Consider the following 142,903-nt stretch of genomic DNA (forward strand, 5'->3'; position numbering starts at 1 on the left):
TTGTCATACCTACAGGCTGCTTTCAGCTTTTCCTGACATGAATGAAGCAATAGCACACCTCCCAGATAAACCATTCTGTGCATATCTTTCTCCTTCGTGTCCATTTCTGTGGGCAAGCTCAAGGCTATGGCCACTTGAAAGAGCTTGATCTATCCTTCTGGGCTATCTTCCCGAAATCAGCCTCAGTTTACACTCAACACCTGGCCCTTCCTCTATGCCTTTAGTGACAAACTAGAGACTTTTCGTCTTTTAGAAACTCACAGACCTCCCCTACCTGTCTTTGCTGGGCTGCCCTCTCTCACTGTGGCCCATTTGCTTTCTCTTAAAGCTTAAGCTAAGAAAGCAGTCCCCATCCCTCTCCCCTCACCCTTGTCCCTATCCACCCCTTGGGGCATCACAGAAGCCTCTGACCACCCCCCCACTCCACCACCACTGTCCTCAGAGTACCACAGGCCCCCCTTGAGCCAAATGTCAAGGTGGATTTTCCACGCTCAGTGCACCCAATTGTCAGCCCATCAGCCATCGGCGAGCTCCCCACTCCCCAACTCTCTGAGAAGATTGCCAGAAATTCCCAAGCCCGCCACCTCTCAGGGTCCATCATCCCAGGGCTCAGACATCACCCTTTCTCACCCAGGGGCAGAGGGAATTCCAGCCCAGCCTGCTCTCCTGAACTCCAGACCCCTGTTTCCAGTGGAAACAATGTAACTTGGCCTCATTCTGGAGCTAGAAGACTTGAGCCTTCCAAATCGCACCTTCTCTGGGTGAGCTTTCTAAAATAAAAATCATAACTGTAATATGCAGATTGGCTTTGAATCCTGATTCATACAAATCAACCTGGAAACAAACACATTTTGCAGAGACTGGGTCATTTGGCTATGAACCTTGTTTCAGATTTTAAGAAATTTCTGTTAATTATGTGAGGGGGATAACAATGGTAGTGTAGTTCTATAAAACAAAACAAAACAAAACGAAACGAAAACCAATCAAACAAAACTAATTTATAAAAGATGTTCCCTCTAAAGAGTGTGACTTGGTTTGCCTTAAAATATTTTAGCAAAGAAGAAATGCATTAAGAAAATTTGGAAAAACATTAATAATTGCTCACTTTAAGTATGGGCTCATGGAGGTTCACTATACTCTGCTCTCCACTTTTTACGGAACTTGTCATACATTCAAAAACCCCCACAAACCTGATCACAGCACTCTCCTGCTCAGAATATTCCAGGAATCTCTAGAGTAGATCCTAGAAGATCCAGTCCAGACTTTTAAATGTGTCACGCCAGCCTGAGGGGTCAGGCCACTTTCCATTCTCCAGCTCCCTGTCGCCTCTTCTGTCCCCACATTGACAGATGCTCCCTTTCACTGCGTGGAGAACACGGGAACTAACCCCATCTGCTCTGCCTACAAAACTACTCATTTCCAAGCACCTCTTCAAAACATCCTGTCATTTCCGATCTTCCCGGTGTCCTCCAGTCTCTGACCCTTCAGGCCAAGTCTCAAGACCTTGCCCTGTCCGCTGATCAACTATTTCATAGCGGCTTCTTGTCCTATGTTCCCCATCCCACCCTCACCCTTCTGGGGACTGAGCTCCCTGTGGGGGAGAGCTGTGTCTTGCTCACTCCCACTTTCCGAGACTGGTGCGTTCCCAGAACTTGGTTGGGATTCAGTGGAAGTCAGAGGAGTGAATGAGTGAGCCCCTTTCCTTCTTCCTAGTTCCCTCCCGGAGATGAACAAAAATTACATTTGAGTTTTTTAGGCTAGGTTTTTTCTGTGCTGTTCTCTGCTTGGGACATGACTAGAATCGTTTCTGAAAATGAGTTTCAGGAACTCAGAGTAGAAGTGCAAACCAATCTCAAAGAATACTTGAGTTGCCAGGCAACATAAGGACACAAGCACAAACTCTCAAATATCAGCCCAGAGATGTTTTGTAATTGCTCAGGGTGGTTCTCTTGGCTAGTAATCTGATTACTTACATGCATGGAAAGGCGGAGTCAATAAATAAGAGTAAATCGCATCGGCCACTGGGAGAAGATGCCATAACCAAGATCATGTCCCTCTGATGAAAAGAGAGCAATCCTGACCCTGGTCCTGGGAGAATCAGAGACAAAGACAAAGAAGACAGAAGGACCAACTCCAGAAGGGGCCAGAACCCCAAGTCACTTCCTGCCTCTGGCCTTTGCTGTAGCCAACAGACAAGCTTGGCTGGGAAGGGGCAGGCTGGAGAAGGGTGTGGGCCAGGGCTCTGAGGGCTGGCACGGAGGTGGGCAGATTCCCACCACAAGCCACAGGCTTACTTGCGGGGGTCCCTGTCAGTCTTCTGCTCCCAAGACTGCCACCTTCATGTACAGCCTGGGGAGACCTGTGTGCCCGTCCTCACTCAGCTGGTGCTACCTTCCTTCCGCCCAAAGTGTAAGGTTTGAGTGTCCTGCCTCAGGAAAGTGCAGCAGGCCCTTCTCTTTTGCTTCCTTGAGTTTCCCAAGCAAGGCAGGTGGCAGGACCGGCTGCACAGCTGCATGCTAAAGGAGGCCCTTGGATCACCCACATCGGAGACCCTTGGCAAGCCTGCTAGAAAGGCACATTGCAGAGCCCCACCCCAGTCTTACTGATTCAACAAGTCAAGGAGTGGGTCCTTGGAGCTCGCACTGTGGCAAGCTCTTCCGGTAATTCTTTTTAATTCTGGTAAAATATATACAACACAAGATGTGCCATTTTAACAGTTCTCCAATGCTCAATTCAGTGGCAGGCATTAAATACCTGCACACTATTGTATAATCCTCTCCACTGCTCCCCAGACTTTTCCATCACCCCAAACAGAAGCTTTGTCCCCAGGAACCAGTAACTCCTCCAAGCCTCTGGAAACCCCTAATCCACTTTCTATGACTTTGCCTATTCTAGATGGTATGCGTAAGTGGAATTGTACTTTTGTGTCTGACTTATTTCACTTGGCATAAATATTGTAGCATGTATCAGAATTCCATTCCTTCTTACGGCAGAAGACCATCCCATTGTATGGATGTACCACATTCTGTGTACCCGTTCTTTTGTTGGTAGACACTTGAGATTCTTCCACCTTTTGGCTATTGTGAATAATGCTGCTGTGACTATTGGTGTGCTGGTATCAGCTCAAGCCCCTGGTTTCCTTTTTTTTTTTTTTTTTTTTGGTGGATGTACCCAGGAATGGAAATGCTGGGTCACATGATTCTATATTTAACTTTTCAAGGGATGTCAAGCTATCTTCCCCAGAAGCTGCAGCATCTTATATCTCACCAATAATGTGTGCGTGAGGATTCCATGCCCGTCCTCATTAAAGCTTGTTATTTTCTTCTTTTCTTAAGGTTTACTTACTTATTTTAGCAAAAGAGAGAGCAGACACAAGCAGGGGGAGGAGCAGATGAAGAAGGAGAGAAATCTGCAAGCAGATTCCTTGCTGAGCACAGAGCCTGATGCAGGGCTCGATCCCAGAAGCCTGGGATCACGACCTGAGTGGAAGGCAGAGGCTTTAACCCACTGAGCCACCCAGGTGCCTCCCCCTCCGTGTTTTTTATTATAACCATCCTCGTAGGTGTGACACGGTTTCCCTTCAGGTAATTCTGCTCAACATTCAATAGAGAGAGACAGGGACTCACAATAAAGGGAAGGGGAATCTGGGTCACCTTTCAAAGAATGAGTCTTCATTTTCTTTTGCAAATGAACACTGTCTCCTCAGGCTGAGCTCAGCTCCGTGACCCATCAAGGGCACCTCAGAGTCCTGAAGAGAATTTGAAGGGTTTGGGGGTTGCCAGGGTGGGGGTAACCCTGGGAAGACTGGACAGATGAGAATGACCCAGCTGGGGGCGGAGCCATGGGCTTTGTGACCAGGGAGCTGTGGAAGCTCACCGCCGGGGATCCACTTTTAATAAGCTTTTGCCAGGGGAAGGGATTGAGTCCAAGCCTCTCCCTCCAGGGTCTGATGATTTTTTGTTGGCTCTGTAGGATCACTCTGCCTTTTAGGAAGAGCTGCCATGAGAAGGCACAGCGGGAAAAGCGCCACGCAGCTTTTAATAAAAAGCCACGTGAGTCAGGGGTGGGGTGACAAACTTCTCCACCTTCTCCCTGAGACATCTGTGGAATAGAACTTGGTGGGCAAGGAACCAGGCTTTGGGGCTGACAATCAGAGGGGTTTTCTTGCATTCCAGGATTTAAGTCCAGGCTGAGTGAAAATCTCTCCGGAGGCTGGGGATGACCCTGATGGCCCTCCATCATCCTGATCAAGAGACAGCTGCCCATTAGCTGAGTATCTGGCAAGGGTGGGGTGGGACCCAGGGCTGACCCCCGAGCCCCTGCAGAGGCTGCCTTCTCCCAAATATCAAGTCCTGCCAGAAGAAACACTCGCTGCTTTAGGTAGAATTTTGCTTCTTCGGCAACCCCGGCCCAATTAGCATAGCAGAGCTCTGTGGGTAAGCTTGCTCTCAATGGGACTTGTAAGAGCCACAGTCAAGAGATCAAATAACCCCCTTGCTCTCCGTGCAACAGGCCTGGACTCCATCAGAAGGACACGCCCAGCCAGCCAAGACATAACTCCGGTGCAGACAGCAGGGCAATGAGGCAAGCAATAAAAAGGCCTAATCTCTTAAGGCAACATGAATTGTTGGCGAGAACATAAGGGGAAAGCAACATTAGCCAAGGATCATTTTCCTCTTGTTATAGATGCCTGCTGACTGCTTGGAAAAACCAAAGTGGGAAAAAAATCCTGCTAGCAACAGTGGGCGGCAAGATGCAATTTACAGAACTGGTTTGCCCGAGTTTCCAACAGCTATGTAGTTACCCTTCTTGCAATCATTAGTGACTGCTATGGGCTGAGGGCTTCTTCCGTGACAGGCATTTTATACTTAATAGCTTGCCTAATCCCATGATTCTAAAAAATTAGCAGTACCCATCATCCTCTGTAAATTTGGTTCAGTGTGAGGAACAGAAGTCATACTAGATATTTCCAGCAAAAGGGGGTTTTTGTACCGGGAATCAAATGCTTCCAAGACTCTGGTAAGGGCTGGAGGAGCACATGCAAGGAAGCGACAGCCAGCTGTCCGCTAGAAGGACCCATCACCTAGCTGAGACTTCTGGAGGCTCTTAGAGCTGCCACCATAGCCACCGTCACAACTGCCTCTCCCAGCCTAAGGCTGGTGACCTCATCCTTGTCCGCTCCTCAACTCACCAAGGCCAAGCTTGCCAGCAGCCTCAGCAGAAGGAGGAATGCTTTCCCCAGCTTCACCTTCCAGACCTCCCATGAGCACCATCAACTGGTAGAACTTAGTTGTCATCCAGAACTCCAGGTACGAGTGAGTCTGGGGGTTTTCCGGGCTCCCTGAAGGAGGTGCGTGGGATGAAGAATGAAAGCACCTCCTGTTCCCATCACTCAGTTGCATCCCGACAGGTTAAATCCCTCATATGGGGTTACGCAGCTAGTGGGTAGTTGAACCATGACCGGAGCTCAAGTTCGCGGGACGGTGAAGTCCATCCTTACCCAAAGATTTCTGAGCAATTAGGGGGAAAAGCACTCTACATATTCTAAGCATTTTTATTAATTATAATTACACTGGGAGCTAATATTAGGTTTCAGATTAGATTGCCAGGAGGTTACGCTGAACTGTACAAAGGTAATGATCCTGGCAATTGTGAGAAATGAAGCATTTCAGTTTCAGAGGAGAGAGGATAAAGAAAGTGTGTGTGGTTGGGGCGCCTGGGTGGCTCAGTGGGTTAAGCCGCTGCCTTCGGCTCAGGTCATGATCTCAGAGTCCTGGGATCGAGTCCCGCATCGGGCTCTCTGCTCAGCGGAGAGCCTGCTTCCCTCTCTCTCTCTCTGCCTGCCTCTCCATCTACTTGTGATTTCTCTCTGTCAAATAAATAAAATCTTTAAAAAAAAAAAAAAAAGAAAGAAAGTGTGTGTGTGTGGAAGAAAAAGTCGGGACTTAGTCGGGACTTATTTGCAGAGTAAACCTGTTTCCCCCCGAGATTCCCATTCCAAGCTACAGGTCCTTGTCCCCTGCCATGGGCCGCCTGGAAGAGCCCTGTGGCACTGTTGTTGAAGGATTAGCACAGAAAGGCAATACTCACAACTGCTTACTCACAATTAGATGCCAGGCACCGAGGATTAGCTCACTGCCTCCACATGAAAAGTTGTAATGTAGGTAGGTGACTGCCTCCTTTGGATTTCATAGGCACGGAGGCTGAGTCTCAGAGAGGTTAAATGGCCAACTCAAGGTCATACAGCCAGTTTGTGACTAAGTCAGAATTGGCATTCAAGTCTGCCCAAGTCCATATGTTACGTCCTTCGCCCCTGGCTATGCATATACCCTATTGAGTCTACAAGTTCTAGCAGCCCTTCACAGCATGCACAGAGCTGGATTAAGCCAAAACAACGGAACATCAGTTAGGTGAATGCTATCTGTGACACAGTACTGGGGAATGACGCCTGGTACCCCAATCTGGAGAACTCTTTGAAGACAGACCTAGGCCTGGGCACAAGCTGGGGCTAGGGCAACTCTCTACACAAGGGATTCTTTCCAAGCCCATTAAGCATTATCCCCACTGCACCCCATCCTGTAGGATTGGGGGCAATTCCTAAAACCAAGTTGTTCCAAGTTGACAAACGCTGGTGGCTTGCTGTTCCAAACCTCCCATTGTATGCACGGAGAAACAGAGATTCTAAAAGAGGAAGCAACTTGCCAGGGCTAATTCAGATGCTGGAATCAAGGGGAGGGCGAATCCCAGATCGCTTTGGTGTTTCCTCACCTTTGGAGCTAACGCTTAAAGGAGAACCCAAGTGATATACTAGCAACTCAGTACCCTCAGAATATCCTCCCTCAGCACCAAGAACTCCCCTGCCCCACCCTTACTTGTTGGTTTCTAAGATAGTGATAATGCGTTATTTCTTGATGTGGGTTGTAGTCATATGACTACACCGACCTTGTGAAAGTCCATTGAGCAGTTTACTTAGGGGGGTTTTTTGTTTGTTTTTCGTTTTTACTTTTCTAGATTATGTCCAACTTCAATAAAAAGCTCACTTAAAAATAATATTGGCCAATTAGATCTCCCCCAGGACCAAGAAAATATTCCACATTTTAGTTGAAAAGCAAGTTTCCTTTCATCCTAAGAGGCTGAAAAAATCATATGCAGTGTGGCTGTCAACTCAGGATTTGAATAACCTGAAGAGGTGAATGATCCAAGGAAGTTTGGGGGGCTCTTTGCAAAAGCAGAGACATTCTTTTTATTTTCCTTTGGAAGGCAGAAACGGATGAGACCTGTGGCAGAGACTTGAGAGCTGTTCACAACCATTTACCTATTCTTCCTGGGAAACCCCCAGGCTATACTTCCCAGCCTCCTTTGCAAGCAGGTGCAGCCATTTGACTGGATGCTGGCCAATGAAATACCCGAAATTGGTATAAGTGATAGATATAAATTCCAAGTCGGGTCCATAAACTTTCTTATGTGTAACCATTGACTACGTTTTCCCAGCTACTGGCTAATTCGAGAGTTCTCTGAGGCCCTAGAAGAGGGTGGAGTCATGACAAAAGGAACCTGAGTTCCTGTGACATCAGGAGGAGGCGAGTCATGTAGGAGAGTCCCCTGACCAGAAAAACCTTTGCTAGGACACTGCACAAGCAACAGATACACTTTATTGTATAGTGAAACGTGCTGCTTATTTGTTTCCCCAGTTAACTTACCCTGAAAAATACACGCGTCATTTTGAAATTCAGCAAATCCAATTTTCCAAATCACCCCTACCTTCGCAACCTTGAGCCAGCTCCAGAGTATTTTTTAAAATCCGAGAAGCCAAAGTGGAGTCTTGCTTGTTACCTATGGATTCTTAGTGCAGAAACAGTTTTCACAGGTACAATTCACCAGTTCCGGGTGAGTTTAGGGCGTGAGACCAGAGGAAAAGACTCATTGTAGCAAGATGGGAGAGGTGGCAGTCTTGTTTTTCTTCTAATCGTTTTGTCTCCTCCTTCGCTCACAGAGTTCAAAATGGCAGCGTTCTCCAGGCCGTTCAACTCAGGGGCTAACGGCTCCATACCACCAGGGGGCAATGCTAGAACAGCTGGTGCACACCATGATAACTGAACCATCGTGAAAGGGAGACTAAGAGTCAGACTTTTTTTTTTTTTTAAGATTTATTTACTTATTTGAGAGAGCTAGAGGGCGCCTGTTAGTGAGGAAGGGGGAGGGGCAAAAGGAAAGGGAGAGGGAGAGAGAATCCGAAGCAACCCCCACTGCTGACCTTGGAGTTCCTTTCAGGGCTCGATCCCAGGAGCCCGAGATCATGAGTGGACCGCCCAGCCACTGAGCCACTCAGGCATCTCTGAGCTTTTTTTTTTTTTTTTTTTTTTGAGTCTACATCTATGGAAAGGGCAAGACGCAGATACCACAATCATGGAAAGGTCCCTGGTTGATGGAATGCGGCACAGTGAGGAAAACATTTTTGAGATACACCCCCCACACTTCTATCTCCCTTGCAACTGTTCCAAGGACTAGCTCTCTGTATTTTTCCCACATGTATTAAAGTTTTCCAGACTACCAAATGACTTCACTTATATACAGAACTTAAGAAAAAAAAAAAAAGAAAGAAAAAAAAAGAGAGAGAGAGAGAGAGATAATACAAGAAACAGACTTTTAACTATAGAGAACAAACAGATGGGCCCCAGAGGAGAGGTGGGTGGATGGGTAGGGGGACAGGTGACATAGGTGATGGGGTTAAGGAGGACACTTGTGAAGAGCCCCGGGTCATGCATGGAAGTGTCAAATCAGTACATTGTACATCTGAAACTAATATAACACTGTATGTTAACTATACTGGAATTAAAATTATAAACTTAATAAAAAATAAAATTATAAGTGAATATTATGTCTGATCCTCCATCAAGATTTTTCAAAACCTTGACAATTTTCTAGGAAAACATATATTAGCAAAAAATAAAATAAAATAAGATTCTCCAGCTGAAAGATAAACTGCAGGTAACAAGGAAAATTGTACTAAAGGTAACTTCCAACAGCACACTCAATTGTGGAAAGCAGTTAGAAAACAAAGACACTGAATAAAAATAGAAATCAAACAAGAGGCATGTGAGGGGCAAGCCCACTCTGGTCTCTGCTGGGCTGGGGGCCCACCAGACTCTGTAAGGAAACACCAGTTTCTCTAGCAGGAGCCTGTGGTTTCCTATGAAAACCCAGGCTTGAGTTCTGCTTCTTGGAATGGAGAACTAGCTTTTGCCCAGACCAAGCTTCTAGCTGAAAATAGCTAGGGGGAAAAAAAAAAGACAAAAATATATATCTTTTAAACGGTTTAATGGCAGTAAAGAGCAAAACAGGATTTCTAGAAGCAAGATCTCAGAGAGAAGGGGAGCCCAGGAATCTGAACCGGATATATGGTGTGCTTTTTTTTTTTTTTTTTCCTCTTGAGATATTAGCTAACTCAGGTTTTCAGGTTGAAACGCTATCAAAAAGTGGCAGCTGAGAAGCTGAGTAGAACTTACGACAGCCTCTCATCATTCTGCAGGAGCGAGGGCTGAAGTTGGAGACTTCAATCAGGAGAGGATGTGATGAGCCATCAGGTCTTCCGTCGGGGTCCCAAAGATTGATACCCTGGAATAAAAGAGTCTTACTGCAGATTTCCTAGAATAGAGAGCCAGAAGCAAAAGCTTGCGTGTGGACACTTTACTAAGAAAGGCACTTGCAGGGAGTCTGGAGTGAGGGAAAAAGGGAAGTGAGGCCGAGCAGAAGGGAACACATGCACATGTGCAGGGGAGGGCACTCTGAGCCCCGAAGAACACCAGTGCTCCTCAGCACTCGCCTCAAAGTCAGGGAAAATCGGAGCCCGTAACAGACCAGAGCAGGAGGAGACAAAATGACTGAACACGAAGTGGTTTCCTGGAACAGAAAACGTATGTTAGGGTAAAACTAATGAAATCCAAACTAAGTACAGAGTTTAGGGAAGAGTCACGTACCCATGTGGGCTCTTTGGTCGTAAATGCCGCACGGTCATGTAAACCCTTAATAATAGGGGAAATGGGTGCAAAGTATGTGGAACTTTTTTCACTATCTTTGCAACTTTTCTGTCACCCTAAAACTAACACAAAATTGTATTTTAAAAAAAGAGTAAACAATAGTTTCTTTTTTCTTTTTTTTTTTTAAACAAGTAGTTTAAACCAAATGAATTTTCACTTTGAAAACACCCATAATAATGTCTTTTGGGATTGTAAATATGTATTTAACATTGCTTGTAATTAAATCATACACATATTAAACATTAATAAATATAAACACACATAATTATATTTTATTAGGTACAGACAGCGATAGCAGAAAAAGCAGGAGGAAGGAGATAAGTGAAGTTAAAAAGTTCTAAAATCCTAGTATTGTCCAGGAAATTGTAAAAATATTCGTTTATACTGGATTTTAATAAATAGGAAATGCGTATTATAATCTCTAGGTTCATCACTAACAGAATAGCTGTTGAATATGGAACTCAAAACTAACAGAGAAAAAATAGAATAATAAAAGTATATGATACAAAAGAGAGTAAGAAAGGAAGTGGAACTTAAAGAGGTGGGACAAATAGAAAATAAATGGTAAATTGCAATGCTTAGCCCCAAATATCAGTTGTAACATTAAGTATAAATGATGAAAAATCAGATGTCTAAGAGCATACTTAGAAACAGCATTAACCAAGTGCTACTTTAAATATACACTTTTACTAGAAGGATACAGCATTATTAAAAATTAATGGGATGGGGGGTCCCGCCTGGCTCTGTCAGTAGAATGTGTGACTCTCGGTCTAAGGTCATAAGTTCAAGCCCCATGTTGGGTGTGGATCCTACAAAAATTTAAATTAAATGATAATAAAATGACATAAAATAAAAATCTGAAAATAAAAGTAATGGGATGGAAGAGACATTCAATTCAAACAGTAATCAAAAGGATGCTGGTGTAGCTCAGTGGACTTTAAAACAGAGCATTACTAGAGATAAAGAAGGATCGTGTATATTAAAAGGGTCAATCAGCTGGAAATATGTAACAATTCCAAATCTGTAGACACTTCACAAAAGAGGCTCAAAATATAAAAAGCAAAACTTGAAAAAACTAAAAGGGAAAGAGATAAACGTACAACTATAGTGGGAGGCACCAATACACTTCTCTTGGTAACAGAACGAGCAGAATAAAATAAGTAAGGACTGAACAGAATTAAACTATACAATAAAAAATGTTGATCTAACTAACATACATAGACTACTACCTCCCAACATGAGAGAATGAATATATGTTCTTTTCAAGGGCACTTGACCATTGGCCCAAATTGAACACACATGGAGTCATAGGCAAATCTCAAGAAATGTCACAGAACCGAAATCCTACAGAAGGTAGTCTCCAACCACAGTGGAGTTAAGTTAGAAATCAGGAACAGTAAATTTAACTAGAAGAACAGTTGACTATTCCGAGAGTAAGTGATGTACTTGTAAATAAGTCACAGATCAAAGAAGAAATCTCAATAGAGAGGAGAAACCTACTCAATAGCATTGAAGACACAACCCGCTAAAACTTGTGTGCAATGGAATGGAGGACTTGATCCTCCCCCCAAATTCCTATGTTGGAATACTAATCTCCAATGGGACAGCATTCGGAAGAGGGACCCTTCGGAAGTCATTAGATTTAGTTGAGGTGACTCTGGTGGGATTCCCATGATGAGAATAATGTCCTTCTGAGAAGAGGAAGGGACCAGACTCCTCTCTCTCTCTCTCTCTCTACCATGTGAAGCTAGAGCAAGAAGGTGGCTATGCGCAGACCAGGAAACAAGTCCTTACCTAGCACCTTGATCTTGGAATTCCCAGCTTCCAGAACTATAAACAGTAAATGTTTGTTGTCTAAACCACCCACATTTATGGAATTTTCTTATAGCCACCCGAGCTGGCTGAGACACTGTGGAATATGGTCAGTCTGGGCTTAGACGAAAATCTGTACCCTGAAATTCACGTAAGTGATGAAAGGAAAGAGCATCCGTGCGCAGGAAGTTAGAATAATGACAGCAAATTCAGCTCAAAGAGTTCCCCCTCCAGGTAAATGAGGTAGTTTGTGGCAAGGCAATGCCCCCACTGAGAAAACCTAGAAAATTCAGAGAACTTATAAAAATCATATATTCAAAAGTATCAGAGAACTACAGAGGCAATTACAGGAAGTAAGATTTCACTGAGGAGCGATCTTTCCACAAATGACTGCAGGATATACATTCCTTTTGAAAGATGTATATATGGTCAATTCATTTTCAGTAAAGATGCCAAAACAAACCAAACACATTTTCTCATCAACTGGCAATGGAACTACTGAAGGTCCAGATGAGGGAAAGCAAAGCTTTACTTCCCCACCTTACACTAGACATCGATTTAATTTGCCACAGATAGTAGACCTAAACATAAAAGCTAAAACCATAAAGATATTCAGGAAAATATCCTCATACTCTGGGGCCAAAGATTTCTTAGATAAAACTGGAAAGACAAACCTATAAAAGAAATCATTGATAAAATGGAATTTATTGAAAGTAAAAACATCTGTTCATCAAAAGACTATAAATAAAATAAGCAGGCAAGCCACAGACTGGAAGAAAATATTTGCAAGATATATAAGAAATAGTGTCCAGAATATATACACAAATATATATACAACTTAACAGTTAAAAAGAACGAACAGTCCCACAAAAACAAGCAAAAGACTTGACAGACATTTCACAAAAGAAATATTTGAATGGAAAGTAGCAAGGGTGGGGAGCAATGAAAATTCTTCTGTTGCTGGCAGGCACAAAAAAAGGGTGCAACTGTTTTGGAAAAACTCCACCAATTTTTTTGCATGTTAAATGTACACTTACATTTGAACCCAACAATTCCAATCTGAGGGGTTTACTCAAGAGATATAAAACATGTTTGTGACCCAGCTTATTAAAAAATGCTCATCATACCTTTACTCACAAAAAACCTGCCAAACCAAACATCCATTCATAGGAGAATGAATAAACAAGTCGTGATACATTTATACAATGTACTGATTGCTATTCAACAATAAAAATTCATGAAGTATTAGCCCACACAGTAAAATGTATTGATCCAGGAACAAAAACAATGGAGCATGAAAGTGGTATACTGACTAATTCCTTTGTATGAAGTTCTAAGACAGGCAAAACCAATGTGAGGTGAAAAAACATTGAAACGTTAGTTGTCTCTGGGGGTAGAGATTCACTGGGAAGGAACTCAAGGGTGATAAAACTGTTGTGATTGTGATAAAGGAGATAATCGGTGAGATATCCATTCATCACAATGACACAGGTAAAATGTGTGTACCTTCATATACATACATCTTACCTACCTTAAAATAAAAGAACTATTAAAAATTATTATCCTCATCAATTTGTTGGGTCAGGCAACACCCCACTTCCCATCTTTTAAAAATTGGTGTAAACTGGGCATCTACACCAACCAAAACTTCAGGTCAAGAGCTCTGAGTTCCCAGATTACATCTGATCGGAGTGGAGTATTCTACACAGCCGTTGAAATTGTACCTCCTAACTTCCTTCCTTAGAAAACAGTCAGATTCGTCTACACCAGAAAGAAGCAGCTGAGGAAAAACAACTAATTTCACCAACAGAAAACACATTTTGCTTGTCGAAACACTTGTCTGTCTACATATCCTGATACTTACTTTTAGAGGTTTGGATTCTTCCATGTTAGATTTTGTACGAGAGATTCTGAAGCATCAGGTGGTCTTTGCCCCCTTTTCCAACCAATCTAGACAAAACAGTCATTCTGGTTTGCACGTTCCATCTTCTGAGAAGCACTGACAAGTCAAGCTGTCAGGCTCGTGCTTTCCATGATTAATGAAAGTTTTCCTTCCTGTGCATTTCCTTTAATACCGTTTTCTCTGTAGCCACGCCGTCTTTATTTATATCTATATCTATCTCTATACATCTGGTGTGGGAGGGCAGAGGGCAAGGGACAAGCAGACTCTGTGCTGAGTATAGAGCTCCATACGGGTTCAATCTCACAACCCTGAGATCATGACCTGAGCCGAAATCAAGAGTCAGATGCTTAACCGACTGTGCTACCCATGGGTCTCTCTTTTCTTATTTTTAAAGAAAAAACATTGAAGACCGTTGTGCAAAATTCCTCATTAAAAAAAAAAAAATCATCATCATCATCATGACCATCAAGGTGAAGTGTGGTTGGGAGAAGATGCAAGAATGGCCAAATTTGATAATTGTCCGCGGGACTTCGTTACACTCTCCTTACTTGGTAAATGTTTGAATTTTCCCAAAGCAGAATTTCTTGTTAATGAAGCTGCAATAAGGTTTTGAGACTTCTTTCAAGTAGAAAAAGCAGAGAAGTGGTTGCCAGCATGAATGGCAGACTTTTCGGGAAAAATAAAAACGACCCATGTGGTAACACAAATAGGCAGGGGAGAATGAAGAGCATCACAAAGGATAAATATGTGGGTAAACATCAATGCATAAAACCGTACAAAGTAATCCTAGAAATGGAGTGGAGTTTAAAATATATGTAGGAGATTTATGAGAATAATGAGAAGTTGAGAGCTAAAGTATTCTAGGTGAAAATAGTCTAGGATCGTGTTATTATTGGGAAGATAGAAAAAAACAAATTGTTGGTAAAATGTCAAGGACACATCTTGTAATATGTGGCAATTTGTTGTAACAGTAATCAGAAACTAATATAGTATCCACTGAGAGTGTTTGCCAAAACCAATCTTTATAATCACGGTTGTGAAATGCTGATTTTCCAACTCCAACCTTCTCTCAACGTTTGCTTGTTATTTCAGTATTCTACTAAAGCCGGAGAACTTCTTCCCCTCATCTTTGTAAGTATGTATTTTTAAACATACATGTTATATATAAGTATATATGCATAGGTGTGCATATGTGTATTATGAGATCTTTTTATTTTCAGTATGAACTCAAGAATCGCTCACATTGTCCCAGATTTGGCTCATGGGTGCTTTTCTAACTGGCTGTTTTGCTTTTATGACTTGACCCCTTCGTGTGTGTGTGTGTGTGTGTGTGTGTGTGTGTGTGTGTGTGTGTATTTTTCTTACTTTCCGGCTTAATAAGATATCTCAGCCTCATCTTGTATACTTTCTGTTCCAGCCTTAGGCTCAGGCATTTCTACAAGAAGCTCTGCCTTCTTTTAGTAGGAAGTAGGGTCCTAGATGTGCTTATTGCTGCAAGGGAGGTCTTTGCTTCTTGGCCCTTTCAGCAGTCAGAGCTAGGAAATATATGAATGTATGTACACATACACACACACACACACACATATATATATATATATATACATGTATGCACACACAGATACATACACATTTATGTGTATTTTATTTTTTAATTTTTTAAAATAAGATTTTATTTATTTATTCCAGAGAGAGAGAGAGAGAGGGAGAGAGAGGAGGGGGAGGTGCAGAGGAAGAGAAACAAGGAGACTCTGCCCTGAGCGAGGAGTCTGAGAAGGGGCTCGATCTTGGAACCCTGAAATCATGACCCACGCTGAAACCAAGAGTCAGATGCTTAATGGACCAAGTTTCATATTTTGGAATTTTTAGAAGTGAGTTCACACCTCCAACCCCAGTTCACTCTCACACAGCTCCATCTTACCTTCCTCCATTCCATATTTTCTAAAGATTTATTTATTTTAGAGGCAAAGGGAGAGAATCCCAAGCGGACCCCCAGCTGAAGCCAGAGCTGTTGAAGCCTGGAGCCCGACACAGAGCTCCATCCCCTAAGACCATGAGCCAAGCTGAAAGCAAGAGTTGGTCACTCAAAGTCCTGAGCCATGCAGACACCCCTCCTCCATTCCATATATATATATATGTCCCTTCTTCCCTACTGATAATCGGACTCCTAATAATAATATTTACTCATTTGCTAAAGCCATAATAGACCTAGAGATGTCTTAGAATTGATTTTCCCATGCCACTACGAAAAACAAAATCAGTAAAAGTGGTTCAGGATTTGTTTGTAATTGTTCCCTGATGCCCTTTCTCATCACCAACTGAAAGTAGCAAATACTGTATTAAAAAATAAAGCAGATTACTTCTTTATCCTTGCCCTCCGGAGGGTTATGACATTCACCAGAGATGTGCTTGGGTTCATTGGTTTTAGTCTTGACTTCAGTTCTAAAAATTTTCTCCCTGTCTGTTAGTACAGATGAAAGGCTAGTTTTTGAATGTGTAGAGCACTAACCTGCTTCCGAAAACCAGAGGTATGCAAAACAATATACTCAGAGAAATAGTTCTGTATCTCTTTCTTTCTGTCCCTCACCCTTTATAGGTCACTGTCCTCAGTGTTTTCTGGTTTACCCTACCCCAACCCCCCGCATTGTCCTCTGTAGAGAGAATATGTATGTGTTCTTCTTTTCCTTATATTCCTACATAAAACACAGCATCCCATATATGTTCATCCTCCGCATTTTTCACTTAATGTTATCTCCTGGAAATCACTCCATAATCAGTTCATAAAGATCTTCATCACTCATTTTTACCGTGTGTAGTCCTTACTGTGTATACACGTTGTATCACACATATGTGTGTAAACACATCCTATCTCCTACGCTTGGATATGTAAGTGTTTGCAATATTTTGCAATTACAAATAATGGAGCAATGAATAATCCTGTGGGTTTGTATTTTCCTGTCACTGGGGTGTATTTTCAGAGTAAAATCTACAAGCAGTATTGCTTGGTTAGGGGTAAACTCAGAGATAGCTTATCAAATAACGTGGAAGTCCCCTCCGTAGAGCTGTGGCACTTTGTATCCCTACCAGGAATATATGAGAGCCTGTTTCCTACAGCTCTGCTGACAGAGCACCGTTTCCAGCTTTTGAACTTTTGCGATACCTTGATATAGTTTTATAAGCACTTCCTTATGAGTGAAGTTGAACATCTTTTCATATTGTAAGCACCATTTTTATTAATTATTCCCAACTTCTGAGCACTTTTTCAATAGTTTTAATTTCCCCCACAATTTTCTTTTTCTTTTAATATTTTTATCTATTTATATGACAGATAGATCACAAGTAGGCAAAGAGGCCCGCAGAGAAAGAGGGGGAAGCAGACTCCCCGCCCAGCAGAGAGCCCGATGTGGGGCTCGATCCCAGGACCCCGGGATCATAACCTGAGCCAAAGGCAGAGGCTTAACCCACTGAGCCACCCAGGTGCCCCTCCCCCACAATTTTCACAAGAGATATATATACACATATATATGGGTCATATATATCTGATATATATGACCTCTAGGGACTGAATTATGTTCACTCACAGTTCATATCAAAGCCCTAATCCTCATTGTGAATATATTTGGGAATAGGGCCTTTAGGAGGTAATGGACATTGAATGAGATCAGAAGGATGGGGCCCTAATCCAATAGGAGACACCAGAGAGAACCCCTAACCCCCATCTGCACCCTTGCCCTCACCCTCACCCCCAGCACAGGCACACAGAGGAAAGGTCATGTGAGGACAAGTCACTTTGCTTCGGAAGAGAAACTGAACTGAACCAGAGCCTTGACCTTGGATTTAACAGGCTCTAGAGCTCGGAGAAAATTCTATTTTTTAAGCCCCCAAGTCGATGGCATTTTCTTATGGCAGCCCAGACAGATTAAGGCAGGAACAATACTTTTAAACCTGTGTTAAATTTTCCCAATATTTTCTTTCAGTGTGTCATTTATCTTTTGATTTTATGTTGGATTTTTTCCATGTGGAAGTTTTATTTTATTTTTTATGTAGTCAAAGGAGGAGTATTATAATAACCTTTCCAATAATTGTGCAGTCATTCTCTAAATTCTGTACCCACACTTTACAAGTGGTAGTTTCTTACAGTTGCATAGATTATTAAAACATCAGTGAGCTGTTCATACTCTGTGACATTGTGCTTTGAGTGGATTTTCTTTTTAACCTACTCATGATGCTGTAGTATCATACATTAGTCATTTGGAAAATGCTAATTCACTAAGTTGTACTCTCATATATCAGATATATAAGACCTTTCCAAATGTGTGCAGATTTTACTATACAATATCAGAAAATCATACTTGTCAATACCATCACCAATCTCATCAGAAAGTTTTTAAGTATTGGGAAGCTGTCAAATCATGGTGGCAGTTACAAAAATGTTTAAATCTGCTTCTTTTGGGAGATTTTTAAATAAGTGAAATGAGCTCACTGCATGCATGTGTGTGTGTGTGTGTGTGTTGAAGACTCCCATGACTGCTAGCAATTTGGGGCCACTGCCTGGATGCAACCGAGGTGCCAATAGTTGACCCACAAATTTTTTTTTTTTAATCATCAGTGCAAAGACAGCATGGTGGAAAAGGCAAGTAAAGCCTTAGCATTAATTTTTGTTTGAAGTTTTATTTATTTATGTGTGAGAGAGAGAGAATGTGAATGTGAACGGGGGAGAAGGCTAGAGGGCCAGAGGGAGAGGGAGAAGTGGGCAGGGAGCCCAATATGGGGCTCGATCCCAGGATTCTGGGATCACTACCTGAGCCAAAAGCAGAAGCTTAACCGACTGAGCCACCAAGGCGCCCCAGGGTCTTAGTGCTATTATGGAAGTGCTTGTGATGTGCAGATGCTGTTAAAATGTCTCACATACTCCTCGGGGGTCCATAGGCTGCACTTGGAAGACCACCGCTCTTACAGGTTGCCTAAATTTTTCACATTGCATTTTCAATTCAGCACTAACTTCAAGGAAACTATATTAAATCTAGAGATGCCCAGAAAGAGGGAATATAGCCCTTCTTCCTTCTGATGTACACCCTACAATGGTTTTCCTCAGCCCCTTTGCAATAACATCACCGAGGGTAAACGTTCACCTATACCCCTCTTGGAGAAGGGCATTAAATGCTTAACAAAGATGAGATGGGGTGTGGGTTGCTGCAAACAAGGGAAAGTGTCAGATGTTGCCGCCGACAGCAGATCAAAGAGAGGACTTATCTCAGAAGTAATCGAGCAAAGAAGAAAGGCTCCAGCCAGCAGAGATGACAAATACACCTGTTCAATGGAAAAGAGCCCATCTGTCCGTTTGCGGGGCAGGCGACGGTGGGGGAGGGGTTTGCCAGAGGTTTTCTTTCCGGGGATGCCGCCCCACCCAACTCCCTAGAGCGCACACACACACTGTCCTTAGTGTGATATGTGTTGAACAAAACCTTAGGAATGGGGGCGCCTGGGTGGCTCAGTGGGTTAAAGCCTCTGCCTAGGGCTCAGGTCATGATCCTGGGATGGAGCCCTGAATCCGGCTCTCTGCTCAGCGGGGAGCCTGCTTCCTCCTCTCTCTCTGCCTGCCTCTCTGCCTACTTGTGATCTCTGTCTGTCAAATAAATAAATAAATAATCTTAAACAAACAAACAACAACAACAACAAAACAAAAAACAACAACCAAAAAAAAAAAAAAAAAAAAAAAACCCTTAGGAATGAACTGGAGACTCCCTGGCTGGCCTTCCACAAACAAGATCAAGGGGAAACCAAGGGAAAGAGTGACCCCCACTGTTTGACCCTCAGATCATCAGAGGTCTTGGAGAACATTCAGGGTGGGGCAAAGAGGCCCTGGGCAATGCAAGAATGTTCAGGCCTGCGCACTAGGACATCCTATCCCACCTTCCCTAGAGGGCCATTCGGCTCCCTGTGTTAAAGCTCCAAGCTATGGTTTCCTTGATGCAGCAGTGGGCTTGTGAGAACTTATCCTCAGCCGTCAGATGTGCACGACAGGTGTATCTCTAAGGGGATTCATTGTGTCTTTGTAATAGAGTTAGAAACACCCTGGCGGGGGTGGGGGGGACAGTAAGGAAAGGGGTTAAACGGTTGATGGAACAGCCCCAGGATGTTTGGAACAGTGGTTCAGAAAATGGGGTCCGCAGGGCCCTGAGGGTCGCTGACACCCTTCCTAGGGGGTCCGCAAAGTCAAAGTTTCTCATGATAATACTAAGACGTTATTTAGACATTTCACAGCCTTGATCTTTGCACCAATAATGCAAACACGGTGGAGGGTAGAACTGTTGGTGACTTAGTAGAAATCGGCAAGGGCGCTGAACTGCACTGATAATCGTTTCGTTCTTTATTGCCAAGCACTTGCAGGAAAAGAAAAAAAAAAAGTTTCACTTAAGAACGTCCTTGATGAGGCAATAAAAAGTATTAGTTGAATCTTGATCCTTTCGAATACATTTCTAAACATTCTAGGTGACCAAGTGAGAAGTGTGGATAAAACACTTCTACTATATTACAAACCAAGACGGTTGCCTTGAGAAAGAGTCTTTGTGTGATAGAGTTGTGAGCTAACCTAGCTGTTTTTAACATGAAACATTTTTTTAAAAAGATTTTATTCATTTATTTGACAGAGAGAACGAGAGAGGGAACACAAACAGGGGAAGTGGGAGAGGAGAAGCAGGCTTCCCGCTGGGCAGGGAGCCCAATGCGGGGCTTGATCTCGAGACCCTTGGATTATGATCTGAGCTGAAGGCAGATGCTTAACGACTGAGCCACCCAAGCGCCCCACCAAACATCATTTGTACTTGAAACAATGACTGACCAACCACAGGGTTCTGTTTATATTTTCATGGGCCTGGAACACTTTTGCCTTTGTGAATCCTTTTCTCTGTATAGAAGACATAAAAATTACATTTTATGACCACACTGCTATAAGAGAGATAAATTAATATTATTAATCAAAATATTTTTTCTTCTATCTAAAAGAATTAACTTGATTTTTCTTTTTTCTGATTTTAAAAGAAAATTTTTCTGTGGACCCATAAAGTCCTGTGAGCCTTAGCAATGTTCCTGTTGGAGAAGTTGGGCCTGGCTGGCAAACTATGTTTGTTCAGACCTGGTTATGTGCAGGGCCAAATTCTCCATAAGGCACAATTTAAATATCTAGCGTTAATATATTTGTTTTTATATCAATGGAGGGTTTTTTTTTTAAGTTTTTGGTTTATGTTTTGTTTTAACAGAGGAAGGGCCCAATGAATGCAAAATGCCCAACACCCACAGAGGTCATAATATAGTCTTGGGTATACGGTAGGCATTTTCTTGAAAATGCATGAAATGAACCTGTCACTTCAAGGAAAGTAACTAACATTATGTTGCCAATGATAAATTTGAACTTTCAAGCAAAAATTACAGTTTTGGGATACTTGTACTTTGCTGCTATAAGCTTTACAACTTAACAATACTTTAGAGTCTTTTGATGGTATCAGAAAACTGTTGCTATTAAGGAATGTAATTTTCTGGGGTGCCTGGGTTGCTCAGTGGATTAAGCCTCTGCCTTCGGCTCAGGTCATGATCTCAGGGTCCTGGGATCGAGCCCCGCATCAGGCTCTCTGCTCAGAAGGGATACTGCTTGCCCCTCTCTCTCTGCCTGCATGTGATCTCTCATGTGTCAAATAAATAAATAAAACCTTTTTTTTTTTAAAAAAAGGAATGTGATTTTCTGATATTGTACAATGAAAGGTGCTCATATTTGGAAGATAAGAAGAGCTATATAAGCCCGTTGAAACAACTATTTTCTAAATGACCAAGGTATGACTTTACTAAATCATGCATGGCTAAAACATCCATTCAAGGTATAAGACAGATTAATGGACTTTTATGTTACCGAGTTTATTGTTCAGTTTTAGATTCTGCATTGCAATTAACCTTTAAGAAACTACTGCTTCTTGATTTTGGTGTAATATCAAAGAAGAACATGCAAAAGAATCTTAGGAGGCTATTAAAATCCTCTGCTTTTCTTTTTCTTTTTTTTTTTTAAAGATTTATTTATTTATTTGACAGACAGATCACAAGTAGGCAGAGCGCCAGGCAGAGAGAGAGGGAAGCTGGCTCCCTGCTGAGCAGAGAGTCTGATGCAGGACTCGATCCCAAGACCCTGGGATCATGACCTGAGCTGAAGGCAGACACCTAACGACTAAGCCACCCAGGTGCTCCTAAAATCCTCTGCTTTTCCCCCCAAATACGTATCTGTCTATGGCTGGATTTTTTTTTCTTTTTTTAGAATACTTCAATACATGTGGTAGCTGATTAAATACAGGGACTATCAGAATCTAGTTATTGTCTATTAAATCAGACAGTAAAGAAATGTGCAAAATTGCAAAACAATGCTACTCATTCCTTTTTTTGTTTAGGGCATATAATAGTTTTTCATACAAATAATCATATATTTTTGTATATTTAAAAATGAATAAATTAATAAATATTAAAAATTGTCCTGTTTTGATTTCTAATACAGCAAATTTTGATAGATACAACCTACATAAACAAAATCTCTTTAAAGTCCTCACTATGTTTTAAGAGGATAAAAGGGTTTTAAATCCAAATAGTTTGAGAGCTGCTATTGTAGAATAACTACCTGGTAAAATGATCAAAAAAGACCATTAAGCTTGAAAAGCTGGTGACAAGGAGTAAATGCAGTGGAAATCCAAATATATTTACTATCAAGTGGATACGGATACAAGAGCTGGAAGAAGAGTGGTGGTTCTCTGCCAGTGGGATACTAAGGAGATTTTCATATTTTGTGCATTTTGATTTTCCAAGTTCCACATTGCAGACATGCATTTCTTTTGCAATTGGAGGGAAAAAAAGCTGGTGAAACCCCCGAGCCAGATTAGGTGAGGGGACAGGTCACCGAGGAGGTGAAAGAACAAGGCATACGAAATAAGGAGGAGAGAAGAGAAAGAGAGAGAAGGTGGAGCTTTCTGGAGAGAGAAAGAGAGAGGGCCTCTGCCTGAACAGCTGTGGGGAACAATATTGCTGGTGAGTTCTACGAGAACAGTGCACTGTAGAGAAGTATTGGGGATGAGATGGCTGAGATTACCTCTTGGGGGTGGGGTATAGACTCTAACTCATGGATGGTGGTGTGGGACTGAGTAGAGACAAAAAGACCCACTCTGCCCTGGGAGGGGGCATGGAAGCCTGGATGAGCACCGAGAGGAAACCAACCCCTAAGAAGTATGCTTCAGGTGCAAGTTACAAAACCTCAGGTTCTGGATGAATCTGGATTTGAACCTCACTGCCTGTTCTCTCTGTGATCTTAGGCAGATTTCTTGACCCCCCTCCAAATGTATATTGTCCTTATCTGTAAAATGGGAACAGAAATGTATGAGAAAGAGCCTGCCTATGGTGAGGGTCAAATTATGGGATATACATGCTCTTCACTAAGACAGAGCCGATGCTGGGGTGGACGGTTCTTGGCCACCTAGGGTTGCAGAATTACTTCTGAATTACTTCTTGGCCTCCTAGGGTTGCAGACTGGCATCTGTTAGACAGTCATCTTCTGTGTCTGACCTTGGCCATAGCTGTGGACCCGGGGAAGAAAAACCCCCAAGTCTGTCTGCTGCCAGGACACCAGCAGGCTATAGGAGCCTCCCCCTCTTCACACAGGCCTGGCCTTCCCTTCAGCTGCAGTGTTGCCTCTTGTTAAGGTTTCCAGGAGTACCTCCTACATTTTGGACCAGGGTCTGGATAGCGTGGCAACACACCGGCATGGGCCTGGCACAAAGTAGTTGCTCAGCAAGTGTTTGTTGATTGAATAAACAAAGTCTGGTATCCTTCTGACTTGTTGCAGCCCACAGAAACCTCACCTGTTGCCTGACCTCTGCAAAACCGAGGGGCCTGCCCAAGGAACCGGGGAAGGACAAAAGGACAAGGGAGGCAGTCTCTGCACCTTCCCTGACACCCATCTGTAGCTTCCCTGAGGGAGACTCACACATCCTTAATGCTTTTATGGGGAGCCCAAAGAATCATCATTTCTCCAGTTTCATCTGTTGTTACTCGCCCCTTCACTCATTTCACTCCAACTCTGCACTCATTATTCCCTTTTTTAAAAAATTGAGATATGGGGCACCTAAGTGGCTCAGTCGACTGTCTGACTCTTGATTTCAGCTCAGGTCATGATTTCAGGGTTGAAAAATTTTTTAAATGAAAAAAAGTTGCAAAACAGTATTCACTACAAGCCATTTATGTATTCAGTAATCCAATTAAGTACTGAGGCCATACTTTGTGCCACACACCAATGTGGGTGATGAAGATTAAGCAGTTAAAAAAACAGGCAAAAATCCTTGACCTCTGGGAGTTTGAAATCTAGTAGGGAAATAAAGACAAGAGGCTAAAGAGTTGACCTGTCAGATAGTGTAACTGCCATGAAGAAAAATAAGGCAGGCAAGGGGGAGAGTGTAAGATGCGGTGGCATTTCAAATTTTAGAGAAGACCTCCCTGAGCGGGTGACATTTAAGCAAAGCCCTGAGGGAGTAAGCCATGCAGATGGGGAAAGGAGGAAGTGTTCCAAGATGAAGAAGAGGAAGTGCAAAGGCCCTGAGGCAGAAGTGTCTGTGAGGTGGTCAAGGACTAGTATGTTTTGACTACAGAAAGAAGTAATTAGGTGATGTAATAGAAGTGGTAACCATATTGCAACATATAAATGTATCTAGTTAATCCATTCCTTAAATTTACACATTGTTATATGTCAGTTTTATATCTCAATTTTTATTTTATTTATTTATTTATTTATTTATTTATTTATTTATTTATTTATTTATTTTAGGAGAGAGCGAGCAAACTCCGGGGTGGGGAACAGACTTAGAGGGAAAGACTCTTAAGCAGGCTCCATACCCAATCCAGAGCCCACAAAGCAGGGTTCCATCTCAGGACCCTGACATCATGACCTGAGCCCAAATCAAGAGTTGGATGTTTAATCTACTGAGCCACCCAGGAGCGCCCGCTTTGCAAATTTTTAAGATGTGATGTGAAAGCAGCACATCGAGGGGAGGAGGTTACCACTGCTGCTACCGCTACAGCCTGAAATCCGGGAGTGGTTTTGAATTAATTCTCTAATCTCTTCCCATCACCGTCAGCAAGATACTCTAAACTTCACATTCTTCCTGGCGGGTGTGTATTATTATTTAAATTCGGTCCACAGCTGGGTGCCGAGGTGGCTTCCACCATCGCGATTTGGCCAAGAAAGGGAAGGAAGCAGAGAAAAGGCCCTATTTAGGTACCCTGGATGGGGCACTAACGCCTTCGGGCAAGAAACCAATTTAGGACTATATAGATGGGCTTTGTAGTGGTTCCTTCTCTTTCTGCTTGTCTGCGGTTTAAAAAAAAATGTGTGTGTGTGTGATAATCACTTTTGAAGGCAGTAGATCCATTTGGGTCCAATAGTGAAGGTTGGATGACTCAAAGTAGTTAACCGCTTCCATGGACAAAGCAGGTCCAACTTCCGGGGGTCACTGTAAAGAAGCCCAAGGGAGCCAAAGAGGGCTCGGCGGGGCCTAGCACCAAAAGACAGCTGCAAGTTCTGAGGTGTGCGGGCGGTGTGCACTGCTGGCTGGTAACAGCAGTTATGCCTCCCCTTCCCCGGGCTAACGGGAAAGCATCTAGGGTTGAGTCTGCTACAGTGTCGTGCTCAGGCACACAGTAGGTGCTAAGGAAGTGTCGCTGGAGACACAGAGGCTGGGAGGCGCGCGGGAGAAACTTCTCTGCTGGGGACCGGAGCCTTTCCCAGCACTGTGCTCAGGACACGCCCGGGGCTCGGCCCTGCGTCCAGCGTCCAGTCTCCAGCCGGGTTGTCGGCGGGGCCTCGGGGCGGCCGGCGGACAGACCCGCCGACGTGCCGGCGACAGAGCGCGGAGGCCGCGGCGCGCGCAGCCGCGGGACCGGGGTCAAGGCCGGGGCGCCCGGGTGGCGCGGGAGGGGTGGCCGGACGCGCGGGGCGGCATGGGATGTGACGAGCGGCGCGCTGTGCATTGTGGGAACCCCGGGCCGCGGCGACTGGTTCCAGTTCACTCGGCAGCGGAGCCGGGCGGAGGGGGCGAGCGCGCGGCGCGCGGGCGGGAAGCGAGGAGGCGGGCGGGCGGGCCAGCGAGGAAGCGCGGAAAGAAAAGGCGCGAGCGGCCGAGAGGGCACGGGCCGGACACCTAGCTGCTGCCGCCGCCGCCGCCGAGCCGCCCCGTAAGTGCCGCGCGGGCCCCCTCGCCGCGCGCCTGGTCCCCGCCGCCCGGTCCGGTCGCCGCTCTTCCGGCCGCGGGGACCCGGGAGCGGCCGAGCCTGGCGCGCACGGGCGGCGCTCCGCCGGGCTCGGGTCGCCACGCTCCGCGTCGTGGCCCATGCGGGGCCTCGCGCGCGCTCGGCGCCCTCCCAGGCCCTGCCGGGCCGCGCGGGATTCTCTCTGGTTTTGTTCAAACAGCAAACCCGGAAGCCAACTTCTCTCCAAACCGCGTCCTCCTGCCCGCGCCTGGGCGCTTTTGTGGGAAGGCAACAGTGCTGGCCCCTCTCCCGGCGACTCTTCCCGGGGCGCGCGAGCGGGCTGAGCCCGAGGCCCGCGGAGGCCCCGCGGCGCTGGCCGGCCAGCCTGGGCCTGGGCGGCCGGGAGCTGCGGTGCGCGGAGTTGTACTTGGTGAGGCCCCCGCCGGCCCGCGAGTTGCCGGCCCCCTGCACAATAAGTCAGGCCCGAGAGCCAGGTGGCGGCGGTGTAGGCGTCTGGCTCGGTCTCTGCGCAGAGGGGAGGGTTGGCGGCTGGGGGGATACACTCGTGGGATCAGAGCCAGGCAGGGCCCGGGAGGGGGTTGTCCAGGGAGTGGCTGGAGAGGGAACGCGGGAACACTCCTTCCCCCCACCCCACCCCCCACCCCAGTTGCCCTCGTTCATCTTCTGATCGGCCTTTTGTTTGCTTCGTGGCTGGGAGTTTTTTTAAAAGGTAACTCCAGAAGGCTGTAGGCTCCCAGGGTGGAGAAGGCCGGGAGGGTAGGGACTCGCTGGGGGTGGGGAGGGGTGGGGAGGTGAGAGCACTGGATGCTGCGGACGGTGTCACCTGACGACAGGTGTGCGGAGTGGCGCGCCCCGCCTCCACTCCTGGGACCACGGATCGCTCAGGGATCTGGTCAGTAGATTGAAAGATTCTTTCAGACAAGATGTTAGGGAAAATACTGCACAGTTTGAAAGCGAGAAACATCTGTACAAACAGCTAAGGCAAACTTTGAATTCAGCAATTAAAATTACCATGAAATCCTTGTAAGATTTTAATGATCCAATAAACAGCATATAAAAATAGACAATTAGAGGGGCCTTCCTGCTGGCTTCTCTTTCTTCCACCTTTGTGGTTTGAGGTTTTACCGTTAAAGAGGGGGCAAAGTACCTTGTCCCAGGCTTCCTGCTCAGCAGACTAGGGGAGTTTCAAAGAGCTTTAAGTTTGAATGGGAGACTCTAGGTGTAAGTTAGGTGGAATCCACCTGCTACAGGTGCCCTCAGAGCACTTATTGACTCCGAAATGTCCACCTTATACCTGCAACTGGAAATTAGACCCCTTGTACAAATGGACTAGAGTCGGACAGTGTCATCCCAGTCTTGCACAAAAGCCTCTCCGGTGGGGATAGATTTGCTTTAAAAATTTAAATTTTTTTCTTAAAAGAAACAAACAAACAAAAAGCCAACCCAAACCAGAAGACCCTTGAGTCTTTAAATTCTTCCCCCCTCTAGTTTTAGGAGGAGAGCAGAAAATCTCTTCATTCTGTTACTTTGTTTTAGCCTACCAATGCTGATAGCTAGATGAAGGTATTAAGAAGGAGGGAAGAGTTTAAGCGAAAATTACATGAGGTAGGGTCTTTAGAATGAGGAGTGGTCTGGACTACCACTTGTAACACTCTAACACACAGCCCCAAGTCACTGGCGTGGCCCGTACCCAAGGGACCAGGGGCAGGGAGTGGGACATCTTTGTCTGCCATTTCTTCTGGTCCTGGTGACAGTAGAACTCCGAGACCCCTTATCCTTTTCCCATAGAGAGGCTTGGAGTACATGTATTCTGCACTCTGGGACCTGCCTCTAATATGTTCAGAGCTAGTCCCTGGTCATTTCAAGGTGATTTATTAAAATAAAGCAAAGTGCAAACCCCAAGCTGTCAAAACACAGTAAGAACCTATATATGCTATTGATCAGAATTACAGCAGCTTCTGCTTTTTGTTGGATTGTGTCTTTGGGTTCATGTTAGGTTTTTCAGAGCTCTGTTCTTGGCACATATGCTGGGAAGCAGCAGGGTTTGGGAGGCCCATGCCAATCCTGTGGGTCCTCCCCCACATTCTATAGTTCTAGAAGCACCTTGGAGGCCATCCCAGCTCTTACAAGAGAGCCTAAGTGGGTTCTGAAGAGTTGTATAGTTTGTTTGCTTGGATCAAGCCTGCCAGATTCATATCTAACTGTCTTTCAATAAATAATTCCTGAGAATCACCTCTGAGTCAGGCGCTGGGGTCAGGAGAATGATCAAGAGATGCCCAGTCCTCATCATTGGGAAGGTAATGCAAAGAGAAGATAGGCAAGTGGCTGTTGTAAGGTTGGTGCAGAAGGCCACAGTAACTCTCATGGTAGTCCCCAGAACAGTGACATAAGCAGGAGCAAGCCCTTCCTGGGTATAGAAAAGCCAAGTAGGAATTGACTGGGCAGAGGAAGGCAGATGTGGATAAGTGTTTGAGGCCTGGGGAGCCCCATGTGTTGAGTCTTAGAACAGTGAGAATAGAGGTCATATGGGGGAACTGCCAGGGGCTCAGAATGGCTGAATCCTAGAGGGAGTCAGGTAAAGCTAGAAGAAACCATCAAAGGTCTGAGCAGGAGAGAGACGTGGCTAGATGTTCTTTATTCTTACTGGGAATACATCAACCATTCAGCAAATACTGAATGGCTTCTAGATGCCAACCACATCCAACCAGGGTCCTTCTCTATTGAAGCTCACTTTAAACTTTTCCTTTGATAGTCTTCCATTGAAATGGCTATCTTAAATATGGCACAAACCTTTAAAAGGGAGAGGAGGTGGGAAGGAAAGTTTCCTCTTGAAGCAGGGAGACAGTGCCTTGCTATTGAAAGTTAGTGCAATTCCTTTAGCGCAGATCACGAGCTTGGGGGCTTAGGTGAAGTTTTAATTCCAGACTAGCCTTCTGGAAACTCTTTCCTAAATAATACTTGTGTTTGGCTTCTGTTTTTAACCCCACTACAAAAACCTGACACACAAGAAAGATACATGTGCTGGAACAAAATTTGCAGTTTAGGATTTATTTATTATCCCAGTTTGTCCTTCTCTCCTTGTTTGTAATCCCTTGGCTCACTGAAGGTGGACCGTAAGCCCTTTAATCATCCAGCTCACTTGATGATGTAGTGTTTTATGAATGGAGAGAGATGTTTCTTCTGATTGGCTAGTGTACCAGAGCAAGTCTCTCTTCTCGGCCAATCAGAGGGCTGTTTCTGAAGCCCAGCTCTGTGAGTGATAGTTATGGAGTAGATCCTTGTGCCTCTGGGGACATGACAGCAGTGACACTGTTAATCATCTGGTATGATGGGAGTAAATGGAAGAGAATGCCGTCAGCAGGATTAGTGTCCCACACTTCACAATTAAGGGCCTCAGGTTGGCTGTCACGATTGGAGTTGATGGGAAGTGACAAATGCATGCGGACTCGTGGGCATTTATCCAGCTGCAGGGAGTGGATGGTGCGGTCCTCTCAGCAGCAGTGACTTGAACCACTGATTGCTCAGATTCCTCCATCCTCGGGTGCTGGAAGTAGGGCCGTTTGACTAGCAGCTCCCCAGCAGTTCTGGTCAATATTTCATTCGGGATCAATATGCACGAATTTCATTGCTTGGATAATAAAAGACTTCACAACTGCTGGTTACAGTGGTTTTGTAAGTGCCCTGATAAAGAGTTGTCTATGCTGTAGCCTTAGCGGAGGTCAGTCATTTACAGATGCGCGGAAGCTAAGTATTTCCCTCTGGTCTCTTTCATCTTTTACCGAGCTAGTCTCATGGCAAGAGAGGAGGCAGGAGCCATAGAATTATCAGGGAGTGGGAAGGCCCCTTCGTGGCTCCCACTTTAGCTGTTGGTGCAGTTGTGGTATTCCCTTCCTGGGAATCCCTAAGGTGATTCCACGAGCTCCCAGAATTTTGAGGATATGAGTTCCCACAGGGACTGGCCAGGTATGTGTCCATGAATGGCCTGACTGAAGGTGCCTGACTGATGTCCCGCTTGCCATATCTCTGAGTCCTGTGGCCTATGACCTTTGGAAATGCTGTCTTCATCTTTGTCAAGAGCACCCCATCTACTGTAAATGCCAACTGATCAGTCACCATCCAGCCAGTATTTTAGAACCTACCAGATCACAGATTGTTGGGGGCCTGGTAAGCAGAGCCCACTGGTGTATCCCTTCACAACGGACAAGGGAACTGGCGTTGATGATACAGTGTAGCAACTGCTAAGGTCGAGGAGGTTGGTTTCACAGCCAGCCTTCTTCCTAGTCCTGTGCCATGAGGACAGATCACATGCCCTGTCCCATCTCAGTTTGTGGGAGGCCTGTGGTCAGAGACTTGCCGCTCACTCAAGCCTGGCTAACTTTTCCATACAGCCGTTCTCTACCACTATGTGACTCTGGGTAAGCTTTGGGCTTCTGCAAGCAAGGTTTGCGTCTATTGTGATTGACTTGTAGTCAGAGGGGTTGCAGAGGTAAAGACCACAGAGATCCCTTCAGGATCAACCACAGAACCTTCATTTCCAGTCAAAAAAGACCCAGCTAAGATAATGTGCCATGATGAATGAATGCCAAGGTTGCCTAAAGCCATGTAACCATCGTCAAAGCACATGGGGGCCCTCTCTAGGGGTGAGACTTCCAGTTTCTTGAATGGGGTGCCCTCCTGGATGATTAGTCCAGGAAGGAAGCACACAGTTTTGTTGGTTTGACAAGATAGTAGAGCTGTTTCTCTTTTGAGCAACATCAGTGCCTTGAGAAGCCAAGTGTGTTAGAAGCCACTTTTTCTGTCACAGGGGACCATCCAACTCTCAGATGAGGCTGGATGCAGGACATGGGTCACATAGGACCCAACGGGCTTTGGCTGGCTGCTCACACCCTGGTTTCATGGTCAATTTTTACCTTGGTTTGTTGTGTGATGGAGCTGGCTGTTTTCTCTGCTCACCAGATAGCTAAAGGACATTTCTCAGCTGCTCTTGGGGTTAGGTGAGACTGTATGACCAAGTTCCAGTCAGTGAATCATGGTTAGTAGTGGTATAACCCCTTCCCCCTCAGGCGTGGCCCTTGAGGGCCTCCATGCATTATCCTCCATGCCCTTTCCCCTTCTGTGGTAACCCTGAGAATTGCGCTGTGAGGGATGGGAGGGGTCTGGGCCTATGACTCATGTGCAGTAGCACCAGCCAATCATGGAAACCCACTTTGGACTTTCACGAGGGAGAAACAAGCTGTAGGGGCTTGTTTGTTAGAGCAGCTGGTGCCATCCTTGCCAGTATGAATAGCCCACATCATCTTTCCAGGAGGCGGCCTCTTTTCAAATTATACACGTTGTTGTTATTTTTATTGACTGTCCTGAGCACTCACTCCATCAGTGCTTGTCAGGCCCTGTATATGCATGTTTTTGTTCTGTTCTCCCACCAACTGCTCGGCGTCCATTCTGTCTTCATCCCCTCTTGATGGTAAGATAAGCTCTGAGGGTGACATTATGTCACATGCCCAAGGACACATAGGCAGGAAGGAGCAGAGCCACAACCCGAATGAAGCCAGTCTGACTTTGGAATTTGTCATTAACCCTAGTGCTCAATGTCCACGTCCATCACAGCCACTCTCTCCCCATGGGGGTGCCTGGCCATGGCCGCCCATGTCTCCACAGACCTCTGAAGAGTGGAATGGACTGGGCAGACTTGCGGGTTTATCTGGAGACTGCCCAGCTACAAGGCGATTTTCTGAAAGATATTTTTAAAGTTAGCACGTATCACTGGATGTCAGAGGCTGCATGGCTTCGCCAGAATTCTCTCCGAGCTGTGGCTGCAGCTTGGGGACCTACAGTTAGAAATGCGGGAAGAACATGGGGAGGGGTGAGGAGCAGGAGCTGCAAGGTCAGCCCTGGGGGATGAAGACATGGGGCTGTGTTATCAGGAACCTGACCAAAAGTTAGGTGTGAAGATGTTCTCCTCTCAGCAGAGTGACACTTGGGGATCCATGATGTTGAAGGTCCTGCCTGGGACCCAGGGACTTAGGGACGAGCTAACCACCTGGCACCAAGTCGCTTGCAGTGCAGTCCGGCAGGGGGAGGCAGGTGCACCGACACATTCCAGAAGGTGAGCTTCGGAAACAGGGAGCCGCAAGTGACGCCAGTCAGCGGTCGGGTCTGAGGACAGGGATGGCATGAGCGCCAGCGCAGTGGGTCGGAAAGAGCACAAAAGGCGTCAGAGGCGGGGGAGTTATTCTGGACCCTGCATCGCAGGGCAGGAAGTGAGGGCGGCAGGAAGCAGTGCCTCAGAAACAGGCGAAGGATGCTGTTTGTGGCCGGCTCAGGGCGACGGGGAACGTGCAGGGGGGACACACATCCTCTGGCCTCCATGGAGAGAGCCTGGAGCTGAGGATGATAGGTGAGGAGAGAGAACTGAATCAAGGCAGGGAGGCCGAAGAGAAGAGAAGAGAAGAGGCCCGAGAAGTTACGAGGTGGGTTCAACAGAGCTTGGCTCATGGCTGGGCACTGTGAAGATGGGCAGAGAAGTAGGGCCCAGGTTGACTGCTGCTTGGTGACTTGGGACATGAGGTTGTCACTGCTGGGGCTGAGAAACCCAGAGGAGGGAGTTCCAGGTGCCCATGGGACTTTCAAGTGGGTCCTTGCCTCAGGCAGTCAGAACAGAGCCCTGGGGCCACAGCTAGGTATGTACTTGGGAGGCTCCAGCATGTCCATGTAAAGGCTGGAGTGGAAGGGAAACACCAGGAGCATTTCGAGGGCCCATCAGGCTCGTGAATGCTAATGGCTCCTCTCTGGGACAGGACATTGACTATTTACCACAGTGGCAGCCCCAAACATACCCAGACAGCTCTGCCTGGGCATGGGAGCTGATACCAGGGCTCTGGGAAGAACAGGGCTGAGCTGCATTAATCATCACTGACTGTAGGCCTCTCCTGCTAAAGGAAGGGAAATGTTCAGATCTGAAAACTCCTAGTCCAGAGGTGTGGGGTTGGTCCGTGAAACACATTTGTACTATAGGAAAAGACTGCTGGGAAGCCCCATGACAGTTTTCCCTGCAGACACACATGTGCACATGTGTGTATGTATACTACTTCCTGCTCAGAGTCCGCATGGACACCTGTTTGCAGGGACTCTTTCAAAATGGAGCCCATTGCAAGAAGAAATGGGGCCATTTAAATTTTTCAGAGAAACTCAGGCCCTTCTGGGGTTCTCTTTAGCTCGCAGTGATCAGTTAAGACTCGGTGCCCCTTGATGAGAAATGTAAGGTTCTCATCAGAATTGTCCAGCCACCACCTCCACTGCCCCGTTAGAGTGCCCAAGAATCTGCTGTCTGCTGTTTTGACTATCTGTGTCAGGCAGAAGTCTTGAGATGACCTTATTCGTCACCCTGATGTTATATGGACCACAGTGTGTTCCGAATATAGGGTTGGGCATCAGTAACAAGGACTCCTAACTCTGTGGCCTCTGCTGGTGTTGTGGCATGGCCTGTTGGACCTGGAGTGACCTACATAGCCCACAGCCTGACCTCAGTTTACCAGTAGAGAGTCCTGCCCATTTGTGAACAAATTCAGTGAACAAATGTTCAGTTGAACATAGATGTCCTCTGGGAAATGCTTGCCTGGTACCTAAGGATAGGCTGAGGCCTCTTCACAACCCCTCTCCCAGCACCCTCGCTGCCTTTCATGGTTATCACTTAAATAACTGTAGGGTTATTGCATCTCTCTCTGCCCCATGAGCTCCAGGAGAGCAGAGAAGATCCCACCTGCCTTGTGCCTTGCTGTCTCCTTTCCCCAGCACAGTTCTTGAAGCGAGTGCATGAATGACTTGAATGCTGTCATTGAACATTTGAGACCTTGAATCCTCTTAGCACACGGGTAGACCTTACTGATGCTCTGCTAGGAGTGCAGCCAGGGGCTGCCCTCTGAGAGCCTACCTTCTGATGGGAGAGATGGGGGCATAGCCACATCATTGTGTTGTCGTGTGCAAGGCAGCCCAGGGATGGAGCGGCTGGATCTGAGCACTTGGGGAAGGGTTGGCAGAACTCAAGTGAGAGGGATAGTGGAAGTCCTGGCCAAAGGGCAGGGCCCCTGCAGGAGAGGGCATTTGTGGGGAGCTGTGTGTGACTCCCCCTGTGCCCAAGTTTGGAGCACCAGAGGTATAGGGTGAAGCCGATGGATGTGCCAGGCCTTGATTTCTAGGACATTTCCATGACGGGCCAAGGGTGTTGATTCTTCCTCAGGAATGTGACAGCCAAAGAAGGCTTTCAGATCAGAGCCCTTAACCATTCAGGTGTTTCTGTACCAGCCTGGAGGGCAGGGCAATTGGAGAGTATGGCCCGCTATGGAGAGACCTCTTCAGGAGATGTTCGTGATGGCCTGGATTCAGTCACAGTCGGGTGGACAGGAGAGGCCTTCTGAGAGTTGATGGAGACAGAGTATCCTCTGGACTCAAGTGGCATTTTGGATGGAGATGGGGAGGAGGAGCAAGGAAAGACAAGCACTTCTCCATCTTCTCTAAGGACAGGCCCAGCTAGCAGACTGGAAGTGTTCTGAGGGCCTGTGATTACAGCCCAGCATCCTGCTGAACTCTGGTGAGCTGTTCTTGGCCCCATGGAGAAAGGATCATGAGGTAGAGATGCTGCTTTCATCAGACGACCTAGGTAGCAGGCTTTCCATCATTGCTGGGGGCAGGTGTCATAGTTTTCCTTCACGAAGGCTTCCGCGTGTGTCCATCTTGGTCTCAAGGATATGAAAATGCAATTATTGAACAAGTGTGTAGGACATCGCCAAGAAATCCCATTGCCTTTTACATCATGGGGCATAAAGGCAAGGTACTTAAGAGCACTCATTGTCAGAGTAGTGTTGGAGCGGAAATGGCCACTGAAATGGATGTTACGGTATCAAAGGTGAAAAGCATTGCTGTTCTCTTTTCAGGGGCGAGGTGCTCCAGCAGAGGGCCCCAGTTGGGCTCGGTGGGGGCTCGGTGGCTGCAGGCAGTAGCCCTTCCCCTAGGGGCCGGGGAGCATGGGCCGGGGGGCAGACACAGTTCTCATGGTCCTGACGTCTGTGCCTCTTGCCTCCACAGTGTGCTTTACTGATCCACCTCCAGGGCTGCCACCATGTCGAGCCGGGGTGGGAAGAAGAAGTCTACCAAAACCTCCAGGTCCGCCAAGGCAGGAGTCATCTTCCCGGTGGGGCGGATGCTGAGGTACATCAAGAAAGGCCACCCCAAGTACCGGATCGGAGTGGGGGCGCCCGTGTACATGGCCGCTGTCCTGGAGTACCTGACGGGTGAGTACACCTGAGTCCCCCTAGGGGCACCCCTGGATTTGCGTCGTGGCGGTCCGGACACCCTGTAGGGATTGAGCCGACCATGGGGCTCCTTTTTTCTTGAGACTTTTCAAACCTGCAAAGAAGCTATAGGAGTAGTACAATGGACCTTTCCACCTAGATGCCCCAGTTGTTTACATTCTGCCGTTAGCCGTCCATTTGGAAATTTCTTTAATCTCCCAACATTGGTCTTTGTAGTTTTTTGTGTGTGTGGTTTTTTTGTTGCTGTTGTTTTCTTTCCCTATCCAAGATCCATTTCAGGATCCTACATTTCTTTTAGTTGTCAGGTTTCTTTAGTCTTATTTAAGTTGAAACAATTCCTTACTTTTTTTTTTCCTTTAAATCTTCCATGATATGGATGTTTTTTGAAGAGTACAGCCAGTTGTGTTGCAGAATGTCCATCAGTCTGGGTTGGTTTCATGCTTGCATTTGGGTTGAGCACTTTTGACGGGGGGATGGCCTAAGAGCTCTTGTGTCCATGTCTAGTATTGTGTCAGGAGGCACCTGAGTTTGTCCTGCTGTTGGTGATTCACTGGGGTTCTATGGTTAAGGATTTCTGCACAGCCTGAATCACGGTCTTCCCCCGATGGCTTTGGCATTCCTGGATGTTCTTACCTGAATCGGTTTTTGCTGTAGTGGTTATGAAATAATGCTGTTTCTGTTTCTGTTTCTGTCATTTCTTCTGCTTGTATTAGTTGGCATTCTTCTGTAAAGAACTTATTTTCCTTCTGCCTTTCCCTCTTTCTTTTCTTTGGACTCACAGCGTTGCTTCATGGACATCTTTATTGGGTTATACACTACACATTATCACCCAGGATGAGTGTTTTGTCTCTTGTCTCATTGTCTCACATTTGACATTCAGGCCATTTCTGCTGTCCTTTGTGGTGGCCTCTTCCATTCTTACACATTTTCTTGCTTTCCCCCACAACGAGATGTTCTAGTCTCACCCTGAATTTCCCCAGCCCCAGTCTCAAAATCAGCTATCTCTATCAGGGGTCAGGGGTGGTCCTTTTACCAAAAATAACTTTATTGGTCTCACTGGTGGCTCCATGGCCACTGCGGGAAATCAGCTGAGGAGGGATATCACCCCCATCTGTAGTGACTCGAAAACCAGCCTCAGAGCGTAAGAGAGCTTGCCTGGGGCCTCATAGAGCAAGTAAGGAGCTGAGAAGGGACCCAGATCCTGCTGGGTCATTGTAACGCTTTTACTGCTTAGTGCTCCATGCTCCTCGGGGTGTATGGCAGGAAGGGCACCCGAGATCTTGCAGCCATCTCTCCCACAGCCAGACAAGGGGACTTAGCAAGACAAGGTTCCCCTTTCCAAAGTTATAACACGCAGCAGGAACGCTGGATCACTTCTTGATTCTCCCATCTCTCAGTGAGGCGACACCAAGGGTTCCTCCCTAAAAACATGGTCATGAAGTTGTTGTGTTCTTCTCAAAGTACCAAGGCATGAGAAATCACTGGTGGGTTATAGTTGGGAGGCGTCCGCACTTCTGGGACATTTAACCCTCTGCTTCTCAGATTCTCAGAGGCAGCATGCTTGGTCGCATGAGCTAGGTGTGGTTCTTCGCATTCTAGACATGAGGAACCAGAGGCCCAGAGCTTGCGACATGCCCAGAAAAGCCATGTGGAATGTTGGCAGTCAGAGGAGAAGTTACTAGATAGGAGGCAGAGGACATTGTTTCGTTCTGGCTTGTCAGTTTACATGCTGTGTGATCGAGAGTGATTCACTTAACCTCTCTGGACCCCGGTTTCCTTACAACTCAGGTGTTGACAACAGCCCGTGCTCCACCAACTCCAGACTGCTATGACAGCCAGAGGGCTTTGTTTGAGTATGATGGGAAAGCTGACGTGCTTGGCATACCCAGTCAGGCGGTGGTTCCTGGGTCCCGAAGGCCATGATGTCCCTGTCACTGGGATGTCCACAGATGCTGTCATTAAGTCAAGTATCAGATCAGTTTCATTTCTTCCTTCAAGCTTCTGTTTTTTAGTTGGCAGGGTGTGGGGCAGGGGTGAGGGGTTACCATTGCTCCAGCATATCCGAGGCAGTACTGTTTGTGCTGCACAGAAAGTCTGGATGTCTTTCTCATCTGTGGCTGGCCGGCTCTGGAGCCGAGCACAGTGCTCCTGACTTTGAGGTCAGTGGGCCCTTTGCTTCTGTTTGCACCCACACCCCCTGTGCCTCTCCCCAGCTCTCGTGGGTATGTGGCAGTGGTCACAGAGGGGTGTGGGAATGGCCAGGGATGCCCATCACTAGCACTGGACAGTAACTCAAGGCAAGTTTTACTCAGGTGTCAGCCACGTTAACCCCTGTATATTAAGAATAATATATATTTTTACATTTTACCAAGTCCTTCTGGCTAGTTCACTGAATCTGAGCCATTTTTTTTTTCTGGCTATATACAGTGCTGAGTCACTGGCTTGACCATTGCCCTATGCCTGTCCCACCGTGGTGCCTGGCCCACATGACAAACACTTCGGGAGACCTCCTGAGATATTAGTGCTGTGCTTAGTCTTGTAGTGGTCACTTGTGCCCTGTTGCCAGATGGGGTAGTAGCTGAGCTCTGGGGCCACATCCAGTGAAAACACTGTTCCAGGCCTCGGGAAAAGCACTGCATGCCTGCACTGACAGACTGGTGCTGAGCACCTTGGCCTGCGATGTGACAGCATGTGCATATTGGAAGTCCTGATTGTTTGCCCCCTCAGAACTTTGGTTTTGTTCCATGAGTGGGATGGGAAAGCAGATGCTCTGCTTTTTGATTTTGCTTCCCTCCAGACACTTTCTCATTCATTCTACAACCTGTTGAGCACCTGCCGTGTATCAGGCCCCATGCTAGGCTCTGTGCGAGAACACAGGAGTGACTGCGGCAGAAATGGTCTCTGTTCTGTGCCGCTCATGGTCAAAGCTGAAGAAAGAACCAAGCAGCCCAGATGGTTATCACCTGGGATAGACGCCATGGAGAGCATGAGCCAGCCAAAGCAGGGCTCAGGCACCTGGGCACCTGGAGAGGAACTGGCTCAGGAAGGCTTCTGGGACGAGGAGCTCTCAGCAGACACCTGGAGAAGGAGGTGGGGCCCATCAGCCCCATGAGAGCTGGCAGTGGGGCTGTGCCACCCACTCACCTGTGCTCCAGGTGCCTACTGGGTGCCAGCCTCAACCCAGAGCTCAGGGAAGATCGAGGATGAGGGAGGAGCCCATGTGCCAGCCCTCGAGCAGCTCAGGGCCTTGACCAGGGTGTGGCCCAGACGTGGTGCTCCAGCATGAGGCGTGTGAGCTAAGTCCCAGCCAATCAGCAGGAACTTGCTGAACGTGTCTCTGGCCCTAGTTTTGAAGCTGGAGCTTCCTCCCTCGACAGAGCTTTTTGTCCATAAACAGGTACAGGCAAGAAGAAGACAGTGCTGTGGGTTTGTGTTAGATGGAGGAGGCTTATTAACCAAAGCCCCTCTGCTGGTCTAGCTGTCACCCAAAGGGCCCTGTAGAGGGACTGTGTTCTCTGTGTGGCCCAGACTCGTCTAGGTGGTGCACAGAGCTGCAGGCCTAGCAAGGGAAGTGCATGGCTGATGCCCTTCGGCATGGCTGGGCCAGGCCTCCAGCATTCAGCAGGCCCCAGTGGAGAGATGAGGGGCCTGGATGAGGTTGCTAATAGGACAGCTGACCTACCAGGGTCCTGCTGGGACTAGGTGGTTGCAGAGCAGGGAGCTGATGTCTCCCTGGTATCCAGCCCTGGGGACCAGATGGGACACCACAATGTTCAGTGGATGTCACATAGAAGCAGTAGAGCTGGATGGCTAAGATGAGGACCTAGGTGTCCACAATTTCAGGCCGGTTGCTCACATTTCTGGGCTGTGGTTTGATTATCTGTACCCTGGGGCTAGCGGGGACTGTCCTAGATGCTGCAGTGAGGGGATGCAGGGGAAGGGCTCATCCCCCCCACACACAGTGTAAGGGCCCACATCTGACCCTTAGCATTGGGGTTAAGGCAGAGAGAGGAGGAAGTCCCTAATACCCCAACTCTGGCAGTTGACGTACCTTCCTTTATGATGGTGATGGGGCTGTCACTGCCCACTCATGCGTGTGGTCCTTCAGCTGCTGAGAGCCCACTGAACCTCACCGGCACCTGCAGAGGATGCCTTGGTGGCCTCAGTCCTGCTCTCTCTCATTTGTTTCAAGCAGCACTTAAGTCCTCCCCCTAAAGCCTGTGCCAGCCTCAACACCAAGATGTCCTGTTAGCAAACTCATCTGTCTGATGTTGGAGGCCCCTTCCATCCTGGGCACCTGGCACATGCATGGACATCTACCTGAAGGATTTTTTAGTTAGCCAGGAGCTGGGCATGCCAGAGCAGAGGCCCACTGGCATTCAGAATGTCTGAGCCAAGAGTGGACCTTCAGCCTGGGAGCCATCAGAGCCCAGTGACACCCCCCAACCATGCAGAGCATGTTTTCATGGGTAAGGGACCCAATTTTCCTCCTTATGGCCTGCTCCAGGCTGGAGTGGGTGTGGGAGGAGGTTGTAGCCTTGCATCTTGCTCTGAAATGTGAAGCTGGCCTCTGTTTCTCCTCTTGAGTCCAGAGCCCAATCATCTGTCGTACTTAAAAGGCAAAGGCAACCTGTAGAACAGCCACCAGACAGCTCCTTCCCCAGATCCGTGGGTGCCTGGCTCTACTTCCCTGCTGGGCTCTCCAGAGTTCTTCCCAAGAAATGTGACACTGTCCATTGGGGCAGCCGCTGTCCAACCATCACTTCTACCCCATAGTACTGTGGTGCTTGTCCCTTCCATGACATTTAAATGGTAACATTTAAGGGAATAGGGAAATTGACTTGGATCAGTTCTGAAAGCCTCTGGAATCTCTCCCCTGTGCCCAGCATAGCACTGCTGGAAGGTATAGATGTGAGATGTGAAATGAGCAACTTGTGGCATGGCTTTTGCCCCAGTGAGATATCCAGTGATTTTGGGACACATCATCCCAGAGACCAATAAAGGAACAGGGCAGAAAAAGGGAGAAGTGTAAAAGGTGCTTGAGTCCTACTGTTGGGGGTAGGGGAAGGTGTGGTAACTGAAAAGTGCATGGAAGAGCAGAGAGCAAGCACCCTTGTGATTTGTTGCTCTTTTATTCCCCCTCAGATTTCATTTATTTATTTATTTTAGAGAGAGAGCACAAGGAGGGGCTGAGGAGCAGATAGGGAGGGAGAGGGAGGAAGAAAGAATCACAAGGGGACTCCACCCTCGGCATGGAGCCTGACATGGGGCTCAATATCCCGACCCTGAGATCATGACCTGAGCCGAAACCAAGAATCGGATGCCTAACCAACTGAGCCACCAAAGCATCCCTGATTTGTTTGTCTTAAATCATGGGTCAAGGCGCTGTGGGTCAGCATTGCTCCAGCTGTGTGTAGCAGAACCTAAGTGATGACATTTAAGAGGTATTCTACCAAAAAACACAGCTCCATGGCCGAGATAGGAAGACGGCTTGATTCACATCTCCTCCTCTGAGATGGCGATATGAATAACCTCAGAGGAGTTTCTCAGTGAAGGAATTTGTTTTAGTTTGGAAACCACCAAGAAGCAGCTGTGTTTACTGCAGGACTCTTCAGAGCCTTTACCATGTGGGTGTCCCTGTGAATCTCCATGGGAAAGAACTGTCATCCACATTCGTTCCCAAACTTTTGTCACAGAAGTATCTCAAGGGATACCTTACAACACCCTGCATGGTGCAGCGTGGGGGACCCTGGTATGGCTTACCCCCATGACAGCAGCACCGTGTGGCAGGCTAAGTGAAGAAACAAAACCGAAAGCCTCCCCAAGAGCAGGCTTTGGTTTGTTCCGTTGGGGTGCAATGCTTGGCTCAGAGGGGCCCGATGCACCAGCAGCAGTGCATCAGCGTTCACTAGGTAAGGTGGTGTCTTGGGAAGCCCGTAGCATATATTTCACTAAGCTGAATTGCTCAGATATTAACTTGGTGACAGTTTGCTAGACCCCAGGCCCTGTGCCAGACAGTGATGTACCCCCAAAAGTCTGGCCCAAGGAACTGACTCCCTAGAAGGGAAGCACCTTTGGAGCCATTTACCCAACCAACCCCTGAGAGAACAGGCCTGGCTCCTGTTTATCAGATCCAAAAAGATAGGCAGTGACATCTTTTTATTTTTATTCTTCCTTCTTTCTTCTTTTTTTCCCTTTCCTTTCCCTTTATCTTTCTTTCTTTGGTGCAGGAACCCTATCCCATAGCCTGATTACAAACCTTGTGCTTTAGCTTCCCTCCTAGTACTCAGGCTTGTTGCAAAAATCCAGTCCACTCTGAAAGGGTTTCTCAATATTAAGGAGGATGGAAAGCTCTCGAGACTGAATGTGGATACCTTGTGATAAGTATGGACCTTCCCAAGATAGCCACTGATGTGGGTTCCTAAATTGTGTTCCGTTTAAAAACCCAGTTTAAATCCAGTTTAAAAACCCATGGGGAGCATGAACCAGCCAAAGCAGGGCTTTGGATTGCATTTCTACATAAGGATCCTGCTACGAAATCCTGCTACAAAGCAGGATTGCATTTCTATATAAGGCTGTGGCTAGAATTTTTTTTTTTTTTCTGTCTTCTTTGGATCTAATCTACAAAATGATGAAGACCTCTGGATTTCTATATTCTTTTCTTCTCTTTCTCTCTCTTTAAAGATCTATTTTTTTGAGAGAGAGAGAGAGAAAGGGAGACAGAGTCGGGGGTCCGTGGGGAGGGGCAGAGGGAGAAAGAGTCCCAAGCAGACTGTGCCCTAAGCACAGAACCTGATGCAGGACTCAATCTCATGACCCTGAGATCTTGACCTGAGCTGAAACCAAAAGTCAGTCCCTTAACAAAGTGAGCCACCCAGGCACCCCAGATTTTTGTATTCTTAATCCCTCACTCCTTTCATTTTCCCAAGCCCTGTCCCCCCAGAGTCCATGTTTTAGACCTGGTCATCCCTCTCCTGTCTTGTCAGGGACCAGAGCCTCCCCCTTGTCCAGTCAGCCCCTGGCACCTTCTTCTGGCAGATGCTGTCATGGGAAGTTGCTGTGGTGATATTCACAGGGCCAGCCCCTGACCTGGGGAATAAGCAGGGTCCCCTGGGTGACCTTACAGCCACTTTGCAGACTAAATGGGGTCCTGCCCTTGTACCTGACTGCGTCCTACGGCAAAAACCCAAGGAAGAGGGATGGCTCTTAAAAATATACCTTGCTGTCTGACTTGGCTGATGAAATGATTATCTTCTGCCCAGGTTTCAGCTTGCTTGATTTCTGATCCGTAAGTGGGTCAGGTGTTGCATATCCCTTTGGTATTAGGGGTTGGGCTGCATTCCGGCCCCACCTTGTGTCCTCCAAGTGCAGGAGGGGGAGCCCTCCCTGTCCACAGCATGCCCTGATACACATACTCGTTTCAGCAAACATCCATCACATTCAGTGTTTCTGGCCTGGGAAAGGACCTGACAGGCTTGGCACATTGAGGTAGGCAGAACCTGCACTTGGCTCTGTCACTTACCTGGACTGCCTAGCACTTTCCTATCCAGGACACCCAAGTGTGTCCTGTACTCATGCAGCTAAAAATAGGGCAGGAAGAGGAGGACAGCCAGACTGACTCCTGATGCCTCGATGCCCCCTGAGTTCCTCATGAGTCTCTGGTGTGTTAGCTGGACCACCTCTACCTTAGACTCACTTCAGGCCAGGGCCTAGCTAGCTCTCATGAGCACCTTCTTGGGCGTTCCTGCTGCTCTGGGGCTCTCAGCCCCCCACAGTGCTCCCTGTTCTGCAAAGCGCTTTACTAGCTTCATAGCCCTGAACAAACCACACACACACACACACACACCCGTGCACATGTGTGCACACACGCAAGGGAGGACTGGGGATTTTAATGAGCCAGAGGGCTGCAGCTAGAAAAAGTGGGAAACACCGAAGTTGAAACTAATGTGCTACGTACCCAGTGCATGCAGACAGTGCTTAAATGCCTATTCCCATTACGGGTTATAGGAGCAACTTGTGTTTAAAAATGTAAGAAGTTGAAACTCATTCATAATTCCACTGCCCAGAGGTAGCTGCGGTACTGGATGCCTTTCGTGCATACATGCAGGAAAGGGAGTTAGATTTTAGCCCAATTATTTGTTTTTATTAATATCCGCTACTGATGAGCTTCACTGATAGCCAGTCACAGAAAATCATCACCATCGATCTCACAAAGCAAATTGCGAGGTAATTCAGGAGATGCTGCATGGGCAGTCCTCCCTCTGCCTCCCAGGGGAGGAGATGTTTCCATGGTGGGAGACATAGGAGGAGTGCTCGGAGAAGCGGTTTATCACAACGCACCTTTGATACTTCCTTCATCACGTGGTGTCCGATGGCTAGGTGGGACAGGTCTCAGGCTGGAGGAGAGAGCTCAGAAACCTCCGAGGGGAGGGGTAGCATTCCCAGAGTTTTGCTACCCCTGCCGCAGATGTGGAGGGCGGCAGGACAGCACAGGGATCCCAGAAGCTTGTGCACCTGCCACAGAGCACAAACATGGAGTTCTTATCTGTCCACCACCCAGTCCTTCTGAGGAGTCCCTGAGGGGGTCCACGACAGTGTCAGCGTGACCTGTTCGTGGAACAGCGGCCCTGCTTCCCCTGCTTTCTCAGCGCCGGGGCATGGACTCTGGCACTGGGCTCAGAGAAAGGAAAGGCCTCATTGCTTTCTTTTGCAATCATTTTCTCCCAGTATGTGACTGGTCTTATTTTTTTTAAAAGATAGATTTATTTATTTATTTATCAGAGAGAGATCACAAGTAGACAGAGAGGCAGGCAGAGAGAGAGAGGAAGGGAAGCAGGCTCCCCGCCGAGCAGAGAGCCCAATGTGGGACTCGATCCCAGGACCCTGAGATCATGACCTGAGCCAAAGGCAGCGGCTTAATCCACTGAGCCACCCAGGCGCCCCGGTCTTCTTATTTTTTTAACAGCGTCTTTCACGGAGCTGAAGTCTGTGATTGTAATGAAGGCTAGCGTATCATTTCTTTTTTTGTGTTTTGCTCCCTTGGCGTTGTATCCAAAACCTCGTCGCCAAACCCGAGGTCATGCAGATTTTCCCCTATGTTATCTTCTAGGAGTTTTATAGTTTAGTGTTTTACATTCAGGTCTGTGATCCATTTTGAGTTAATTTTTGCTAAGGATGTGAGGTCTGTGTCTAGACTTTGCATGTGGGTGTGCAGCTGTTCCTCTCTGTTTCCTTGAAGATGCGCTGCATTGCCTGGAAATGCCCAGTGGTCAGGGAGGCTCCTTCTTGCTTCACTATTTCCCCATGAAGGGTCACATATTACTTTCATTTTTGCCACTGGGTCTATAGATGCAGAGACAAGTTCCCTAGCAAGGGTTCTGTTTTCGCTGGGGCCAGTGGAAAAGCCCACAGGAAAACCAAACTTGTTTCTGGATTCAGGCAGGGAAAAGGTATGCCCCAAACTGAGTGTGCCTCTTTCTTCTCAGGTCTTCCGTCTGGGATCACTTTATTTGTGATTGAAGTACATCGTTCAGAATTTCATTTTGTGAGTCCTTTTGTGATAATTTTTCTCAGGCTGTGGTTTTGAACATGCTTATTTTATTTTATTTTATTTTATTTTTAAGATTTCTTGTATTTATTTGAGAGAGAGGGTAGAAGCAGGGGACAGGCAGAAGGAGGGGGAGAAGCAGACTCCCTGCTGAGCAGGGAAGGCAATGCTGGCCTCGAGATCAAAGGCAGATGCTGAACCGAAGGCAGATGCTCAGAAGACTGAGCCACCCAGGCGTCCGTGAACATGCTTCTACCACATCCATGAAGTTTTTAGCTGCTATTTCTTCAATATCTCTATTCTAGGCTCTTTCTACTTATAAAACACAAGCCAAACACATTAGTGTCTCATTCTTTTTTCCATATCTGTTCATCTCAGTAATAATTTTCATTTCTGTCTTGCAGAACTTATCTGTAGATAATTATTTCTGCTCTGTCTTCTAGGACTATCTCCCCATTTACTAATTCTCTCTTCAGCTATATCTTATATACTATTTAATTCAGTCACTGATGATGATGATGATGATTATTTTGAGAGAGAATGCTGTGCAGGCTCCTGAGTTGTAGCAGGGAGGGGCAGAAAGAGAGGGAGAGAAAATATTAATCAGGCTCTACACCCAGCACGGAGCCCAACTTGGTGCTCAATCTCCCGACCCTGGGATCATGACCTGAGCCAAAATCAAGAATCAGACACTTAACCAACTGAGCCACTTGGGTTCCCCAATGAATTTTTAATTTCAGCTTTGAAACTTTTATTTCTAGAAGTCCTGTAGGGATTATTTTTTTAATCTGCTTGGTTGTTCTTGATAATTTGTTTTCTCTTCATTTTCAAACTTTTCTTTATTATACGTAATAACATCTACTTGAATAATTTGGGTTTTTTCAGTTTTATTAAGGAATAAATGACACCTGTAACTGTATATATTTAAGGTGTACACCCTGATGATTTTATACCCCTATACATTGTGGAATTACCAGGTTTATCTGAATAATCCTAATAGTGGCAGTCTCTTATCATCTATTTCTGCCAGATTTTGAATCATTGTTCAGAAAGTCTACTTCTCTCCAGGGTTACAAAGGAACTTCTTCATGCTCTTCCTTAGTCTTTTTATGGTTTAAATTTTTTACATTTTTACTTTGATCCATTTGAAATTAATCCTGATACATTGTGTGAGTTAGGGATTGACTTCCTTTTGTTCCAGATGGTTACCCGGTTATCTCAACACAATCAATTCAATATCCCATCTTTTCCCTGGTGATCTGAGATGCTACCTTCACCACACATGAAATTTCTAGATATATTTAGGGCTATTTCTGGGCTTTATTTTCTGTTTGATTGGTCTGTCTAGTTACATACTTTGTTTCTCATATTTGGTGGGTCTTTCATTGTCTTTATTTTCTTTAGTAAGTGATGTATACCAACGGTAAAACCTCCCCACAGGACACACAGTAAGATCTGCATTTCCCTTTCTGCTCTTTTTCCTTACCTAATTCTCCTCCCAGGAGACAGCATTAATTTCTTATGTGTGTTCTGTATCTTTCTGAAGATACTTTTCTTCTCCCTTTTCATTTCAAAATAAATCTTAAAAATGAAATGCCAAGGATGAATGAATCAGGTTAATGGGTACATGTGATCTCAGTGACTGACATTTATATTTGAGCCCGAATCTTGGTTGGGAGGATCTGGGGATTGCTGCTCTGCCCCGAACATCTCCCCAGAACCCCCAGGCCTCTCTGCCAACCCTGAGACCTGACTTGAGACGGTGAGCGGAGGCTTGCCTGGACCCTGGGCCCTCTTGGGGCTGCCCTCCCCTAGGATGACTGCTTTATAGTTCACACTGCCTGCCATGGAGCCTGAGCGTCGGCTCTAATACATGAAACCAGGCCAGTGCCTTGGAGAGCGTGCCCACACTTCCACCCAGAATCATGATCTGAATGCTGCAGGGCCTAGTATACTCCTTTAGCGATCCATTTGCAATGACCTATTTGTGAAAGAGGTACCAGGCTCTGGCCAGGTGCAAGGTGCCATGCGGGCTGCTGAGGGTCGAAGGGATCAGTGTTCATTTCAACAGATCTGTAGTGAGGGTCTGTGGTGGGTCAGACCTATCGGAGGCCATACTCCCGACCCCAGGGCTGGGAACGTGCCTTCCCCTCTTCTCCCTCAGCACCATGAGCTCAGCTACTAGCACAAAGGCTCACGTTGTGCAGCTGCTTCGTAAGTAGTTTTTCGCTGAAGGATCAGAAGCTCAGTTAGAGGATGATGAATTTCAGGAGGACAGAATGTTGGTAATGGCAGATGCTGCCAGACGTTGATGAGATGGGAGCCAAACCTGCCCCCTGGATTTGTAAATGAAGCCGGATTCGGGTTGTGCTAATGACACCAGGGCACAGCCGGACCAGGTGGAGAAGAGGGAAGTGGCAGGGCACGTGTGGGCAGGCCACGTATGTGGCAAATGGGAAGGCATGGGAACTTTATCAAGGACTGATCTGTCACCTCTGATGCGAAAGCCACTGAGGATGTTTCAGCTGTACCTTGAAAAGGAGAGGAAGCCAGGAGCCAGCCACCTGATTTAAATAGCAACATCCCAGGAGGGGTGCTAGGCGCACCCCAGGGTCTCTCTGTGGATGACTTGCAAGAATGGTTTTAAAGCACCTCTCACCTACTGAGAGGAGAAGGAAGTGATAAGAATTCTACAGGCGTCTTCTCTCTTGCTGATATTTGAACAGAAAGATACCAACTAATAGAACATATTTATAGTTCTCTTGCTTTCTTTGCTTGCCTGAAGGCTTCTCTAGGTCTAGTCAACCCAGAATAAAACATGGTGAAAGCACAAAGTCACTCCTCAGAGCTATAAATACACTGTAGCAAGAAGACAGACCCAAAGGGTAGTAACCACAGTCAGCCTCCCCACCCCCAGTCTCCCTGTATGCCTCTCCCCACCGCCCCCTCCCATGCTGGTTGCCAAGAAGATAACTGGGCCTGGGATTTGCCATTTGCTGGGCTGCTCGTCCCGCCTGCCTACAGCTCTGACCCTGCCTCCCATCCCCCCTTCCTCAATGTCTTTCCTCCTTCATTTCACATCCCACCTTCCTTTTGAGGCATGTGCCTTCCAACTGATGGCCTGGAAGCATGTCTCCCTGGTACCTCAGAGGCCTGTGGTGGCTCCTGATGCCCAGGGGTCCTGTTGTGGGACTGCTGTCATCCCCGTGTACGCTGTGTAGAGTGGCCTTTATAGAAGACGTTTAGAGAGGTCGCCCGCATTAGGAGGCTCTTGTTTTGCCAGAGCTCACATTTCTTGTCTGTAGGACAGTGGGAACCGTGTGGGAACGCAGGGCCTCTGGGAAAGACTAATCATAGGCCTCCCTTGCCATGGCTCTCCTGAGAGATGTCCTTCATGGTAACTGGTGACTGAGGTAGTCTGTGGTCCACATTTGTGCGCAGCTTCTGTAAATCTGGGGGTTGACTGCTGGAAGTCAGCATCAGAAAATGAGGACACTTACCTTGAGCAGGGTCGGTTTCCTTGCCCTCCCACCTCCCCGCCAGGCCCTGGTGGTCCCTATTCCAGATGGAGAATGTGGCTTGTGGTTATGTTCATTTGAGGGGCATGGGGGCCAGTGCTTTGAGTACTAGGCAGAGGCCGGCCAGTATAAGTAATGAAACGTCTTCCTTATTAGTGAGCACTTACCATGTGTCAGGCACTGGCTCACTGCTTTACATGTGGTAACACATGGAATCCTCAAACTGCCTGTCTGGCCTAGAAGGAGACTGGGGTTTAGGGCCTAAGAAACCTCTCTCTGCAAGGCCATTTTGTGTAATAACCCATCTTGAGAAGACCACCTCCTGCAGGCTCGCCTCAGGAGTGGAGGCCTTAGCCATTACCAGGAGAGCTGGCGGGCCAGGTGCGGGGGGGTGGTTTGCAGGTGCTCAGGCTCCCTAGGTCCACTTTGCATCTCCTGTGTCTCCTGTGGACATTGCGGGAGGATGCTAGGTGCCCAGTCCTGGAGGGCTGGCTCGGGTCCTCAGTGGAGTCACAGCCTGGCTGAGGCGACAAAGCCTCCTGAGAGGGGCAAACCCCGAGCAGTTGCAGGTGATGTGCGAGGGCTGGAGACAGTCTTGGGGTCTGGCCTGGGTAGAGGGGACAGGGGTCCTGCAGGGATGGGCCTGGAGGGACAAGGGGTCACTGACAGGAAGGAGATGGGTTTGAGCACATGAGGGCTGGTGGCTGTTGGCATGACATGTGCTGGGCCATAGAGAAGGGGCAGTCTGGTCAGTGCTGCGAGCGCTGGCTGTATCAGCAGCAGGACAAGTGAGGTTGTGGGGGAAAGGGGAGCCACAGGGTCCTCGGAGAGGGGAGGGTAGCGCCTATCCGCCATGAGGAGATTATATGGCTCAGCGGCATGGAGGAGAGACTGGAGGGTTGATAGCTTTTTGCCCGATGTCCCTTCATCTTCCATTTAGGAAAGAGGGGGACAAAGCTTACAGTGGACTCGTGGCCCTCAGCTTTGGGAATCCACCTGGGCAGACAGGGCCAGCGCCTCCTCTGCTGTTACACACTCGTAATGCTCTTAAAGCAGTCATGAAAAGAACCTGAAAACTCCACATGCTCAGAACCCTTGTGAGAAGCAGGAGTAAGCAGGCAGGGACAGATATCCGGGTAGGAGGGTGACATAGTGTCTCAAAGGTGAGGGGGTGCACACACCGTAGTTGCCTCTTCTCATTCACACCGCGTTTTCATTTCTTACATTTTGAAAAGACAGTTGTGCACAAAGGAAACAGCACCAAAGAGGGTCAAGTGTCTCCCTCTGATGGAGTCCCCGATTCCACCCAGAGGAGGCACCAGGGCGCCCCATCTTGGGGAACATGGTCGTGAGTGCAGGGATAGGTGTCGCCTCCACCCCCCATACCAGGGCTGTCCACCATACACGCCTTCCTCATTTCCCTCTGTAAAAGTCTGTCTGGGAAATGGCACTGTCAGGGCTCTCTAAATGAGTTTCCTCTTTACATGACACTTTTCAAATCATTTCATTTCATCAGAGCTCTCTGAATGTCCATCTCTTCCTGAGAGGAGTTAAGAGCAAATGGCTGTGATTTTCCGTATCCAAACAAACACACATACTAACCATTTCTTTGTAAATTAACAGTCTTTGAGAAGGAGTGAGTGGCGGGGCAGAGGGTCCTGCCCAGCTGTCAACCAGGGCCTGGGGGAGAGCAGGTTTCTCTTGGGCCACCCCAGCGTGGCGTCCTTCCACCTTCTGTCCTGGGCCTTGGCTCGTGCTGTCTGGGCACCTGGCTTTGGTTTTGCCTCTGCCCTGACACACGCGCCATGGGGGTCAGACGAAAGCCCCCGGCCCCATCCCGAGGCAAAGACTGCCTGTGGGGCCGCTCCGGGTGCTGCATTCTATCAAGGTAAGTCTGGCAGTCCCAAGGTTAATCGGGTTCAAGTGCATTTTTCAAACATATGTAAACTGTTAAGTGTAACAGCACAGAGTAGACTGTCGATGAGGAAACACCAGGTTTTCTGTGTTGCTTTCCTTCTCCTGGCTCTTACACACGTGAGAGCATCTATGCACTTAGCCAGCCCATTATTTTGATGGAGGAACCCAAGGAAAAGAAAGGATAGTTTTCTTCCCCTAGATATCAAGCCTGGTGTGCTTTGCAAACGACGAAGTGTGTGATCGTAGTCCCTGAAACAGCAGCTGACACCTAACCACCGTGGTAACCACGCCGCAGCTTGTCAAGTCAGGAATCCTCACCTCCCGGAAAGTGACCTCGCAATCATCCCCCTTCCATAGAAAGGGCATGCACACCTGCGGTGTGTACCGGCATGTCTTCAGCCAAGTGCGTGGGCTGGGATTCACACTGGCCTGTCTGACCGCAGACCCCAGCTCTGCCATGGCACCCCAGGGGACTGCCACCCTCCTCCCCCCGCCCCCACCCCCCGCCCCCGAAGACATACCAAGAAGGTGAGCTGAAGTGCAGAAGACTCATGGGAAGACACGGGAAGGCTTTGCAGAAAGGGAAGGGACTCGAGTGCGGGCCTGGGGTGCTGGGTAAGAGGAAGGTAGTATTGGTCTCAAGAATCCTCCCTCTTTTTTGTTAATGTGTAGAATGTAGATTTACTTATTTTCTACTTTGAAATCAGAAAAACAGCTTACTTTAGAAACTCCCAAATTACATTGCGTTTCTATCTTACTTCGAGACGTGGGGAAGGTGGGAGACTGGAGCAGATGCTCCTGGATTCTTATGAGGGTCTGCAATGTGGGCTTAACAGCAAGGGACAAGTGTTTGTCAGACTCAGAACATCTGCAGAAAAGCAACAGAATGGCTTATTGTTAGCAAATACCTTGTATCCTGCACACATACACACAATTGCTACTTTCTGTTATTGCTGTTTTTTTTTTTTTCTCTTTGGAATCCCTGGCTCTTTTGAGGCCCAGGATGAGCAGACTGGAGAGCTTTGCTGTGGCCCATGAGTGAGGCCCTGAAGCCTTGGGTTGACAGGTCGGCGGGTTTCAGACTCTGCCGCTCATCTGAAAAGGTGAGATGTGGGGGCCGGTGGATTCTAGGTCCCCGGAGGAAATAGAGGAAAGTGCGGTGCAGTCAGGATGCAGGAAACTCTGAGCAATCACTCCCCAATTGGGGTTGATTGGGTTAAGGCTTTCCAGAATGGTGTAAAACAGTTCTGAACTCCGTGAACTGCTGATGGAAGCCCGAGGAACTGAAAGAAATACAATAAACAGATTGCCTGTCATGTTGTTGGCTTTGTAGCAAATAGCTGTTTTCTCCTTGGGATTATGTGAACATTTGCTTTCCTTTGATTTTTGGTTGTTCTTTTCAATCTCTTTTGTTAGGGGAGATGCTTCAAACAGCTCCGGGGAAGCCCCCGCCTTTTGCCTTTGCAAGGTTTGTGTTTAGAGTTTGGCGCAGCCTGCACACGTCACCTGTTAGCTGTTAGGACTCTAATTCTGTAAGCCATGACTTCATCTCCCTCAAGGAAGATAGACGGAATGCTTCCCTCCAACAGATATGGTTCAGTTCAAGATGTTTGGGGTTGTGGGGGAGGGGAGGGAAGGAAGACTAAGCCTTTGGTCTCTGGGTGAACTTGGAAAGGAGACCTGTCAAAGGTATTCACGTTCAGACAGCTGGTCTGTAGCTGAAAGGCTGCCAAATAATGCCATTATTCACAGCTGTGGGAATTTTGTCAAACGGCCTTAAAGCAGTCATGCTCCGTGAGCCTGGGGAATGGTGGGCCCAGGGCTGTCTGTGCAGTGCTCGGATTAGAGAATAAGGTCTCCTTGCTGGGCCCGGCCACTAGAGATGATGTATCTGGGGGCTCACTACTTGCCTGATGTGGGAAGTAGTCAAGAGTGGGAACAGGAGATATTGGGGTGTCTTGCAAGTTAGGAGTGGGAACTAGCCAGGAGTGGGAACAGGAGATATTGGGGTGTCTTGCAAGTTAGATCTTAAAAGAGATCTTTAAAATGAAAACATAGCTCATAAGCTGGCCAGTGTTGCTCACCATTTAACTTGGCCCCATGCAATGCTTATCATGGGGAACCTTAGCGCACCTGCAGTCCTTTCAAGAGCTGAGCCCACGTGTTTGGGGTCCCACACCTGTCCATTTTTGGTCATTGGTAACAAAGCTGTTCCTTTTGCTGGCCAGGAAGTCCTGCCTTGAGCTGGTGGAGAACCTGGTGAGGGGTCTGTTTCTTCTCTTTGTAACTGCTCTTGCCCAATCTCCTCCTGTGGTTTCTTGCAGATTCCATTTGTTTTGGTTATAGCCCCCAGGGCCATGGCTCCTGAAAACTGCCTCCAAGGGAGGGTCCAAGCAGTGAGCTCTGGAAATCGTGAAAAGGACTTGCATCTGTAGGTGTGGTGCTTTCCCGATTCTTCTCTTTCCCAGAATCCTTTTCCCTTTAACCCAGGTGGTGAGGGGGGTAACAAAAAAAACATATATATATATATATATTTTTTTTTAATTTTTTTTTTTTAAGAGATGCATAAGTCCTTCCAAAATTCAAGATGAATCAGGTGCAGGAAACCTTCCCTTGTGGGAAGGCATGGGTTCCATGTAAGCTGAGGCACAGCTGAAGCCGGCTCTGGTTCCCCAGGGCCATGGCCGGAACGGTGTACAGCCCTGAGCCTGGTCTTCCATGATCCTGCTGTTGCTGTCACTCGCAAGGGTGAGGATCAGTTACAAGGAAGGGAAGTGAATGAGGAAGTTCCTTGGGGGGCCTGTGCCCTACTCCTGTTCCTCACCCTCTGCCCCTACAGAGTCGAGGGGATCTGTTCCAACCTGACGAGCAGCTGGCGTTGCCTGCCTCCCCTCTCCCCCAGCAGCAGGCAGCCCTCTCCTGGCCAGGAAAGCCCCTTGTGATGGCTGATGCCGAAATGGGCCCGAGGACGATAGGGTGGGCACTCATGAAGACTTGGCCAGCGCTCAGTTAGTGTTCTGGCTTCCTGCCTTTGTTCGCTGTCAGATGAGGCCTACATCTTTCAAGGCTGCTTAAACTGCCCCAGCTTTCTGCCGGCTGCCATGTTCCCGGGGGACGGATGGGAGTGGAACATGCTTCTCATCTCACCTCTGAGGTGCTTCGTCTCCACCTGTCCCTTGACAAATGAGTTGCTATGGTAACTACCCTCTGGAAAACATGCAGGAGTAAACAAGATCAAGCTCTTGTTCAACTAGCTGCAGCGTGAATCTGTGCCCTACTTAGTTGTCCCCACCTGACAACCCCTCCCCACAGGTGGAACTGAGGGCCCACCCTTGGGCAGTAGAGGGTGGGAGGGCCAGTTCTCTGGGCATGCGCAGATGGAAGGCACGCTGGGATTTGTGGGGAGAGAAGAGCCGTGAATTTTCTTGCTCCTTGGTGAGACAGAGGAATGAGACACCCGCCCCCCCAATACACATGCCAGCTCTTTAGCAAGGAGCTGCAGTGCTCTTCATCCCACTGGACGCACCTGCCCCTCAGGGTTACTCCCACATGGATCCAGGCTGAATGAACAGTAGGTGAGCGCACCCCTTGATATTTCCAAGTGGAGTCACTCTGCCCATGGAGGTTTCAGCCACAGAGTATGAGCCCTGGGGCTGGGTCAGTTCTGGGGGAAGAAAAGCTCTTGGAAGCGAGGGGGAGCTGCTGGAGAATTGATCTCCAGATCTCTGAGCTGTGGGAGCTACTTACAGGCCACTGCTGTGCTTTATATCCTTGTGTCACAGGCTGCCTGTGTCTCACCCAAAGGAGTGGCCCAAGGCGACTAAGAGTTATGGTGACCCCTCCCGACCTCCCCGGTCTCCGTGTCCATCATCACATCCTCACTTGCACACCCAGAAGTTAAAGGAGCAGTCCCTAAAATAAGTCCACAGGTCTCCCCATGGTGGCCACCGCCCCTTCTCTTGAGAAGAGCCTCTCAGTACCACTCCTGGCAGGAGGAAGAAATAAGCCATGTCCTCTTGCCTGAGAAGCCATAATTTCACAGGGGTGGGCTTAGGGCACCATGGTGGGTCTCTGCAGCGTAAAGCGTTCTTAGCACCTTCTGGGGGAAAGGTTGTAATCCACCAGACTCCTTCTGTACATTCTGGCCCTGCAGGTACTGTTTGCCCCATGTTTCCCTTTGGCCCCAGAAAGCAGGGCACGGTGAGGCGGTGCGGGGATAGTGGGGACCAGGAGGAGTGCCGGCTAAGGACTGCTCTGGTACCAGCTGTTCCTCTTTGAGCTTCTCGCTGCTTGGGCTCCCCCCAGAGACAGCTCTGGCTAGCTCTCCTTTCTTTATCCTAGAGTCTGTGCTCGCATCAGCTGAGGCTCCTACGGGAGCTTCCTCCCCAGCCACGGGCAGGACCAGAGTGTTGCAGGTGTGGTGCCGCCTCCAGGAGTGGAGGAGGAAGAAGCTCAAGCTTGGGCCCATTTCTGTATCATTGCACGTGGGGCTTAGGGTCCCTTGGGCCTCCCGGGCCCCCTTTCCTGCTTGGCTGAGATAGGTCCATTTCTGCTGGGCATTGGAGCCCACTGCCACCATCATGTACAGGGAAGCCTCAGCTAAATTTGAAGGTGGGCTCTCTCCCCTACCATCCGCCCTCAGGCTGTGGGGGGAACAGCCCCGTTGAGATTAATGCTTAAGGGTGGGAAATGTGCTGGTTCTCATCAGGTCCTCATGGGGCCTCATTGTAGTGATTCTCAAATGGGAAATTCAAGGTGAGATGCCTGGGAGCATCAAGTAGGTAGGGGTCTCATGGTGTCTCTGGGTGTGGGAGGACGTATCTTCAGTGACGCGATTACCGAGTTTCTGAGTTCATGCCTTGGGTTCCAGGTGGAAACTTGTTCAGGCTGTGGCTAGTTCTCCACCACTCCCAGGAGGAGAGTTTGTGTGAGGAGCCAGGCCTTTTTTCAGCATTTTATGCCCTAGTTACCGCCCTGGGTCCAGCAGCTAGCTCTCCTTCATGTGGACCATGGAATATCATAAAGTTTAAGCACAGGACCTGTTCTCCTCTTATTTTACAATGACTCTGAGTTCTGACTTTGCTGGAGATCTCTAGTATTGATAACATAACCCAGAATACTAGAAAATCTTCAGTACCCAGAGGGGGTCCGGCCTGAGCCAGGGTCATAGGCAGGGCTGTGGCCTGGGCAGAATTGCAGACATGGGGGAGGGGAGTGTAAGATACGTTCCAGGACAGTCTGGGTTTAGAAAATGAGGAAGGGATGATGTTGACATTGTCCAAGAGAACTGTGCTGTGGAGGAGAAAAAACTCTTTCCAAGGGCACTAGCGATTTTGGCCCATGTTAGGTGCAATGGAAGCACCATCATCCTGTCCGGCAAGGGTCTGTCCTGAAAGACAGGCACATGAACCCGAGCACCAACGAGGGTCCGGGCTTCTAGCTGTCTAGTATGTAAAATGTTTTACAGTGCTGGGGCGCCTGGGTGGCTCAGTCGGTTAAGCCTCTTCCTTTGGCTCAAGTCATGATCCCAGGGTCCTGGGATTGAGTTGGCTCCCTGCTCAGTAGGGAGTTTGCTTCTCCCTCTGCCCCACCCCTGCTTGTGTGTGTGCTCTCTCTCTCTCTCTCTTTTTCTCTCTCAAAAAAGTAAAATCTTAAAGTTCACAGTGTCAAGCATACACGATGCTGAAAGAGGAACACTCTGATTGCACACCTAGATTTAATAGCATTTAGTGCATCACCACATTTTCTCCATGGAGTTGGTTGTGATTATTTGAGAGTAAATTGCAGTTCTCTTCAGAGTGGTGACATTACAGTCACTCCCAATAAGATCAATAATCCTTTAGTATCTAATACCAGTCTGTGTTCAGATCTCAGTTTTGTCCAGAATGACTTGTATAGCTCTCTCTCATTCTGTCTCTCTCTCTCCTTTTTTTTTTTTTTTTTTTGGTAATCAGCATCCCATCAAGCACTGATAGGTTTGACACACTGCATTTGGTTGTGAGGCCTCTTTTGCTTCTTCTGCTGCATCCTACCTCTTTTGGTTTCTGTTCTTGGGATGTTGACTTCGTGGAGTCCCGTCCTACCCTTTTAGTTCTGAGTCTGAATGTGTAGGTGGTCAGTGTTGAACCCCGACAGGACCCAGTACTCAGAAAGCAGAGCTCCCTCTAGGGCCGCACTGCAGGGTGCCCGTTCTGGGGAACAGGGTCTCCTGTCCACTCCCCCACTTCTTACTGGGGTACCTTCAGCGGGTCCCTTCTCTCTCCACCCCCATGTTTTCATATCCTAAACAAAGGGGACGGAGTGGAGAGGTCTCCTGGTTCCACTGAGTACATCTGCAATTAGCCAACTCAGCTCTCGGTGTGGCAGGGCAGAGCGCCTGCAGCTTCATGCCTTGGGGTAGCTGTTTCCTGAGGCCGCTGGCCATGCCCAGGGCCATGAACATGGGGCCTGGGAGGATGCCTGAGGTCCCCTGACATTCTAATATGACCAGTGCCATCCCCCTCTACTCCCCACAGCTGAGATTCTGGAACTGGCGGGCAATGCTGCAAGAGACAACAAGAAGGGACGGGTCACACCCCGGCACATCCTGCTGGCTGTGGCCAACGACGAGGAGCTGAATCAGGTATGGGTGCTTCTCTCCCTCTCCTGCCAGACGCTTGGGCAGGCAGTCCCTCTGCCCGAGAAACACAGGTTGGTGTTTGGCGGGCTGCCAGAGGTGTGCTCTGCATTTTGGACTACTAGTAGCTTCTCTAAATTCTCCCCTCCCCCATGTGCCCCGTGCCAGTTTTTCCTTGAGGCTTTATTTGGGGACAGGAGGGAATGGATCAAGGTATTTGGCTCTCCCTGGAAGAAAGGTAGTGAAGTTCCACCGGAGTGAGGTTACTCTGAGGTTTCTCCCTTGTATAGTGAGCCTGGGTCCCATCAGCATCCTTGGAGATGCCCTGGAGGAAAGACCTTGACGGAGCAAAGCAAGAATGTGAATGGGGAGGGCAGACTTCTTGAAGGCCAGGGGCCTGGTGGACGGGCTAACCATCTGCTACTTTGATTTTCCTGCAAGCTGCTAAAAGGAGTCACCATAGCCAGCGGGGGAGTGTTACCAAACATCCACCCAGAGTTGCTAGCAAAGAAACGAGGATCCAAAGGGAAGTTGGAAGCCATCATCACACCACCCCCAGCCAAAAAGGCCAAGTCTCCATCCCAGAAGAAGCCCGTGTCTAAGAAAGCAGGAGGCAAGAAAGGGGCCCGGAAATCCAAGGTACACAATGGGGTGGGGCTGTGTGCTTTGGGTCAGGACAAGTGCATGCAGGTGAGGTCCAGAGTAGCTCCCTCCTGCTGAGGGCTTATCGGGGACAAAGGGAACCTGCATGGGACCTCTCGCAGAGAGGCTAGCCCAGCTCCAGCAGCCAGAATCAGAGCAAAACCCCACATTCCTATAGGCAAGGGGGATGTGGGGAAGAGGCGGGGGCAGATAGCCCCAGGCTGCAAGGACCCCATTCCTGGCCTGCAAGGGAGAGGCTCACACCTCTGCAGAAGGAACTGGATATGTGAGAGCTTTCCTGTGCTGAGGCAGCTGCCATTGAGTCCTACCTTAAGGCACTGGCTGCCTCCTTGCCCCCGATGCTCTCAGAACTCTCACTGTGTTGCCATGGCTGCATGTCCTCCTCTGAACATCTTTGAGGGAGGATGGTTCAGACAGTTCGCTCTTCAGAATGGTTGCCTTGTTAAGGAAGAAAACAGATGCGTTATTCAGATGCTCCTGCCAGACCCAGCTTGGCCCGAGATGAGGTCCCAGGTGCTGATGTTTTTGTGGCAAGTGAAGCGTTCTTAGGGTGGGACCTAACATCTTCATGGGGGTCGGGGGACAGACCAGCTAATCCCCAGCCCCAATCCTCACAGTGGAGGAGCCACCGCCCACCCTCAGGAGGTCTGGGCCTGTGGGATTTTGCACTTTCCTTGTCTCAGCATCAGCAGGAGGCCCCAAAGCACCTGAAACACATGTTCTGTGTTTCTTCCTCCCTGGTCCCGGCCTCTGGGCTTCTTGTCACAGCTTCCGGGGCCAACCAGCTAGTGACTGGGCAGTCAGAGCGCCTCTTTAACAAAATGGAATCTTAAGCTGTCCTGCTCTGCCCTGGGGCACCCCCTCAGGTGTGAGCCTTCTGGTCTCCAGCCAGAGTAGGAGGAAATTTCCTCTGGCAGAAGGTGACCTGCCTGTTTTGTGAAACCCTCAGTAGTAGTTCCTTGGAGAAGCCTTGTGGGTCAGATGCCATGTTGGCACATTCTTCCCACCAGAACCCAAAGCCTTTGGCCTGATGAGATGGGGAGGACACCCACCAGGCCAGGCTGCAGGAGCACTGCCCCTGCACCCCTCTCCTGTCCACCCTCCCAGCACGTACCCTGCTTCGAGTGGGTCCACAGAGCAGGCCTCTGGCCCCCAACTTCTGTCTACATTGTTGCCCATCCTTTGGTAGTTGAGGTGGACGTGGCTGTACTTTTTGTCCATGCTGGTGGGTATGAACAAATGCTTCCCCCAAAACAAAAAAATCTGAATTCGTCTTGTCCGCAGGCCACTGCCCTGACCCATCCCACATAGCTGAGAATCAGGGCCAGCTCTCTGAGAGGGAAACCCGTCAGTGAAGAGCGTCCTGGAAGCTTTTCCAGGCACTTATGCTCCACTCAGCTCCCAAGTCCTAGGGGAGGCTCCTGGCCAGGCGGGGATGTCGCAGAATGTTCCATTACTTGTTCTTGCTGAGTATAGAATTAGCAGTTCGAACTGTTTCTGTCTCCCGTTTGAACATTCACATTTGCGGGGAGGAACAGGAGGACAGGGAAGGCAGGGGCAAAGCGCCTGTGCACGCCTTTCTAAATGTTAAAATAGATGATGAAGATGCCAAGACAATCATCTCTGGATCACGGGCCCCGGGGAGCTGGTGGTTGGCTTAGCATTCCTCCAGCTGTGACCCATGTGTGGCCCTCGTTTGTGTGGACGCACTGCTCGTTGACTTCAGAGCAGCCCCTCTAACTGTGTGCCCTGGGCAAACCTGGGCATCCCTAGGCTGAACCCTGCTCCTGTCACCCCAGTCTTCCCCTAGTAGTTACTGCCTGACGGCTTTCTGGCCTTCCCACTTTACCAAACACTAGGAAGGCTGTTTCTTTCTTTTTGGACTGGAAATGAAGGGGGTGTGTGTGTGTGTGTGTGTGTGCGTGCGCGCGCGTGTGTCTTTAGCTCTAGTAGCTATATTTGGAACTCACTGTTTCTAATAACCATATGCCAATAATCACTCAAACACTCAGCTTTCCCCTTGATTACAAAAGCAGGAAGTCTGTTATGGTGGTCTGTTTTTCTTCCACACAATAAAACACATTGTCTGCTTACTGTACCAGTATTTGGCTAACATTAAACCCTGGGGGAAGCCGAAATTGGAACCGTGAACAGCTAATTTTCAAAACATTTGTTTAATGTAAATTGTGGTGTCAGCTCCCAGAAACAGCAGAAAACCTGCATCCCTAGGTTTAAGTGGAATGTTCTGAAAATAACCTTTCCAGAGGCATGCAGAGAAAGCCTTAGTAACATGCTAAAGCACTTGGAGGAAAAGGGAGTTGGTATTTTTCAAGTGTCAACACTTGAATTCCAAATCATAATTTTCCCCCCAATTCGATGTAATTGGGAGGTTTTGAAAGTCTCCAGTTGTGACAGCTGAGTCAGCTATCATGGATCCAGTGAGAGGAGGCCACGAAACCCACTGGGACTGGGAGTCCGGGGCCCTGATGGTGCCATGGGGCTCTTCCTGCCTGCCTGGGTGGCCTCAGGCAAGTCTGTGCCTCAGTTTACCCCCTCCCATAAGATGATGTCATCCATTCCAACCTCATTTCCATGCCTGAATATGTTCACCGTGTTTCTGACTAGGTAGCATGAGTAAGGGTGGGGATGGTTCAAAGGAGGATGCTGTAAGAGCTCTCACCATAGGCCCCCGCCACGTTGCCTCCCCAGAGCAGTCTCTGTAATGTTGATGTTCCTTTCAGAAAGTCTGTGCATGGAAAAACGTAGAGATCTGTAAAGTTCTCCTCATAGTCCCTGCCTTTAAATATAAATACACATAAAATATGTTACCCCCCATTTTGGCAGGGTGGCACAGTGGTGAGGGGTGCCGGCTTGCTGGGCTTTGTGTTCTAATTCAGCCATTTTCTGGCCGCATGACCTTAGGAAGTGACTGAGTTTCTCTGGTGTCACAGTCTCCTCATCAGTGGAATGGAGCTCGAACATGGGGCTTGGGAGCCTGAGGAGAGAACACCGTGGTGTCCTTACAGTGGTGCCTGGCGCACAGCTTTGCCACTGCTCTTACTCCCTTGCTCTTCCGCGGCATTCGGTAGAGAGCTGGCTCTGGAATATTCCATGGTGTGTTTCTAGTGCCCTAGACAGGATGCACCACCATCCTCACAGGTCTCTGTGAATGGACTTGCCGTTGTTCTGAGCATTCCAACCGGATCGTATGTAGGTGTCTGTGCTCACAGGTCTGCAGGACAAAGTCCCCAACGGGAACATGCTGAGGCAGACAGATTTCTGGTGACTGTTGCTCACCTAGAGAGCATCTGAGCCCATTCAGAAATTTCAGATTCTGCCGCCTCCTCTTAATAGCAAACACCAAAGTTGTTGAAAGAAGATGCCTCCGTTCGATCGACAGTTATTGCCCCTGCACATGCTCCTCGTTCCTCTTACTCCTGAGGGTACGGCAGTGAACACAGGCCCTTGCTGAGCTTTGGTCTAGTGAGGGGGTCAGAGTTCCTTACAGAGGTGTGGAGAGGAGAGTGCTGTGACAGAAACACTGCAGGGACGCCAGAGGTGGCGTTACCCTCAGAGGCCGTCGGGTGAGGCTTCTCTGGTCAGGTGGCACTGGAAGAGAGGCCTGTGAGAGGAGGGTATTGGAGGTTCAAGTGACTGACGGGAGACTGCTTGTGGCAGAGGACCAGCCAGCCTGCCTGCCTCCTCCCAGACAGTACCCGACAGGATTTGGATATGAGGTTCCTGACGTTTCCATAACACGCACACCTCTGGCAGCTGGAGGGTCTAGGAACCCTTCTTAAGATTAGGTTTTCCAATGCATAAAATCCTGAAGATTCGAAGGAAGCCATTTAGGCTTCAGTCTTCCAGGTTAAGACCCCTTGTCAGAAAGATCACTGAGAGCCATAGGATAATCTCCAAGAAGACTGTTTTTGCCAAAAATCTGGATTAAAAAATTCTCTCACCCGATTTCTTTGTTTCCTTTTTTTTTTTTTTTAAGTTTTTATTTTAATCCCAGTTGGTTAACATATGGCATTGTCGCAGTCTCAGGTGTACAATATAGTGATTCAGTCTCACCTAGGACTTTTCAAACAAACTCGCAAAACCCCCCAACTGAACTCCACCCCCATGTGGAAATCACCCCCTGAATTGTGAAGATAGGCTTGCTCCTCACTGCCTGGCAAGAAACCCATGATGAGTTTAGTAGGACACCCGTTTCTTTTTTGAGAAATGAATATTTAAACTGAAAATTGAATGATGAATGTTTGGGAAGGGGATGCCAAAGAAAGACATTGGTTCTTGTGAGAAGCTGCCATCCTTGCAAAATCTTACTGGCCTTTTAATGAGATTCCTAGCAGGTCAGACATCCGGGTACAAGAGCTTGGGCAGAGGTCATCTCAGGTTGATGATTTCAGATAAGGCTCTTTGCACACTCAGCCCTGCGTGTTCTTAAATAGGTCTCCCCCTGACTCTGATTGAATAGGTGTGTGCTGATCAGAATGAAGCTAGGTGCAGGGATGATATATGGGAGCTTGTGGATTTGTTCAACAGTATGAAATTCCCCAAAGTCAATCCTTTTGGAGACTGACAAAGAGTATTGCTTGTTAGCTTTTCCCCCTCCTACCAGGATCTGAAAAAAAAACTACCACCTGCTGTCACCATTTCATAAAATGGTATTTGAATCTGAAAGGCTGGGCAGGGAAGTAATCCCTGACTACAGGCTTTATGTAAAGCTTAGGGGAACAGTTACTGTGATTTGAATGTAGTGACTTCTCAGGAGGCATCTGAGTACACCTCAGCTACCCTGTCCTGGGCTGGGATCCTTGCATGCAAGAGACTCAGCTTGTGTGCCAAGTAGTCAGACTGGAGAGAACTGGGAAGGAATGGCTTGTCTTATACAGACAGGTTTTGGCACCTTTCTCTCAAGGCCACTGGTTTATCAGATCTCCCAGCTTAGACTCCGTTTTCCCACAAGGAATCGAAGGGAGAGGAAGTTAAGCAGCATGCTCTAGTAGTCAGTAGTAGAACCAAAAATCACATGCAGAATTTCAGAGCCCAGACTTCAGGCCCCTCATGTGTCCTGTGACCACAGACCCTTTACTTACCTTGGCAGAGCCCCCCTGTTCTGTAGGTGGAGGGCCGACAGCTCTCTGCTGGAGGCAAGTGGGGCCAACAGCTTACAAACATTTTTGTTATAAATAACACATCCTGGACTCTCACTGAATAGATTTGTGCATTCCTGATACATACTCTGCTTAAAATTTCCACCTCCTCTCCTCTCTAGCACTGTTTCCCAGTTTTATCCAGATATCTTTGACATACAGCACTACATATATTTAAGGTGTACGGCACAAGGACTTAGATCAGTTGTGAAGTGGTTACCACAGTAAATTCAGATCATTCATTATCTCATGTGACTAGGAAAAAAAAGTTCATTTCTCTTCATGATGAGAACTCTTAGGATTTACTCTTAATAACTTTCAAATATACCATGCAGCATCATTAACTGTAGCTGGGAGCTGTGAATTACATCCCCTCTACTTCCTTATCTCATAACTGGAAGCTTGTATCTATTTTCGTAGTATTTTTTAAAAGTATAGTTGACCTACAATGTTAGTTTCAGGGCATACAACATAGCAGTTTGTTTTTTCTGTATATTTCACGGCACTCAGTGCCAATGTAGCTACCATCTGTCACCCTGCAACCTTACTATAATATCGTGGATTTTATTCCCTGTGCTAAACCTTTATCCTTGTGCCTCACTCTATAACTAGAAGCCTAAACCTTCTACACCTCTTCACCCATTTTGCCCACCATGCTGCCCACCTCTCCTCTGGCAGCCTGATGTTCTCTGTATTTATGATTCAGTTTCTGCTTTTTGTTTTCTTCATCTCTTCTGAGTTTTAGATTGCACGTGTAAGTGAAATCATACGGTATTTATCTTCTCTGACTTATTGCACTTAGCGTAATATCCTCTAAGTCCATCCATGTTGCATATGATAAGATCTCATCCTTCTTTATGACTGAGTAATATTCCATCATGTGTGCATGTGTATAATATATGCATATGCCACTTCTGTGTGTGTTCATCTCTTGATGGACACTTGGGTTGCTTCTCTGTCTTGGGTATTATAAATAATACTGAAATAAACATAGAGGTGCATACATCTTTCCAAATTAGCGGTTTCCTTTTCTTTGGGTACATAACGAGTGGTGGAATTACTGGATCATATGGTAACTGTATTTTTTATTAGCATATATGTATTATTTGCTTCAGGGGCACAGGTATCTGAATCATCAGTCTTACACAGTTCCCAGTACTCACCAAGCACATACCCTCCCCAGTGTCCCATCACCCAACCACTCTATCCCTCCCACCCACCCTGCCCTCCAGCAACTCTATTTGTTTCCTGAGATTAAGAGTCTCTTATGATTTGTCTCCCTCCCCGGTCCCATCTTGTTTCATTATTTTCCCTCCCTACCCCGCCATGACCCCCTGCCCTGCCTCTCAAATTCCTCATATCAGAGAGATCATATGATAATTGGCTTTCTCTGATTGATTTATTTCGCTTGGCATACCTTCTAGTTCCATCCATGTTGTTGCAAATGGCAAGCTTTCTTTTTTGATAGCTGCATAGTATTCCATGTGTGTGTGTGTGTGTGTGTGTGTGTGTGTGTGTGTGTGTGTGTGTATCACATCTTCTTTATCCATTCATCTGTTGATGGACATGGAGTTTCTTTCCATAGTTTGGCTGTTGTGGACATTGCTGTTATAAGTATTCGGGTGCATGTGTCCCTTCGGATCACTACATTTTTTTTTTTTTAAAGATTTTATGACAGAGTGGCAGGCAGAGGTGGAGAGAGAAGCTCGCTCCCTGCCGAGCAAGGAGCCTGACACAGGACTCAATCCCAGGACCCTGGGATCATGACCCAAGCTGAAGGCAGGGTCTTAACTGACTGAGCCACCCAGGTGTCCCACTACATTTGTATCTTTAGGGTAAATACCCAGTAGTGCAATTGCTGGGTTGTAGGGTAGCTCTGTTTTCAACTTTTTGAGGAACCTCCATACTGTTTTCCAGAGTGTATGCATCAGCTTGCATTCCCACCAACAGTGAAGGAGGGTTCCCCTTTCTCCACATCCTTGCCAACATCTGCCATTTCCTGATTTACTTTAACCATTCTGATTGGTGTGAGGTGGTATCTCACTGTGATTTTGATTTGTATTTCCATGATGCCGAGTGATGTTGAGCACTTTTTCTTGTGTGTGTTTGCCATGTCTTCTTTGCAGAAATGTCTCTTCATGTCTTCTGCCCATTTCTTGATTGGATTATTTTTTGGGTATTGAGCTTGATAAGTTCTTAATAGATTTTGGATACTAGCCCTTTATCTGATATGTCGTTTGTGAATATCTTCGCCCATTCTGTCAGTTGTCTTTTGGTTTTGTTGACTGTTTCCTTTGCTGTGCAAAAGCTTTTGATCTTGATGAAGTCTCAATAGTTCATTTTTGCCCTTGCATCCCTTTGGTGATGTTTCTGGGAAGAAGTTACTGCAGCTGAGGTTGAAGAGGTTGCTGTTCTTCTCAAGGATTTTGATGGATTCCTGTCTCACATTGAGGTCTTTCATCCATTTTGAGTCTATTTTTGTGTGTGATGTAAGGAAGTGGTTCAGTTTCATTCTTCTGCATGTGGCTGTCCAACTTTCTCAGTGTCAGTTGTTGAAGAGACTGTCTTTTTTTCCATTGGACATTCTTTCCTGCTTTGTCAAAGATCGGTTGACCATAGAGTTGAGAGTCTATTTCTGGGCTCTCTATTCTGTTCCATTGATCTATGTGTGAGTTTTTGATTACAGCTTTGCAATAGAGGTTGAAGTCTGGAATTGTGATGCCACCAACTGTAGCTTTCTTTTTCAACATTCCTCTGGCTATTCGGGTTCTTCTCTGGTTCCATATAAATTTTAGGATTATTTGTTATATTGCTCTGAAAAAAATTGATGGTATTTTGATAGGGATTGCATTAAATGTGTAGATTGCTTTGGGTAGCATAGACATTTTCACAATATTTGTTCTTCCAATCCTTGAGCATGGAACATTTTTCCATTTCTTTGTGTCTTCCTCAATTTCTTTTGTGAGTATTTTATAGTTTCTGAGTACAGATTTTTTTGCCTCTTTGGTTAGGTTTATTTCTAGGTACCTTATGGTTTTGGGTGCAATTGTAAATGGGATCAGCTCCTTAATTTCTCTTTCTTCTGTCTTCGTGTTGGTGTTTGGAAATGCAACTGATTTCTGAGCATTGATTTTATATCCTGACACTTAACTGAATTCTTGTGTGAGTTCTAGCATTTTTGGAATGGAGTCTTTTGGGTTTTCCACATAAACTATCATATCATCTGCAGAGAGGGAGGGTTTGACTTCTTCTTTGCCTATTCGGATGCCTTTTATTTCTTTTTGTTGTCTGATTGCTGAGGCTAGAACTTCTAGTACTACGTTGAATAGCAGTGGTGTTAGTGGATAGCCCTAACTGTGTTCCTGACCTTAGGGGAAAAGCTCTCAGTTTTTCCCCGTTGAGACTGATCTTTGCTGTGGGTTTTTCATAGAGGTTTGTACCCTCTATCCCTGCACTTTGAAGAGTTTTGATCAAGAAAGGATGCTTACTTTGTCAAATTCTTTTTCATCACTCTTTGAGAGTATTGTATGGTTCTTGTTCTTTCTTTTATTAATGTATTGCATCACATTGATTGATTTGTGGATGTTGAAACATCCTTGTAGCCCAGGAATAAATCCCATTTGATTGTGGTGAATAATCCTTTTAATGTACCGTTGGATCCTATTGGCTAGTTTTTTGGTGAGAATCCTTGCATCCATGTTCATCAAGGATATTGGTCTGTACTTCTCCTTTTTGAGGGGTCTTTGTCTGGTTTTGGGATCAAGGTAATGCTGGCCTCCTAAAGTGAGTTTGGAAGTTTTCCTCCCATTTCTATTTTTTGGAACAGTTTTAGAAGAATAGGTATTAATTCTTCTTTAAATGTTTGGTAGAATTCCCCTGGGAAGCCGTCTGGCCCTGGGTTCTTGTTGGGAGATTTTTGATGACTGCTTCAATCTCCTTACTGGTTATGGGTCTGTTCAGGTTTTCTGTTTCTTCCTGGTTCAGTTTTGGTCGTTTTTATGTCTCTAGGAATGCATCCATTTCTTCCAGATTGTCAAATTTGCTGATATGTTGTTGCTCATAATATGTTCTAATAATTGTATTTATTTGGTGTTGGTTGTGATTTCTCCTCTTTCATTCATGATTTTAATAATTTGGGTCCTTTCTCTTTTCTTTTTGGTAAGTCTGGCCAGGGGTTTATCCAGCTTATTAATTCTTTCCAAGAACCAGCTCATAGTTTCATTGATCTGTTCTACTGTTCTTTTGGTTTCTATTTCATTGATTTCTGCTCTGATGTTTATGATTTCTCTTCTCCTGCTGGGTTTAGGCTTTGTTTGCTGTTCTTCCTCTAACCCCTTTAGGTATAGGGTTAGGTTGTGTACTTGAGACCTTTCTTGTTTCTTGAGAAAGTCTTGTGTAGCTATATACTTTTCTTTCAGGGCCGCCTTTGCTGTGTCCTAAAGATTTGAACAATTGTGTTTTCATTTTCATTTGTTTCTATGAATTTTTTTCAATTCTTCTTTAATTTCCTGGTAGGCCCATTCTTTCTTGAGTAGGATGCTCTTTAGCCTCCATGTATTTTTCTTTCCATCTTTCCTTTTGTGGTTGAGTTCTAGTTTCAAAGCATTGTAATCTGAAAATATGCAGGGAATGATCCCACTCTTTGGGTACTGGTTGAGACCTGATTTGTGACCCAGGATGTGATCTCTTTTGGAGAATGTTGAATGTGCACTGGAGAAGAATGTGTATTCTATTGCTTTGGGATGGAATGTTCTGAATATATCTGTGATGTCCTTCTTTTCCAGTGTGTCATTTAAAGCCTTTATTTCCTTGTTGATCTTTTGCTTAGCTGATCTGTCCATTTCAGTGAGGGTGTGTTAAAGTTTTAAGTTTTATTGTCGATGTGTTTCTTTGATTTTGTTTATTTATATAATTGACTGCTCCCATGCTAGGGGCATAGATATTTATAATTGTTATATCTTCTTGTTGGACAGATCCTTTAAGTATGATATAGTGGCCTTCCTCATCTCTTATTATAGTCTTTAGCTTAAAATCTAATGTAACTGATATAAGGATTGCCACCCCAGCTTTCTTTTGATGTCCATTAGCATGGTAAATTTTTTTCTACTCCCTCACTTTAAATCTGGAGATGTCTTTGGGTCTAAAATGAGTTTCTTATAGACAGCATATTGTTGGGTCTTGTGTTTTTAATCCATTCTGATACGCTGTGTCTTTTGATTGGGGCATTTAGCCCACTTACATTCAGGGTAACTATTGAAAGGTATGAATTTAGTGCCATTGTATTGCCTATAAAGTGACTGTTACTGTATATTGTCTCTGTTCCTTTCTGACCTGTTACTTTTAGGCTTTCTCTTTGCTTAGATGACCCCCTTTCAATATTTCCTGTAGGGATGGTTTGGTGTTTGCAAATTCTTTTAATTTTTGTTTGTTCTGGAAGCTTTTTATCTCTCCTTCCATTTTCAATGAAAGCCTAGCTGGGTGTAGTATTCTTGACTGCATATTTTTCTTGTTTAGTGCTCTGAATATATCATGCCAGTCCTTTCTGGCCTGCCAGGTCTCTGTGGATAAGTCTGCTGCCAATCTAGTATTTCTACCATTGTATGTTATAGACCTCTTGTCCCAAGCAGCTTTCAGAATTTTCTCTTTTTCCCTAAGATTGTAAGTGTTATTATTAGATGATGAAGTGTGGACCTATTTTTATTGATTTTGAGGGGGAGTTCTCTCTGCCTACTGGATTTTGATGCTTGTTTGCCATATTAGGGAAATTCTCTGTTATAATTTGCTGCAATATACCTTCTGTCCTTCTCTCTTCTGACCATTTTTTAATCAAGAAATTTTTCCTTTTGCTATTGAGTTGTATGAGTTCTTTATATATTTTAGATATTAACCCCTTATCAGATATAGGTCATCTTTGCCTTATGATCGGATTGTGTCCTGGTAAACCCACTGTAAGTTGAAAATATTATTAAGTTGAAAACAACATTTAATACACCTAACCTACCAAACATCATAGCTTAGCCTACTGTAAATGTGCTGAGAACACTAATTTGCTTACTGTTGGACAAAATCATCACACACAAAGCCATTTCACCTATTTTGTAAGAAAGTTTGGAATATTTCAAGTAATTTATTGAATACTTTACTGAAAGTGAAAAACAGAATGATTCTGAGGGTACAGAATGGTTTTATAAGTATATTAATCATTCATCCTCATGGTTGTGTGGCTGATTGGGTGCTGTGACTAGCTCTTGCTGCCTAGCATCACTAGAGAGTATAGTACCACACTTTGCTATCCTAGGGGAAAAAGTCAAAATTTAAACTCAAAGTATGGATTCTGCTGACGTGTGTATAGCTTTTGCACCATTGGAAAGCTGAAAAATTCAAAGTCAAATCATTGGATGTCAGGGACTGTCTGTATATGATTTGCAAGTTTCTCTAAAGGTTGACTTTTCATTTTGTTGATGGTTCCTTTGCTCTGCAGAATTTTTTTCAGTTTGGTGTAGTCCCACTGTTTATTTTGCTTTTGTTGCCTTTTTGTGATACCATATCCAAAAAATCATTACCGAGACCAATAACAAGGTCCATCTGTTTCCTAGGAGTTTCTGGGTTCAGGACTTACATTCATATGTGTAATCCATTTTAAGTTAATTTTTGTATAAGATGTAAAATGTTGGTACAGCTTTATTCATTTGCATATGGCTGTCCCATTTTCCCATTTAATTGAAGAGACTGTTCTTTCCCCATTGTATATTCTTAGCTCTTTTGTCAGGAATTGATAATATATATATGGGTTCATTTCTGGGCTCTCTGTTCTGTTCCATTGGTCTATGTGTCTGTTTTCGTGTTGATACCATACTGTTTGGATTATTATATCTTTGTAATATAATTTGAAATCAGGGAGCATGATGCTTTCTCCTTCATTTTTTGCCAGGATTGCTTTGGCTTTCAGAGTCTCTTGTGATGTCATATAAATCTTAGGAGTGTTCTATTTCCTTGAGAAATGCCATTGGAATTTTAATAGAGATTATATTGAATCTTTAGAGTGCTTTGGTTGGTCTGGACATTTTTACAATTTTAATCTTTCCAATCCATGAGCAAAGGAGCTCTCTCCATTTATTTGTGTCTTCTTAAGTTTCTTTCATTAATGTATTATAGTTTTCAGTGTACAATATATAGTTTTCAATGTGTGGTTTTTTGCCTTTTTGGTTAAATTCCTAAGCATTTTATTTCTTTGATGCCATTGTAGATGGGATTTTCTTAATTTCTCCCTTACAACTTGTTATTAGCATATACAAAGGCAACAGATTTCTATATACTAATCTGATATCCAGCAACTTTATTGAATTCAGTTATTCTAACAGGTTTTTGGAGGAGTCTAGGGTTTTGTTTATATAATATCATGCTGTTTGCAAATAGTGACAGCTTTACTTCCCTTCTGATTTTGATGCCTTTTATTTCTTTTTGTTACCTAATTGCTCTGGCTAGGACTTCTAATACTATTGAATAAAAGTGTCAAGAATGGGTATTGTTGTGTTGTTCATGATCTTAGAGGAAACACTTTGAACTTTTTACTAATGAGTATAATGTTAGCTTTTGGGTTGACATTTATGGCCTTTATTATGTTTAGTTATGTGCCTTCTATACCCAGTTTTTGAGAGCTTTTTATCATAAATGGATGTTGAATTTTGTCATATGCTTTTTCTGCATTTGTTGGAGTGATCATATGCTTTTTATCTTTCATCTGTTGATATAGTATATCACTCTGATGGTTATTAAACTACCCTTACATCCCCAGAATAAATCCCACCTGATCATGGTATATGATCCTTTTAATGTATTGTTGAATTCAGTTTGTGAGGTTGATTTATAACAACCTATTCAGTTTGTTTCAAGTTGATAGTGCAAGTTTGAACACATTCTAAAACTCTGCATTTTTACCCTCCCCTCATGTTATTGGTGTCGCACTTTGTCTTTTAATCTCATGTGTCCATTAATTAATTATTTACTAATTTTTATTCCACCTTTGTCTTTTAACCGTCATATTAGCTTTATAAGGGATTAAGTCACTACCTTTAGTATACACTTACCTTTACTAGTGAGAATTATACTTTCATATGTTTTCCTATTACTAAATAGCACTCCTTTTTAGCATAAACAAGTCCCTTTAACATTTCTGGTATGGCCAGTTTAGAAGCCTTTGGCTTTTTGTGTGTCTGGAAAAATGTTTCTCTCTCAATTTCAAAGAACACTGTTGCCAAGTAGAATATTCTTGGTTGGACGTTTTTTTACTTTCAGTACTTCGAATATATTGTGCCACTCTCTTATGGCCTGCAAATTTCTGCTGAAAAATCTGCTGATAGTCTAATGGGAGTTCCCTTGTACTTAACAAGTTGTTTTTCTCTTGCTGCTTTTAAGATTCTCTCCTTTTCTTTAATTTTTGACATTTTAATTATAATGTGTCTTGCCATGGCTTTCTTTAGGTTCATCTTTTTTGGATCTCTGTGGGTTTCCTGTCAGGATTTACTGATTTTTTTATGGCTGAATGTTTCCACAGTTCTTTATCCATTCATCTGACTGTGGAAACATAGATTGTTTGTGTTGGCTGTCATAAATAAGGCTGCTGGGATTCTGAGGTGCAGTTACCTCTTTGACATAGTGCTTTTTGTTTCCTTTGATTATATTCCTAGAAGTGGAACTGCTGGATCATTTGGATTCTATTTTTTTTAAATGTTTGAGGAAGCTTCATACTGTTTTTCATAGTGGTTGTACCAGTTTACGGTGTGGGCATCAGCTTTAATGGAGGAGGCCATGAGCAAATGAGCCATTGCTGAAAATCTCCAGTATTAAACAACACAGGCTAAGCCTTATAGCTTGGATTCATAGGCAGCTGCTGACTTGTACCAGGGGCACAGGGAAGCTGTCACAGCCCCCTCCTCCCAATACAACCAGCTCCATTTGTTGAATCCTTGAAATTCTGTTAGTTAAGGCTATTCTACCTTTAAAAAAAAGTCAAAGTGTTTTTGGCATAAGCACTAAATCCTTATCTACTTAAAAACTGCATCCCATTCCCAAGCATTTATTGAGCACCTCCTGTATGCATGGTATTCACTGGGTAGAGTAGTGATTCTCAAACTTTTTTGCTTGTCTACCTCTTATAAGAATTTTGAAAATCTTTGTATCTCACACATTTAGAATTTGTATAAAAATTGTTTCATCACTCATTTAAATGTATCCAAGGAAATCAAAACCCTGCATTGATTTGGAATACTGTCATCATTATTTTAAAAATGTAGATAAGCTCTTTTTTAACAAGTAGAAAATTTACATCATTTTTCTCCCTGACCCTGTATGTCCCTTTCACTTGTCCCACAAAATTTTATCCTAATGCCACACATTTAATGCTGGTGTTGATATTATAATGATCTTCCCAACAAAAATAATGTATATAAATTTAAATGTTCTTGGAAAAAATTTCTTGTGATCTTTATAAAGGGACTAAATGTTATGGATTTTACATGATTGGACAGTTATCACACTTATTAATATATAGTTGATCAAACCAATAAATATTTTACAAATTTAATAACTATTAAGGAGAAAGTGTTCTTGGAACTGTATCTATGGATACTGTATTTTGGGAACTGTATCCCATCTATGGGATAGATGGAGATCGAGATAGCATTTTTACAATTAACTCAAGTTTTTAAGATAGTGACTTACTGTTAAAATGAGGCAGTGTTTAGCATCCCATATTTGTAAATTTATAGGCATAAGTACTGGGAACATCTTGTTCACCAAAAGTAAGTGGAAATGGAAAGGATTCTGTTAAAGCAACATCACTCAGTCCTCTGAGCTCTTAAGTGCCAACAGTCACCTAGTAATCTGTCACCAATTCATTTTAATGCATGTTTTATTTTACAGTTGTTTTAGATTGACAGAAAAGTTACAGAGACAGTACAGACAGTACAGAGAGTTCCTCAATACCCCTTACCACGTTCCCCATCATAACATCTTCCATCGCCCCGGTACACTGGTCACAACTAAGAAATTGGCCGTGGTCCATTACTGTGAGGTCCATCGGCCTTTTCTTTAATGGTCTCTCAGCTGTTCAGTTTGGTATTTCTCCCATTTTGGTGAAAGTACAGAATTAGAAACATCTGAGTAGCGAAAGCATTTGTCATCCAGCCTTTCCCTTTCTTGTTTCCTGGAAAGTGTATCAACAAAGGCTTACTAAGACTTACAACGTCCCTGTAGGTTATACCTTGCACTCTTGGGTTCCCTTTTACTGGTCAGATCTGGTATGCTGAAAGAATTAGGACAACCAGAATGCTATCATTTTAACCTAGCTTTGTTAATGCCCTGTTTCTTGATAAGATGTCTTTTGTCTCAGCATTTATATCCAAACCTTGGAGCTTTAGATTTAGCTCACTGAATTCACAGAACACGTTCCAGCTTGGCTGTAGACCTTAAATGTTAAAGCAGCCCTTCTTGTTAAAGCAGACCATAAAACTAGACTATTTTTTCAGTGTAAGCAAAAATGTTAATGTGTGAATGAATGTGAATTCCTAAACAGGCACAGACTTTGCCCCTGAGTTTGTGGGTCCAGAGCCTTCCTTTAGGAAGGCTCTGGAATACCTCTCAGCCTCTGCCTTCTTGGTGTGCTCGCACAGGAGCATCCCCTCAAGAGTGATGTACTTGTTTTTGTTTGTTTGTTTGTTTGTTTTTTTGTAAGATTTTATTTATTTATTTGACAGACGGAGATCACAGAGAAGCAGGCAGAGAGGAGGAAGCAGGCTCCTCCCTGCTGAGCAGAGAGCCCCATGTGGGGCTTGATCCCAGGACCCTGGGATCATGACCTGAGCTGAAGGCACAGGCTTTAACCCACTGAGTCACACAGGTGCCCCTGATGTACTTTTTTTAAAAAGATTTTATTTATTTATTTGACACAGAGAGATCACAATTAGGCAGAGAGGCAGGCAGAGAGAGAGGGGGAAGCAGGCTCCCTGCTGAGCAGAGAGCCTGATGTGGGGCTCAATCCCAGGACCCTGAGATCATGACCTGAGCTGAAAGCAGAGGCTTTAACCCACTGAGCCACCCAGGCGCCCCAAATGATGTACTTTTTCATAGCAACTGGGGGGAAGGGAAAAGGTGGAGTGCCTAAACACAAACTACTATGGTTCCCACCATCCTCAGTCCATGATATATCTGAAGGCGGACATCCTCCAGTGAGACAAAATACCCATTTCTGATACTGTTTTCCTACTTAACAGAAATGCATGAAAGACTCTGTAAAGCCCTGTATCCCTACTTCTGGGGGTGGGGGCTGCCAGGCCAGTAATGGGAAGTGGGACCAGGGTGGTGGTACAAGGAGATGGGGCATGAGACTTCTGTCATAAGTGCATATCACTCAGGGCCTATGAGTTTCAGGAAAAGTCCATTAGAAAGTTGAGGGTCTTGAAATTAAACCTCTAGGGCGCCTGGGTGGCTCAGTGGGTTAAGCCACTGCCTTTGGCTCAGGTCATGATCTCAGGGTCCTGGGATCGAGTCCCGCATCGGGCTCTCTGCTCAGCAGGGAGCCTGCTTCCTCCTCTCTCTCTCTGCCTGCCTCTCTGCCTACTTGTGATCTCTGTCTGTCAAATAAATAAATAAAATCTTTAAAAAAAAAAAAAAGAAATTAAACCTCTGGGTACAACATAGCTTACAGGGCTCTTGGGAACCCCAGGGTATACATACTTAAGTCTAGTTGGGATGGGGACTAGCGTCACCCCCCATGAGCGTGCTGATAGCTGTGCCTACCAGGAGGGCAGGGAATCCCTGGGGATAGCAGGGCTCACCAACACCCCACCTCAGGGATCCTTCTCCACAGCTGGTTTCTCAAAGGACAGTCAGGGAGTGTCTTACCTCCTGGGCTGGGAAAGGGTGGAGAGTTATGGTCCTCGGTCTGACATTTGGCTCTTTGAGAACTCATGATCAGAAACAATTCGCTTTCCCCTCTCAAACTTGCACAGTGTGTCCACATCTAGAAAATGAAGACCCTTACTTAAGAGACTTTTAATTGGTCTGAGTTAATGAAAGTAATTGTTGTAGGTTATCACTCTGCAATACAGTTGTGCCTTTAAGTAGCAGTATTTTGAGATTACACAGTGATGAAACTACTCTTGGTAGAACTACTGGACTTCACAGAGCCTGTGGCTCCTACTTTGAGAAAGGCCAGAAACGTGGTGCTGTAGTTGCCTGTTTTCTGCAGGATGATGGGCAGGGCCTGGGAGCCACCTCCCTGTTAGAGAAGCCCAGATTCCTTGGGTATCTGCTGTGGGGCCTCACAGTGACTCTTGTATTTGTGCAAGAAGAAGCAGGGGGAAGTCAGCAAGGCCGCCAGCGCTGATAGCACCACCGAGGGTACGCCGGCCGATGGCTTCACGGTCCTCTCCACGAAGAGCCTCTTCCTCGGACAGAAGGTAGGCAGATGCGCGGCCTCAGTTGGCTCGCGGCCCTGGGACATTCAGGTGGAGGCCACCTCTGCTGCAGGAAGGCCTGGGGATTCCCGAAGGCCGCTCCTGGCCTGGTGGGTGTGGGTGGAAGAGCGGGCGGCAGGGACTTGCGGGATGGTCTCAGGGAGGGCCTCCGCAGGAGCGCTGGGGGAGACTGTCTCCAGGGTGGGAAGAGGAGATAGGGCTAAAAAGAGGGAAGGCCGCTCCTGTGGTGGGAGTTGGGAGGGGAGGGGGACAGTGACAGCCTGGGATTAGTCTGTGGAAGGAGCTGCTAATGTGGGATAAATGGGTCATGTAGCTCCGGCCAGAAAAACAGCCTGAAGTCAAAGTTGGGTCTTGGAAAAGGAAAGGTCTAGCAGGCAGCCTGCTGGCTCCCTCGCTTGCTGTGGAGGGCCCTGCAGGCAGAGCCTCTGATAGGGGCGGGATTGTTTCTAGACGTCCTTAGGTAACGGGACACTGAGCCACCTCTCGACTTTCCTCAAGCCAATCTTTTGTTTGTTTTAACCGTGGGCACTGTATTTTCAGCCATCCCAGTGATGCAGCTTTGCCAGGACGCCATGGTTTTGTAAAAAGATGACTCACTTTTGTTGAAAATAAAAATGATGCAAAGGCTTTTAAGACCTGAGAGTAAGAGTTAATTAATATTTCTCTATTAACACCCAAAAAAGGGGGGGTGGAGAGAGAGGGAATTCCACTTCTCTTAATTATTTTAATCCTTCATGAAAGAAAATGAAAGGCATGAATTTGACCTTCCGTGTAAATTGCTTTGTGGCTAACAGTTTGGTTCTGAAGCTGCATCATTTTTACAACCTCACTGTCAATTTTCTTTCGCATCTCAAGTGACACAGCCCTCCTGCTCCTGCCTTGCAAGTGCTCCTCCTCCCCTTCCCCCTCCTTCCTGTCCTGATTGCACTCAGGCTCTCATGATGCATTTCCGGTGGTGGACCCTGTGTTCCAGCAAATAACCATCGCCGCTGACATTTTATAACCATTATCTGTATTTTGTATGCATTTTTCAAAGGAAAAAAAAAAGCAGCAGCGCTTATCATCTTAAGGTCTGGGGCTTTGCAAGTTTTCGTTTAAGATATTTTTTATTTATTTTAAAAATTTCAACTCAGCAGCGAAGGCACCTGGGTCTGCTTTCACACCCTTTAATGTGTCCTTTGGGTCATATATTGGACGTTAACGTGAACTGTCATCCCATTTGCTGGGGTTTGGTGCTGCTCAGGAGGCACTCCGGTGTGCTTTAGATCCCCAGTGTAGACCGTCTGCTGGGCTGGCAAGCCTGCCATGCCGGTAGAGCCGTTCAGTCCCTCCCGCCGTCCCCACCATCCCTCACCCTTTCGTCCACCCCACCTTTGGGTGCCCCGACCCTGGCCTCTCCCTTCCCTCTTGGTTCTTGCTGCCTTCTCCAAAGCCAGCCTCCTCTCAGACCTCCTCGCACCCCCTGACCGGATGAAGTCAGGTATTTCCAGAATAGCCATACTCAGCCACGCCAGTTCCACAAATACGGACAGTACTCCATTCCAGGGTGGGGGGACTAGACAGCTCTAGAGAAGTACTGATACTGTCTAATAACTTATGGGGGCGGGGGAGGGGGTCCTTTAGTGTTTTTTAAGAACAGGAAAATGGAAGAGGAGACTTGACTGAGAAACTCATGTGCCCATTACTGATGTCCTGGCTTTGGAAGGGAGATCTGAGAGGACGGGTTGAGCTGAACACAGGGTAGAATGGCCTGCTGTCAGAGAGGGAGCGGAGTGCAGACCTAGAAAGACTACCGACCGGCTTTCCCACGTCCCACAGTCAGAGGTCAGCAGGGAAAAAGGGGCACCAGCTCCCACAAGGCTGCACTCCACGTTTGTGTGCTTCCAGATTAATACCTGAGATCCACACATCCAGGACAGGGCACCCCCAAATCCAGGGCCGCACATGCCCTTCTCCCCAATTGTGGCATTGCAGAATAAGGTGGCACTTCAGGTCAGCCTGGGCCCCAGCATCAGCAGTGTGCCGGCGGCCCTTCCTAGAACCCTGGCGCCTGAGGGGTGACATGCAGCTAGTGTTGGTTGTCCGGAGTGCTTTTTGCAAGCAGTACTTTCTGGCCCTTGATTGGCTGTTACCATGGGGTGAAAGTCATGGCATATAATGCAACAGGGGCAAGAGTCCTAAAACTGACGTGACTTTTCCCACAAAGCACATTTTAAAATGTCATTCTTACAAATGACAGTTTTGACTTAGACTTTTGGAAATGTCCTAAGAAGGGTACCCCAGAACGAAGACCATAGAGTGCCCGGTATACTTTGAATCTTGTTTTCCCATCTGTGACAGTGAAACCAAGGCTTGACTCTTGCAAGCAAGTGACAGTAGAGAAAGGTAATAGGGTGCCCTGCATGGCCCTGCTGGCCCGGTTGCTAAGCTACTCTCAGGAGAAGCCAGCCCAGGGCTGAGGAGGCTGGGATCTTGTTATTGTTGATGATCAAGTCTCAGGAGTAATCGTCCTCGTGACTCTGCTTTTATCCAATGTTCACACACATTGTTGCTGAGTTGTTTTAAAAAAGGAGATGGTTCTGTGAATCTGAATCCACCACAGGTTTTTGCTTTGTGGTTCAACAGAGATTCACAACTTCCTTTCAGAGATTTAAAAACCTGCGGTTTTATTGCCAAAAAATTTCTTCCAGGGTGTACTTCTAGAAATCTGGGTCAGTGGTAGTAAATGATGTAAGGCTTTCTTGGAAGGGTCATTATTATTTGAAGGAGTAGGGAAGGCAGCATGAGGAGGCTACAAGTGAGTCTCCAGGCGCCCCCAGACCGTTAGGATCGGAGCCACAGCCCCGTAGGCCACTGAAGGTGGGGGGCGGGGTACCATGGGTGTTCTTCCTCCCAGACATATACACCTGACTCGCAGGGGCTGGCACAGTGTCAAGAGAGAGGGAGCGAAGAAAGCAGCAGTGAGGACGGAGGGGTTGACATGCTCTTTCTACCCTATGGCTGAACAGTGCTGGCTTAGCTCCTGGGCCTCCAGCAGGGCCTGCCTCTGTCCTTCTCTTTGTGTGACAGGTTCTAGCCAGAGACGCACCAGATGCCACCTCCAGACCTGAGGCCTTTGAGAGACCTGAAGCTGGGGATGTGTGCAGGGTAGGCAGCAGAGCACAGATAAAGAAGCCCCTTCATCCCAGAGGCAGGTCAGGCGTGGGCCATGAAGAAAACATTGTTCTCCATCAGGGGCTACAAACAGTTTTGTGGAACACCTCACCCTTTCCATCTACCTTGGTTGAAATGGACTTTGGGGACAGGACAAGAGTGACATTTTGTAGGCTAGCACAAGGAAATGCAGCTGGTCATTCTTCTCCCTTCCTTGCCCATCGTGAGGCCATGAGAGACACCAAAATTGAAAATTATAGGCTAGATCCAACGTGTCACTCAGATACTGTTTATCAAATACCTTCATTTCCTAAAATTGAGTTTTTGACAATATATGTATATATAAATAGGGTTCCTGTAGCCAAGTAGGTCATGTCAAGGCATAGCCCACATGTCTGTTTAGTAGTTCCAAGCCATGGCTCCTTCCCTATCACTGGCAGGCCACCTGACCTGCTGTAAGTGATGGGGGCCAGCCTTCCCCTCCAGAAGGCCAGGTTGGCCCTGAGCTACCTCAGGTCCAAGCCAGGCCAAGGGCCCAGGTCCCGAGCTCTGACATTTCTGTTAGCCCTACTTTAAGAGAAGGGAGATGGCCATTTCACCTCAGAGTTGTTGGGAGGCTTGACATTCAAGTTCAACTCCGTGTCCCTCTAGCAACCTGAGCACCATCTCAGGCATTGTGTGGCACTCGGGGCTAAGAGTCAGCCACACTCTGCCTTCTAGGAGCTTCTAGTAATGAGTTCAGTCATGAGTAGAAAACAAGGATTGACATGGACATAAGAAGTAGAGGGAAGAAGTGGGCATAATAGAGGGGGACACTGGCTGTAGTAGAGCCAGTGGAGAGTAATCAGGGCCCAGAAGTGGAAGGGTCTTGTAGGACACGGGCTAAGTCCCCTTCTTCCAGTCCCACAGTCACGTAGGACCCTCTCCTGCTCTGTAACTGGAAGTCCCCCTTGGTCACTCTCAACAGTGGCCAGTAATCTTCGGATATTTTAAATTCCCCATACTGTGGATTAAAACTTGTTTTTCCATAATTTCCAGTGATGAGACAGGGAAGTAGTGACCTTATTCAAATTCTGAAATCATCAGTAACACTCCTCCCCACGCCCCACCTCTCAGAGAATCAGACTTAATATGAGAATATGCGCAGCTGTGCAGAGATCTTGTCTCTAAGGGAGGAGGGGATAGGACTTCCTAGGACAGGCCATCTTTCCTGGTCCTGCCAGGCTGATCTGTGCATAGCCACCGGACCACAGGATCCTTGTCAGTCCGCTGCACGCATGGCCTATTTGTATGTCATGCTCACGGGGTTTCTTCTCCTGTCCATGGGAGCTGTGGCCTTTGTTCTTGACCATTTCACTGTTGGCTTCTGTCCATGGGCCTGCCTGCCCAAGCCAAGCTGGTTACCCATTTGTCTTTCCAGAGTGCCTGCCCCGGCTTGTCCTTTCCCCTCCCCACCCCTTCCTCTCGCAGATAGACACAGAGTAATCCCCCCACCCGAAACACATGCTTTATAGTCCAGAGGTGGTTTTTAACAAATACTTCAATATATTTAACCACAACAAAACTGTTCTGCGACTCAGACCCTCAGCCTGGACCAGTGCTGAGCCTGGTGCCCAGCATAGGCAGAAAAGCAAGAGTCAGGCATAGGGGAGAGTGAGACAGTACTCCCTTAGCCATGAGTTCTCCTGGCTGTTGGTAGTGGCTCCCTGCGGTGCAGCGGTCTGGACTTCCAAGAGTGGGGCCCCTCTTGTCAGGAAGGTGAGGAGTCCAGAGAGAACTGGGGATTCTCCAAGGAATTTGTTCGGAAGCTCCCTGCCACCCCTCTCCCCCCACCCCCCCAAGTTTCTCCAGAGATCCCATTCCCCAGGCAGAGTCAGAGGTAGTCTTCTGGGGTCTTCTCTGCTAGCTGAATCAGAGCCCATGGAAATAGCTGGTTTTCCAAAGAGGTGATTACAAATTAAGTTCAGGAGCATCTACACAGTTGGGAGAAAGTAGTGTGAATTTTAAGGATTTGAACATACATATTTTTAAACAAACAGGAAAGCAAACTGATAGATCCTTTCCAAGTATCCTCCTCCATACCACACCAAATCAAGTGTTGCTTTCCCTTTTTCCTCCTTTCCCTTCATCCTCAACAACCTCCTGCTACTTCATAGTGTAGGATTTTGGGGTGGGTTTTTTTGGGTGGGAGGCAGGGAATATTAGCTTGAGTTTTTGTAAACAGCATTTGCTTAAAGTTAGATACAAAGATGCAGTACTTACATATCATGATCAAACCCTCTAACTTATCCTGAATCCTGACCCATTCACTTGCCTTCCTGGAGTGCCCCCTCCCCCTTCTGTCTGTGCCCACCCACACCCCTTCTTCCTGAACACAGCACTTAGCCCCTCACCCTGATGCTGGTCTCTTCTCTGCCACTGTCCCAGCCCCAGAGCCTGTAGTGCAGACAGCTGTGCTCTGTGAGACCTCCCCCTCACCGGTGGGCTTCCTCCAGCTTTGGGGATGTTGGCAGTCCACTAAAGCCCCCAGACCCCAGGAAGTCCCTGTGGAGAAAACCTGTTCCTCTTCTACCTTCCAGGCCTAACTAGAAAGGGAGCCGATTGCCCTGTGGCAGGGCCTGGCTGAGTCTTTCCCCAGCCCAGCGTAGGACTAGATTTATTTCCCCAAGTGCTTTCTCACAGAGGACGAGTTTTGGCTTAAGTGGGTCCCTTTTTTTTTTTTTTTTTGATAATCTACTGAGTGCTTCTGGGAATGAGAAATGTGGGTTTATATTTCTGGTGCTTAGAGAGTGTCAGGTTTTCTGTTTGGTTTTGTTTTCAACAAAATATTTGGCCCCAGCAGTTCAGTGCCTTGAAGCGAAGTTGCCAGGAGCCTCCCTGCCAAGCGTCTGCATATGGCCCTCTCGTCCGAGTGTGCGCCTCAGCTCCTGCCCTGCTGGGCCCTGCGGCTGCGGGCTGCTCGTCCAGCCCCAGGCACAGTTGATCCCAGGCGCCGGCTCCTCTGGGGGCTGCTTAGGCATCGCTCTTTGCTGCAGCTGAGGGGAATTCATGTCACTGAAAGATAAGCATCGTTACAGAGAGAGAGAGAGAGCAAGCCAGCGAGCGCACTTTGCTTCAGGCACTGGTATGTAAGAACAGGAGGGGAGAGAGTAGGACCCTGCACAGTGGTCCTGGGCCAGCTAAGTCCTCTTCCCCTTCTGACAGCTGAATCTAGAATTCAGGGCTTCTCTTCAGCCAGAGGGTTCCTATAGCAATGGGCTATCTGTGAGGAGGGAACCCATTCAGTGGCTTTTCAAAAAAAAAACCAGTTGGTTTTGTGCTCATGAAACTAGAGGAAATACTTGACCCAGAGGGGCTCAGCAAAGTGCAACTCTTGAAGGGCCACTGTCTCGCAGGAGAGCAGCTCTTTCTCGTCCTGTCCTTTACTAGAACTTCGGTATTACGTGACTAATAGACACGTAAAATTAGATGTTACTAAACCATAGACCATCTCGCTCTTGGCCACCTCTGAGCAGGGCAGGGGCCGGCCAGGAGGCAGGGTGAGGGAGACACACTGAAAGACCATGACCACTTGGAGGAGAATGGCAGAGCTCCTAGGGCTTTCCCAAACCAGCTAGGACTTGTGTACCATCCTGGGGCTCAAAGAGGAGGTCACATATACCGCCCTCCCACCCCCGGCAGTGAACACTCTGATTCTGGGTCCTGATAGCTGCTGTTACTTTGTTTCTTCAAGGGGAAGTGGATCTACCAGTCCACATGGCTTATGCCTCCCTTTTACCCCGAGCCTCACCCAGCGGGTCCTGGACCCTCAGCCTAGCTTGCTTCCTTCCAGCATCCTGAGCAGCACTTGAGTCTTGTCTGAAACGGATTCGTTTTAGCCAGCGACTCCCCATTCCCCTCTGTACCCAAGACAGCTGGAGTGTTCCCTGTCCTCCATCTGTATCCCAAGGCTCACTTCTCTGTGACTTCCCGGCTGTCCTGTTATTTCCCACCTCATGCTTTTCTTTTCAGCTGAACCTTATTCACAGTGAAATCAGTAATTTAGCCGGCTTTGAGGTGGAGGCCATAATCAATCCTACCAATGCTGACATTGACCTTAAAGATGACCTAGGTAATTGGGGATGGGGTTTGGCACCGCCAGCTGTCAGATGAAAAGTTATGGAGCCCAGAATTTAGGCTTTTCATCTTCTCAAACTTCAGGGGGGCAAGCCAAATTCCCAAATCCAAGATGGACATTTGAGGGTAAACCCCAAATGTTTACTCACACCAAGCCATTTCAAATGGAAGTGATCTGATGATGTTTCATTAAGTGCAATTGGCTACTTTCCCTGGTTGGTCAATATACTGCTATCTAAATTCTCTTCCATAATGATCATACTGACTGCTGGTTACCTGGGAGGGATTTTTAAAAAATGTGTTTGTTTTTTTTTATTTTTAGAACTGAAAAATCTCAGGTTGCTACAAAATGATAGTTTCTCCATTTAAGCCTTAATTAGAAATGACAAAGCTTAGACGCACTTGAAGAGCCAATTAAACTGCATTGGTTCATCATTGGCTTTAATCCACCAGCAAATTGGTTTCCCCAAAATTTACCACCTACTCAGCGTTTCCTATGACCGAAAACAGTATATGACTGCATGCCAACTTCGTGAATTATTTGATTAGAGGATAATATTGAACATCTCTGAGGGAGTTCCAATGGAGGAAAGCTCTGCCCCAGAGCTATGGTGTCTGCCCAGCTCAGGGAAAGGGAAGAGGTACTGCTCAGGTGTCCCAGTCCGTGGCTTGATGTTTGCACAGAGGAACTGTCCACTCAGGGGCTCAGTGAAGGCTCCTGTCTTCCTAGCTGTGAGCCTTGCCAGGCGCAGCAGATGAGCTAATGCCCACTGAGGCAGCCTCTTGCCTGATGCTGACCTAGGTATGTTTTTGAAGCCTTTTGTTTCCACCTTGTTTCCAGTTTCCACTGTGTCAGGTAGCAGCATCTCTTACCAGCAGAGATGCTCATTCTAGAGCCTGGGCCCAATCCTCGCAAACCAGATATAATTGTGGGCTGGAAACATGGGAACAGGGACTCAAGAATGCCCTGCCCAAACTTATTTTCCACCCATATACTTTCTTCATGCAGATATTTTCTTTAAGGAAAAAAAAAAAGGCCATAAACTAGAAAAGGCAGGGATCAAACCTAAAGTATGTTTTTATATGTAAAATACATGAAAATAAGATTGGCTAGAATAAACAGCAAACCTGAAAAAATATTTTTACCCATTGAGGGGGAAGATAAAGGCAGTTTTCTATGCACACATACTGTTTTCTTGGTTTTCAAGAGATGGCCCTCAAAGGCGGATAAAACGATGCGTGCCCTAAGACTAAAACCCCTGCTCTGAATGTTGCTGCCGACAAAATGGAGAAACTTGTCATTGTGGTTGGCCTGATAGTCCACATTTTTTTTAAAACAGATGCCATGTTTTTAGTAGTCTTCTCAATGGGGTGCCAGTTTTAGAGGCTTTTGCGAAGTGAAATGGGGCATTCGTTGTTTTGTTCTTTCTTTTAATCTTTGGAAATGATCTCATGTGTGTGTTTCTCTTTTTTTGGACATGTCATTCAAATGTTTAATTTAAACATGTCACATTTGATATTCCTCCTCCTCCTCCTCCTCTTCCTCACCCCCATCCACATGTGCGCACACTTCGTGGACTGATTGCCCCTTGGGCTCATATGTTGGAATCGACCAGGTAGGCCAGCCCTGCCATTGGGCCTTAGTAAATGTGCCTGTGCGTGGGTCTCGGTCCAACACAGTTGATATACATTTGTTTACCTGTTATAGTTGCAAGTTGTACAGGCTGACATTGCCTCGATCGACAGTGATGCTGTCGTTCACCCGACAAACACTGACTTCTACACCGGTGGTGAAGTAGGTAATGCCTAGCCGGGTGCTGCCGAGTGTGTGTGTGCATGGTCAGTCGGCCGCCGCAGACAGCTTGATCCTTTGACAGCTATGCAGGGCTGCATTCATTTCACACTTCCAGCCGTCCTGACCTTCCCGAGGTCTCCTGTCCCTGGGCTGTGACCACGAGAAATCGACAGCTAGCTGTCCGCCAGGGTGCCTCCCACAGCTCCCAGACAGATGGGCACACTTCTGGTTTGGAAACTGGTTCAGCAGCGTCCTTTCTGCATTTGCTTCACGAGGCGCAGCTTTGTTGGAGACTGGGTTCACCCTGGATTTCAGCTGCCAGGGGGATGGGCCGAGCGGCTGCCAAGCCTACTTCGGTGAGGTCCGGGCATCTGGATGTTTTGGCAGGAAGGCACAGGGTTAGAGCTAGGTGGAAGGGGCTTGAATCCCAGCCTTGCCGTTTCGTGGTTAGGAGGACTGGGCAAGGAACTTAAGTCCTCAGTGCCTCAGTTTCCCTATTGATGAAAGAGTGATCACGATGAGAGGCACCTGGGTCTGTGCCTGCCCTATGATGGGTGCTTCCTGTCTGGTCTCACCCTCACATGCACCTAGGATTTGGCCAGTAGCTAGCTGTGCTTGTCCCCAGCAGAGCACAGCATGCTGGTGGTAGATTTGAACATCACTTCCTAAAGCAGTGCCCTTTCTAATACAGGGCAAAAGTGCAGTCAGCCTGCAGGCTGAGGCTCCCGGGATTTTCCTGAGTGTCCCAGACACTGAAGTGCAAACAGTGTTAGCAGCCTGAGGCTGTCCAGCTCTGTTAAGCGTCACGAGCAAAGCCTGCCGTTCCTGGTCTGCCCTAGCCTCTGTGATTTGGGCTGATTACTCTCCTGGGCATTTTGGATCTGGAACATGGATGGAAAAGACACACTGGCCTGGAAGTCGGGATTCGCCAAGGCCTCCAGGCCAAAATGAAATCAGGCTGCAGGCAATAAACTCCACTTTCACAAGATGTTGGAGGAGTTTAAGAGCTCCTAAGTCAGGCAGCTTAAGAGAAAGATACTCCTTTTCTTAACCAAATGAAAACTCGATGGGAGGGAAGTACTTATTTGGAGGAAAATAAACAGTAAAGCGAAGAGCTTATTTTTCTGCCAGGAGTGACTAAAACCTGGGTTCACCCTGCCGTCCAGGACTTGGGAAGAGATGGAAATAAGCAAGCTTCCCCTGCAAAAGTATCTCCCCCAGTCCCAAGGAGAAGGGAAAGGGACTTTCTTTGATGTGGAAGGTGTGTGGTCAGCAAGATTCATGATGCCCAGAGGTACAACTGGAGGCTTTGAGATGGGGGCAGGAGCCAGTTCTGGGGTAACATGCAAGGAACCTAATCCTGCCAGAACCGTGATCACAACTGGTGTCTTTGGAATCGTGACCGTGCTAATACTTTGCCCTGTGAGGTACTTGCCCTCAGCCCACTGAGACGGGCAGGGGAGGCACTGTTAGCCTCGGTGACCTATCCGTCACCTGGCCCCCAGAGCTCAGCCAAGGTCATGTGGCACATCGCTCATGAACACTGTCACAGCTGGCAGGCACCTCACCAGGTCCAGACAGCTTTACTGGCTGAGGAGGACCCCAAGTGACTGTGCCAGAACCCAGGTCTTCCAAAGCCCATCTCAGTGCTGTTTCTAGTGAACCAGTCCAGACTAGTATTGAACCCATCTACCTTTGACATTTCCAAAAATAATGACAAACCAGATTCATCCATGGTCTCAATTGGTACCAGCTCCCACTTTGATGTGTGAGAGGGGAAAAGCAGAAGCTAGGACACGGTCGCTCCATTTCTTCCCTGGGTGTGAATTCCTGAGACCCGAGACTGCTGGAAGAAGGAATGCCAGTGCAGGAATGCTTAGCCCCGTGATTAACTCTTACCCATCACAGTTCTTTCTAACAGTGAAATAGACCACAGGCTTAGCCTGACATTTGTCCAAGCCTAAATTTTCGCTTAGGCTGTTTTGAACACTGATACTTATGCCTGCTTTCTGAGCATGAAATAATGTTCTTGTTCTCATGGGAGTAACACATGTTTATGCTTGGGGGCAAAGAAACCAATTGCTTTACTATGATTAACCCTGAAGTGGAGCCTAAAAAGCAAGAGTCTTCCATGATGAGTGTTGACAATACACTTGAAATGGGCCTGTTTCTTGTTACAAAGTACACGTGTGTCTACATGAACATGTGCATACCTATGTGTGTGTAGGGGTCCGGTCCTGACCGCGGTGAATGCCTGCAACCTAGGGTTTCAATCTTTAAGTTTGGGAATTGCATTGAGTGTATTTTTAACTTGCAAGTTTCACTTCTAATTAAAGCCAGATTTAATTACAAGTAAAAATTTTAAAGTAAACGCTCTTCCTAAGATAAAGCACCTTTAATAATACATCAGCCCATTTTCTTAATACTATATGCTTTAGAAAGGAGTTGTTAGTTTGAACATAGTACGGATTTTATTTTACCTTCCAAATTTCTCAGTTTTCCCCTAAAGAGTATGTCTGATAGAGAATGCAGACCTAACATAGCTCCGCTTGGAGCAGCTTTGTTTTCCCTCCCTGGAGCTGGAGAACAGGTCAGCAGGGAAGGCCAGACCAGGTGCGGTGGGCAGCAGTGTTTGGGACCCAGCAGATTCAGACTTAAAGATTCCTTTTTCTCTGTTGCATGATCTTCTGAGTGTGACCCCCTAATTGGGCCTCACTTCCCTGGGGGTATCCTCAGAGCCTGCACTTCCTGCAGGGTGGATGGGACTGTGAGGCCCGACCCTGCTCCCTCATGCCTGTTGCTCCACCTTCCGTGATGCTGGTCTTGGTCAGAAATGCACAGCAGCTGCCGCAGCCAGCGGATGGAAATCTTTGGAGTGGATGTATTTTCCTTCCTGATTCCTCTGCCATTTAAAGTGTCCGTGACTGCTTTCCAAGACCAGCACAGGTGTGAGGGTATCATCTTAGCTAATGTGGGATGCTGGCTCCGTCCCCAGTATCCCACATGCTAATCTCTCCCTTCTTTGGGACATCTGAGAGTGCTCTGGGCGGGGTGGGGTGGTGACAGCCTGCTGGTCATATGCATTCACACCCCCCAGACCTGCTGCCAGCTGGTCAGTGCCTGCCATTGGCCCCGGTGCTGATGGGGGATGGTGCCCAGGCTGCGTGCTCTCCCTTCCCAATACTTCCTGGGATTAGTTCGCTCCTCCATGGCCAGTCTGCCTGGGAGGCAGGTCCGTCTCAGATAAACAGACCTAGTCACGAGAGGGTGAAGAATCCAAAGAGAATTTGGGCTGGTGTGCTCTGATGTGCTGAGTGACACGTATCACAGCGTGCCAAGTGCAACTGAGAATTTTCCAAGATAAACGGTGAATCTTAAGGGGAGTATTTCATCCTCTTGTGAGGAAAAGTACTTTAAAATGTGCAAAACTGACGAATCAGAGCTTAAGGAAGACTGAGACCCCATTCTGGCCAAACCTGAGAGGAGGATGTGGTCACTCGTTCAGAATGCTGTGCGCCTGTAAGCTGCAGGCCACGTAGACGCTGGCCATCTCATGTGGGCACCCGCCTTCGCAGCAGGAACTGAACGCTCAGCAGGACCCCCAGCTCAAGAAGAGGGGCTGCCTACCTCCACTGGATTTAATCCTGGCAATCTGGCCCCGAACAGTCGGTCACCTTCCATGGGGTACAAGCTCGCCTTTAAGCTCTGCTTCTGATGTTGCCTTCCTTTACCTAAAGTGATTCTGAGTCATGAGTGTGATGAAGGAAATACTGTCTGAGGCCATTTTTTTTCCTTTTCTTTTTTTTTTCTTTTTTCTTTCTTTTTTCTTTTTTTTTTTATATTCACATATGAAGCTAAAGCTGCAAAATAGGAATGAAGCATGGTAATAATGCCGGTCCAGAGGTGACCAAATCTGAATGCTTTCTTCTGGGCCTGCTGCCAAGGGCAGACCTGGCTCCCTCATAGGAGCATGGTATGCTTTCCTTATAGCCTCCCTATTTGGGGGTTCTCCCCAGGGACAGGAAAATCTAGTGGAGGCCTGAGCCTCCAAAGCCAGCACCATCTGGTTTCTCACAGCAAGGAAAAGCATGTAGGACAGGCACGCTTGCAAGCAACAGGCTTGTCCCACGTCCCTCCCATCTCCAGCCCATCTCCATTGACTCCAAGTCAAAATGTGGGACAGCAATGACCACTCGGGCAATTGGCCAGTGGTGGGTCCTTTGGAAGTGTCACTTTGATAACCTCACCAAGGCTTAGTTCGTGTTTTGCAGCCATATGGAGATTTAGCTGGTCAGATCATTTGAAGTCTGTAATCACCTGACATGCTGAATGTCTGTCTGTGCCCCAAGATGCAAGGATGATTGTCTGACCTCACCCTGTCCTTGTCTAGGAAACACGCTGGAGAAGAAGGGTGGCAAGGAGTTTGTGGAAGCAGTTCTGGAGCTCCGAAAAAAGAACGGGCCTTTGGAAGTTGCTGGAGGTGAGCTGGGGAAGCGCCCTACTTATCCGGGTGTGGTTCATGCCACATCAGGAGAACAGGGTTCTGAGGCATCTTGGAATTGAGAAGTGCATGACCACAGGCACCTGTCTCCGAGCCGGAGCCACAGGGACACCTGTCAGCTTTATGACTTGGGCTTAGCACATGCAAACTGTCAGGAGGAGCTTAAGGGTTGTACAATGTGCCCTTCCACTTTTTTCCTTATTGCTCAAAATAGCTTTTGAATGTTTGATGCCTAGACCTCACATTTTAAGGAATTAGAGCAGCCGAGTTTGGCAAAGCTAAGAGTTGAGACTTGTCGACAGTGATACTGAGCCATCTGCAGAAGTGCGAGGGAGACATGCAAATGAGTCCTTTCCATTCAGCCATCTGTGTTTCTGACGGGCAAGACAAGAGACATTCTCCATTTGCCAGTCCCACCTCTAAGAAAAGGTGGGATAAGAAAATGACTTGGAATCTGGTGTACGGAGAAGGATTGCTAAGAGCTAGAATCAGGTCCTTCTTCCTGCTGCTGGCCTGGATTCTGGTGCGTGAGGTGGTCAAAGGGGGATGGCATCAGGGTACAGGGCATTTCCAAGCCCTTCTAGGAATTGCCACCAAAATGCCATATGGGACAAGGGAGGAGCTTGCATTATTAACTACCCAGCCAGGGGCTCCTGGCCTCTCCTCAGTCCCTTCCTGGCCCTTCTTTGCACCAGCCTGGAGGTCCTTCCCTTGGGTGACCCTTGGGTAGAGCTGTGACAAGGGGCAGTCCTGGTGCTACCACTCACCCAGGTCAGCTAGTACACCTGACACACAGCTGAGGCAAACCCACTACATTTAGCAAGGCTAACAACATGTCTGTCTGTTTTAATAACTCCTTTTGTTCTTGGTATTAGCATCTATTTTACAAGATGTTTTAAGGCACTTTGAAACATAGAAAGGTAGTATAAAACACAGCCCTTCCCCACTGTCCAAAGGTGATCCCTGTAAGGATGTTTTCTTCAGTCTTTTCCCGCATGACATGTGGCTGTGACTTCTCCCAGGGACAGACCCCAGTCTCTCATTGCCAGAGATCAGCACTTCCTCCCAGAGTTCTCCCGTCAGTCAGGGAGCAGAGCCAAGACTCAGATGCAGACCTGTAACTTTGCTGGGCTGTTGCTACTGCTCCGTGAGACTCCACCCACACATCATGCTCTCCTGGTCTCTAGTAGTGTCACAACCTACCGTGACAGGTTGTATCAGCCATGAGGACGGTTGTCCCTCGGCATGTGGAGGCCTCCCTTTGCTCCCGTGAGGAAACAGAGCAGGCAGTACTCACTGTACCCGTGGACCCAGAACTACCGGCTCTGTGGTGTGTCTTGGGGGATGGGAGTTGCAGAACCTGCTCTGGGAGACCCCGCGCTGACATGCCACCCTGGCTGGGGTGGGGAACACACTGGAGGCCAGGCTCTCTGGATCTGACAAGGGGGAGAGCCTGAGGGCAAGAGCTGGCTGTGGTGTGGACATGGAGAGGTAGACAAAGTGGCTCTTGCAGGACTGGAAAATAGCATCGTGGAAGAAGAGCTGAGTTCTGTCCACATTGAGGGGGTCAGTGAGGGAGAAGAGGCAGCTCTAGAGCTGTCTGTCATGGTGCTTAGTGGTTCATGGACCAGAGCTGCTTTCCTATTGCTTTTTTCCTAAACTGTGCCGGGGCAATCTAGCTACGTTGTCATACGTTGTCATTATCTGTACATGAGTCCCCTGACTGACTGGGGCTTGGAGACCCCAAAAGGCACATTTGAGGCTGCTGACATACTCGGTTGAGTGAGGTGCTCCAGGCTCTGTCTCTGGGAGGGTACAGAGAGAGCTCGCTGTCATCTTGGCTAAAATACCTGGTGGTGATGGATACTGACGCCAACTTTCCAAGGGTGGGCCATGGCCCAATGTCTCGCCTAAAACGTCTAGTTGGGGAGCAGCCTCCAGAGGGCTCTGGGTTGGGCATCAGGTGCTGTGAGCCTTGCAGAGGGATGGACCTCACTGTTTCTGTTTCGTTCTCTCCAGCTGCTGTCAGCGCAGGCCATGGCCTGCCGGCCAAGTTTGTGATCCACTGTAACAGTCCAGTCTGGGGTGCAGACAAGTGTGAGGAACTTCTGGAAAAGACAGTGAAGAACTGCTTGGCCCTGGCCGATGATAAGAAGCTCAAGTCCATCGCGTTCCCATCTATTGGCAGTGGCAGGTAAGGACACTTGGCTTGTGATGTCGTTAGTGGATGTGCTGATTTGCATATGTGGCCCATCCTCATGGAACTCTGGCTTGTGCAAGGTCTGCTGAGGCTGTCCTCGGGCCACCTGATGTGTCAAGTAGATCTGAAGGGAATAACATGAACGTGAAGCAATGGTGAACAGCAATTGAAGAGATGCAGTGAGACAGAAAGCCTGAGGCCAGCAGAAAATTTTCAGTATCACAGTAGATGCATGGGAAGCAAGCTCAGGGTATGCCGAGACAGTGAACTGTGCAGGACAGAGGCCCAGGTGTGGAGTGAGTGGGGCGGACAGGGCAGGTATGAATGCTGGGATGCTTGTGCGGAGGGTGCTTTCCCACCACTGCACTATTCTCGGCCTCTCACCTTTTTTCCCAAGCGTCCTTCCCCTCCCCCAGACCTGCGCACTCTGCCTCTGTCTCCCCGTCTTGCTGTCAAGCTCAGGAGGGGTGCACTAGAGTGGGCACTTAAGTAACCATGAAACAGGGCTGGGCCCAGCCGACCTCCCAGCCCTGAGCAAGCCCCGACAGATGCTGTGTGCACTAGTAGCATCCGAGGCACTCTGAGAAGGGAGAGGGCTTTGGGAATATAACAGCAGGCTGCAGAGCCTGTCACGGGGTCGTCCTGGAAGGCTCACAGTCTGGATTGGGCACCGAAGCCAAGGGAAACGGGCCTGCAGAGACTGAAGTGTGGACATCTTGGGCCCAACAGAGACCCCAACCCTGGGTTCTGTCTTGGCCATGGCTGCACCTAGGGCATCCCATCCAGACTGTGCAGCTCCCTGGGTGTCTGCCATCAGCTCCTCCGAGTGCCCCAGGAAGGCAGGACTGTGTGACGACACCACGCTGACTTCCCTGGGCCCCACAGGCTGCGCTGGGAGAGCCTGATTATTGCTCCTCAGACTCCTTCCTCGCTTTTCTAGGAAGCTCCTCTTTTCAGAGCACTCCTCTTCCCAACCCACGAGGAGGACAGAGAGAGCAGTTTGCTGTTTCCACCTTGGGCAGGCCTTGTAATGGCACTCTCCTCACCAGGGTCCCACACCGCCAGTGACAGAGCTTGCTAGCCTGGGACAGGCTTCCTGTGTTCTCAGACTGGGACCCCCTGTGTCTCCCTCTGACAAATGGTCTGTTCTTGGGCACTGTGCCACTGTGGGACCTTTGCTGAATGAGTTAGCCTCTCTGGCCTGCCTTATCAGGGAGGGGGCTCTGGGGACGGCCTTTCCTCACAGACAGCTCCGAGGCTCAATTAGTGCTTCAGATGCACTTGGACCTCCACTGATGAAAGGTGCTTCCGAAGAAAGCAGCAATAGGAGCCTTTATTGGAGGCAGTGATTTCATGTTCTTTCATGTGGGTATTGGGAACTTTTAATTGAAGCCTAAAATAATTCTCTATAATTTTCACAGAGTAAAAAGTTTTTAAAAATAATCAATTGAAAGCTTTCAAGAGGGCAGAATGCCCAAGGTGAACACGTGTGTGCAGCCCCTGGCCCCACGGAGCCGCGTAGACGGCAGCCCTCTCTTTCCTGAACAGAGACTGGGATTACACCAGAGCCGGCCCATAAATCGTGGGTTTCAGGAAGGGAAATAAAACACTTTGTTTTTGGCATTCACAGTCTCTGGCAGAAAAAATCATGGCAGAATTAAAACAGTATAGAAATGCAGAAGCTTTTGATTTTGATGAAGTCCCAAAAGTTCATTTTCGCTTTTGTCTCCTTCATCAAAATCAAAAACTTCTGCACAGCAAAGGAAACAGTCAACAACAACAAAAAAAGAGGCAACCCATGGAATGGGAGAAAATATTTGCAAATGACAGTACAGACAAAAGGTTGATATCCAGGATCTATAAAGAACTCCTCAAACTCAACACACACAATTATATCAAAAAATGGGCAGAAGATAAGAACAGACACTTCTCCAATGAAGACATACAAATGGCTATCAGACACATGAAAAAATGTTCATCTTCAGTAGCCATCAGGGAGATTCCAATTAAAACCACACTGAGATACCACCTTATACCAGTTAGAATGGCCAAAATTAGTAAGACAGGAAACAACATGTGTTGGAGGGGATATGGAGAAAGGGGAACCCTCTTCCACTGTTGGTGGGAATGCAAGTTGGTGCAGCCACTTTGGAGAACAGTGTGGAGATTCCTCAAGAAATTAAAAATAGAGCTTCCCTATGACCCTGCAATTATACTACTGGGTATTTATTCCAAAGATACAGATGTAGTGAAAAGAAGGGCCATCTGTACCCCAATGTTTATAGCAGCAATGGCCATGGTTGCCAAACTGTGGAAAGAACCAAGATGCCCTTCAACAGACGAATAGATAAGGAAGATGTGGTCCATATACACTATGGAGTATTATGCCTCCATCAGAAAGGATGAATACCCAACTTTTGTAGCAACATGGATGGGACTGGAAGAGATTATGCTGAGTGAAATAAGTCAAGCAGAGAGAGTCAATTATCATATGGTTTCACTTATTTATGGAGCATAACAAATAGCATGGAGGACATGGGGAGTTAGAGAGGAGAAGGGAGTTGAGGGAAATTGGAAGGGGAGGTGAACCATGAGAGACTATGGACTCTGAAAAATAATCTGAGGGGTTTCAAGAGGCGGGGGGTGGGAGGTTGGGGGAACCAGGTGGTGGGTATTGGAGAGGGCACAGAATGCATGGAGCACTGGGTGTGGTGCAAAAACAATACTGTTACGCTGAAAATAAATTTAAAAAATTAAAAAAAGAAAGACACATTAAAAAACCCCCACAGTATAGAAATGTAAATACATTGGTAAAGAGCAGCAGGAGCCCTTTCTCTCAGCCTGCGCAGGATGACTGAAGCCGTGAATGCCCACCCTCAGCCCGCTGGCCCCACTGCCAAGCAGTTGAGCCCACTGGAGGCCATGGCTGGCCTCAGGGTCACCACCTCTGGCCTCTGGACATCTGGTCCCTGGGCACTGCGGTCACAGTATTTATGGATACCCCAACTCTGTTGGACATTTGAGGGTGACCCATCTCTGGGGGGCATAGTATAAAGAGAACAGATACTTTGGGGCCTTGATTAAACTCTGCTTAGGTTTATGAGCTTAAAAGAACCACCAGTTTGTTTTTCTCAAGCTCCCACTTATGGGCATTGCTTGAGTCCCAGGCCCTGTGCAAAACTCCTGATCTACATTATCTCCCCACAACCCAACCCGGTGAGCACTGGCATTAAGTCCATACAAACAAAACCAAATGAAAAAAACAGAAGCTGAGAGGGGTTAACACACGTACCTGAGGTGCCACAGCTTAGACTGGGTAGAGCCAGAATTTGAGGGGAAGTCCTTTGCATCAGTGCTGCTGAAATGAGGCACATGGAACCCCTTCCTTCTGTTCCAGTTGGTCAGCAGATGATTGTCCCACTGCTTGAGCACTCTCTACAGGATTGGATTTTAGGGAACTTTGGAAACCCCACTTTGGAATTCCCTGACCTGCCTGGGCCTACACATCAGTCTCCTTCCACCTGGGAACCACCAACCTTAGAAGATAAATAGGACAGAACCAAACCAAATGGGGAGAACTACTTAGTAGCCTCAAGCAAAAATACCCTGGAGAGAGAGAAGTAACAGGCCACAGCGGGCTGGCTGTGCTCCCTGGCCCATCTCCATGCCTAGAAAGACCCAGTAGCACAGGGTACAGGAGACCTAATCCTGGCAGCAGAGTGACCACACGTGGGCACACACACTTTCCCAGCATCACCAAACCTTCCGTGCCATCCAGCCCTACCCTCTTCTAGACTGCCAAGATAGACGGGTGGACTGGTCCAGCACAGAATCCATCTAGAATCCACCTTTGATCCTACCCTGCCTTCCAAGGCAAGCTCCCAGACGGTCTCCTCCAGAAAGTTGGCCTGGACTTTTCCATCTCCCAGGACACAGCCTCTCTGCACAAGAGTCTCCAGCGTCCCTGATCAACCTGCTCAACACTGCTCCTGGCCTAGAATCCCTCCTGTATACCTGCCAGCCCCACAAGGGAGCTTCCCAATAACAGGGATGCTTGGCGATCCCCCATCAAAGGTGGGGGCTCAGCAGTGCTGGAGAAATAAACCCTCTTCTCTGATGTGGCCGTGGTGAGCCCAGAACCCCTGCCATCCAGGTGGGATGGAAAGACAACCAGTACGGAGCCCCCTCCATCCCTGACCAGGCTAGCCCAAAGGGTGCCAGATCACAGCAGCCCCTGTGGTCCACTTGCCCCAGTCTAGGGAAGCTGATGCCCAGGACCCTGGGAAGGGCTGTCCGAGACAATCGGAATGACTTCAGGGGAAGCTCAGCCGTCTCCTTAGTCTGCTCCAGGTCGAAAGCACTGGCTGCAGAGTAACTTAAGGACCTTGCTGGACTCACAGCCCCTAACAGGCCCCATAGGGCTCGAGTGGTGCCCGGAGGCTACAGCTGCCTGTGGGGAGCAGCAGCACCCCGGGCATCACCAGCTGGCACCCAAGTACCCACAATGCTTGGAGAGGTTAATGCCCCAGGGCAGCTGGGATTCACACCCCAATCTGACACCAGAACAGAAGCCCCAACCCCCTCTTGTTCTGCTGTATCTTGGGGTGAGGGGGATGGTCTCTGGTCTTTTCCAGAAGACAGATAAAGTGACTGTCAACAGGGGCAACAGGCCAGAGCTGGGGAGGAGGCCAAAGGTTTGGCCAGGCTGGGAGGGCTATTACAGAAAAACAACCAGTAGGGAACACAAGCAGCCAGGAAGCCAGGAGAGAAACAAGACCCCACAGGCTGTTGGTCTCCTGAAGCTGGCCCCTGCCACACTGTGCGTGCCAGCGGCCCCTCCTCTCTCTAGAATGACTAGGCATCGCAGACCTGCCAGCAGCTTTCTGAGGGCCTAAGGCTGCCCCATCAGCCCAGGAAGGTACAGAGACCAGCACTGTTGCGGGGCCTGGGGGGAAGGCAGCTTCCCATACCATGAGCCTTCCTGAAGCCCCTGCAAGACTTCCCGCTGGTTAGATACAGGGAGTGAAAGAGGACCTCCTGCATGGTTCTTGCTTACCACTCCCAGACTCCTGGGCCAGCAGGTGCATGGATGCCCCAGCCCACTGCCCTGGATGGGCAGCGAGCTCCGGGGGCAGGGCCTGGACTCACACCCTGGGCAGCTGCTCGGCCCAGAAGAGTGGGGGGCCACTGCATGTGCCATAGCTGCCCCCAACGTGTGGGCACAGGATCTGGCACCTATTGCGGTCCTGTGGGAGCACCCACTTTGACATTCTGTTTTGCCACAAATACTTTGAACTGTGGCTCTGCAAAGCCACCGCGCATAAAGTCCTTATGTTCTCACCACCTTATGAGAACATAAGGAAAGCTCTTACCAGTGCCCTGTGCAGTCTGGAGCAGCAGCAGTCCTGTGGCTAGCGTCCTTCTAGAGGCTGTGGCTGCCTGCGACAGAGAGACAGGCTTGTCAATGGGAGGTGTTTCTGGAAACAACTGCGATTCCCCCGTACCCAGCAGTGAGCTTCAGAGTGGACAGCAGTCCCTGTTCTGTTAGCTGCCCAGGCCTGACAACTTGGACCCCCCCTTCTCCCCCACTTAGAGGATCTTCACCATGGGGCCCACCATGTGAGCTCAGATTAAAACACCTATGCAGGCTACAGGAGGAGAACGCGTTCCCTGGACCTGCTGAGTCGAACTCGCCAGGGGGAGCCCAGCACCCTGCGTGTGGACAAGCCCATTGCGATGCTGAGACCAGCAAAAACGGAGAACGGTTGATACAGGGGGGACGAAAAAGAATGTTCCCTCACTGACCGTCACACAGCCCTTCTCAGGAGTCTAGAGAGGAAGGGGATGGAAAGCTAGAGGAGAAGGCCTGTGTCTGAAAGGGGAAAGGGCGGGAGTCTGGCAGGAGTGACAGACGTGCTTTTGGTCAGCAAGAGCCGAGGAGCCAGAGTATCTGCACGGCCCCATCTGTCACCCAGCTCAGACACAGCACCCACAGTGTGGGTGAGGGCAGCCGACAGAACTGTGCCCCCGGGCCAGGGGCCAGCAGGCTGGGCCAGCACGAGAGGAGGGCGGCTGCAGCCATCCAGCCCCTCAGCAGACTGCAGGGACATTCTACAGATCCTCACTGGAGCCCAGCATCCCCTGCGGCTGTGATGCAGAGACAGACAGAAGGGAGCCCTCGCTGTGGGGAGCCGGACTTCCAGGGCTGAGATCAACTCCTCATGGCCCTGTTCACCCCCACCAGCCATGTCCACACACGAAGCTCTGCATGGTCCAGCAGCCCTCAGCGTTCCCCTGGCTGGAGCCCGGCTCCTCCCTGTGCTGCTGCCGCAGCTTCCTCGAGCTCCCCACTCCTGCAGAACCGGCCGCAGGCTGCCACTGCCTCGGGCTTTTCTCACCAGGGATGAACGGAGGGGCTGTCATTTGGCATCTCCTTTGGGCAGCAGCTGAATTTACAACAGGAAAATAAATATTTGCTCTTTGGGAGATACTCAGAAGGGTAACCCCTTATTCCAGTGACCCCATGACCCTGTATCTGCACAAAAGCCGGCAGGACCAGGTGAAGGGCAGCCCGTAAGCAGTCATGCACCCCCAGCAGGTGCAAGGTGGACTTGCCCCAACACTCATGTCAACACAGGACCCTGGGAATGTCCTCACTGCAGACACCTGCCCCCAGCACCCCCTCCCTCAAACGGAAGCTTAAGTTTAGGTCCTCAAGCACTTGCCAACATGTGCCTTGTTGGGGACAACCTATGCTGCAAAAACTCAACTGTCAGGGCCTGTCAGGTGCGAGAACAGCTCCCTCCCCAGATGAGTCTGCAGATCTGAGAGGGGATGACGGGTGGCAGGGGAATGACCTGCCGTGGGGGTCCCAGTTGTCCCCACTCCCAGCAAAACCCTTCATTCCGCATGGTCTCCACCACCTTCCATCCCCGCCCACTTGCTGGTCGCCCTTCCTCCTGTGCTGGTAGACCAAACACCGGGGTCAGCTCCAGAGCAACCTGGGCCTGACGGCACCACCCTGGCTGGCACGCCTGTGCCGCTCTTCCCTCAGCCTCGCGGGCAGGATGGCGTGTGCAGGCTCTCCTGTGGGCGCGTTGTGGGGCTGAGGAAGGGGGGCCCTGCTGTGAGGGATTGCTCACACCCCACTACCACGAAAGGCTACTCTGCACAGGCTGGGAACGTGCCCTGGGTGACAGCCCTTCTCTGCTAAGAACAAGCTTCATTGTGAAGCATCTAGAAGTTACTGGGGATTCATCTTCAAAGCTGGGCAAAGCCCTGTTTGATGCAAAGTGGGTCACCAGAGTGATTTTCACCAGTAGCTCTGAGCTGCTCGGGGTCCTAAGGTGGTTCAGAACTCCCAGACACTGAGTGAGGAAGGCTCAGAGCACTACAAGAGATCCCATACCTTATGCAATAGAGAACTTCTTACCTGGCAGCAGGTTCCCCATCTGAAGAAGTGCAGCCAGAGCTGGCAGGCCGGCCCAGCACTCAGGCTACCAACAGTGCCCACGCTCAGGGGCGTTTGAAGGTTGTAGACCTGCTAAAGCAAAGAAATCCCATGAAAATGGGCCCCAGACTCACCCCAAGTACTCTTTGCTGAGGATCTGGGCCCAGGGCCCCCGGCTCCAAAGCCTGCATGATTTCCACCAGACTCGGCAAGCTGCTCCGTTCCTGCTGCTGTCCCGGGTCACCTGGGTCCTGTGCCTGCAGAGTTGACCAGAAACAGCCTAAGGCACTCTTGGAGCAAGTGGTGTCAGTCTTTTTAGACCCCATTTGCAATTCTTGAGAATTCTGCACACCTATCCCTGCAGTTGCCACTGGGCATTCGTCACAAGCGGAAATAGGTGTGAATTCACAGCCATTTGGCTAGGAGACTCGGATGCTGCCCCTCAAGATGCAGAGGCCTCCTGGGCCAGGAGTTGTTCCCTGGGCCAGGAGTTGTTCCCTGCACCCGCAGCTCCCCTGGGCCTTGGCCTCTGGGTGGTATGAGCTGGTGTGTCCTGGGAGGCATTCCGGGCCAGTAGCCCTGGCACTGTGAGGTCTCAGGCCCATGTGAGGGATGGAGTCCTTCTGCCTGTGGGCATGAAGAACATTCCCCCCCCACACACACACACCCACCCCGGAGAAGCTCCAGCGTCCCACTGTCCCACGGACTGTGACCCACAGCTATGCGCCAGGCCCCATGCTAGTCACGGTGATGCTGCGAGGAGAAACAGGAGCTCGACCTACCCTTGGGAGACTTAATGCCTCACACGCAGATCCTGCCCATCAGCTGGTTGCTCTCAGAAAGCCTGGTGTGTCCCTTCTGAGGGCACATGGGACATCCTCCTGAAGGTCACAGTTCTCTGCACACTTGTCGTTCCGGGGTGTGGCAGGCACGGGCCTTTCTCAGGCCTGTGTACGAGCAGCCACAGGATCCCACAGCCCTCTGTCTCTGCCAGGGGCATTAAGGCAACAGGAGGCAAAGCAGGGCACATGGCCTCGGCCTCGGGGGCCTCTGGGAGGGAGGGAGCATGAGGCAGGGCCATGGCAGTCATCATCTCTCTGGTTGCTGAGCGCTTTTCTCTCCTGCAGGAATGGTTTTCCAAAGCAGACAGCAGCTCAGCTGATCCTGAAGGCCATCTCCAGCTACTTCGTATCAACAATGTCCTCTTCCATCAAGACGGTGTATTTCGTGCTTTTTGACAGCGAGAGTATAGGCATCTACGTACAGGAAATGGCCAAGCTGGACGCCAACTAGGCTGAGGAGCAACAGAGCCAGCCCGCGCCGTGCCCCTGCCTCCGATCTGAAAGAAAGAACGAAAACTCCCCATCACTCCTGTTGGGAGGCGGGACCCTTTAATTTCCAATTTTGCTCATCTAGGGAAAATAAGGTTTTGGTTTCCAGTTTAATTGTTTTTGACCTTCTAAAATGTTTTTACGTTAGCACTGATAGTTGGCATTACTGTTGTTAAGCACTGTGTTCCAGACCGTGTCTGACTTTAGTGTAACCTAGGAGATTTTATAGTTTTATTTTAATGAAATCCTGCTTGACGCAGAGCAGCGGGGAGAGCAGTGTCTTCTATCTGTGGCCGAATCCAGGAAGCCTGTTTTGTAACCGTGTGTCGTGGTGCTTTATTGTACACCCAGTGGCGTTCTTTTTACAATAATGTTCTTTTTTTTTTTTCCTCAAGAAGAAAAATCATGAATTTGCAGCCGACTTAATTTTTGTTTACTTTTTGTCTTAATGATGGATTTGAAAATGAAAGATTTAAAAGGCAGAACAGAATCTGTTGTCCTTAATTATATTTGCAATTTGGAATTTGTGTGAATTGATTTAGTAAAATGTTAAACTGCTGTTTTGACTGGCTTGTTTCAAGTTACTGTGCCCCTGAGCCCTAGGTGGGCTCCTCTCATCACAGGATGGGGGGCTAGCGTGAGGCAGCTGCTCACCCCCTCCCACCTCTCTAATTCTCCCCCCTCCCCCTGCCTCCACCGAAGCACCACAGGCCACTACTGCCCAGACACGGGCATCTTCAGTCCCCGATGGCTGGAGGGGGAGCTCCTGTGAAGTCTCTCCTTCCAGCCTTGTGATACCTGGGGAGGGGTATTGTCCCCAGTTCATGGATAAGGAAACAGATATACTGAACGCCATGCGGACAGCAATGGCACTAGTGTTCGAGTCAGGTCTTTAAACTCTAAGCCCGGCTTTCTCCTGCCATCTGCCCCCCCGCCCCCCGCCCCCCATGGATGGTCTCCCCAGCTCATGGATGGGCCCAGTGTCCCTGGGCTACTTGCCAAATAGAGCTGCCGAAGCCTCAAGCCTTCTGCTGGGGCTGTGTTGGACCTGCTGTTGAGGACCTTCTAAGGGAAAGGTGCCACCACCAAGGTCCCCAAGATGTGCTGCCACCTTGTAACGCTTTCTCGAGGTCATGGGTTATCGTTTAGTGATACAGGTGACAGCTGATCCTTGAACAACATGGGGGTGAGGGACGCCAACCCCCATACAGTCAAAAATCCACATATTTATGAGTTCCCCCAGACTTACCTACCAGTAGCCTCCCGTCGACTAGAAGCCTTGCTGATAACAGAGCCAATGAGCGTATACTGTATATGTAGTATCTACTGTATTGCTACAATACAGAAAGCAGGAGAAAAAAATGTTACTAGAAAAATAGGGGGGGGCGCCTGGGTGGCTCAGTGGGTTAAAGCCTCTGCCTTCGGCTCAGGTCATGATCCCAGGGTCCTGGGATCGAGCCCCGCATTGGGCTCTATGCTCAGCAGGGAGCCTGCTTCCTCCTCTCTCTCTGCCTACCTGTGATCTCTGTCTGTCAAATAAATAAATAAATTCTTAAAAAAAAAATAGGGAAGAGAAACCACATTTATAGTACTGTACTGCATTTATAAAAAAAAAAAAAATTTTTGCCTAAGTTGGACCCACACACTTCAAGCCCATCTTGTTCAAGGGTCAGCTGTAGTTAGATCCCAACTGGACCAAAGTAGCTACACTTTACCTAAATTCGGTCAGTAAAACACAGACACTATTTCCTTCTAAAGGTACGTTTGCCTTTATCTAAATTTGCCTACAATGCAGAAGACTGTTTCTCTTTAAAAAGACGTGCCTGCTTCTAAAACAGACTTTAACCAAGAGAAAATATGCAGCACACCGCATATAATGGACGGAGGTAAAGGACCATTTTTCCTTTCCAAACTGTGCCTAATGAAATCAAAATAGACTTTCTGAGCCATCACAGAACCACGCTTTTCAGTGAAAAGACACTACCGCTAATGAAAACCTGAAAGATGATTTTTTCCCAAGTTTCTCCTAAAAGTAAGGTGTTATTAAAACCTTTACCTCGGGACTCCTGGGTGGCTCAGTTGGTTGGACGACTGCCTTCGGCTCAGGTCATGATCCTGGAGTCCCGGGATCGAGTCCCGCATCGGGCTCTCTGCTCAGCGGGGAGCCTGCTTCCCTCTCTCTCTCTCTGCCTGCCTCTCCGTCTACTTGTGATTTCTCTCTGTCAAATAAATAAATAAAATCTTTAAAAAAAAAAAGAAGAAGAAGAGGGACGCCTGGGTGGCTCAGTTGGTTGGACGACTGCCTTCGGCTCAGGTCATGATCCTGGAGTCCCGGGATCGAGTCCCGCATCGGGCTCCCAGCTCCACGGGGAGTCTGCTTCTCTCTCTGACCTTCTCCTCGCTCATGCTCTCTCTCACTGTCTCTCTCTCAAATAAATAAATAAATAATCTTAAAAAAAAAAAAAAACCTTTACCTTTCTTCCCCAAGATCTCTACCGAGTCTCGATTTCCCACTTCTTGATGAGAATGCGTGGACAAGCCTGACTGCAGCCATTCACCCAAGAGCGTCACTGCTGCAGGGAGAGCCCGCGGTGCGCAGAGGCATGAGAAATAAGCAGGGCTAATGGGAGCTGGAAAGAGCGGTCCTTCACCATGTGCCATGCGCCGTCTTGAGGCCCATGTGGGCATCATTCCTTTCTGTCCTAGGGATAGTTCTGTGGGCAGTGTCTGTTATCAGAGCCATTTTGCAGCTAAGAACACTGAGGCTGGGAGGAGTTACGGAACCTGCCAATGATCACACTGCTTGTAAGGCACGACCAGATTCAAATGCAAAGATGCCGACCACTGCCATCTAGGACTCACTGTAATAATCAGCAACTAGAGAGAATCCAGGTTGCTCTGATGGTATTTCATTTCTTTTCTCCTCTTTTTTCTTTCTCCCTTTCTTCCTTTCTTTCTCTCCTTCCTCCCTTTCTCTCTTTCTTTCCTTTTTCTTGCTTCCTCCCTCCCCCTTCTCTTCCTTCATTATGTTATGTTAGTCACCATACAGTACCTCAGTTTTTGATGTCGTGTTTTGTGATACATTGTTTGCAGACAACACCCAGTGCTCCACACAATATGCACCCTCCCTAATACCCCCTCCCCCAAACCCTCAGTTGGATTCCCGGAGTCCAGAGTCTCTCATGGTTCCTCTCCCTCTCTGATTTCCCCTCCTTCATTTTTTCCCTCCTTCTCCTAATAACCTCCATGCTATTCTGTATGTTCCACAGGTAAGTGAAACCATATGATAATCGACTCTCTCTGCTTGATTTATTTCACTCAGCATAAGGTTCTCCAGTCCTGTCCATGTTGATAAAAAAGTTGGGTATTCATCCTTGGGAGGCATAATACTCCATTGTATATATGGACCACATCTCCTTTATCCATTCATCTGTTGAAGGGCATCTCAGCTCCTTCTACAGTTTGACTATTACGGACATTGTTGCTATGAATATTGGGGTGCACATGCCCCTTCTTTTTACTACATCTGTACCTTCAGGGTAAATACCCAGTAGTGCAATTGCCAGGTCGTAGGGTAGCTCTATTTTTAACTTCCTGAGGAACCTCCGTGCTGTCTTCCAGAGGGGCTACACTAGCTTGCATTCCCACCAACAGTGTAAGAGGGTTTCTCTTTCTCTACATCCTCTCCAACACCTGCCATTTCCTGCCCTGTCAATTTCGGCCATTCTAACTGCTGTAAGGTGGTATCTCAGTGTGGTTTTGATTTGAATTGCTCTGATGGCTAGTGATGTTGAACATTTTTCATTGTCTGTTAGCCATTCGTGTGTCTTTGGAGAAGTATCTGCTCATGTCTTCTGCCCCTTCTTTGACTGGATTATTTGTTTTTTGAGTGTTGAGTTTGAGGAGTTCTTTATGGATCTTAGATACCAGCCCTTTATCCATAGGGTCATTTGTGAGTATCTTCTCCCATTCTGTGGGTTGCCTCTTTGTTTTATTGACTGTCTCCTTTTGCTGTGCAAAAGTCCCAAAAATTCATTTTGATTTTGTTTCACTTGCTTTTGGAGACATGTCTTGAAAAAAGTTGCTGTGGCCGATGTTAAAGAGGTTACTGCCAATATTCTGTAGGACATTGATGGATTCCTGTCTCACACTGAGGTCTTGCATCCATTTAGGGTTTATCTTTGTGTATGGTGTAAGAGAATGGTTGAATTTCATTCTTCTGTATATAGCTGTCCAATTTTCCAAGCACCATATATTGAAGAGATTTTTTTTTCCCCCATTGGACATTCTTTCATGCTTTGTCGAAGGTTAGTTTACCACAGAGTTGAGGGGCCATATCTGGGCTCTCTACTCTGTTCCATTGATCTATGTGTCTGTTTTTGTGCCAGTACCATGCTGTCTTGGTGATCACGGCCTTGTAATAGAGCTTGAAATCAGGCAACGTAATGCTCCCAGCTTTGTTTTTCTTTTTCTACATTTCCTTGGCAGTTTGGGTGGTATTTCTAACTCAGAGACTGAAACACAGAACAAACTCAGGGTTAAAAATCTTCTAGATATGAACTGCATTTCCTCAACTTTGAAGGACGGACCACAGAAGCCAATCCTGTGTTTAGCGGGGATCCTCCACTAGATGGCGCTAAAAGGACTGGGAAGCAAATAGAGGAAGGGGGCTGGTTTCTGCTCGCCCTTCTACATGCACAAAAGAGTAGGTTGCATTTGTCAGGATTTGCGTGAATTATTTACCATAATCACCTAAATGTTTCTAAACTTTCACTAATCCAAAGTGCATCTCGCCCCTGAGATGCATTTCTCATTGAAGAAATTCTTTTCAGTGAAACGGAGGAAAGAGGCCAGCCAACTGCCTGGGATTCCCATCATGCCCAAACCACCCAGTTAGCTTTTAAAACCAGGATCAAAAATTGTTCTCTGATGTCAGCCTCATGTTTACAGGGAAAAAAGAAAACAGCTCATTACTTTAAAAAGAGGTTGGTGTGACTGGGAGGGAAACTCGAAGTGTGCATGCGCCTCTATTCACAAGACTGGTTGGCAGTTATGAAATTTACCAAAAATGAAATTATTCTGCAACCTGGGGGCCACACAGCCCTGCGATCTGGTGGCGGCACCAGCCAGACAACACCCCCCACTTTGTTCCTGAGGAGCAGTCCCAGCCCTCGGCAGCTGAGCTCTGCCCTGTCTAACCCAGACATTTCCCTCAACCTCCCGCATCTGAGATCTCACACAGCTCCATGGCTCCCACTGGGACCCAGGGGACCCAAAATGATAACTCCTGTGTGTGTACCCCAGGCACACACCGGTCCTCTACACCCATACCTGCTACTTCCCACCGCAACCCCGCAACAGTGTAACACTATCCCTATTTTATAGATGAGAGAAATACAACACACCTCTCTCCAGGCGAGGCATATTCCCCCAAAGCCACACAACCCTCAGGGCTGGAGCTGGAATTCGAACCCGGCTGTCAGACTTTACAAAGCTCTCCCCACTCTATGTTATCTGAACCCCCAAAGGTGGCCTTTCCTTTGATATGCACCATGAAGTTTCACCCGGGTTAGGCAGGCCTTCTTGCCTATACACTGACAGGTCCTTTGTGGCCAGCCCTGGCAGCATAAACAGACGTGTTTGAGAACAGATGAAGAGAAATACGTAATTAAAGCATCTAGGGGCCAGCGAGATTTGCTGGGTACATACTATAAAAGAGCCCTCAAATTGAGGCCTCTTGCAAAGGCAGATTAGACAGTGCCTCTGTCCAGCAGAGTGGGAGACCCGGAGCCATGCTTGCCGGACAGGCAGGGACTCAGGAGGGAGTCGTGCTCACTGGCCCAGTGTGCAGGGAAGGTTCTGTGCAGCAGATGACCTAGACACCAGGGTTTCCTAGGATGGGCCACGGTCTCCTAGGCCAAGGGAGCGAGGGGAGGGGTGGTAAGTAGCCAGATGGCACATAGGTCTACAGGCCCAGCTAGGGGAGCCATGGGGTCTGCTGGGGATTGAGAAGCCCAGACCTGAACCCCACATGCAGCCTCTGCTCCCCGTCCCTATCCCTGGCATGTGGGGCTTTCTGTCTGTGCCTCTGTCCATCTGGCAGAATTCCTCCTTCCTGTTGAGGGGTCAGCCGGCTACCTTTGGTCACAGCCACAGTCTGCCCTGGCAGAGTAAAGGCGGGAAGCGAAGACTGAAAAACAAGAGATGCACAGTCATTTGGGTCTGTCCTGCAGTCTCGCCAATCCCAGTCCAGTCCTGGGGCTTGAGGCTGGAAGACCCGCCTGGGCCGGTCGGGGCCGGGGGCAGGTAGTCCTCAGGCAGTTTCCTCACTTGGCACTCGGGCTGTGTTATCAGTGCCCCTGGCCAGGCCGGCTCCCCCCCATCAGAGGCCGCAGTGGCTGGGGGCTGGCGTGACTGCTTCCTTCACTAGCAACCGCGATGTTTAATTTTCCAGGCCTGGCGCCACCGTCCAACGTTATCTTGGGAGCTGGCCTTGGTGCGGCCCTGGAGGGATCCCCCTGAAAGCACTGGGGTGGGAGGAGGGTCCTGGGCCCAGCCCTGGCTGAGAAGAAAGGGAAACACTCAATGGCCAGGGGTGAGGCTCCCTTTTTCTCCAGCATTTCTTCTATTGAGAATCTAACCTGTTGTGTTTGCTTCTGGGGGCCCCCTGATATCAAAATAATATCCCATGACCCTCCTGACAGGGAGGTAATAAACCTGCTCATTAATCCCGGCCCCCATCATTGCCTCGCCATGCTCCTCAGCAAAGGTGTGTAAATAGACTGGCCTTTCTCTGACCTCTAAAAATCAACTCAGCCGGGCTGCTTTGTCCAACTCCAGAAAGAAAGTGCTCTCTCCGTGGAAGCCACCATCCTGCTCACACCCTACTCCCACCAAAGGGAGGATAACCCCTCCCACACCCCTACACCCACACTCTCTCTCACACGCTCACACACATCTAGAAGATTCTAGAGTCCTGTGTCAGCAGAATGCAGCACTGAAGGATGTGCAGAGAAACATCTGCCTTGAACGGGAGCACCCCGAAATCTGTCTCCCACAAAGCTGCCGAAGTTTCTCCTAAGAGAGGCCAGTTTTACCATGTAAATGCAGACCTCTGCTCACAGTCCCCTTGAGTACCTTCCGGAGGGACCACCAGACTGCCCTCCGAGGTCTGCTGGGGCCCTGCACCCAAAGTGGAGAGGGAGCCATGACAGGTCCCAGAGCACATGCCACAGGTAATGTAATCACCAGGGAAGAGGCCTCCAATTGCCCTGAAAACTGTCCCAGCCTCACAGGGTGAAGGTCACCACCATGGCTACGAGCGTCTGGCCACACTTGACTGAGGGCAGAAAGCTCAGAGTCCCAGAATGACACCTGCCAAATCTTGTGTCCAAAGCCTTAGAATGACACCCATGACCACAGCATAGGGTAACCCAGCCCTTGAACACACGAAAGTGCATCATACATGCCTTGCTGGCGGGAGTCCCTTCTGGCCCTGAGCCCAGGGAACAGGCGACTTTGGTCTCGATGACTTGGCTGTCAATGCCAGTCCCATCCCCACATACGCCTCTTCCAGTGATGAGCCCAGCCACCCACACCAGAACCGTGGCTGATGGCACGGCCCCCGCCGGCCACCATGGCTGTCTGGTCAGGGCCCAGGCTTCGGCATCTCACCATGCCCGCCTGTGCACTCCATGCCTGGGCTGGCTGGGAAAGCCGCTATTTCTCTGCCTTAACACGGCCAGGCTTCTGAAGCTTAAGAGAATAAATTAGGGTAGATTTCGAGCAGGCTCAGCTGCAGTGGATGGACAAATTGATTTGCTTCCCATCTGGGAGATTAAATTCCACTGCCCAAAATGGCAGCAGGGTAATGAGCTGTCAGTCACACGGCCCAGCACCGGGGCTGGCGCATAATTGAACCCTGGCAGCTCCTTGTTATGTCCCACGGAGGTCCTGCCTCTGGTGCCCATCTTGATGCAACCTCCCAAGCCCCAGAGAGAGCTCACCAGGCCCTCTGGCCCATCCTGGAGAGGGTCAATGCCACCGTGGGCAGGGGGTGGGCCAATGGTGGGGAACTTGCCCTTGGCCAAAGTGCGTAGGATACACTTGTCCACAGCCACGGACAGTGCATATAGAATGTAATTACGGGCAAATCCAAATAACTGTGGTGATGCTCACAGCTTACCTTGAGGTGATGTGACACCTGAGGGACATCGCTTGGCAGGGGGCCCTCACCTGAACCCTCCCTGGCCTCAAGGGGCCCCAGTCACCCCAGCACCCAAAGCCTTCACCTGTTCAGCCCTTTGTAGCCTGCAAGACACGGGCGTGCACACAGTTGGCTCAGTCCTCACCATCCCCTGCAGCATCTCCGTCTGCAGAATGGATAAGAGAAGAGGGACCCATGCAAGTTCAGAAGCTGCCGTCCAAAGTTGCTGCAGGCTTAGATTCCGAGGAAGGCAGCTCAGCCTCGCCTGCCTCACCTGCCTACCTCTGCCTCTCTTTCCACCGATACGGATTCTGTTTCGGGCCACTCTCATCTTCCTTTCAGGACTCTGTGTATGCCAGTTCCTCAGGCTGGAAACAGCCCTGCCACCTTTTATCTGTAATCCTGCTCAACCCTTCATGTCTCTGCTCTTAGACCTCCCTGCCACCTCCTCCAGGGGGCTTTCCCGGATCCTGTCGCACTCTGGGCTAGATGCCCTCTAGGAGGGCTAGAAGCCATAGCCCTGTGTCTCCTGGACAGCTGTCCTGTGCTGACAAGCCTGTCTCCCCAACACACAGGGAGTATCACTCATCCGCACAGATCCCTTGAGCCCTCTGGGCCCAGCACTATATAAGGTCCCGGGCACGCAGCAGTAAGTGAAGGAAACCCTGCCCTCCATGAGGCTGGGGATCAGGACCTTTGCCCTCTATGGCACCCTCAGCTCCTTGCCCTGAGGGCCTAGGGCGGGAAGGGGCATGCTCTCAGTGGTTACATGAATCACGGCTCCAACAGAGTCCACGAAGGACCACGCAGGACCATGAAGACCAGTCACCAGGCAGAGCGCCTGACCCAGAGAAGGCAGTGAGGAGACTGGGGAGAACATGATCACTGCTGACACTCCAGCCCTATACGAGTCAGCCAGGGGTACCACCCCGCAGGCTCTCTGGCTTCATGTGGGCACACGGTGGCTTCAGAGTGGAGTCTGATGTTGGCACCAGGCCCCAGCTCAGCACACTCTTGCCACACTGCTAACCACAGCCCGGATCTCATGGCATCTGGTGTTTCTGCTTTCTTTGGCTCTTGAACATTCTGGCTAGATGCTAAATCCACGATATCAATAAACAGGGAAAATGGCAGAAAATGCTTTCAGGAGAGACCCCTGAGTTCCTGCAGCCAAGGGCTCCTTGCCTTCATGCCAGTGAGCATGGACGCACAGAATTTCCAGGCAAGAGTACTGGCCCCAGGACAGGTGTCCTTGGTGGGCCCCTCGCGGCATTTGTGGCCCAGTACACAAGCCCAAGTCAGGAATCCTCTTCTCACAGCTCCAGCCCCAGGAGAGGAGAGCAAAGTCTTGCTGCCTGCTATGCCCAAGGCCTGGATTCAAGCACCATCGGGCCCTTGTACCACCAGAAAGAGCACCAGGGACACACAGGTCCCTGACAGAATGGGTCTGACCCTCTGCTGCCCAGACACCATGGGACAGGAGCTGAGTCACAACAACAAAGGGCCTTCAAGAACCCATCTGCCGCTTCCACGATCAGGGCAGAAAACAAGAGACACAACACACAGCCAGATGGGACCGTGCACGGAGAAGCTGCAGTGGCGTGAGCGCCCGGTTCACTAAGGAGTCAATGTGCATTCACCGGTCAAATCCTCCTCACAACCCCACAAAATGAGCATTCTGATCCCTGTTTCCTAGGTGAGGGAGCGAGGCTCAGAGAGGTCAAGTTATTTGGCTACGCTGCACAGCAGAAGCTAGCAGACCCAGGATTCGGAACTAGGAATGGAAAACTGTGACGTCAGCTCTTGCTCGTCCTCCAGTGCTGTCTCCCAGGGGCCTCCGAGGGGACACTCCCCATTCTATAGATGAGGAGAAGTGAGGAGGAGGTCGGTGGCTTATGCAAGGCCATTGTCAGTAAGTGGTAGGGGCCTTGGGCTTCCGGCTGGGCCTCCCTAGTAGAGACCCAGGACCCTGCACAGCCACCGCTGACACAGGAACCAGCCCCGAGCTCTGCTCCACCACAGGCTGGGGACCCGGCCGGGGCCTTCCAGTAATTAGTGGGCTCTTGTTAAGACCCAGTCGCGCCGAGCTCGAGCCAGGACTTGTTTTTGTTCCCGTGCAGAGGCCCTCGCAGGAAGGCCAGGCGCACGTGCGCAGCCCCATAAATCCAGCCGGCGTCGCTCATTACAACGTTCTGCTTCACGACCCTGCCGGCCCCAGCCCGCGCAGGCTTCACCAGCCCCGGGCCTCCTTGCAGCCAAGCCCGGCTGCCCTGTGCCGCCCGCAGCCTCAGACATGAGCTCATCAGCGCGCCGCGTGTGAGGAAGTGGCCGGGCGGCACTCTCGGCAGCAAGGGGACAATGTGCCTATTAAGGCTGTCAGCTGTCAGCCACCCCCCCCAATACACCCGCCCTGCTGAGGCAGGACCACCGCACTCAGGGCCCAGCCTGGGCTCCCATTGGTGCAGACTTGCCCTGCGGTGTGGCCTGTCCACTCTGGCAGCGGCCGCAGGAAGTCGGAACACGGCGGCAAGGATTCAGGTGACGGGAGAAGCCAGCTGGGAGACCAGCAGGCCCTGAGCACCATCCCTGCCCCTGGCAGACGGACCAAGGCCCTGGGGACTCTGGGCAGGTCCTCTGGCCCCTCTGAGCCTCCATTCTCACAGCTATAAAATGGGAAGCTACTCCCTGTTCTGCCCGGGAGAACAGCTCCGCAGCCCATGACCTTGAGCTATACTATGGCATTCCACCAGTGTGAAAACTGGCTGGCCCTCTGTTCCTGTGGGTTGAGGAACACGGAGGGGATCAGGGGCTAGGTGAGTCACCCCACCTCTTGGAGATGTGGTCTCCTTGTCTGTAAAAGAGAGCTGGCAGCATAGTGTCTGGGACAAAAACGTGAACTACTTCTTTCTAAGGCTGATTCCCATAAATGTTAGAAGCCATGGTAGGTCCACACCCAAACTTGGGCTGTGGTCCGTGTTTGAGAGTTAGCCAGCTGATCTCTATGTGGGCCAAGTTCAAAGGACTCTGGCCAGGTGGTTATTGATACCATGTACAATTCTAACCCAGCCTTTACTGTATGTAGCGGAAGGTGCAGGAATTATTGATAAACACTTCTCCTTCTGCTACTAACATGGCTCAGAGAAGAGCTAGGCAAGTTCGCAGGGAACCTTCTAGAACTGTGCTGTCCAATATGATAGCTACTAACCACATAAGGCTGTTTAAATTAAAATGAAGTAAAATATAAAATTCAGTTCCTCATTTTCACTTGTCACATTTTAAGTGCTCAGCATGGTGGGTGGCTTGTGTATTGGGTAACAGTGTTCTAGAACCTGTCTGTGAAGCTCTCCAGAAAGACACCCCAAGTTTTTCATACCATTTAATTTAGTGTATGGAGCAAAAAGCATGGCCAGGGCATGGCCACCAGCAAATGGTTCTAGGCTACCAAAAGTGATAAAGACAGTGACTGCTAATCATGGTGGTAGAAATAGTAATATCCATGTACAGGATAGTTCTGTTTTAGGCCCCGTGCTGGCTGCCTCACATTCTTGCATTGAAGCCCCCCAGATATTCTACAGTTAGTGACATATCCCCAATTTACTCATGACAAAATGGTCTCGGGGAGACTAAGGAATTGACGCAAGGTAGAGAGACAAGACCAGCTCGGACTTCAAAGCCAGCCTGACCCTCAGGGGCAGAACCCATGCTAAACTCCTATGCCTTGATGAGATTTGCACCCAGAGGTTTGGCTATTCTTTCCAGAAGGTTTCTATCTCCCTTCTGCCTTTCCCTTGGCTTTGAACACTTTCTGCTCTCAGGAAAGCTCTGACTTCTCTGAGCCTGGGTCGAGGCTCATTCTCGCTCTTGGTTGTTGTATGGAATTCCTTGCACAGGTCAGGCCTGTGAAGGCTGCTGCTGGCCGCTGGGGCTGCCCTCACTCCACCCTCACCACCCTCAGTGCCCAAAGGGACCTTCTCACCAGGCCTAGGCACCGGGTAGGGAGATAATGGGTGGACAACTCAGCTGTGCCACCAAGTGCCATCAGTGAGCACAGCCCTAGGCAGGGATCAGGTCAGCAAGGACCAAAGGGATGACAGGTGTCAGGGGGACACCCCAGGGTGTGTGCCTGTGAGCAGGACCAGCTCCTGAGTTCCTGCCCAAAGCCGTGGCTATGGAAGTCACTGAGACCCCGTGAGCCAGACAGGGTGACCAGGTAGGCTCTTGGGGTGAGCACCAGTACATGCTCCAGCATCATTCACTGACCCATCCGTGAGCTGTACACCGAAGAAAGGAGTGCCAGGTGCTGAACCCCATGCCAGGGCCACCTTCTACAGATCTCTCCCACCATTCCCAAACACTCCTCTCCCACTGCAGTCCCATGCCGCCCCAAGAGGCAGGCAGGTGGAGCAGGGACAGGCTCCCAACTTGACAGATGGAAACAGTAAGGACTGAGAAGCAAAAGTCATTTCCCAAAGCCTGCAAATCGCCCCCCAAGGCTTGACCCCAGGGCTTTTGACCTGGTTACCAAGTCACTCTTTAGAGGGGACATTTTACATGGACAGGTGTGCCGTGGGCTCTGTGGTTCCAGAGGCACAACTCCATCCTGGACCTCCACCCTCTCCCTCACCCCAGCAGGCCATCCCCGGGATCCAAGTCACCAGGGACAATTATCACCAAGCTCACTTAGCCAGTCACTGAGGACCTGGGATATTTCCTCTCCTGTGCTCACTTAGAGACCCCAGGATCTCAGGCACCCCCACAGGCCCCGGGCAAGCCACCTCTCTGGCTCTTACACCCCAGTGGGCCACGAGGGCGGCCAGTCCTCCGCAGGAACTCACCAGAAGCCAAACATCTGGAGCCCTACGCCCGCGGGCACGAGTCCTCTACGGCTGGGCCAGCCAAGCCGGGGCTTCCAGACTCCAAGCTGAAGAAATGGCCAAAATGGGCTCACGCCTCTGTGCTGAAGGCCGGGGGACGAACGACACCCTCCCCAAGGCCCAATCCTACATTTGTCTCGCTCAAGCCCTGAGACTCCAGTTTAAGAGCCTTTTTATAGACTCCTATAAAGGAGAAAGTGAACTTTTAACGTGTTTGCACTCCACTAAGTCAATATGCATAAACGGGACAAGAGCGGAGCTTCCTCTGAGCAGATGCCGGCCGGCAGGGCAGGCGGGCGGGCCACGGCAAGGCCATCCCAGCCCCCAAGGGCACGGCCAGCTGTGTCTCCCCACCATGGGCCTGTGGTGTGGCCCCCAATTAGGTTGCCGTCCACCAGGGCCGTGTGCGGCCACTAATGAAGCCGGAAAGCCCTGCCTGGCCCGGCTAACGGGCGGCTCCTGCCCTCACTCAGCCGAGACGGCCCCCCAGACACGCAGTTTTCATGGGAAAATTTAGAGGAGCAGAGATGCGGAAGCTGTAAAGTTTTACTAGGAATTCTCAACCATCCTCCTTTGGCTCCCGACACTCACACTGCCCTTCATTTTTAAGAGAGCTTCCTTTCTGCTTTGAACTTACTCCTTAAATCTCAGCAACCCTGCGCCGGCCTCCAGGATCCAGGATCTGGGCTCAGCCTCCACAGAGGCCTGCCAGGAGGAAGAGGAAGAGGAAGAGTCTGCTCGGGCACCCCCGAGGGCTTTCTCCTGCCCTGCCTTGCGCTGGAGCAATCCCCAAGAGGCCGTCAGATTGCCTGCCAGCTCACAGGAATCCTGGGTTCCTGCCTGAGGCCCGGCACGGTCGAGACAACGCACGCAGCTCTCTTCTCTTTGTTCACTCATTTGTGCCTACGGTGTCCTAAGATGTGCAAGGCCTTCAAAGGGCAGGAATTCACGTCAACTTCTGGATTCCAGTCCCAGCTGTGCTATATACCAGCTGTGGTCTTGGGTGCGTCCACTGGTCTCTCAGAGCTTACAAGTTATCTATAAAATAGGAATAATACTACCCTTCCACCGCCCCCCACCATGAGGTTACTGCAAATATTAATCGACACGGTACACGTCCCCTGCACACAGCAAGCACTCCATAAATGGCAGCTTAGTGCCGTAACAGCTCTGCACAGAAGATCCCGTTCTCCTCTTTCTGATAACAAGGGAACCAAGAACATTCAATGACTTACCCAAGGTCTCCTGTGTGACCTTGGGTAAGTCATTGAACGTTCAGTCCCAGCTCTTTTAGACTCCAGGCCATAGCCATCAATGCTGGCATGCAAAGCATCCCAGGCCTGGGAGGCAAGCAGGCTCCTAAATCAGTGAGAAAAACTTAGGGTCCAGAAACCTACCTAGAATCTGGTGCTCAGCAAACCTACGAAAGAATTATTTTTATTTCAGCATCGTGGCTGAGTGTTGTTTCTTCCTTTGAATGAGCGATGGCAGGCAGAGGGTGGGCTACGATGTTTCCAGTGCTTTGGGCAATTGGTTCAGTGCCTGCGGCCAATTTATCATCTGCTGCGGGAGATCAAACCCTCAAGGGCAGGGCTAGTTTTAAACTGTGGCTCCCGAGAAGCCAGTCCCTGTAGCACCCCAGCCGCGGAGGCCAGGCGGACAGGAGCCCTCTGGCTGTGCACTCCGGAAGGGGTAGGCTGGGGAGGCATTGCAGGCAGGAGCCAAGGCTGCCTGGCAGCCCCTTCGAAGAGCTGGCATCCCTCTGCCACATCCCGAGTTATCTGGATGCTTGGTATCTCTCTGCAAATCCTGAGGCCTGCCTGCTAACCACCCCATGGAATCCTTACTCTCTAAGAGAATTCTTTTTCAATCATTCACAAAATAGTTTCTCTTTGCTTCTGAATGGATCAAGGACTCCTCCGTGGGAAGCCGTGCAAAGCATGGGCCTAGAGCCATGTTCAAGCTTGGAGTCAATGAATGCTACAAGTCTAGAGTAGATGGAGCCATGGGCAATGTCTAGGTAGCAGAGAAACTGAGGCCCAGGGACAGAGGGTCTGCTCCAGAGCAGTGACCAGTCCTGTGTCTGTGCTGGGGATTAGGCAGCAATGTCTCAGTCCATCTGCCTTCTTGTCATTGCCTCAGCCTTCTTTATAACAGCCTTGAAATGCTTCAGTGCTGTGGTAATTGTCTGTGCTCAGTGCCTCTTTGGATAGAGAGCTGATTAGCTTTCTTAGGTTGTTATAAGGTCCAGGGATGTGTGGATCCCTGGGAGGAAACCCTCTATGGGCAAAGGCTGGCCTGTTCATGGAAGGTTCCTGAGGCCTTAAATAAAGCAAAACCCCCAAAACTGTCCACTTCCGCCCTCACCCCCCCCCTTGTGCATCCACACAACCAGACAGTTCCACTCTACAAAGCCCATTGCCAGTCGTAGGCTCACTTCCGTAAGCCACGGGGAAGGTGGTGGTTTAGTGTTTGCTCCCTGAGGACCCCAAAGCCAAAGGAATTTCTGAGAAAAACTCACAGATCCTGTGGCCAGTATGGCTTTCTATACAGTCACGAATGTGGAGGGAGCTCTCCCCGAGGTTCCCCGACGGCACACAGTGCCCATCTCTCGGCTGGCTCTCACCTTTCTGGAGCCTCCAGCTCCTGGCAATGTACCAGGCCAAACTCCCACCGTAAACATCCAGAAATGCTGGGTCAGACATAATAAATAGAAATTTAAATGCAAAGACTAATCAAAGGTGGAAAGAGGAAGGACAGAAGAAACATTGGGAAGGATGGAGGAAGGGAGGAAGGAGGGAGAGAGGAGGGAACCTACAGGGCTAAGAGCTCAAACTGGAGAAGCCTGAGCCATGTGAGTGCTGAAACCACAGCCACCCTGGGGCATCAGCTGATCCCAGAAGCAGAAAAAACCTCTGGCCCACAAAACAGGGGAGGGCTAAATGGAACCTCTGTCTGGACCTAGATCTTTGGAAGTTACACCCCCTCCTGTTCACTCACTGGAAAGGGAGACCACCAGGAAATGGGGCCATGTCCAGCCTTGACTTGAGTGAGGGAGATAGACCCAGGGAGTGTCCCATGGGAGGGCATGACTCAAGCCTGCCTTCACTCAGGTGAACTTATAACACCTCCTCCATCTGGGGCCCTCCAAGGATACATGTAGATTTCAAGTGACCTCAGGTAGATGACATTGCTGGACACCAAGAAGCAGCATTCACATGATCTCTCAAAGAGCACACACGTTCAGGCCAGGCCCTCGGGAATTTTGCAGGTGACCATCAGCTAAATATGAGCTCACCATGAAAAATGACCAAATATCCAAAAAAAGAAGCCACTATGAGAGAAAGTCAGCAGGTAGGGCAGCAAAATTGACCCCCAAGGGCCAGATTACATAAACAAAACATGAAATAAGGCCTGTGAGCTTAAACCCAATGAAAAAAGAAAATTTGCAAACTGACCAGGCATACTTGAGAAACGATCAACTAGAGTTTCTAGAAATGAAAAACGAAATCAGAAACCCAGTAAATACTACAGCTGGCACAAGAATTACTCAAGTGGAAAAGATGTAAAGAAAGAACTCACAAAGTGGTCCAGAGATAGGACAGAACAGGGGGCAGAGACATGAAAGAAATGCTTGAAGAATTGTAAGCTGGGCTCACACTCTGGGACGTAGCATGAGAGAAGCGAACCCTAGAGAGCAGTCACCCTTCAACCTTGGGCCCCACATGTACAATCACGTGAACCTGACCCACAGCCTGGAGCAGAACAGAAGGCCTGTAGACCCCTGAGTAAAAAATATTTTTGTTGTGGGCGCCTGGGTGACTCAGTGGGTTAAGCCGCTGCCTTCAGCTCAGGTCATGATCTCAGGGTCCTGGGATTGAGTCCCGCATCCGGCTCTCTGCTCCGCAGGGAGCCTGCTTCCTCCTCTCTCTCTCTCTGCCTGCCTCTCTGCCTACTTGTGATCTCTCTGTGTCAAATAAATAAACAAAATCTTTAAAAAAATATATTTTTGTTGTGAGCCACTGGAGCTATCAGGAGGTTTTTTGTTTTGTTTTTGTTTTTTAAGATTTTATTTTATCAGGTGGTTTTTTAAAAAATATATTTTATTTATTTATTTGACACAGAGAAAGAGAGATCACAAGTAGGCAGAGGCAGGCAGAGAGAGAGAGAAGGAAGCAGGCTCCCTCCTGAGCAGAGAGTCAGATGTGGGGCTTGATCCCAGGACCCCAGGATCATGACCTGAGCTGAAGGCAGAGGCTGAGCCACCTACCCACTGAGCCACCCAGATCCCCAATCAGGAGGTATTTTTGCTGTGGACCCAGGTGTTACACGGAGAGAGCAGAACCAGGACCTCATCCAGGAACACTGCCTAAGCCCATGATAAGAGGATCTCACAGCATTTTTCCCAGGAGGAAGACTACCCTGGACCACTGCTTGGTGCCTCCCATTTCTCCTCTTTTTGGGGATAACTGAAGGATAATTGTGGTTACTTTGTCCCTGCTCTTCAACAGCATTTTGTGTAGGGGATTTTTTGAGGGGTGTGGGAGGCAAATGCTCGTCCCTTCAGTTCACAGGCCTCTGGACCAAGAGAAATGATGTCAGTCCCAAGATCCTGAGCCTGTTGGACTGACCAGATGAAACTTCCATCCTGTCTTGGGGAAGGAGGAAGCACATTTCTGTCTGAGTCTTCAAGTGAGTCTTTGTGCCTGAGAGGACAGGCGGGGGTAGAGTGCACTAGTGTTCAGCCAACAGCCACCTCTCCTCAACCCCCTCCTTGAGTCAAGTAGACTTTCCACACGCTCAGTTGGGCTGAGCCACATGAGGTACTTTGGCCGGTGGAATCTGAGTAAACATGAAATAGGCCAAGGTGAAATGCACTGCCGCGGTCTGTCTTGACCTCCCAGGTACTTGCCGCCCCTGCTGCTTGGGTCCTGGAGACGAGTGCCCTGCAGACCAGAGTTGAACCTGACCCTTAACGTGGAGTGGAACCACCAGAGCCAACACACAAATCTATAAGCGAAATCTACGAGCGAAATGGTGCTAGTTTCAGTATTTCCCTGAAAAATTAAATGGAAGAAAGAGAAACTTTATTTATGAACTATCTCAACAGATTTCCTAAATAGAGTAGGAGAGAAGATATAAATCCTGACAGACCCTTTTCCAGAATGGGTAAAATGTGTTAAGCCTCAGTCTTAGGCAGCCCAGAGCATCCCAAATAATATTTTTTTAAAAAATTACACATAGACGTATTACAGGGAAACTGCACAACACCAAAGACAAAGGAAAGATCTTACATGTTGCCTGCAAAGAGGCAATGCAGCCCCTGCCTGGATGAGCTCCAGGCCAAGGGGTCTCCCTATGGCAACAAATACATATACCCTTTACCATGGAGAATTGCCAGGCACGTGTCTCTGCAGGTATTATGACATCTGGAAGAAAACCTCGAGGGCCTCTGCTCTGGCCCCCTCAATGACAGATGAGGACACTGAGCTCCAAAAGGGAAAGAGGAAATGCTTGCACACACTGTCTCATTCTCTTGGCAGACACGAGACTCCAGGCCAGAGCGCTAGCTCCCAGCTTGTGTTTTCTCTCACACAGGCTGAATGTGCCAGGGTGCTTCTCAAGTCCACGTGACAGGGCCTGCAAGAAGCAAGAAGAGCCCCGCAAAGGCTCTGCGGCATAGCCACAGAGGCAGACCCTCCTTGGCTCATGAGGGTTGTTCCTTGGGAAAAAAAGTGCCTCCTACTTGATGTAAGCACGCTCCTGGGGCCTCTCCTGGCTGGCAATACCCCTGCTACCACTCCCAAGGGAGCACTCAGTCCAAATCAGAACCAAGTCCTGTCAGGCAGGGGCATGCCAGACACTATCAGAAAAGTCCCTGGCCAGCCAGCCCATCCCTTTTTCAATGACCCTCTCCAAGTGGACAAGGCATGATTTCCCTCAACCCTCAGCTGGCCAAGGTTGTTCCAAGGACAGTGGCCAACATAAACAGCACATAAAAATCAGTCCAGAAACCTAATTTCCAGCTCCAGGATGATGAACATCTATTTGTGTGTGGTAAACCAGACTTCCTGGGACAGCTTCCCAGAGCCCAGGGCCATCTGTCCTGCCCAAATCCCCACACCCAAAGGTGCCCGTGGCAGTGTGGTCTCCAGAGATGACAGCTGTCTTGGGGATTTGCTCTCCCAACTCCCTCCCTTCCCGGGCTCCAAGAAGGAAGGAGAGAGACAGCTCTGGGGTTCAAAGGGGCCTAGCCACCATGCAAACGAAGAGTCTTGTGGAATGTGTGGACTGGCAAGCAAAGAAACGGCAAAACGGTCTGGGCCTAGAGGTGTGACAGGACATTACCCAGCTCAGAACAACTCCTGCATAGTGTTTTCTTGGAAGGCAACCCTGAGGTCACCATTTACCCACAATCGGCTGTCAAAGGACGCTTCAACTCCACAGTTGGTGCTGGCCAGTCTACTGCCCCCGGCAACCTGTGGGCTGCGGCGTCGAGTGGAGCATGTCCATTCCAACACTGACCTGTCAAGCAATGCTGCTGGAAACAAAAAGCCCCCAAACCGAAGGTGATGGCACTCTCAGCTCTTCAGAATAATTTTGGAGCCGGCAAGAGGCCACAAGGAATCTGGCCAGACAAAAGAGACTCCACAGCCTCCATGCACAACAGCCCAGGCCCTGTCCCCACATGGCAAGTCCCAGAAGAATAGAGGACGCAGCCCTTGACAAGCTTGCTCCTGTGGTGTCCCAGCCACCACAGGACAGGTGTCCCAGACTGCCTAGGAGACCTGCAGGTGACACAGTGGCAAGAGCAGAAAGGGGACGGTTACCCACTGCACACGAAGACAGAAGGAACGCAGCACCACAGAGATGAAAAGAAATTTGGAGAAAAGTGGCCTGGGACCATTCAGGGCAGAATCAAACAGTGCTTCCCATCTGAGTCAGTTCTGAATTAGAGCCAAGAACAAGGCGTGGCACGCTCTCACATAGGGATGAAATTTTAACATTTTTAATGCGAAACTACTTTAATTATTTAGTTTTGCCTGGATAATTATCATTATTATAATAACGACTGTTATATAATGACTATTTATAATGACTGTTATAATATTATAATTATCATTATAATGCCTGCTGCAGGGAGATTTTCCTAACCTCATTACTGCTTCTATATTGGTCTGCTGATGTTCTACTATGATGTGAGCTTTCTCTTCTCCCACACGTCATCGTTTACACTAGAGTGGACTCACGGATGGCCTTCTTATGGGTTTAAACCATCACTACTATCATGATCTATTCTGATGCTCCCATGTCCTAGACTGTGCTAATGGGAGCCCCTTCAACCATGTCCTGACTTTCTGGCAGAAAATATTTCAAGCATGTTGCATGCTTTTCCTGCCCTGTCCCTGGAATCAGCCATTTCTCCAAGGATTCCTAGTCCCTGTTAGTAGAACGTGGTGTTAGAAACCATTATCTGGGCAAACCAGATGTGCTATTTGTCCTGGTTGCTAGGCCTTCCTAGTGGAAAGAGAGTACCAATATTTGTAATGTAGATACACATCTATATGTATGGGTAATATTTACATACACGCTAATTTCTACATTTATCAATATCAGAAGCCGCACGTTTACACAAATACCTCCAATTACAGTCCAATATAACTATGTTCATTCTCACTTTCCCCTTTCCTTATCTGTAACTACCTCCTCTAACAGTAGGAAAATCAGCCTCCTTCACTCTCAATGTATTCACTTCTCTGCTCAATCCCAGTGTCTATAACCAAGTTCTCCAAACCGCGAGGCTGCCACCACAGTGAGCCGCCTTCTTCATGTGGCCTTTAACCTCTGCCAGCTTCCCTGTTGGCCCTGCATGAGAGCTTTCTTTTTTCTTTTTCTTTTTTTTTTTTTTTTAAGATTTTATTTATTTATTTGACAGAGAGAGAAATCACAAGTAGGCAGAGAAGGAGGAGGAAGCAGGCTCCCTGCTGAGCAGAGAGCCCGATGTGGGGCTCGATCCCAGGACCCTGAGATCATGACCTGAGCCGAAGGCAGAGGCTTAACCCACTGAGCCACCCAGGCACCCCCAGTGCTTTCTTTTTTCAAAGAGCTTTAGTGAATTGTCAATGACCATAAAATCAACCAAGCCTAAAGAATACCACTCAGTGATTTTTTAGTAAATTCATACAACTGTGTAACCATCACCACAATTTGGTTTTAGCACATACTTCCATCGTTCCAACGAACTTCCCACTGTCCATTTCAGCCAGGCCCCATTCCCCAGCCCCAGGCACCCACTCTGCCCACTCTGCTTTCTGTCTCCATGGATTTGTCTCTTTCAGAGGCAAATATACAGGGAATTATGTATCTGTTGCAACAGGTTTCTTTCACTTAGCATCATGTTTTTGAAGCTCATCTGGGATTGAATGTATATCATTACTCTCTTTTTACTGATGTATCATACCCCCATTTTCTAGATATGTCACACTTTGTTATCCATCAGCCAGGTGATGGACATTGTGACTGCTACCAGTTTGGGGCTATCATGTACAAGGCTGTGAAAATACTCATGTGCAGCTTTTTGTGTGGACACATATTTTCTTTTACTGTGGGTAGTGTGGTAGGGCAGAACAATGGCTTCCAAAGATGACCAATGTGCTCGATCAGCCAACCCTCAGAAAACAAGGTCATCCTGGTTATTTTATATGAAGTCCATGTCCTAATCCCCAGAACCTGTGAATATGTTACATTACACAGCAAAGGGAAATTAAGGTTGCAGATGGAACTAAGGCTGCTAATCGGCTGGTGCAAAGAAAGCAAGATTAACCTGGGTTCCCTGGGCAAGCCCACTGTACCCACAAGTGTCCTTTCCAAAGAGGCAGAAGAAGTCAGAGAGATACTCCATGAGAAGGATATAGCCCACTGTTGCCAGCTTTGAAGATGCAAGAAGGAGGCCATGAATCAAGGGACTGTGGACAGCCTCCAGAAGCTGGCAAGTTTCTCCTCAAGAGGCTCCCAGAAGAAATGCACCCCTGGTGACACCCTGATATTAGCCAGTGAGACCCCTTTTGGACCTCTAACCTCCAAAGCCATAAGATAATACATTTGTGTTGTTTTCAGCCACTTACTTTGTAGTGATCAGTAAGAGCAATAATGGAAATCCAACACAGATGATCCCCAACTTAAGATGGTTCACATTACGATTTTTTGACTCTGTGATGGTCCAAAAGCAATACGGTCATCAGAAAGTGGACTTCAAGTTCTGTATTTCACTCTTTTCCGGGCTATCGATATGCCATACGATGCTCTCTCTCAGTGCTGGCCAGGGGGAGGGGCCATAGCTCCCGGTTACCATGCCATCTTGAGGATAACCACCAGTAATTTACAACCACCCTGTCCCCGTGGAACCGTTCTGTTTTTCATTTTCAGTGCAGTATCCAAACATGCCATGAAAGGTTCGACCCTTTGTGTTACATGATCGTGCTCAGCTGGAAGCTAATATTAGTGTTCGGAGCACATGTATGGTCTCCTCAGCTAAGCTAGGAGGTCTGGTAGGTTAGGTTGTATTAAGCACACTTGCCACGTACATTATTGACAACTTAGGATGAGATCCTTGGGATACCCAACCCACTGTGAGTTGAAGGAGATCTATACAGGAAGATACCTAAGAGCGGATATTGGGTTGGAAAGTAAGTTTATGTTTAACTTTTGGGGGGATATTTTAGTGTAAATAACTGCCAAATCTATATTGGTTTTCAAGCTGGCTGTATCATTTTATGTTCTGGCCAGAAAAGTGTGATTTTAGTGAGTTTCTAGGACACCTAAATGGTGGTTTTTGACACTTTCATCCAGTTTTATCACTATTCTGGGGGGGGGGAGGTGAAGATTTGCCAAGCTTCTCACTCCACCAGAGCAGCCAACACCCAAGGACTTTTTGACACAATTATTGAAGAAGGGAGGAAGAGGGGAAGAAGAAGGGAGAGAGGAAAGACCAAACACTTGTAAATGACTTACTGGCGATACTAGAGGGCCACAGATTTCAGGGGCTCACATGCTATCCCACTTCTTATTAACTGCATGATTTGGGCTCATAGTCTCCCTTGCCTGAGCCTGAGGTGACACGGATAAGGCTTACATGCAGTGCTTGACCTCTAAGAGCCACCATTTTGTCCACACCACTCTATTTGTGAAAATGGACTAATGTATAATTAATCATAAAAAACCCACAGTGTGGGCTCCTAGAAATATAATCATCTGCCTGGTTGGCCTGTTTTCCAAGTCCCTCGTAGATCCCCGAAGCCAAAAATGGAACTACAAAACCTGACAAGTCATGTGTTGCCAACGTTTACCCACACACCCTATTCTTCCATCTGTAACAACTCTATACATCTGCACAAGATTCTGTGTTTTTAAATGTCTTTTCAGTACATATGTTCATGTGGTCTTCCAAAAACCCTAGTGGACAGACAGCACAGGAATGGTCACATCTGACCGATTAAGGAAACTGAAGGCCAGAGCTGCCAAGTGATTCACTCAAGACTCTACAGAGAAAGGGTGGCAGAAAAGCTGCCATTTACCCTTTCCTGTAGCTCTTTCTTTCCCTGACCTCACTCACTCCTGGACCGAGGAAAAATGAGGGTTCGACAATTCCAGAGATGCTAATCACACAGTCAACGTCCATGAACACACGCTGATTTCACTGTAATTCTGCTCATCGTGCTGGGAGCAGCCATGCGTGGCTCAGCGAAAACCCAAGACTCCATTACAGAGTTAAACTGGCATTTGTTCTGAGCCCAGTGGCATTTTAAATGCATTTGCGAAAATGGAAATGAGTCGAGGCACCCAAGGCTGACTATGCAGGGCCAATTTAACAACCCCAGAGCCCACAACAAAGGCCCAGCCACTAGATCGATGGCTCTGCCAATGGCTTTCCATGCTCATCCTCCCAAGGGCAAGGCCTTCTGAAAGGCCTCACACAGCCTTTCTCCTCACACAGCCCTTTCATGCCTGGCCATCTCAGACCAATCTTCACAACGGCCTGACAACCTCAGTCCTACCATTCTCCTCATTTCACAGATGGGAAAGCAGAGGCTCAGCTCAGAAGGGCCAAATGACCCGCTTAACTCACGCAGCTGGTGAAATGGTGGATCCACGTCTCAGACTCAGGTCACTGAAACTCCAAGTTCCATGAGCTCCTCATGCTTCGTCCCTGTGTCCCTTGCACACAGACCTCCTCTTCCCTCTTCACTAGGCTCTCTCAGTCAATGTATACTCCTCTTTGAAGAACACAGTGTACATGTTAGACAACTGTACCATACTGGGGGAAGGGATGCACATGTCAGTCCACCCAAGGCTATCTCTGTGTAACCTCCTCCCACTAAGGTTCATATACAAGGTCAATTTTTGATTTGAGGCCTTTTAAAACAAACAAACAAAAAAAAAACGCTCGGAGATAGAACCCATTTGTACAGAAGAACAATGCCTGAGGGTCTCGTCAAACTTACAAATTTTGCTATTTTTTTCTTTTTTAAGATTTTATTTATTTATTTGACAGACAGAGATCACAAGTAGGCAGAGAGGCAGGCAGAAAGGGGGAAACAGGCTGCCTGCTGAGCAGAGAGCCCGATGCGGGGCTCGATCCCAGGACCCTGGGATCATGACCTGAGCCGAAGACAGAGGCTTTAACCCACTGAGCCACCCAGGTGCCCCTGTTTTTATTCTTTATTAGGTATTAATTTTTGGTTCTGTTGCTCTGGGGAAAGCTAACCCATTAAATGAGTGATGCTTTGTTCTCCTGAGGCAGATCTTCAACTTTGTGGGATGCTGAGAACCAGAAAGTAATTGACAGACTTTCAAACCTAAGGCAGGTAAGTCATAAAATGGAGAGCCATGTAAGCCTACCATGTGTCTGTCTCCCTCCTCTCAATTATCCACAGACAAGACCGAAGCTTCTATTCTAGCCCCCCAAAAACATTTTCTTAAGCTCCCTCTCTAGGCTCTGTTCCAAAAGCCTGAGAAGTACACACACACACACCCCATCTGGACACAGCAGTATCTGAGTGGGAGGGGTCACACCTGCGTGTCCCCAGAAGGGCAGCTGGGGGGGACATGCCATCTGCTCACCTTCCAGGAAAACTGGAGAGGGGGATCATACCCACAGCTCCCTGTCCCTTATAGCCTTGAGCTGCTACCCACATTTCCAAGGATCAGTGGATGTTGGGGAGGGAGAGGGGGGAACTACAGGATTCGCGGATTCTCCCTCACAAGGAAGGCTGTTCAGATTGATCCATTCTTTCGCTCATGGCCAGACAACAAGTCAGGAACCAGGGACTGGCAGCGGCAGAGCCCTCACCGTTCCCAAAACCACTTTCCACACGCTCTTCTTGACTGACCTGCACTGTCCCTGTCTGCCATGCCCATTTTATAGGCGAGCAAACTGACATCCCAAAGCAGCCTGCCCCAGTCCCAGAGCAAGCAGCAAAACCAGGTCAATAGCCCAGAATCAAGGCCAGTGGGTAGACATCACTGCCCATGCCCTCAGCACTGGGCAGCCTTCTCTCACCCACCAATCCCTGCCCGAGTTCCCAGAAAAAGCCCAACTATAGGTCTCCATTCACATCCCAGTTTCACCACTGTCTACCTCCACCTTCCTTGCCTGACTGTCCTCGTCTTTAAAATGGGCACAAGAGTAATTCCGTCATAAGACCACTGAAGGAGATAAAGGGGAGCTGTGCCCTTCACAGCACCTGGAACAGAGTGAGGACACCACAGACACCAACCGCTCATATTACTGTGGCAACTTGGGGCCCTGCTGGGCACACTGCAGGGGCTTAGGACCCTCCTTGCAACCACGAGGCCCCTAGTCAGTGAGCTGGCTTCTCCCCTGCCCCGGCCGCCCAGGAAGACAGCAGGGGCTGGGAGGGAGGGAGCGGCCCATGGCAGGGCTCCGGGCAGCCTTGTGGCCGGGCACTCCCGGTGCTCGCCTTTGTCTGTGCGCCTGTAACTGAGAGGCCCGTCTAGACTGAGCGGCTACTAGAAGTAATCCCAGGAAAATCTCCCTGAAACCTGATCCCTGCCCTTATCGAGGGCCAGGCAGATTAGCCTGATTGATTGAACAGTGGACGCCACGGCCTTAACAGGATCTCCGTGTGTCTTTCGTGCAGAAGGGGCTCAGGCCAGGCGCGGGGTCCACTTTGCAGAGGAACCTGTCCTGCGGGGTCAGCAGGCCAGTTGGCCTCCACCCCCCTAAACACCCCAGCCTCCGCTGGAGGGGCCTAGGAGGACTCCCTTCCACCAGGGCCGCGCCAACCACCCATAAGCCAGCAAACCACAAGCCCTTGTAGCACTGAGGGGCTGCTTTCCGTGACCCACGGGCCCATCCTGAGAGCGTCCGGCATCGTCACCATGCGGGTCCTCACGGTCACCGCCAACCTCACAGTCAGTGCTCGGAGCTAAGCAGCACCCTCAGGCTCCCACACTGGAGAGGAGCAGAATCAGAAGCCGGATTGGGCTTGCGGACACAGAGGAGCTCCTACCGGAGCTCCAGTCCTGCCCCTTGGCCCTCACACTGCAGTGGCCAGCAAGCCACGGGCCCTCCAGATGACCTTCCAATGTCCTTCAGTGGACAAGCCAGCCTGTGGGCCCCTCTATCGTAACCCAGGGTGTGTCAGCACCAACAGACGCCTGCGAGCCGGTGTCGTCACCCAGATGGTCATTCTCTGTGTTTTTCTCTGAACCATCAAGCTTGGGAGCTCACTATAAACAAAGCAAGGCTGCCCCAAGCTGCCTCTACCAAGAGCCTTCCAGAGTGAGAGTGCCCTCAGCCGCACACGGGCCTCAGCTCAGCAAGGGACGGGCTGTCCCAGCCACAATCTACCGGTCTTCAAGAGGGCAGGGTGCAGAAATACCTGGTTGGCACACCTAGTGGTCAGCATGTTTGGAGAGCCAGGGAAGGAGGATGGACGGCTGAGCTGGTCAGATCAAGGCTGGCAGGGTGGCCCGGGATAACAGTGCTCACAGTAAGCCAAACCTGACTTGCCCCCTACCTCCGCCACTCACCTATGTGACCTTAGGACGAGCCCCAGCTGCTCCATTTCACAAATTACAATTTCAACCCCTCCCCCCAACCCTGCACAGCTCTAACGGTTGTCAGGAGCAAAATGAACCCATCAGTACCCTACACGGTGGGCTAGGCATGGCAAGAGACTTGCCCCTCAACCAAGAAACTCTTATTAAGACTCAGAATTGGTATAAAAGGGAATGAACTATTACCATGTGGAAGCAATGAGCCGGGAGGGTCAAGTTCTATGCCATCCTGCAGAGTGAGTGCAGAAGTTAAGGGGTTCGGGAACACTGTGTCCTGGGGCAGCCCCCTCATCACTGACCCAGCACAGGCTGGGTGAGTTTCTCTCTGGGACACCACCCCCTGTATGGCCGGGCAGTCGCTGTGCTGGAACTTCATGCCACAGAGGTGGAAAACTGAGGTCCAGAAGACTTCCCCTTAGGACCCAGTGAGAACGTTCCCGTGCAAGCATGATCAGCTCATCAAGGAGAGTGGGTAACACTGATCCCCCAGTAATACCTCTTTGAGGAATTTTTTTTTTTTTTTTGCAACTCACATACCCATCTGGGGTCCTAATTCATTTCAGCAAATGGCATCTGTCTCTGAGATCTTAAATAGGATAATCCCTGCCCCTCTGGTTTCCTGTGAGCCAGGTAACACCTGTGCTTCCAGAAGCCCCTAACCTGCCCTCCCACTGGGTCCCTGCATAGGACTGATGTCAAGCCCTGGCCATCCCCGTATCTTACCCCAGCATTTCCCATGTCAGTCCAGAGCCAGCCAGACCCTCAGCCCAGGCCTGGGCCCCATTCTACTCCCTAGATGGTGGGCCCTTAGGTCATCATCTTTTTCGTCCTCCTCAGCCCACCTGCCCACGGAGAAGCAGCACCTTCCTCTCCCGTCACTGGTCAGTTTCTTCCTCTACCTTTATTACTAGGCAGGAATGGGGCCCATGCCAGTCAGGGAAGGGGTTTGAAGGAGTCCTGAGACCATGAAGTACCTTGCATGCCAACGACGAAGAGGCTAAAATTAAGTTTGCCCACCCAAGTTAGCACAAGAAGCATTAGCAGAACACCCCTACAGGCCAGTCTCTGTGCAGGGAACGGGGTGGAAAGAAACAATATATACCACCTACCCCCTAGAACTCCATCTCACCAAGGCCACACATGCCAGGAACCCCATGGGGTTGACAGAGGAGCTGTGATTGGCAGGGAGGGAGTGCCCTTCCAGGAGGGGCTTTGGAGACCCAGGCAGGAGGCCAGGGCTCAGGTATTCTTGAGGGGCAACTCAGTATAAGGGACAGCAGCCCAGGATGGAAAGGGCACAGCTCAATGGGTCTCCTAGGAGAAGGTAAGTGGAGCTCATATCACAGTGTGAATTTGCACCATGGGTAAAGGGAGGCCATTGATGACTGTAGAGAAGGGCTGAGTTCTGGAAAGACCGCTCTGGTGGCACAGAAGCAGGTGCATGGGGCAGGCATGGAGGGGGAAGGGCGAGAAGAACAGAGAGGGGACAAGTGTAATAGTCCCAGTGACAGAGGGCTCCAGGGCCCACAGTGTCTCCCATTAATAAGCTGTGTGACCCTAGGCAGGTAACTTAACCTTCCTGAGCTGTACTCACTCCCTCTGTCAAAAAGAGACTCCAACAACGGGGTGTCTTGTGGATTCAAACTGATAACGCCTGAAAAGGATGCCTGGCACACAGTAAATGCTCAATAAATGTTTGCTTAGAAAAGCAAAAAGGCAAAGACTGACATCGAGAGCCTCCTCCCTCCCCCAAGCTCCCCAATCAATAAAAGCAGCCCTTTTATCTAAATCCCTGGGACCAAAGGGAAACCAAACACAGCAGCTGGAGTTCTGCTTCCCGAGACCCGTGCCCCCCTGCCCGGGCTTCTCCCGTTGGGGCCCATCGCGGCTGCTGTGGCCGAGAAAAGAATGTTGGCGCCATGACCTGACCGTGAACCTTACCCCAGCCTCTGAACACGCACAAAAGCCTTTCTCCTGCCTCGGCAATGCAAGTACCACCCGGGCCAGCACCCCCTGCCCACGGGGAGCCCACAGAACCCACGCGAGCCATACAGAACTACACACCTGCCTTGTTCTGCTGCCGGCACCGCGGCTGGGGCAAAGCAGGAGAAAAAGGAAAGAAAAATTTGTTCTTAATATTTATGACCCTGGTGGTATTCTTGTGCACAAGGCTGAATTCCTGCATAAAGAGGGGAAATTCAATCCAGTGTAAAATGCGCTTGGTAGAGGAGGGGGTAACACAAGCTCCTGAAACCCTGAGAACTTTTGGTTGGTCTTTTCACAAGAAAATTGAGGGATCTTCCAGGTGGGCCGAGAGGTTGGGAGACACAATTTCTACAAAACTTGGGGGCGGGGGGGGGAGCCAGACTGGGCCAGACTCTCAAGGACTTCAGAGACAGGTTGTGCCGGCTGCTGTGGGAGGGTGATGGGGCCTGTCCTTGGCCGTGATCCTCAGACACAGACATGTGGGGCAGGCCAGCAATTCGTGGTGGGCAGATGAAGCAAGCTGGCATCTGAGGTACAAGGAAAGCGGGACTGTCTCCCTGGCTGTCTCTGGGTCATCACTTATTTTCCATAGCAAGGTGTCACAAGCTCCAAGCTCGAATCCCATTTCCCCATTTACGAGCCATGCCACGCACACATGGTGACCTGAGCCACAATTGACAGAAGGACACAATGGCAGCTCCCCCAGGTGCCCGGCTCGAGGGTGAACTTGAACAGGATGCTTGTGAAACACTGACCTAGGCCAGCCAGGTCCCTGTCCTCAGTAACAGGGCTCACTTCCAAAGGCGGCAGATCTACGCCACCTCCAGAGCGGGCTGGCGGATCAATTATCTAGATAAAATAAATACTTTAAATGACGGTCACTAGGTAATTGAAATAACAAGGCTTTTCCCCCCATGGAAATTATCTCTATAGTGTCAAGTTTCTTATGTGTACAATAGATATGAATGGAGAAACAAGGGACTTAGTGGTCCTCTTGAAAAGCCAGCCCCTGCTCATATTTCCAGAAATTGTAAGGACAACCTCGCCTTTACAGAAAGCATGATGAGTCCTTAGAACCAAAAATGCAATTCCCCATCTTTCACAAATTGCTGTGTGCTGGGAGCCAAGGCAAAGAGACTCTAGACTCTAGAGAGATACAAAGTTCCCGTTAAATGGTAGCAAAGTCCTAAGGAGAGTGACTTGATTTGCCAACTTCCCCTCTCTAAAAAAGAAGCTTCTACATTTTCCCCCCCTGTTTTTAATGAGGAATGTCTCAGATCAGGCTGCAGGATCTTAAACAGAATATCTGTATCGGGCTATGATTTGAGGAACATGGTGAAACTTCCCATGGGCTCAAGGTCTTGGTTGGCATCTTTTTTTTTTTTTCTTCTAACTTTGTTGAAACAAAATTTAGGTGAAGTAAAAGTATCCATTTTGTATACTTTGTTGCATTTTGGCACACACAGGTAGCCAGCACTGTAGTCAATATCTCAACTATTTCAAGCACCCTCAAAACTCCCCTGTACTCTTCTATACTCAGTTCCCCTCCCTGCCAGCCCCTAAGGATACATGTGTCCTTCAGTCACCAGCTTTGCTTCTTGTAAAACTTTATGGAGATGGAATCACGAAGATGTGCGTCTCTGTCTCGGCACACTGTGTTTGCAACTCTTCCTTCATAGCCTGTATGTTACTGTGGGGCTGATGAGCATTCGGGTTCGTTCTAGTTTGGGGCTCTTATGAATGAAACAGCTCTTAATATGCATATTAAAAGCTGGTGGTGGACATATGTTTCCATTTCTCTTGAATAAATACCTAGGAATGGAAGACAGTCAAGCGGGAATGTGAGTTTAAAACAAGCTGCCAACCCACTTCCCAGAAAGGCTGCACAATTCTACACTTTGACTGTGTGTGAGGTTTATAGATAATCCATATCCTCAAGAGCACTTGGAAAGGTCAGCTTTTGTGTGTGTGTTTGAAATATTTTCTTATTCTGCAGATTTACTGAGGTATAAATCGTAGTCAATAACACTCAGTTTGTCAAAAACACTCAGATACAGTTTGATTAACTTTGGTGATTATATATATTCATACAACCACAATCAACAATCGAGATGCATAACATATCTGTCCCCCAAAATTCTATCCCCCACTGAGCCCCTGGGCAGTTGGGTCCCCTATCCATGAACAGGAATACTCAGCCACTACTGATCTGCATTCCTCCCTCTTCTCTTATTTGCAATAGTTTGAGAAAGATCAGTATTAGCTTTTCTTTAAACGTTTGATAGAATTCACCTGTGACGCCATCTGGTCCCGGACTTTTGCTCGCAGGGAGGTTTTTGATCTGTGAGTCAGTTTTGTCACTCGTAATTGGTCTGTTGAGATCTTCTATTTCTTCCTGATTCAGTCTTAGAAGATTGTATGGTTCCAGAAATTGATCCATTTCCTCCATGTTGTCCAATGTGTTGGCATATCCTTTTTGTGTAGCAGTCACTTATAATCCTTAGTGTTTCTGTAGTGTTGGTTTAACATAGCCTCCTTCATTTCTGATTTTATTTGAGTCCGCTCTTTTTTTCTTGATGAATCTGGCTAAAGCTTTATCAAGGTTGTTTATATTTGCAAAGAACCAGATCTTTGTTTTGTTTTAATGATTCATCTTGTGTCTCCTCAGAAGATTAATGTAATGCTTGGAACATTTTAGTGTGAATGACTGCAAAATATATGATAATCTTTACTGGGTATTGAATACTGATTTGAATGCAGGAATATATGCCACTAGAGTCCTCTGGGACAAGAAAGTGCTATTTCAGGAATTCTTAAACTGTAGCATCTTTTTAAAAAAATGAAGTACAGTTGACATGCAATGTTGTATTAGTTTCAGGAGTATAACACAGCTATTCAACAATTCTATACATTACTCAGTGTTCACCAGGATAAGCCTAAGACCAGCTTTTAGTTTCACTGATCTTTTCTATTACGTTTTTAAGTCTCTAATTTATTTCCTGCCTTCTACTAACCCTGGACTCTGTTCTCCTTTTTCTAGATGTAAAGGGTGTTGGGTTAGATTGCTCAAGATTTTTTTTTTGTTTCTTGAGACAGACATGTATCGCTATAAACTTCCCTCTTAGAATTGCTTTTGCTGCATCCCAAAGATTTTGAACCATCATGTTTCCATTTTCATTTGTCTCCAGGTTTGTTTGTTTGTTTGTTTGTTTGTTTTAACCTCCTTGATAACCCATTTGTTGTTTACTGGCATGTTTAGCCTCCATGTGTCTGTGTTTTTTCCAAATTTTTCCTTGTAAGTGAGCTGTAGTTCTATACTGCCATGGTTGGAAAAGATGTTTGATATAACTTCAATCTTCTTAAATTTACTGAGACTTATTTTGTGCCCTATCATGTGATCTATCCTGGAGATGTTGCATGTGTTCTTGGAAAGAATGTGCTTTCTGCTGTATTGGAATGGAATGTTCTGTATATGTTTGCTAAATCCATCTGGTCTAATGTGTCATTCAAAGATAATGTTTCCTTTTTGGTTTTCTGCCTGAATGAGCTATCCATTGATGTAAGTGGGGTGTTAAAGTCTCCTACTATTATTGTGTTACTGTCCATTTCTCCCTTTACATCTGTTAATATCTGCTTTATATATTTAGTTACTCCTATGCTGGGTATACAGATATTTGTAATTATTGTATCCTCTTGTTGGATTAACTCCTTTATTGTTATGTAATGTCCTTCCTTGTCTCTTGATTCAGTCTGTTTTAAAGTCTATTTTTTTAGGGGTAGCTGGGTGGCTCAGTCAGTTATACATCAGACTCTCCATCTCAGCTCAGGTCTTAATCTCAGGGTCCTGAGTTCAAGCCCCACACTGGGCTCTGCACTAAGCATGGAGCCTACTTAAAAAAATAAAATAAACTCTATTTTTTTTTTCTGATGTAAGTACTGCTACCCCAGGTTTTCTTTTGCTTCCATTTGCCTGGAGTATCTTTTTCTATCCCTTCATTCTCAGTCTGTATGTATCACTAGGTCTGAAATGAATCTCTTGTAGGCAGTACAAAGATGGGATTTGTTCAGTCACCCGCTCTTCTGATTGGCACATTTAGTCCATTTGCATTTAAAGTAACTATTGATAAGTATTTACTTATTGCCATTTGCTCCTGGTTTTCTGGTTGTTTTTGTAGTTCTCTGTTCCTTTCTTCTTCTCTTGTTCTCTCGTGATTTCACAACTTTCTTTAGTATTATGCATGGGTTCCTTCCTTTTTATTTTTTTTTTAAATGTAACTATTTTAGGTTTTTGGGTTGTGGTTACTGTGATGTTCATACATAACTTCCTATGTAAATAGCAGTCCATATGATGTTAATGGTTGCTTAAGTTCAAACACATTCTTAAAGCATATTTTTACTTCACCCTCCATGTTTTAGATAATTAACATCCTATTTTACATTTTTTAATACTGTGTATTGCTTCAATTTTTACAGATAAAATTGATTTTGCTACTTCTGTTTTAACCTTCATACCAGAAATTGCTGTACTTCAATAGTAAGTTTTGAAATCAGGTAGTTTAAATTCTCCAAATTTGTTTTTCTTGTTCAAGATTACTTAGGATATTCTAGGACCTCTGTGTTTCCATAGGAATTTTAGAATCAAGTTGTTAATTTCTACAGAAAAATTCACCATGACAGATTGGAATTACATTAACTGGGGAGCACTGACATCTTAACTATATTGAGTGTTCTAGTCCATGAACATGACACCTCTCTCAATTTATTTAAGTCTCTTTAAATATCCTCAGTAATGTTTTGTGGTTTTCAGTGTAGAGGTCTCACACATATTCCATTAAATTTCCCTTATATATTTTATGGGTTTTAAAAATTTCTTTAAGATTTTTTAAAAATTTATTTATTTGACAGAGAGAGACACAGTGAGAGAGGGAACACAAGCAGGGGGAGTAAGAGAAGGAGAAGCGGGCTTCCCGCTGAGCAGGGAGCCCGATGCAGGACTCGATCCCAGGACCCTGGGATCATGACCTGAGCCGAAGACAGATACTTAACAACTGAGCTACCCAGGCTCCCCAGATTTTTATAACTAATACAAGTGGAATTCTCTATTGAAGTTCATTTTCTAATTGCTCCTCGTATATGGGGAAAAAAAATGGATGACAATCCATATACACAAATGAAACTATCCTCTGAATTTGCTCAATTCATGTTTCAGTTCTAGTTGTTTTTCCATAGGTTCCTTAGGATTTTTCTGCATACATGATCATATTGCCCCCAAATGAAAACAATTTTAACTCTTCCCTCCCTATACATAGGCCCATTTTTTTTTTTTTTACTTGACTTTTGGCAATGGCTAGGATTTCCCCGTACTGAACAGAAGTGACCAAAGTGGACAACTTATCTTACTTTTAATCTTAGGAAGAAAGTGCTTCACGTTTTAGCATTAGACTTGAGATAAATTATAGGTTTTTGGTAAATGTCTTTTATTGGATTGAAGAAATCCCTTCTCTTTCCAATTTGCTACATTTTTATTATAATGATGTTGATTTTTCTCAAATGCTTTTCCTATGTCTTTAAGATGATCACATGGTTTTCCTCTTTACTCTGTTAAGGTGGCTTAAAATAATCGATTTTCAAGTATTAAATCAACTTTGCATTCCTAGAATAAACACTGCTTGGTCATGATGTAGTATCCTTTTTTATACCGCTGGATTTGTTTTGATGCAGTTATATGAAGGATTTTTGTCTCCACAATGTGCCTCCTATGTTCTCCTGTTCAGGAAAAATATTGATCTGAGAGTTTATGTACTTCTTCATCAGGTTTTGTTAGCAGGCCATGCCATGCTCATAAACTGGCAAGTATTTCTTCTTCCTGTATTTTCTGAAGGAGTTAATATAAACTTGCTATTATTTATTCCTTAACTATATGATAGAATTCACCAGTGGAATCACCTGGGCCTCAAGTTCTTGAGTTGCAGGTTTTTAAAAACAAAATCAATTACTTGTACAGGTGTAGAGCTGTTCTGGGTCAGCACTGAAACCCCAGAAGCAACACCAAAAAACACATCCGTGAAAGGAAAATTTTATGGGTTCAACTTTAGTAAAATTTAAAACTTCTGCTTTTTCGAAGACACAGTTCGGAGAATAAAAAGAAAGCCCACAGACTGGGATAACTCTTAAAAGAAAACAACCCAACGAAAATGTGTCAGAGACCTGGCCACCTCACCAAAGAAGATACACAGACGGCAAATAACACACGAGAAATGTTCAACATCCCAAGTACAAATTCATGAGACAGGTTCACGAAACCATACCCTTACCAACGTTATGCACCTTGAGGTGTTATCTTTATGCTACTGTTTAAGAAGGCAGAAAAGCATGTGATATAAGTGGTTTAGTTCAGAAACACAGTTTGTTTTCGAATTTTTTGCCAAAGAAAGGAAACTTGAGTCAATCCTGATCGTTCATTTTAGAGGGACATCTCCTTTCCCGAAATGAAATTCTTGTTATGTATAATTATCACAATGGTAACTGTGATGATATGAATGAAAGAAACGCCTGGTAACTGGAAGGTTACTGGTCACGAATATACAGTTAGTACAAATGCTTTACAGTCTGTAAGTATCATAACCTGCGTTTTACAGGAGAGGAAAAGCAAGCATCTTAGTCTTCTCAGGATAACAAAATGCAGCAACCTAGTGGTATTCAACAGCCAGTTTAATTTCCCATAGGTCTAGAGGTTGGCAGGTCCAAGATCAGGGTGCTGGCACGGTCAGACCCTGGGGAGAGCTCTCTCCCTGGCTTGCAAACTATCTATCATCGCATCCTCACACAGCAGGGTGGAGGGCAGGGGGTTCTGGGCGAGCCCATGACCAAGCTCTCTTGTGTCTTTTCATACAAGGGCACTGATCCTATCATGAGCCCCTCCCCTGCTCATGCCCTCATCTAAACTCAATTCCTTCCTTAACCCACCCCCCCCACACACACACACCGTGAGTATAATTACACTGGGGGCTAAGGTGAGTATAATTACAACATATGAATTTGGGACACAATTGAGCCCATAGCACCAAGATTCAGAGAAGTTCACCTGCTCGATTAAGTGGCAAGAGCCACACTAAGCCCCTGTCCACCTGATTCAAAAGCTGACGGTTCCCGTAGACAACGTCTCCCGCCAATAAAGCTGAGATTTAAGACAACCTTCTGATCGGAGCTTCTGCTTCCGCCAATGTAGCACATGTCTCCAGGAAAGGCAAAAATGACCCATGAAAACCTTGAGACATCAAAGAAGCAGTCCGAAGAGAAAGCACGGTGTCTGTGTCCACTCACCACACCCCAGTGCTCTCCCAGGCAAGCCCAGTGCTCTCCTACAAGGAGAGGCAGCCAAGAGTGTGGCATGGGTAGGGTGGTGGGGAGGGAACAAAAATGTCCTGGGGCAGGAGGATTAAGGCTAGTGCTGTGAGGGTCCAGAGCCCTCCATTCTGGCAGAATAAGGCCACCCTGGTCTTGGTTTCCCCTCGTGCCTGGACCCCCAGGCCTGCCCTTTGGATGCCCAACAAAGAGTGGCCTTTCATAAAGATACAGGGTATTTTCACCCATCATCCAAAAAGAAATCAGCCAAGTCTTAACGTCTGCCTTATCACCAAGAAATACAAGTTGTAAAATCACATCTTTCTCACCCCTACCTCAACCCAGAGGCCCCCCGATTCCAGACCCTCCTATTTTAGCGATTGGATTAAAGTCAGGGACATCTATTATTTGCCTCAATAGGTAATAAAAATCAACCCTGTAAGCTCTAATTTTATTTTAAAATGTTTTTCCTTAGACCATGTCAAAGTGTCTCTGTGATCAAACAGCCAAGTGAGGATATCGTGATTCTGATGCCATACATCACTGAGTCAGCCATGTCAAAATGCCCAGCATAACCCTCCCCAGGTGTTACCAGCTAGTAGGATGGACACTCTCATCCACAGCCCATGCTCCCAAGGACAGAGAGAGAGGACTGGCCAGTCGCTGGAGCCGTCAGAACGCACCCATTTATCAATTAAGCTCGCTGTCCCATATAGGCTCAGTGTGGGATACTCACACACAATCACAAAGGTGACACCAAAGATCAATGACCACAGGTCACCACAGCAAATAAAATAATGAGGAAGTTTGAAACACTATGAGAATTACCAAAATGTGACACAGAGACCCAAGGTGAGCAAATGCAATTGTAAAAATGGTATCAGAGGCACCAACGGGCTTTCTCAGTGCAAAGTTGCCGCAAACCTCTGATCTGTAAAAATTTTGCAATGTCTGCAAAATGTAATTTAGTGAAGCACGATAAAACGAGGTATGCTGGTAGTTTTAACCACAGTGAAAGCAAAGAACAGAACACCCAGATACTTCAAAAGCAAACTGCAAAAACACCAAAGATAAAGCAAAAATCTGGAAAGCAGCTAGGGAAAACAACACATTGTACAGGGGGAGCAACTATTTGCAATACTACGGACTTCATATCAGAACCCTGGGGGCTAGAAGGCAGTGAAACAACATCACTTGGGTGCTGAAAGAAAAACCTAGAACTCTGCATCCAGTGAAAATCTCCTTCATGAAAGCAAAAGAATGACATCCTCCAAAGAAGGAACCTGAGAGAATGCATCACCAGTGGGATAGTGTTAAAACAAATGCTAAAGGAAGTTTTCCAGGCTAAAGGACAATGATCCCAGAAGGAAACCTGGATCTTCAGGAATGAAGAAAGTGAAGCAGGAAGGGTAAATAGAAGATTTTTTTTTTCCTTTGAAGTTTTTAAAAAACACAAGATTGTTGGAAGTGCACCTGGGTGGCTCAGTTGGTTATGCAACTGCCTTCAGCTCAGGTCATGATCCTGGAGTCCTGGGATAGAGCCCCACATCAGGCTCCCAGCTCAGCAGGGAGTCTGCTTCCCCCTCGGACCCTCCCCCTTCTCATGCTTTCTCTCCCTCTCATACTCTGTCTCTCAAATAAATAAAATTTTAAAAATATATATATATTTTAAAAAAGATTGTTGGAAGAAAAATGATAATTGGCAGAACCCTGAAGCTTTGAAGGACCCAATGAATGTTTATATAATACCCAAAACAACTTTAACATAAATTGGGGGGGTGGTTAAGAGTATCTTTATGGCTGTAAGCCTTTTCCATTTTACCTGCAACAGTAAAACATGAACTCTAAATAGACTGAAAAGTTGGGATTTTGTTGTATAATCTCTAGAGCAAAGACTAAAAAATATATCTAAAAAGATGTAGTTAAAAAGCCAACCGATTAGTGAAAATGGACCAAAAAAGATTCAGTTAATCAAAAAAAAAAAAAAAAAAAGACATGAAATGAGACATGGGGGAAACAAAAGAGAGGAGGCAAATAGAACAACAATAAAATGGTTGACCTGAATGTAACTATTGATAATTTCTTTGAACATAATGGTCTAAATACAGCAATTAAAAGAGATTGTGAGTGTGAATTGTTTAGAAATAGTCCCACTGTTATGCTGTATCCAAGAAATCTACTTTATTTTTTCCCAGTATTTTTAAAGATTTTGTATTTTTCTTTTTATTTTTCATTATATTCAGTTAGCCAACATATAGTACATCATAAGTTCCTATAGTGCTCAGTGATTCACTAATTGCATATAACAGCTAGTTCTCATCCCAACACATGCCCTCCTTAATACCCATCATCTGGCTATCCCATCCCTTCACCTCCCCCTCCATTCTATAACCCTCGGTTTGTTTCCCACAGTCCAGAGTCTCTCATGATTTGTCTCCCTCCCTGACTTCTTCCCCAAAATCAAAACCACAATGCAATACCACCTTACACAAGCTAGAATGGCCAAAATTAACAAGACAGAAAACAACAAGTGTTTGCAAGGATGTGGAGAAAGGGGAACCCCCTTGCACTATTGGTGGGAATGGTGCAGCCACTCTGGAAATCAGTATGGGGTTTCCTCAAGATGTTAAAGAAAGAGCTACCCTAATACCCAGCAGTTGCACTAGTGGGTGTTTACCCCCCAAAGAACCCTACTTTAAATACAAAAAGATGAATAGGTTAAAAGTAAAAAGATGAAAAAAGACTTATCATATCAAAACCAATCAAAAGAGAACTGAAGTGGCTATATTAATATCAGACAAAATAGACTCTAGAACAAAGAAGCTTACCGAGGATAAAGAGGGATAATATATAATGATAAAAGGCTCAATACCTCAGGAAAACATAGGCACATAGGTAGTTGGGATCATTAACAACAGAGTTCCAGATTGACATTTATAGAGCAGACTACTCCATAACTATTACAATAAAAATTCTTTTCTTTCTTTTTTTTTAAGATTTTATTTATTTGACAGAGAAAAACATAGTGAAAGAGGGAACACAAGCAGGGAATAGGAGAAGGGGAAGCAGGCTTCCTGTTGAGCAAAGAGCCCAAAGTGGGTCTCTGTCCTACGACCCTGGGATCATGACCTGAGCTGAAGGCAGATGCTTAACCGACTGAGCCACCCAGGCACCCTCTAAACACTCTTTTCAAGTACACATGGATATTTTATCAAGATGGATCATATAATGGGCCATGAATAAGATTTAATATGTTTTTTAAAATTGAAATCAAACAAAGTTTGTTTTCTGACTAAAACAGAATTAAACTAAACTACATTAATTAAACCAAGTTATTTTCTGACAGACAAGAGAAAGGATAGACTATCAACTTATTTTATGTGGCTAGCATAGCCCTAATACCAAACCAGATAAATATCTTATGTAAGGAAAGAAACTACAGAGCAATATCTCTGATGACTACAAATGCAAAAATCCTCAACAAAATATGATCAAGTCACACCCAGCAATACAAAAATAGAATTAGATATCACAATGAAGTCGCATTATCCCTGGAATGCAAGGTTGGATCAACATCTCAAAGTCAACCAACATAATGCACCATGTTAGCCAACTAAAGAAGAAAAACCAAGACATAGCAAACTGCAAAATCCACTCAGAATAAAAACTCATCTAACTAGTAACAGCAGCAAATTTCCTTAACCTTACAAAGGCCATCTACAAAAACAAACCACTGTTAAAATACTTAAGACTGAAAGATGGAGCACTTTCCTCTTTAACGTTGGGAACAAGGCAAAGATGTCCCCTCTTACCACTTCTACTCAGGTCATACTAGAAGTCCTAGCCAGTGCAATATGGCAGGAAAAAGATAAAAGGCATGCAGATTGGAAAGAAAGAAATGAAACTGTCTCTATTAGCAGATGGCTACCTTTGAGATGGCTCCCACAAATAAGTAAGTTTAAGAAGGTTGTAAGATATATGGCCAGCAAACAAAAATCAATTGTATTACTCTATATTAGCAATGAACAACTGGAATTCAACATTAATAAAGTAGTACTATTTACGATATCAACAAAAACTGAAATAATTAGGTATAAATCTATGAATGTGCAGGATCTACAGATGAAAACTAAGTCAAGATGAAAGAAATCAAAGCAAAGTAAATGGAGAAATCCATGTTTATGGATTGGAAGACTTAGTATCATTCAAAGGCTAATTCTCCCCAAAATGTTCTGGCTACACCAGAAGTATAATCTATAGAAGAAAAATTGATGAATTCAATTTTATCAAAGGTAAAAACATGAAAAAGAATACACTATTAATAGAATGAAAAGACAAGCCATGGGATAGGAGAAAAATATTCACAAATTATATATCCAATAAGGGACTTGTTTCCAGAATATATAAAGTACCTCAAAACTCAACAATAAGAAAATAAGCAATCACTAAGAAATGGGCAAAAAATCTAAACAGACACTTCATCAAAGATACACAGAGGGTAAATAAGCATATGAAAAGATGTTCCATGTTATTAGTCATTAGGCAAAAAACAAATTTAAACCACAACGAAATCACTACATACTTATTGCAATACATAAATTTTTCAAAATGACAATTCCAGCTGCTGATAAGGGTTCAAAACAACTGGGACTCATATACACTGCTGGTGGAAATGCAAAATGACAGAACTGTTGCGAAAACAATTTATCAGGTTTCTATAGATTTAAACACAGAAATACTATATGACCAAAAATCCTCAGTTCTCAGTATTTACGCATGAGAAATAAAAATTTATGTTCACACAAAAAACCTGTACGTTTATCTAACATCTTTACTCCTAATCACCCAAAGCTAAAAACAATGCCAATGCTTTTCAACCAGTCAATGGATAAACACCATTCCAATGGCACAAGGGTACAATGGAATACTCTTCAGTAATAAAAAAGGAACAAACCATTGATTCAGACAATTTAGATGAATCTTAACTGCATTTGGTTAAAGGAAAAAAGTCAGACCTAAAAAAGCTACACATTGTCTGGTTCCTTTTTTATGACATTTTGTAAAAAGCAAACAAGTGAGAAATCAGTGGTTACCAGGGACAAGATGGTGGGGAAGAGACTGATAAAAAGGGACAGCACAGGGGCACGTAGGTGGCTCAGGTAGTTAAGCATCTGCCTTTGGCTCAGGTCATGACCTCTGGGGCCTGGGACTGAATCCCACGTTGGGCTTCTGGCTCATCAGGGAGTCTCTTTCTCCCTCTGCCCCTCCCCCAGCTCAGGCTCACTCTCTTTCTCTCAAATAAATAAATAAAATCTTTTTAAAAAGGGACAGCACTTGGTGGGGAGGTGACAGAACCATTTTGCATCATGACTCCTGATGCAGACAAGACCCTATACATTTGTCAAAATCTTACAAATATAAACTTTCAAGAGCAAATTTTACTAAACGTAAATTTATATAAAATAAAATCAACCAGGATGTGGTAAGCACCCAAGACGGAACATAAATTGTAGCCTGAGTATCACAAATGAATAGCATAAACACACTGGAGAGGGTAGGGAAGAAAAGAACTAACCCAAGCAACTTTCATTTTTTTCAAGATTTTATTTATTTATTTGAGAGAGAGTGTAAGAGAGGGAGAGAGAGAGAGAGGGACTAGAGAATGAGTGGGGGGAAGGGCAAAGGGAGAAGCAGACTTTCTGCGGTACAGGGAGCCTGACGTGGGACTCAATCCCAGAACCCAGAGATTATGACCTGAGCCTAAGGTATCTGCTTAACCAAAGGAGCCATGCAGGTGCCCCCAATTAACTTTCAAAAGCTATATTTTGCTGAGTTACTGTAAAGCTAAAGAGAAAAAGAACTGCATCTAAACAGTATGGTGTAGTTACTAAAGTTGTTTCTCAAAGAGATATGAATTGGGAATTTTGAAGCAGCTTTATATGGATGTTAGAGTTGAACAAATAAATACACATCTTGTAAGTAATAAAAACTAGGTTTCTAATGATCCAAGGAGGCAGTTAAAAGTAAGCAAATGAGAAAGGTCAGAATGAATGCTGGTAATGGGTTGGATACCAGTATCAATACTAGAAGTAACCATGTGAACTAATAGTTTTTAAAATATACTGAGACAGTTACAAAAGTAAATGTAAATGAATGTATGCATAGATTAGAACATATGTATATGTATATATATTAGTACACACACACACACACACACACACACTTTTATCTGTATCACCAAGTAGTGCACCAGTAGAACCTAGAAACAATGACATCCCCATAACAATGAGTATATTTACTGCTTAGATCTTAGCTTCTAAATATCATTCCTCAATTAGAAAACAAAAACCACTGTCACCACAACCAGGGCTCTCTGGATAAGCTGGTTAAAGCCAAAGCTGGGGCAGATAAAATGCAAGGAGACCTGGGAGCACCACAGGTGCCAGAAGGTACAGACATACTCAGAAAAGGATGAGGACATATGAAAAGTTCAGGAACCTCGAAGAGTTCCCAGTGGCCAAAGTGGGGCAAAAAGTTGCATGAGAGAGTAAACTATAGCATAAGATAAATAGACATGGGTCAATACTGAGAGAAAGAGGATGCGGAGAGGGAAGGGACAGTTATTCC

At 47.5% G+C, this 142,903-nt stretch overlaps 2 protein-coding genes and 2 long non-coding RNA genes across 9 annotated transcripts; 1 reads left to right on the plus strand and 3 right to left on the minus strand.

Annotated features, from left to right (window-relative positions):
* Positions 1 to 9,301: 9,301 nt before the first annotated feature.
* On the minus strand, positions 9,302 to 13,853 carry LOC309860986. The gene is made up of 3 exons (XR_014309711.1): positions 13,714 to 13,853; positions 9,824 to 9,900; positions 9,302 to 9,615 (listed from the first exon to the last, which is right to left on the minus strand). It is a non-coding gene; the product is annotated as an uncharacterized lncRNA (long non-coding RNA).
* Positions 13,854 to 25,788: 11,935 nt separating this feature from the next.
* On the plus strand, positions 25,789 to 100,343 carry MACROH2A1 (macroH2A.1 histone). 6 transcript variants are annotated; one of them, XM_082725749.1, is made up of 9 exons: positions 25,789 to 25,998; positions 35,116 to 35,321; positions 56,840 to 56,946; positions 57,382 to 57,579; positions 75,110 to 75,220; positions 82,403 to 82,502; positions 88,693 to 88,782; positions 90,823 to 90,997; positions 99,581 to 100,343. In XM_082725749.1, the coding sequence occupies exons 2-9, from the start codon at positions 35,150 to 35,152 to the stop codon at positions 99,744 to 99,746; spliced, it is 1,119 nt and encodes a 372-aa protein (XP_082581875.1). In that variant the 5' UTR covers positions 25,789 to 25,998; positions 35,116 to 35,149; the 3' UTR covers positions 99,747 to 100,343. The 6 variants fall into 6 exon arrangements, with proteins under 6 accessions (XP_082581875.1, XP_082581877.1, XP_082581880.1 ...); XM_082725751.1 differs by having other exon boundaries at positions 25,794 to 25,998; positions 75,113 to 75,220; XM_082725754.1 differs by lacking the exon at positions 82,403 to 82,502 and adding an exon at positions 84,216 to 84,306 and having other exon boundaries at positions 25,794 to 25,998; positions 75,113 to 75,220.
* LOC309862189 lies at positions 73,675 to 75,113 on the minus strand. The gene is made up of 2 exons (XR_014310344.1): positions 74,443 to 75,113; positions 73,675 to 74,228 (listed from the first exon to the last, which is right to left on the minus strand). It is a non-coding gene; the product is annotated as an uncharacterized lncRNA (long non-coding RNA).
* On the minus strand, positions 91,006 to 99,574 carry LOC309862167 (uncharacterized protein). Its single transcript, XM_082725810.1, has 3 exons — positions 98,588 to 99,574; positions 96,376 to 96,442; positions 91,006 to 91,127 (listed from the first exon to the last, which is right to left on the minus strand). Exons 1-3 carry the CDS (start codon positions 98,777 to 98,779, stop codon positions 91,060 to 91,062), a joined length of 327 nt encoding a protein of 108 aa, XP_082581936.1. The 5' UTR covers positions 98,780 to 99,574; the 3' UTR covers positions 91,006 to 91,059.
* Positions 100,344 to 142,903: the final 42,560 nt, after the last annotated feature.

This window comes from Mustela nivalis, assembly GCF_964662115.1.
Source record: "Mustela nivalis genome assembly, chromosome: 3".
NCBI classification, from domain to species: Eukaryota; Metazoa; Chordata; class Mammalia; order Carnivora; family Mustelidae; genus Mustela; species Mustela nivalis.

Excerpts from the sequence above, each read along its gene's own strand:
- MACROH2A1 (XM_082725749.1), top strand. The coding sequence starts at position 35,150 with ATGTCGAGCCGGGGTGGGAAGAAGAAGTCTACCAAAACCTCCAGGTCC. Across the intron at positions 35,322-56,839 it reads TGTCCTGGAGTACCTGACGG|CTGAGATTCTGGAACTGGCG; the intron begins GTGAGTACACCT and ends TACTCCCCACAG. Across the intron at positions 57,580-75,109 it reads AAGGGGCCCGGAAATCCAAG|AAGAAGCAGGGGGAAGTCAG; the intron begins GTACACAATGGG and ends TATTTGTGCAAG.
- LOC309862167 (XM_082725810.1), bottom strand. The coding sequence starts at position 98,779 with ATGGGGTCTAAAAAGACTGACACCACTTGCTCCAAGAGTGCCTTAGGC. Across the intron at positions 96,443-98,587 it reads CTCAGCAAAGAGTACTTGGG|GCAGCCACAGCCTCTAGAAG; the intron begins GTGAGTCTGGGG and ends TCTCTGTCGCAG. Across the intron at positions 91,128-96,375 it reads CCAGACTGCACAGGGCACTG|ATCTACTTGACACATCAGGT; the intron begins GTAAGAGCTTTC and ends TATTCCCTTCAG.